At 45.1% G+C, this 141,240-nt stretch overlaps 9 protein-coding genes and 3 long non-coding RNA genes across 18 annotated transcripts in view; 6 read left to right on the top strand and 6 right to left on the bottom strand.

Moving 5' to 3' along the window:
* Positions 1-5,055, top strand: part of cpne4a (copine IVa) — a 43,262-nt gene extending 38,207 nt beyond the window's left edge. The window contains exons 13-16 of one of the 2 annotated variants that reach the window (XM_086217439.1): positions 79-130; positions 1,935-2,080; positions 2,164-2,400; positions 4,840-5,055. In XM_086217439.1, coding sequence (XP_086073565.1) covers positions 79-130; positions 1,935-2,080; positions 2,164-2,400; positions 4,840-4,971 — 567 coding nt within the window. In that variant the 3' untranslated portion in view covers positions 4,972-5,055. The remainder of the gene's footprint in view (positions 1-78; positions 131-1,934; positions 2,081-2,163; positions 2,401-4,839) is intronic. The other variant, XM_086217440.1, reaches the window with a different exon arrangement.
* A 22,132-nt stretch (positions 5,056-27,187) lies between these two features.
* On the bottom strand, positions 27,188-42,910 carry cmtm7 (CKLF-like MARVEL transmembrane domain containing 7). Of its 3 annotated transcripts, none has more exons than XR_015118462.1 (6): positions 42,706-42,910; positions 39,996-40,172; positions 39,749-39,847; positions 37,423-37,504; positions 36,937-37,006; positions 27,188-27,219 (listed from the first exon to the last, which is right to left on the bottom strand). XR_015118462.1 is itself a non-coding variant. In XM_086217438.1 (5 exons), the coding sequence occupies exons 1-5, from the start codon at positions 42,802-42,804 to the stop codon at positions 36,993-36,995; spliced, it is 471 nt and encodes a 156-aa protein (XP_086073564.1). In that variant the 5' UTR covers positions 42,805-42,910; the 3' UTR covers positions 33,685-36,992. The 3 variants fall into 3 exon arrangements, 1 of the variants encoding a protein (XP_086073564.1); XR_015118461.1 differs by lacking the exon at positions 27,188-27,219 and adding an exon at positions 33,685-34,563; XM_086217438.1 differs by lacking the exon at positions 27,188-27,219 and having other exon boundaries at positions 33,685-37,006.
* Positions 42,911-44,690: 1,780 nt separating this feature from the next.
* On the top strand, positions 44,691-49,567 carry LOC147252715 (sialic acid-binding Ig-like lectin 15). Its single transcript, XM_086217044.1, has 5 exons — positions 44,691-45,141; positions 45,218-45,274; positions 46,128-46,282; positions 48,383-48,772; positions 49,137-49,567. Exons 3-5 carry the CDS (start codon positions 46,153-46,155, stop codon positions 49,559-49,561), a joined length of 945 nt encoding a protein of 314 aa, XP_086073170.1. The 5' UTR covers positions 44,691-45,141; positions 45,218-45,274; positions 46,128-46,152; the 3' UTR covers positions 49,562-49,567.
* Positions 49,568-49,697: 130 nt separating this feature from the next.
* Positions 49,698-56,198, bottom strand: LOC147252714 (IgGFc-binding protein-like). The gene is made up of 6 exons (XM_086217043.1): positions 56,022-56,198; positions 54,952-55,589; positions 54,287-54,360; positions 53,576-53,631; positions 52,016-53,134; positions 49,698-50,938 (listed from the first exon to the last, which is right to left on the bottom strand). The coding sequence occupies exons 4-6, from the start codon at positions 53,622-53,624 to the stop codon at positions 50,529-50,531; spliced, it is 1,578 nt and encodes a 525-aa protein (XP_086073169.1). The 5' UTR covers positions 53,625-53,631; positions 54,287-54,360; positions 54,952-55,589; positions 56,022-56,198; the 3' UTR covers positions 49,698-50,528.
* A 5,864-nt stretch (positions 56,199-62,062) lies between these two features.
* On the bottom strand, positions 62,063-67,623 carry LOC147252713 (ectonucleotide pyrophosphatase/phosphodiesterase family member 7). Its single transcript, XM_086217435.1, has 5 exons — positions 67,383-67,623; positions 65,021-65,166; positions 63,790-64,413; positions 63,180-63,402; positions 62,063-62,403 (listed from the first exon to the last, which is right to left on the bottom strand). The coding sequence occupies exons 1-5, from the start codon at positions 67,621-67,623 to the stop codon at positions 62,330-62,332; spliced, it is 1,308 nt and encodes a 435-aa protein (XP_086073561.1). The 3' UTR covers positions 62,063-62,329.
* A 4,665-nt stretch (positions 67,624-72,288) lies between these two features.
* mrps12 (mitochondrial ribosomal protein S12) lies at positions 72,289-73,823 on the top strand. Its single transcript, XM_086217042.1, has 3 exons — positions 72,289-72,491; positions 73,001-73,051; positions 73,187-73,823. Exons 2-3 carry the CDS (start codon positions 73,003-73,005, stop codon positions 73,576-73,578), a joined length of 441 nt encoding a protein of 146 aa, XP_086073168.1. The 5' UTR covers positions 72,289-72,491; positions 73,001-73,002; the 3' UTR covers positions 73,579-73,823.
* Positions 73,824-74,377: 554 nt separating this feature from the next.
* On the top strand, positions 74,378-83,658 carry LOC147252711 (uncharacterized). 2 transcript variants are annotated; one of them, XM_086217433.1, is made up of 9 exons: positions 74,378-74,681; positions 76,196-76,264; positions 77,290-77,449; positions 77,557-78,236; positions 78,623-78,722; positions 81,223-81,527; positions 81,967-82,023; positions 82,520-82,679; positions 83,067-83,658. In XM_086217433.1, exons 4-9 carry the CDS (start codon positions 77,559-77,561, stop codon positions 83,654-83,656), a joined length of 1,890 nt encoding a protein of 629 aa, XP_086073559.1. In that variant the 5' UTR covers positions 74,378-74,681; positions 76,196-76,264; positions 77,290-77,449; positions 77,557-77,558; the 3' UTR covers positions 83,657-83,658. The 2 variants fall into 2 exon arrangements, with proteins under 2 accessions (XP_086073559.1, XP_086073558.1); XM_086217432.1 differs by lacking the exon at positions 77,290-77,449.
* A 384-nt stretch (positions 83,659-84,042) lies between these two features.
* tmem116 (transmembrane protein 116) lies at positions 84,043-103,109 on the top strand. 2 transcript variants are annotated; one of them, XM_086217436.1, is made up of 13 exons: positions 84,043-84,175; positions 84,580-84,654; positions 85,907-86,075; positions 86,510-86,556; positions 87,757-87,820; positions 87,900-88,031; positions 95,559-95,663; positions 98,240-98,289; positions 98,388-98,471; positions 98,551-98,686; positions 99,528-99,672; positions 99,758-99,837; positions 100,681-103,109. In XM_086217436.1, exons 2-13 carry the CDS (start codon positions 84,596-84,598, stop codon positions 100,849-100,851), a joined length of 1,242 nt encoding a protein of 413 aa, XP_086073562.1. In that variant the 5' UTR covers positions 84,043-84,175; positions 84,580-84,595; the 3' UTR covers positions 100,852-103,109. The 2 variants fall into 2 exon arrangements, with proteins under 2 accessions (XP_086073562.1, XP_086073563.1); XM_086217437.1 differs by having other exon boundaries at positions 84,047-84,166; positions 85,990-86,075.
* Positions 95,320-98,567, bottom strand: LOC147252710 (uncharacterized). 2 transcript variants are annotated; one of them, XR_015118460.1, is made up of 4 exons: positions 97,572-98,567; positions 97,346-97,420; positions 96,919-97,177; positions 96,783-96,830 (listed from the first exon to the last, which is right to left on the bottom strand). It is a non-coding gene; the product is annotated as an uncharacterized LOC147252710 (long non-coding RNA). The 2 variants fall into 2 exon arrangements; XR_015118459.1 differs by having other exon boundaries at positions 95,320-97,177.
* Positions 100,861-118,373, top strand: LOC147252706 (uncharacterized). Its single transcript, XM_086217434.1, has 10 exons — positions 100,861-100,998; positions 104,086-104,619; positions 104,706-104,842; positions 104,926-104,997; positions 105,083-105,216; positions 105,316-105,758; positions 105,925-106,240; positions 106,367-106,574; positions 106,679-111,709; positions 116,549-118,373. The coding sequence occupies exons 1-8, from the start codon at positions 100,928-100,930 to the stop codon at positions 106,469-106,471; spliced, it is 1,812 nt and encodes a 603-aa protein (XP_086073560.1). The 5' UTR covers positions 100,861-100,927; the 3' UTR covers positions 106,472-106,574; positions 106,679-111,709; positions 116,549-118,373.
* On the bottom strand, positions 101,598-103,806 carry LOC147252708 (uncharacterized). The gene is made up of 3 exons (XR_015118458.1): positions 102,599-103,806; positions 102,396-102,474; positions 101,598-102,027 (listed from the first exon to the last, which is right to left on the bottom strand). It is a non-coding gene; the product is annotated as an uncharacterized LOC147252708 (long non-coding RNA).
* Positions 112,929-114,198, bottom strand: LOC147252707 (uncharacterized). Its single transcript, XR_015118457.1, has 3 exons — positions 113,860-114,198; positions 113,657-113,735; positions 112,929-113,288 (listed from the first exon to the last, which is right to left on the bottom strand). It is a non-coding gene; the product is annotated as an uncharacterized LOC147252707 (long non-coding RNA).
* Positions 118,374-141,240: the final 22,867 nt, after the last annotated feature.

Raw genomic sequence — 141,240 nt, 5'->3', positions numbered from 1 at the left:
CCATGTTACAGGAAAAATGTATGATTGGTAAAGCTTTTTTAATGCAGAAATCTAACACACCGCCTGTTTGCCCCCCAGGTCTCCCATAACTTTGCGGTGAATTTTAATGAGGAGAACCCTGAATGTGCAGGTAAGTTCTGTGATTCATTGGTCTTAGAAAATATTTTAGGTGTATTTCAAACGAGCTGGAAGACAGAACCTTCGATGAGTTCGTGATGAGGAGGAGGAAGAGGAGGAAGGAGATTGATGGAACACCAATGTGTAACCAGCAAGCAGACAACGGTGTCTCCACAGACCTCCAGCTCAGATGGGAAGGTCAAGGTCGATGAGCAAATCCAGTAGACCTCAAGAATCTGTCATAATAATAATAATAATAATAATGATAACAACACCACAGTTGAGTTTTTAGACAGAAACTGAAACATTACTGAAAAACTACAGACATTCATCCATTGTCGATTCCACTTTTCCTGGTCAGGATTGCAAGGGGATGGAGTGAATCCCAGTTGTCACTGGGCGACAGTCACCCTGGACAGGTTGCCAGCACTGAACTAATTTAAACATCATTATTTAATTTCGAAGTAATTCAAAACAGGAACACTGCTTAGTTTTTTTGTAGATTCGTGTGGTTGTGTTTTCCAAACTGTGTATGTCTTAGGCTGCTTTTATATTTGTTGACTTGTCATTGTGTAGCCCGCTCAGCAAGGCTATCATCAGGTTGCTTTAAACCCTCTTGATTTGCTTTTAGCTTCTGTATGCGTCCAATGGACCCGTGAGAGAGAAACCTGCAGTCGCTGAAGGACTCTCACCTGCTGGCTGCTAAAGGCACCGATCAGAGATTCTTAAATAAGACACTGAGCATAATGGTTCCTGTGTGACCTTCAGATGCTAAATCCTCTCTTGTGCTTCTGACTATGCTAGAATATCAACTTTACCGCTTTTCCAGAGACAGACACTTCTGTGCCACTTCTTCCTCTTGCCTGGCATCATTGTGCAGGAAAAGCTGGAAACATTTTCTTTGTTTTCAGTCTGAAGGGAATGAACGTTTAAAGTGCTGAGGAAACCAGAGGCTGAACTACAAATCAGGCTGATACTGCTGGTCTAAGTAGGAAGGAAAGTGTCACGATCCTTGTCTGGATTTCCTGTTTTGTTTTGTAGTTCGTGTCCTGTCTTCCTGTGCTCCCTTCTGTGATTACCTCATCTGTCTCACCTGTGATTTTTGCACCACCTGTGTCTCATTTCCTTGTGCATTTAACCTCTGTTTCGCATTGCCTGGCTTGATTCATTCTCACTCTTGCGGTTTTTGTCACAGTCCTTGTCATGGTCATTCTTGTCTTGTTCCCTGCTCCTCTGTGTTCCCCAGTATGTTTTTAGTTTCCAGTGTTTTTTAGTTATCGGTTTGTTTGTACTTTGTATCTGTCCAGGACTTAGGCCTGCTGACCCCTTTTGTTGAAACTTTGTTTTTTCCCTTCCCTTGAACTTTGAACCTCTCTGAGTTGTACTTTACCTTTTTTGTTAATAAATACTTTTGTTGAACTCCCCCGTGGCTGCTGTCAGCACTTGGGTCTTGTTTTCCCCTGTAAACCTTGACAGGAAGTCTGACTAGTCAAAGCACGCAAACAAGTGTAAGCAGTATCATTAACATTCTCATCTGTATAACCACGAAAACCAGCCCCACAAGGACTGCTAGTTTAACTGGTCCATCCATGAAAACTAGTTTAACTAGTGTTACCACACAAACCTAGAAAGTAGGAAAGAAAAGCAGCCAAACTGGCAGAAGGTAAACTGTTTTGAATTGTTCAAGCTGGTGTTTTATCATGTTAAGATCTTCTAAAGACAGTTACTTTAGTTTTGCAACCCTGCACACGTTCAGTACTGAGAATGTCACCATTAGCAGCAAGATGTTGGTCCTTGCTGACAGTTTACATGAGCAGCATTTATTTCAGGTATCCAGGGTGTAGTAGAGGCCTACCAGGCCTGCCTCCCAAAGCTGCAGCTCTATGGGCCCACCAACATCGCGCCCATCATCCAGAAGGTTGCCAACTCTGCCTCACAGGAGGTCCACACCAGAGAGGCCATGGTGAGAGACCCAGCTCTGAGCACATTAAACAGGTCTCGACTCCTTTGACTGTCCCTGTGGTTTCTATATCATCCGTCTCTCAGCAATACTTCATCCTACTGATCTTGACGGATGGCGTCATCACCGACATGGCCGACACACGGGAGGCCATAGTCCGGGCCTCCCACCTCCCCATGTCTGTCATTATTGTTGGCATTGGCAATGCTGACTTCACTGACATGCAGATGCTGGATGGGGATGATGGGATCCTGCGCTCACCCAAAGGAGAGCCCGTCCTCCGGGACATTGTCCAATTTGTTCCCTTTCGCAACTTCAAGCATGTGAGTTAAAAAAGATTATATAGGAGACATGAACTCTCAAATGTTTTTATCAAGCTGATGATTAAAATATATTAACTGTAATTGTTACAAGAACTTCATTGTGGAGGTGGAACAATCCCATTGATTGATGGGGGGAACCATGGAAATGACCACTTCCTGTTGGACTCCCTTACATGGTCACATTCTGTTAAACTTCAAACGCACCTAATCCCTGACACGCTAACTTCCTGGAGGACTACAAACATTCCTCATCCCTGACATGATCACTTCCTGTGGGACTACATACTTAACTAGACCGATTAAAAGCATTTAAATGTGTTTCTAAAAAATTGCCTTTGCTGTAGCAACCTGATTTATTACCCCTCTGGATCAGTGCTCAGATGACCTACTCTTGGCGGTTGAGGAGAAAATGTTGGAAGAGGCTTTCATGATATTCTTGCAGTGCAGCAGCGAGCAGCTCTGATTGTTTCTAAGTGCGAAACATGGACTCTAGCTGGCATAATAATGTGAAACCTTTCAACCTGATCATAGAATGAAAGTGTGAGTAATGCTGAAATAACAGAGTGACTGAGCAGGGTGAGAAACCAATAAGAGGAGATGTGATTGAGAGGGAGGCAGAGAGAATATTGGACGTGGAGGAGGATGAGATGGAGTTGTTGAAGAAATGAGTTTTCCGACTGTAAGAAGCCAATCTTTGCTCAAGTGGGTTATGTTTTATTTCTCTCAAATGCATTTTCAGTCGTAAAGAAGTCTCAAGGTTAGTGGCTTGACTGCACAGCCCAGATTAATCTTCCCTGAGTACAGTTTCCCTCCTGGGTTCATCAGTGTGATTGATTACACTTTCTGTCTTTGGCCCCAAAAGGAAAAAAAATAATTTGACAGCAGTAGAAGGAAGCTGAGAAGAGCTTAGAGGACAGAATCTGAAACAGGCTCCAAGAGACCTGACAATAGATGGATCAGGTAGTGGCAGTGACCGAGCCAAAAGAGGATGAGGTGGTGACGACCCAACATCTGTCACGGTGGCTGTCCAGCAGACCGCAGCATTGCCATCCCACCTGCTGCAGGAACAGGATGGGGTGACTGTGGCTTAGAATTCACAGCCAAGCCTGTCTCTGGAGGTGGCTGCGGTGGCTTAGTGCATCCAGCTGGAACTGGAGCAAAAGTCTCTAGGGGTACATCAAGCCTCTGGGGGAGGAAATACAGTCATTGGGGGGTGAGCCTTTCCACCCTGCCTGAAGGAGGATGGGGATTTATAGCCAGCCATGTTTCCTCAAAGATGGACCAATGGTAGGACAGTGCCTGTCTTTGAACAATGCGAAAGTCTGCTTGTAGTAGTACTGTAGGTGGTATTTCTGCTGGATCCATTTCTGTTCAGTTTGTACTGTTGGGTTGTTGGTGGAGCTGAACCCAAACAAGGAGACCAGAACAGGCTGGGACTCTACAGTGGAGAGTCGTGACTGGGAACATTCTGAAACATTCAAGTTGGAGCGATCCTGGTGGAATCTGGATGAGGAATGGAGAAAATAAAAATGAAGGAGGACTGAACTCCAGGAAAATATAGTTTGTTTACAAGATGCAACTTTGCGGATTTTGTTTTTATTTTTTAAATGTTTCAGAGAAACAAACATTATAAATCTATATTATGGTTACACAGAGGTGAGCCATCTTTTATGCTGTCAGATGCAGTGAGGCCTGCACGGATCTCTACATAGGGGAAACCAAACAGCCCCTCAACAAGCGCATGGCCCAACATAGAAGAGCCAACTCTGGAGGACAGGACTCAGCGGTTTTCCTCCACCTCAAGGAGGAAAGCCACTCCTTCCAGGACGACCATGTCCAAATCCTCGACAGAGAGGACAGATGGTTTGAAAGAGGAGTTAAAGAAGCCATCCACGTCAGGATAGAGAAACCATCTTTGAACAGAGGAGGTGGACTGCGACATTTCCTTTCACCTATTTACAACCAAGTCCTTTCAAAGCTTCCCCAAAGAGTTCAGCTGAAAGACCCATGTGGAACGGCTGATGCCAGCACAGCCCATTAGCATCTGAGTGGTCGGTGAAACTCCCTAACGACCACCCCTGAAACTCCCTGACACCGCACAACGACTGTCGTTTGGGGAGGCCAGGTGAGTCTCGGGAGGGTCGTTTCCACCACAATAGCACTGACCACTCCCACATAGGTTTATAAGCTGGAGTTTCCACACTCTTCACTAGAACTGAAGAAGCCTCTCGGATGAGAGGTGAAACGTCTTCAAGATAAACTTACGTCCAGTTGACCAGATTTTACTTCGCTTCGATCTTTTATGCAAGTCCTACTGTTTAGCATGCTGACGTTGTGTTTTGTCTAAATGTTACTGTAAAAGGCACCTGTCTTTGCAGTGAGCAACAGCCATCCTTTTCATACCATATCCTGATGCTTCCTCTGTCTCCATCCCCTCAGGCGTCCCCAGCTGCACTGGCAAAGACTGTGCTAGCAGAAGTGCCCAACCAGGTGGTTGACTACTACAACAGCAAGGGCATCAAGCCCAAAGTACCCAGCGAGTACCAGTCTTCCAGGCCGTTTGGCCCCTGAGACAGCACAAGGCCTCCTGAGACTGAGACAAATGTTTACGTCTTTTCTTCTTTGTTAATAAAGGTGCTAAAGGTGCTACACGTAGCGTTTGACCACAGATATTTGTGATGTTGATAACATTTATGTGACGACTACGGCCTGATATTCATATCTATTTGCAGCACAAACTCAGATACATGTTGCAGCTATTGTGGCAAGCTCATGGACCTGCCAATGTCAGGAGAGGTTGCTGTTGATATCCTGATGTTTACGTTGATGATTTCAATGCAGCCACCAGTCATGACCTCAGCAAAATAGGAGACAGAATTTTCATTTGAATAAATCAAACTAGTCAGCTACCTTAAGAAGCTGGTGTGGCTGGTTAGCAGTATCATGTTACTGCTTAACCTGTTTTAGTGCTTAGCTTGTTAGCCACCAGCCTCGCTAATATTCAGCACACTGCATAACCTACAGAATGAAGGAGCTTGGGGTAGGCTATTTTCAGATTTTGTACTTGTGTTTAATGGACATCTCCAATTTACGATTCAAGCACATGAGGGATGGGAGGAGTTATATCTCTGATGGGCAGCGAGCATGTCGGACAAATTGCGAAGATGGACATAAAGATATGATGTAAAAGAAAGCTGCAACTGAAGAGGTCTAAGTCTACAACTGGCGACTGTTATTACCGTCTGACAGGCGGATGAAACATTGCTTTTTATTAAAAAAAACTGATAATGTTGCAGTGTGACAGAACTTTCAATATGTTCTACTTCTATAGTCTTCCATGTCAAGTCAGGTTTATTATGACGCTAATGAGGCTAATAGTCACATAGCAACATAAATGCTGCTGACTCAATGTCCCTCCCAGGCTGCTGAACTCCATCAAGCTAGCACTGCTCATGCTCCTCACCTATCCTAGGGGGACCAAATGTCCTGTTTTCCCAGGACGTCGTGTTTTCGTGTCCTCATTATTTTGTATTATAACAATTTTCTAACCCTACAGAGGAGGCATACTTTAAATGTATCGAAATTAAAAGGCATCTTTGAGTAAATTTTGAGTGTCATTTGACTCTCTTTATGATGTGAACAGACATTATACAGAAATAAGAAACCTTATTTCAGTTGTGGTCTCTTATGTAAGTTTCCTGTCAACAATTGCTGAGTGTAGCACCTTTAGCATCTGTGGTGCATGCGTGGCCTAGAGACGCTCACGAGTGTGAGCAGATTGTGATGTTCTGGAATGTTTTTGACGATGCGTTACGCACATTAATAACACTGACCAGTAACCCAAGCCCTGCTTACCTGCCAACAGCATGACAAGAAACCTACTCTCAACTTCTGCATTGTTTTTATAAGAGTTGATTGAGATTTTGCTAAATTTTATTAGGTTCATATATGGTAAAGTGTTTGGATGTGTGCCTTCACATGTTTGCATCCTCTGCTGTTTTTACTAAAGGTGAGGCAGATGCATGAGCTGTTGTTTTGCATGCAAATCTCCATGCATTCAGTTCTTGTGGTTTGTTTCCTGGTATTGAATCAATAGATTCTAATGATGTTTACAGTGTAGCGAACCAGGGGGCAGGGTTACTCTCAAGCATGTTGACATGTAAACTCTAATGTGAGTTAAAAGCACAACCTGAGTGTCTTTGTGGAGATTTTTAAATTATGCTGGTAGATTTTAGTCACGTTGTGCCACAACACCTGCCCATCCGCTTCTGTCTGGGAAAACTTCTTGTTTGTTCTGTCAGATGCTTTTATTTTTGGACTCTTGAAAAACCCCATCTGGTGTGGAAAGTCTAGCTTAACCATCCCTTTATTTTTCAGGAATCATAGCTACATCTACATGGACACAAATTTACTCTACGATTCACAAAAAGACAATATTCAAAATCTGAATTGGAGTCATGAAACCAGCCTGGCAGCATTTCCCAAATTTGCCTTTTTCAGAATTTAATATTTTCCAGGTGAGATGTTGGATATAAGCCGATGGCAGACAGGTTTGAGGAGCATTCTGGGGGCATGAACACAGCATTTTCATATAACAAAGTAAGAAAGAGTAGAATAACACGACAGCACAAGAAGGAGACAAAGGTTTGTTGTTGTTATTCAGCTAACAGCCTTGTCAGAATATTATCATTTTCTGAATAGGAGAAAATTCTGGAATAATAGTGCAATATTGGGTGCATGCCAGCATAGTCACAAGAGATCTGGGTTGTTTTGACACGAGGCTAACACATCAAGCTCCCAGAGCGTATGACCACAGCTAGACCAGACCAGACCAGACCAGACCAGACCTCCATCCATCCATCCACCCATCCATGGAGATGAATAAAGGATTCGTTCTATACTCACAAACCAGTGGATGGGGCATTGAGGCATGTGAGACTGGTCCTTGAGCGTGAGGAGGGAGGGCTTGCCTATCTGAGGAGATACTGGAGCATGAATGGGTGATCAAGTGAATGTTGTTGAAGATCATAGTGTGTGTTGGAGATGGACCAGTTGATGAAGGTGGCCTGGTCAGATGAGTCACCCGGTTTACTTGAGGAAGACCAGGCACCATGTCTTTTGTTGAGACAACTAGCTGAACACTGCCCATGTCAGTCAGGGTCTGAATGCTTCTCTCACAGAGACTGGGGACCTTCTCAGAGTTGCTGGTTGTTCTTGAGAGTGTAAAAACACATTTGTCCTGAGGACGACCCTTGGGCAGTGTGCAGCACTGGTGAAGGGGTACACATGTCCCAACAGCAGGCACACTGTAGCCAAATCACCATGGAAATGTCTTTGAATTTTTTCATGTTTGTCAGTGCACATATTTACGGGTGCTGAATGTGCGAATAGCATTGCTCGGGACGTCCATTTTGTTTCACAATGGAGGCCAATTGGGAAATTTTTCTGGAAATTGACTGTTAAACTGGGGAGGCCCGGTGGAGCAGTGGTCCTCACTGTGGCCCCCATCAAGAAGGTTGTGGGTGGAGCCCCAGCTGCAGCACGGGATCTTTCTGGGTGAGTCTCCATGTTCTCCCTGTTCCTGCTGGGTTCTCTCTGGTACTCCAGCTTCCTCCACAGTCCAAAGACATCAAGAGGGACCAGGTTAATCCAGACTCTAAATTGACCGTAGGCGTGGCTGGGAGAGCCAATGCTTGTCTGTCTCTATGTGTTGGCCCTGCCATGGACTGGTGACCTGTCCAGGGGGAAGGTTGCTGGGATAGGCTCCACCCCCACCACCCTGAACAGGAGGAGAGGGGGAAGATGGAGGGATGATGGAGGGATGGATGGATGGATGGATGATGGATGGATGGCTGGATGATGGATGATGGATGGATGATGGATGGATGGATGGATGATGGATGGAGGGATGGATTGATGGATGAGGGATGATGGATGGATGGATGATGGATGGAGGGATGGATTGATGGATGATGGATGGATGATGGCTAGATGATGGATGGATGATGGCTGGATGATGGATGGATGGATGGATGGATGGATGGATGATGGATGGATGATGGCTAGATGATGGATGGATGATGGATGATGGCTAGATGATGGATGGATGATGGCTAGATGATGGATGGATGATGGATGATGGCTGGATGATGGATGGATGGATGGATGGATGGATGATGGATGGATGATGGCTAGATGATGGATGGATGATGGCTAGATGATGGATGGATGATGGATGATGGCTAGATGATGGATGGCTGATGGCTAGATGATGGATGGATGATGGATGATGGCAAGATGATGGCTAGATGATGGCTGGATGATGGATGGATGGATGGATGGATGGATGATGGATGGATGGATGGATGATGGATGGATGATGGATGGATGGATGGATGATGGATGGATGATGGATGGATGATGGATGGATGGATGATGGATGGACTATTAAACTGCAAAGGGTGTTGGACTTAAATCCAGCCAATTTTTTTTTTGGAGGAGCTTGGAAAATTTGTCTGATCCCTAGATGACACCTTGGGACACTTCCAGGCTTCATGGAGTTGATGATTTATCATTGTGGCTGATTGGTTTTCATACTTCATGTAACATTTCCAGAGGGTCAAGGAATTTATGATATGCTGAATGATTTTTTTTTTTAACCTTATCCATTGACCAGACAATGGGTTTCAGCATCAGACTCGTGTGGACTGTTGGTCAGATCTGGTGGCAGCAGGATCTCAGCTCCTCTGGTGGCTTCAAGATGTTTTCTCAGGCTAAATGAGGGAAACCTCCCACTTCTTCTGCATGTTCTTGATCCACCTGAAATAATTCAGGTTTTCATCTTGTCGCTAACTTTGGCATTCCACTTGAATGTTTGACTTACTGAAGACGTCCAACCCTCTACCCACTTCCTGCGTGGCTCTAGGTTTTTGCGTGGTGTAAATTGTAAGAAGTCCAGGCGAGGGGATTATTCTCTTGGGAGTGAATAAGAAATGCTGCATGAGGAATGTCTGCATGCAAATAAATGTTAAGTGTGAAGACTACGCCCGCAGAGGGCTAAACATTCTGCGTTTGTACAAACTACATGAGTATGTTCACGGTCAATCTTTAGTATAATTGTTGACTCAGCTGTTGAGGTTCTAACCCTGCTATGAACTTCAAGAATATATTATTCATTTTATTATTTGAATGTTTGCTTCACGTGAAAAAGCTGGAAGTTGTGGTCATGCTTTGGTAGAAATACTCTGGTTGCCCCCTATCGACCAATGTTGGCTCAAATTGAGCCCGCCTGGCTGCCGGCGGGGTGAGGCTGTGATATTTGGTTGAATGATGGTTGTGCTGATGGACAGAATACCGATGACAGCTGATGCTGGAGTTTTTTTTAAATTTTAAGTCAAGTATCAAATCTAATGTCTTCCAGACACCTTAGCATCTGCCATTGTTTCATTGTTACATGTTGAAAGATGTTTTTAGTTTATTTTTAAATGTTAATTTAAATTTAACGAGGTTAATGAGTCCAACATCTTTCGGACATTAAACTGCTTGTGTTACTGTTCTCCACTTAATCACTTCAAACATTTCTGTAAGTAAAGTCGTTCTTCCTTACCAGCTTTCTCCCAGAACACCTGATTGGCTGTTCATATGCAGCATCACATTGTTTCCCTCCAGTGGTTAATATGAATATTGTAGCATTTCAGTTTTAGCAATTAATCAAACACAAAGATGGAGGACAGGTGTTGAGTCACATGACTTGTTGTTGTTAACATGCAATATTGTGTGCAAAACAATGCCAAACTTATTATAATTAAAGTTTTATCTTTAAACTGCCTCAGTGTCTTATGATGTCCAGTCACCTGGTTTCACTGACGTCATGTGACTTCCTCCTTTCCGGTGGTCGGCGAGGTAGCATCAGTCGCTTGTTCGTGATCACAGGTTGTGCTGTTCATCTCGTTCTTTCAGGCCAGAATGTTCTTGTAACTTATGTGTCCTACGAATTTTCAAGTAATTTGTTGTTAATTCATTCATCATTTTCTATGGTGGTGTGTTAGAGGGAATTGTTAATTCTCAATAGAAAATCTTTAAAACTTATTTCAATGGTAGAAGTTTAGATTTTAAAAAATTTAGTTTGTGTAACTTTAATCCTGCAAAAAAAATCGCTGGAAAATTTCACATTTTTTTCCTCATAAATGTAAATTTAAATTGTTACATTTTCTTTAGAATTTACAAAATGGGTAATTCTGGCGTCAGCTCAACAATCTCCCATGACGACAAGGATTCAAACTCCCTCCTCAGTTACGTTACGTGCACGTTAACGAGTCTGTGCCAGGATGGAGTCTCCTCCCCTCTGTGCACCGATGAATTCTCCTCAGCTGTGCACCGGTGCACTGACTGACGGTGGTCATTCCCGACATGACCACCTCCTTTTGGACTACAAAAACTTTACAGTTTTTGATCTACAGGCAAAGAAGGGACTAGTTATATTCGTACAATGTCTGAAGGAAAAGGGATTTATTTCATTTGAATTTCAGGTAACGACGTCATTTACCAAAGTCACACTTCTTTTAGAGAAATTATATACAGAAGAGTACAATTGGAAATAAGACGAGCAAGGATCTCCACCCACATGTCCAATTCCTGAACTGCAGCAATACGAGTGTCACACCAAATCTAAGCAGTTTGCAGTGTGCTAGGAAATAGCAATAAGCATCAAGACATATAGTCAAAATTAAAATGGGAAGAAGAAATTCAGACAAATATATCAGAGGATGTTTGGAAGGAAATGAATCAAAACTACACACCACCACAGCTTCCCCTTGTTGGAGAGGGTATGCATGGACTCACTGGGCGATACTCATTCAAATATGATATTGCTGTGCAACAGGAGATATGTGTAAAAGCATGAAATGAAAGCAATGACAATAAAGTACTTAAAAATAGAAACACACTTCATTGGTGTAGTATCACTTTAATTTCAAACTGGTCTCCACATGTGCAAAATAATTTGAGCAAATTGGTTTCCACAGCTTCCTTTTCCTCAGGTTGGGGATGAAGAAATATGGAAGCCCCCAAGACTGAAGGTAACTGATTACATTTGGGATCCATGTGAGTTAAACTGCTAAAGGCTTAAGTTGGTTAGCTAACGAGGACCTGCTTGTTGTGTTCTAACAGGCTGCTTCTATGATGGAAAGTGTGGATCGAGGCAGCGACCTTCTGGTTGCTGAACGCCCCTCCACCTGCGATCCATGCCTCCCTGAGACTTGATCCATAACCAGTTTGTGTAATATTAACACTTCAAACTCTGTAGATTAGGGACAGCTTGGTGGTTGTCAGTGACCTACTTGCTCCTGTGGGGTTCGATGGGGTGCCAGCTCCCCTCTCCCTCAGATATTCATGTTTCCTGATATAACCATGAAAATACACTGGAATTATTCACATATTCCATTAAATTAATATTAGTGAGGGAACATCTGCGAGGAGAAACCCATCAGTGGAATCCGTAGCTGTGGTGTGTGTGTGTGTGTGTGTGTGTGTGTGTGTGTGTGTGTGTGTGTGTTGGCAGGGGCATTTTGTGAAATATGTTAATGAGGCCCTTTGTGGAGTGCTGGCTTGTCACTCAGTTTCACTCTCATCCTGTTCCAGCAGCAGTGGCCGCCAGCATTCAATCACAGACAACTCTCCCCGTCCTCCCCGTCCTCTCCTCCCCGTCCTCCCCCTTCCTCCCCGTCCTCCCCTTCCTCTCCTCCCCGTCCTCCCCCTTCCTCCCCATCCTCCTCATCCTCATCTACAGAGGATCCAGAAGGACTGTAGAGCTGCAACGTTATTTTTCTTGATTATTCACCAGACAGTGTTCAGGTTGGTGATGGGATGGTCATGTGATGTCACATTTTGTCCTTTCTGTGACTGAATGAGCAAAAATATCAGACAAAATTTAACAGATTGTGAGTGACTGAGTGACCGTTGTGGAGGACACCTCAGGCATCACTAGTTAATCAGCTCATAAGCAGCTGATGAATGAGATGGGGGTGTGTTCTCCTGATCATTTGCTCGGTTGGATCAGTTGAGTTAGTCAACTTTCTGGGGTCTGTAACTTCCTGAAATCTACAGACTACCCTGGCTTCTTCTCTGATGAGTTGCACATGACTAAGAGTCTAAAACCAAAGACCCAGTCAGAAGCTCATCCTGCTCCTGGAGGCAACAGAGGGAGCACATGACAACGGCTGCACCTCTGCCGGGGCCAAGGATCGAAGACAAAAGGGATAGAGATTTTTTCCTTCCCATGCACTTTGAGGAAAAGTGGAAATGAGGGCATGAAGCCAAACTGATTCAGAAGAAAAAGATGGCTTTTTTCATTGTGCTTTTGGAGATTAAAGTTGACCTTCTGAGACTCCAGAAAGCCCTACATAGATGAATTAGTGGAATAGTGATTGAGTATCGGCTTTGGTAACAAAGACATTCTTTGATTTTCAGCTCATAAACACAGTGCAGTTGTTGGTTTGAGGACTCCGAAGAGATTGTATAATGGTCATCCTTCACTCATAGCACAGAAACAGAACTAGTCAAAGGTACCAGTGACCTCCTACTGGTACCAGATGAGGGACTGGTCTCTGTGCTGGTCTGATTAGACAGGGCAAGACAACACAAGAAAAACAAGCAAAAATGACTTTCCAGTCACTTGAGCACCAGCTTCATTTGTACAATTCAGTCAGAAGCTCCTTTGGAACTGACATAATTTGTTTACCTATTTTAGTGCAGTCACATCTCTGAGGGGGTGTCGCCTTCAGACGGTCCTGAGTTGATTTGCTGGCTGATTGATGAAACACATTAGTTCACTTTTACTCCTCACTTTTTAAAGATGAAAGCTTTTTCTTTTTAACGATCAGACAATGCCCTCCTTCACCAAACACTTAATGTCCAAACTCACAACATCGATGTGCTCTGACCAGCAGAAAACTCAAAGGCATCTGGGAAACGAGGTTTCCATGTTGCAGCAAATTAAAAACATTTCTGTGTCTGCTAAATGGGACGTGTCCTCTTAATTAGACCTGCAGGCGGATCTCGGTATCAACCTCATTTATTTCATATGAGGACTGTTATTGGACAGAAGGTCGGCCTCTGCTGAATAGTCCTGTCATGTAAAGGTCAAATGGCGACCTAAAATAGCCCTGAACGTTGTTGTCCTCTGAAGCTGCTGACAACAGCTCACCTGAGCTGACACCATGAGGAGGTCAGTCCTTGCTCAGACAGGTTTTGATGGCTATCGATGATTGTTAGATTGGCCGGCGATGGCTTTGAATATTCTTTTTAAAATGAGGCATGAGATGGAAGTAAAGTGCAAACACCAAGATCGAAGCGAAGTAAAATCTGGTCAACTGGACGTAAGTTTATCTTGAAGACGTTTCACCTCTCATGCGAGAGGTGAAACGTCTTCAGTTCAGAACTGAAGACGTTTCACCTCTCATCCGAGAGGCTTCTTCAGTTCTGAACTGAAGAAGCCTCTCGGATGAGAGGTGAAACGTCTTCAAGATAAACTTACGTCCAGTTGACCAGATTTTACTTCGCTTCGATCTACGATGACCTGGATGAATGAGAACCTACACAGACATGCAAACACCAAGGTGCCGTTTATTGCTCTCTGCATGAGACACCAAGCATCAACTTACATTAAAAACCCCTGACTACCTTTTATACCCTCCTGGCTGCAGGAAATTAGACAGACCAGGCCATGAAGTGTAGGTGAGACCACAACCATACTCTACAATAAAACCAGCTCCATCTCAATAACATAACCTGACTAAATATTTACAGAAATACAGATGACTCAATCACGCATTGACATGGGTGACCCAGGAAGAGGTGAGTACTGACACTGATTCCTGAAATTGACTCATATACATGAAACAAACTTGATAAACCCAAAATACCATGCCTTGCACAGCGATGACCACTGACTGACACTGGGATTTTCATTGACACAGTCAGCATGGCCAGTCCCCCTGGGCTTCCCGCCCCCCCAGAGCTCCTTCATGGCACAGAAAATGTTTGCTGCTTCAACAAACATTACCACAAAGGTGTGTGCCTATTATTTAAATATACTGTTCATAGCAACACAAATACAATAAATAATATTTAAGTAATGGAACCCTTGGTCTCCATAACAATGATGACCTGCAGGACAGACAGCGATACGAGGGAAGCAGCCTGCTCTCATTGTGGTTGATTCGCTCCTTTAGGCTGCCCTCACACCTACTGCCCTCTAGTGTGATGGACTTCGTGTGAGGGGACGGCATCGATGGAGCGCACTCTCTCACCTGCACACCTGCAGCATGTCTGCAATCAACCCACGTGCTCCCAATGACCGCTTGTTCCCTCCCCCAACCTGCCAGCAGGGAGATCAGTCAACTCTCAAGCTCTCCCTAACCCTACCTAGAGTTATTAGTCCATATTGCTTTGTTTACCTGTTCTAACCATCCCTCCATGTTCCCCCTCTTCTCCTGTTGAGGGTGGTGGGGCTGAAGCCAATCACAGCAGCCTTCCCCCTGGACAGGTCACCAGTCCATGGCAGGGCCAACACATAGAGACAGACAACCATTGGCTCTCCCAGCCATGCCTACGGTCAATTTAGAGTCTGGATTAACCTGGTCCCTCTTGATGTCTTTGGACTGTGGAGGAAGCTGGAGTACCAGAGAGAACCCAGCAGGAACAGGGAGAACGTGGAGACTCACCCAGAAAGACCCCGTGCTGCAGCCGGGGCTCCGCCCACAACCTTCTTGCTGGGGGCCACAGTGAGGACCACTGCTCCACCGCTGCACAAACCTGATCTCTTCATCTCTCCCTCCCAGTGCCTCCCTCTCACCCGCCACCTCATGTAACCCTGATCGGTGTCACGAGCCCCCGACTGCTCCCTGGTGTCCTTATCCCTCTCCCTGCAATAGACCTTCCTCGTCCCCTTGTTGCTTTTGGGTGCGGCTCTCACTCTGATGCCAAGTCATCACACTTGGAGCAGTTCAGAGGGGAACATAAACACATGAGCTTTATTAGTTTTAACTAATTTCCTGTCTCACCACCAAACATTGTACACAAACATCAAGTGCATCTTTCATGACATCGTCCTTATCATTAGTGTGTTATGCACTCCTTATACCTGTAAATAGAGCCTCGCCCACATTATCTAGGTGTACTAGTCCCTCTTCGAGAAGATTCATTTCAGTTGTGTTTATGTGAGTTTTAAATGTCCAGTGCTAGTCAACAAACACAATGATGATGTAAATGTGCAGAGATTTCCCAGTGATGCATTCGTCATGAGACATTCCCTGTCAACTGTTTTGAATTAGCGACTGTTCCAGTTGTCCTCGAAACAGAAATTGCGGCAGGACTCTGATGATCGCCGCAGCAACCATTTTGTTCATGTACTGTCCAAAGATGCCCAAAGACTCCCTATGAAAACTTACATCAAACTAACATGACTCGATCCATCGCAACATCACCTAGTAAAATATACTGAACTGGTGGAAACACGGTGGCTTCGATGTGGCGTTCAGGACGTGTTATTGTCTGAGAATCTTTGGAAGTTGGTGAGGATGATGGGGATGTGACCCTGAGAGATGGTGACAGGAAGCTGGTGAAGGGGCACTTGTGGTCCCCTCGGGCCCTTGGTTCGGCGCTGCTGATGGAAGACACGATGAGCTGTGATGCAGGTTTTTTTCTTTCCCTCCAATTTCCTGAGAGCAGATTGCTTCAATTGGACGGTGGTGATGATGCAACGGTGAGTAAGACGACACGCATGATGGCACCCAGAGAGCCACACTGGTGCCTTTTCGTTCATCACCTGATTTCCTGACGGCTGCATTCACAGGCTCACATATTTGACGCTGCTCAAATGATCAATGATTCAGAGGAAATACTGACAGTGTTTCTTTGAAGTTTTAGATGAAATTAAAAAAAACACGTTATGACCTTCATTAGAGACACCATGAAACATGAAAGCAGATTTATTGAAGGCAAGAATCATCAAAGACGTATAACATTGGTTTTGTGGTACTACTTGAATTCAAAGTTATACATTGTTATTATTATTATCATTATTATTATTATTGTGAACAAGTACTACCTGATAAACAGGACTCGGGTTCACCTGAGGAACCTCAGATGAACAATAACAAGCTTTAAATTGTTCTAAATTTAATCTTTATTTTAAGTCATAAAAATGTAGTTCAGATTAAATTGATACTGCAATTTAAAAGTGTATCAATACCTTCCAAGTATTCACTAATAGGAGTCTTGAGTGCACAAAGATGTTTCCCCCCTTACATCACTTCTCAGTGACTCCAGAATGCAGAAAGAGCCAGCTACGTATATTTAGCTGGAAGCTAACGAAGAGTGACAGCTAGCATCAGCTAAACTGTCCAGAAGCATTTGTTTCCAGACTCAACAGGGGCCTCATTTATAGATGCTGCTGACACACTAAAGAAGGCTCACGGCACTTTGTAAAAAAAATTAACTTGACAGGACATCGTGTATTTTGTTGTAAATCAGAATATTTTTGTCAGTATGCACTTTTTGCATTTCCTGCGCGCGCCATGTTTTCATGTGAATTCTGCGCACAGTTTTTTCATCATCGTAATCCACATGAGTTGCTACTGAGCACTTCCTTCATCCTGGAGGAGACGTGTCCTCATGTACTGCTTGGACATTATATTAACGATATCACACACACACACACACACACACACACACATAGGCTTACACCACTTTTCTATTGTTCTGTTCCTGAAAAGCCTTCGTGTACTGCAAATGCTCTAAATAACGGCAACCGGAATGATGCCTGGCCGTTACCAACAAATGCAGCTGATACACAAAAACACCCACAACAAATGTGACATGATGACGTTCTCATGGAGCCCCCCCAAACACACCACACACCCACACACACACACACACACACACCCTGGAGCAGTGACACCATTGCACTAGCAACCTGAGAATCATCATGGTATGAGCTGAATCTCCTCCTCCTCACCATCTTCATCCTTTAATCTCCACAGAGAGCAGCTGTTTGCATCGGAGGCTGTTGCCATGGAGACCAGCTGACCTCAACTGAAAACAGAGCACTTGGTGTCCCCGTTTTAGCAGCCACCACCATCTAACCAACCAGACAAGTCCTAGTTCTCTCTCTGACCCAGAGTTTATCTGACCAATCTCTCACCAAAGTTGGTTAAACAAACTTGCTGGAACTGTTTGATTCTCACATGGAGCGTCATGTTTAAACATGACTCCCTTCTTTGGCTTGTGAAGACATATGCATGTCTCCCTGAAGGCGGGGTGATGACTAAATGAATCTCAACACCACGTACCAGGCATCAAGGCATCACAAACCTCAGGTCATGGTGGTGTTTTCTGATAACCTGTGACACAAACTCGCATGTTTGGATCTTAAATGTATGGCAGCCAGCGGAGGCGGCATCCCAGGATCATTCTTGACCTGCTGGTGGAGAAACACGTGCCACACCCTCAGCATTCCTGGTCTCATTTGGTGAGTGTTGAAAATACTCCATTAATTCAGCTGGATACACTAGTATTCTGCTCTGTGTGTATGTGCATGTGTGCATGCCTGTGTGTGCGTGTGTGTGTGTGTGTGTGTGTGTGTGTTAACTCTCTAATGAGAGGGTGCTGCTCAGTCTGGGAGGATCATATTATGATAATTTGAGCATAAACACATTCAGACTACAATCAAAGCTCCTCAACCTCCGTGCTGCACATGCTAATCCATGCTGATGCTAATCCACTAATTACAGCACTAAACTTCATATGTGGCCTCGCCAACCCTGATAATGAAGCTAAATATAGATGCTCACATCTGCCTTGAGCCAATTTTATTGATTTTAAAATAAGAGAAAAAGACACAGAGACAGAGACAGCCACCAGCTACTGAAGCCTAAACTTCAACTGGATATCAGCAATAACGTACTAGTGCTGACACTAGTACTATCAGCATGCTGATGTTACTGCAAGTACCAGTAATACTAGTGGTAGTACGACAAGTACCAGTACTACTAGTGGTAGGAGGTGTCTAGTAGCAGCACTACTCTCTCCCCTCGTTAGCCCCTCCCTCTTAGATATGATCAATGTGGCGCTGGTATCTGGTTCCGTCCCTCAGTCCTTTAAAGTAGCAGGAATTAAACCCTCCTCAAAAACAAGCCTGGATCCAGAAGTTCTACCAACTACAGACCAACTTCACATCTTCCTTTTCTCTCCAAGGTTCTGGAGAAAGCAGCTGCTAAACAGCTCTGTGACTTCTCCACAGCAACAGCTGATTGGAGGATTCAGTCAGGTTCCAGGTTCATCCTAGCACAGAAACAGAACTAGTCAAAGGTACCAGTGACCTCCTACTGTTACCAGATGAGGGACTGGTCTCTGTGCTGGTCTGATTAGATCTCAGTGCAGCTTTGGTACCATTGACCACCATATCCTTCTACAGAGACTGGAACCTGTCACTGGTATTAAAGGAACCACACTAAGCTGGTTCAGGTCATATTTACTAGGTCATCTCAGTTGGTACCAGTTAATGATGGTTCCTCTGAGACCACTACAGTCAGTTCTGGTGTTCCACAAGGGTCTGTGCTTGGACCAGTCCTCTTCACCGTGTACCTGCTTCCTCTAGGTCACATGATCAGGAAACACTCCATTAATGTTCACTGCTATGCAGACGACACTCTGAACTCATCAATGATCCACATGGAACAAACCAGCTGACTGAACTGGAGGCCTGTCTGAAGGACAGGAAACATGGAGGACCATCATTTCCTTTATTAAACTCTGATAAACTGAAGTTCTTGTGCTGGGCCCAAACACCTGAGGACCACCTGATCTGATGAGACAGGTACCCTGGATGGCACCACCCTGGCCCCCAGCACCACCGTAGGAACCTAGCAGTTCTCTTTGACCAGGACCCTTTAACTCCCACATTCAACAAACCTCCAGGACGCCTTCTTCCATCTACGTAACATCGCTAAGATCAGACACATCCTGGCTCAAGAAGATGCAGAAAAACTAGTCCCTGCTTTTGTCACTTCCAGGCTGGATAACTGCACCTCCCTCCTACCAGGCTGGACTAACAGGTCCCTAAAGACTCTCCAGCTGGTCCAGAACGCTGCTGCTGCGTGTTGACTAGAACTGGTAGCAGAGACCAGGTCTCTCCTGGACTGCTTCTCTGCATGGCTCCCTGTCAGATTCAGAACAGAATTTAAAATTCTCCTTCTACCATCAAAGTCCTCAACAGTCAGGCTCCTTCATCCCTGACAGAGCTCCTAGTCCCCTATGATCCAGCTAGAACCCTTCACTCCCAGGATGCAGGGTTCCTGCTGGTTCCTAGAGTTCTAACAGTAGAATGGAGCCAGAGCCTTCAGCTATCAGGCTCCCCTCCTGTGGAACCGTCTCTCAGTTTCAGTCCAGGACCCAGACCCCCTCTCTAGGTTTAAGAGCAGACTTAAGACCTCCTTGTTGATCAGGCTTATAGTCAGGACTGCTTAGGCTGGCCCTTAGATCTGCTGCTATAGGCTCAGACTGCTGGGATCTCCCATGATGCACTGGGCTTCTCGCTCCTCCTCCTGTCCTCAGACGTGTTACTAACTCCTCTTCTTCTCCCCTCATCCCAGATCCTGGTGCTGCTGGAGGAGGCTCCAGACCTGAAGAGGCTCCAGCTGCCACCCGTAGCTCCACCTGCTCACGTCCTCGTCTGTCCATCAGTCTCTCCTCCTGTCTCTCCCTCTTTATCTCTGTCCCTCTCTTTCCTTCTGTCTCTCTGTCTTCCTCCATTCTCTGTCTTTGTCTCTGTCCATCAGTCTCTCCTCCTTTCTCTCTCTCTTTATCTCTGTCCCTCTCTTTCCTTCTGTCTCTCTGTCTTCCTCCATTCTCTGTCTTTGTCTCTGTCCATCAGTCTCTCCTTCTTTCTCCCTCTTTATCTCTGTCCCTCTCTCTCCTTCTGTCTCTCTGTCTTCCTCCATTCTCTCTCTCTTTATCTCTGTCCCTCTCTTTCCTTCTGTCTCTCTGTCTTCCTCCATTCTCTGTCTTTGTCTCTGTCCATCAGTCTCTCCTCCTTTCTCTCTCTCTTTATCTCTGTCCCTCTCTCTCCTTCTGTCTCTCTGTCTTCCTCCATTCTCTGTCTTTGTCTCTGTCCCTCTCTTTCCTTCTGTCTCTCTGTCTTCCTCCATTCTCTGTCTTTGTCTCTGTCCATCAGTCTCCCCTCCTTTCTCTCTCTCTTTCTCTCTGTCCCTCTCTTTCCTTCTGTCTCTCTGTCCTCCTCTATTCTTTGTCTTTGTCTCTGTCCTGCTCTCCTGCTCTCTCTCCGTCCCCACTGATCCTGGATCTGCTCCACCTTCCTGCTGGTAAAGGAAGGTTCTGGTGGCTGCTGTTGCAGGATGTGCTGCTGATGGAGAATTGTTGGGTGGAGGTTCATTGAAGGAGGGAGGTGCTGGACCTGCTCTACTTGGACAGAGTCAGGACAGAACTTTGGTTGGGGCTTGGTGCCACACAAATAAACCTGACTTGGTAGCGCAGATAAGAACACAGTTTAAAAACAGCATTCTAACAATTATTGGAAGTTATTTTGTCCTTCAGTGGAAATTGAAAGACAGGAAGGAGCAGCTGAAAGAGAGGGTAGGTCGTCTTATCCATTTTAATCATGAAGCATCTTTTAGAGAACATGTGAACTTTAGCTGGCTAGCTGACCTTATGTAGCATGCTAGCAGGTGACCCCAGTGTGTCATGATCCTTGTCTCGTGTTCCTGTTTTATTTTGTAGTTGGTGTCCTGTCTTCCTGTGTTCCATTCCATGAGTCCCTCATGTGTCTCACCTATGTTCTTTGTACCACCTGTTCTCATTCCCCCTGTGTATTTAACCTCTGTATTTCCTTTGTCCGATTATTGTCAGTGTCTGTGCATGTGTCCTGCTTCATGTTTTGCCGTGTTCTCAGCTCCTCCATGTTCCATGTGAGTTCTTCTGTTTAGTTTGGTTTTATCTTGTTTTTTTTGTACTTTTCATCTGTCCAGGACGTAAACCTTTTGACCACTTTATTTGATACCTTGTTTTTTCCTTCCTTTTGTACTTTGAGTTACTTGTGTTGCGACTTTGCCTTTTGTATATCAAACATCTTTGTTTGAAAGCCATCTATGCTTGGGTCCTGTTTTCCCCGCTAAAAGACTGTAACACTGTCCTGTAAATGTAAGATTCCTGGCAGCACCTCTTGAGCAGTAGAGCTGGAACATCAGCATCTGCAGTTTTTCTCTAGTGGCTGGAGAAAAAGTGTAACTGATCTTTGAAACGATCCAGCTGCCTGAAAGGTAACATTCCAGGTGTGTCAGGTGGTTAATTAACCTGTCAACAGGATCAATTAAAGGGTCCCTCTGTGGACCGAATCCAATATGGCAGTATTTCGTAACACTGTATCCAGCCAGGCTGACTTTCAGAATGGGTTTCCTCATTTTTCTCTTCAGCCAGTTTCCTGTAGCAGAGACCAGAGACAGAGACACCCAGGTGAACCTTTGGCTGTAAGGAGGGTTATGAAAGACACCAAGAGGCCACTTGGCACTGAGTCTGGTGGGAGGGCCCAGGCTGATGTGATTATCTTTTTGAGCTTTCCATTCAACTGCTCTTTCCATTTCAGACGGACTCTTTAATCCTTCATTCATGAACACAAACACCTGAACAGAACGTAGATCAGCTTGCTGCCTGATAGCAACAATTTGGCCTCATCTCGAACACCTCAGGCTCAGACACGGCTCAGCTGCCGTGCTGCAAGTGTGTGGGCTACGCATTCAAGCAGGCCCCAGCAGATCAGCTGTGGATCATGCGAGGTGGACCTGTGGCTGGGTTTACTCAGCTGTTGTCCCTCAAGGCCTCACAACAAGCAGCAGCAGCACTCGGGCGAAGCAACAGAACAACCACTGACACACTGCAAATCCATAAAAGCCACACACAGCAGGACACAAACATGAAAACTCAGTTAAGCTCCTGGTTTATCCCTCAAGGCCACCTTATATTTCTGATGGACCCTCCTGCCATCTGCAGATGGGATAACAGGATGTCTCATCACATGCTGTCTGCTGGCTGCTGCCAGACATCCATGAGGATAAATGATTAGCTGTTACTTGAACACGGTAACTTGACAGTCCAGGCAGAAGAGCTGTCTGTGTCCTCTGTAGTCACGTCAGACCATCAACCGGACGGCACATCCAACGCCTTCATCTGTAGAAGACAGGACAGCAACGCTGGACTGGACAGCTCTACAGATGAGCCCATTCTGGGGCTAAGAACCACCAGGTGGGTACCACAACTTATGACTGACTACACACACCCACAGGAAGTGATGAAACAGGTCAGACCAGCTGAAGTGTCCTACGCTCATGTGGAGGCTCTACCACACCCACTGGTCCCCACAAGGACAGGCATACATGTTTGTGTGCGTGTGCGGCCTGCCATCTGTGCCGCCCTTTCCCTCTCAGGCTTTGTCTTCTTGACCTTCTTGACATTAACAATCTCATTTTTCGTTAAGTTTTGTCATCTGTTCATGTCTTAATATGTAACTGATATCATACTGGACTCCAACTGGGCTCAAAGATCTCACTGTCCTTGTACTGGTTTGCTTCTTCTCTGGTGGGTCAAAGGTGGGATTTTTCAGGGCTTTTCAGCAGGAATGTTTGATTCTATTTTGTCTGTGAAAATCTTCTGAAAACATGAAAAATAAGTTGAAATAACGATTCAAAGACATAAAAGAACGGAGGATCAACTTGGGAACATGAATGTTGCAAAGTGAACTTCACCTGCAATGATTAATGAGTTTGGCTCACATGACATGTTCTTATGTAAATGATGTGGGCCCTCCAGCTCTTCCCACTGAACTGAAGACCCCTAGTGAACCTGCAGTAATCTCACCTGGAGCCGTGGTGCTGAAGGAACCAATCAGCAGGATGATAGTTCAATGGAAACCATGGCAAACACATCCATAGGAATTCTATCGTGGGATCTCTTCAGTTTCCACACACACTCACACACCGTATCCATTCAGGATGATCATCTGCATGCAGCCATGATTTATGACCCTCCAACACACACACACACACACATACACACACACACACACACACACACACACACACACACCCGGAAGGAATCTGATTGGGAGGTTACTGGTATGGAGTGTGTCGGCGTGTAAGTGGGTCAGCCTCCATCCTCTGCCTGAACAGTCCCAGGACTTCAAACACTCGAGTACAAAAATCAGGCTGGTCAGCACCAGCACACGTTTGCACTGGTATAAGCAGGTGCGACAAACCTGTTGTTGTGATGACAGGTTTTATTTCGGGATGTTGGATTTTTCCAGGTGTGTCCAGCTGGGAGGAGGTGCGAGACAGACTCAGGAACAGGTGGAGGGACCACATCGCCAAGATGGCCGAGGGACACTGGGGATCCCCCAGTCAGAGCTGGTTCATGTGGCATGGGAAGTTTAAGGTTCCTGCTGGAGCTGCTGGATCAACGGATGTTCAAAATGATCAATTGATTGAATGAATGTATTGCTCTTTGTTGCAGAGTTTTTATGATGAGTATCAGGTCACATGGGAGGCCCGGTGGAGCAGTGGTCCTTCTTGTGGCCCCCATCAAGAAGGTTGTGGGTGGAGCCCCGGCTGCAGCACGGGGTCTTTCTGGGTGAGTCTCCATGTTCTCCCTGTTCCTGCTGGGTTCTCTCTGGTACTCCAGCTTCCTCCACAGTCCAAAGACATCAAGAGGGACCAGGTTAATCCAGACTCTAAATTGACCGTAGGCGTGGCTGGGAGAGCCAATGGTTGTCTGTCTCTATGTGTTGGCCCTGCCATGGACTGGTGACCTGTCCAGGGGGAAGGCTGCTGGGATAGGCTCCACCCCCACCACCCTCAACAGGAGAAGAGGGGGAACATGGAGGGATGGATGGATGGATGATGGGTGGATGGGTGGATGAGGTCACATGATCAGAGGTCAGTTACGAATGCAGCTGTTGCATGATGGGGAAGAAGTAATATCAGACTATGTATAACTGCAGACAAATTGAAATGAGGATTCAAGGTCCAAGAGAATTCCGGTCTCTGGATTGTGGGTAACAGGGCCTAACTGGGACAGTGTGAGGCTCAGGTCTTGTCTGTGGACTGGCTTCCTGGGGATTTCATACCTTTTCTGACACGCAATTTTCAGCAATAGTTTTCATGGTTTCTGCTGCCCTGAAGCGGCAAACTTTCCAGTCATTTGTTTGAAGGGTGACCGTTATTTCATTGGGCTGAGTTCACTTTTAGCCTGCAGGACTGCAGGATGGAAATAATAATATTCAATACCATTTCATCAGTTTCTACTTGTTTTTTGTGTGATTAAAACTTAAATAAAAACTGCTGTACGTACGTATGAGTATTTCTGTTTCCACAGGGTAAAGGTACATGTATTACCACAGTTGCAATGGTGAATTGTAGTACTGGCTTTTCATAGTGGTGCCGAACACCCATCAGTCAAACTTGATTGACATCGATCAAATCGGCTGTTGTGGAACCAGAAACTCAAGAGTTCAAGCTTTACTGTCCAAGTATGTTGATCCTCCCACCTGAGCAGCAGGTGTGTTGTATCCAGGGGGCGTGTCGCTAACGAATGCTTCACCTGCAGGAGGCGGAGCAATTCACTTATTCCAATCATGCAAGTTTAGGCTCAACGATGGATTCAAATGTATTTGGTGAAGAAATAACTGATGTTCAGAGATGTCTTGATGTCAGACAGTGACACACCCAGGACTCTTTCAGAGGGCTCCTGTCCTGAGGGTCCAACCAGGGGGCGTGGCCCCAACTGGAGGAGCTTCCTTCGTCTGTGCTGTGGGGACTCCAACAAACTGTTTAGTGACTGTTCACTCATGCTTCAAGCGGGAGGGCAATTTGCTGTTGCTATGCAACCACAGCGAAGACATTTTTGAAGTGTGGCAGTTGGGTTAAGGAGGGAAGCTGGAAGAGGGAGGCTTCAGCCACAGGAAATGGGGGGGGGGGGACTACTGACACTAAAACCCCCACACAAAAGAATCAGGGAACAAAAAATCAGGATTTGTCCTTCAGTTCCGACATCAATGGAATTTCTAGCACCGCCTTTTTCCATCGACACAGTTTCTCTCAGATCCGAAACATTCTGTCTCCAGGTGAAAACGAGTCCATGCACCTGTGACTTCTAGGCTGGACGATCGTAACTCTTTATTATCAGGCTGCACCAACAAGTGGTTAAAGGCTCTCCAGCTGGTCCAGAACGCAGCTGCAGGCGTCCTGACAGGAACCAGGAGCAGAGACCACATCACCCCGTCTTAGCGTGGCTGCACCGGCTTCCAGTAAAATCCAGAACAGAGTTTAAAATAAATATAAATAATAGATTGATTGATTGACTCTCAAACAAACACACACGTACACACTCACACACACATCCACACAAAACACACACAAACACATACTCCCACACACATAGGAACACTCACGCACACACACGTCCACACACACTCACACACAATACACTCACACATACAAATACACACTTACATACAAACAAAAATACACACAAACACTCTCTCTCACTCTCTCACACACACACACACACACACACACACACACACACACACACACACACACACACACACAGCAGTGCAACTGAAGAACACCAGACATCACATCCCTGCGCAGGATGCAGATAAACATCTACAAGACCAACGTTAGCATCGTAGTCGCTCAGCGTGTTTAGTCGCCACAGTTTTTACCTGGCCAGGCAGCAACCACAGCCTGCAGGGAGGAAACCCCTTTATTTGTTGCTGTGTAGATCGACTCATCCCCTCAGTCTGTCGCTGATATTTTTAGTCCTGAAGGAATTACACTCTTGTTTTGGATGATGTCAGGTGGTGAGCTGGGAGAGAGAGAGATCAGCTGATGGTCGAGAGACATCAGACTTGATAAGAGAGCGCAGCAGCAGCCGGCGTTACTTGTCTCACGTTTATCAGAGATTAAAGCAGGAGAGAGTCGACTCAAGATGCTTGTCCCTGACCAACCGAACCACCAGAGATGTTTGATGCAGCGGCAGTAGTTTCCCTCCATGAGCTGTTCACACCATCACACGCTGTCATACGAGCTGCCGTCCCCATTTTGGTCCATAATTAACGAGACATATTTCATGGACACAAGCAGAGCCGCAGTCTACCATGTCAGTGAATTCTGGACAGTTGAACACTACAGGTAAATGTTTGCCTCATACTGGGAGTTTAATCCGGGTCACCCGGGTGAAACCAGGAATCCCAGCTCATGGGTTTGGTCTTGTATCCTGAGAGGAGTTTTGTTTTGTTGCTAGGAAACAAAGTCAATTTGCTGACAAGTAAACCTCTTAAACTGCTTGTTTTTAGATTCTGACTTCATTGGACACTAGAACAGAGATAATTCCTTTTTGCACTGCTCTACACTACACGACACTATAGCATATGACCTAGGTAGCAGTCATTAGCTTTATTAAAACTTTGTGTCTGTAGGAACCTGCTAAATGTCAGCTGGTCACTCTGGTTCAAAAGATGTTACAACTCTGTAAATCAGTGTGAGATGAACGTTGTGATCCAGATGAACGAGAAGTGACATCTCATGCAAGCTGGATAAGACGAGCGTGTCCAGCAGCTGCGCCATGTCCTTGTGCAGCCTGTTCATCTCCGGACCGTCCCAAGACTCTATATAGAAGGAACACCAGAGCACTCTCTCGTGGACTCTGTCATGATGAAACTGTTGATGCAGCTCAGCTGCCTCTGGAGTCTCACTGATAACAAAATGATAGAAAAAGGGTTTTCTTTTAACAGTCATGATTCAAATACTGATCCACATTCAAGTTAGCAGAGGGCTAACAGGAAGTAGCCAGATTCAGAGCATACTCAGTGTGCCTCCTCTGGGCAGCGAGACACAACCTCCTTCCGTTGTGTTGGTGACCATGAGGTGACAACTTGACCACCGCCGGCTTTAAAGGTGTATAGATGGACACCCTGCTCTTTCTGCTGAGTGTGTGACTGAAGGGAGATGTCACTGGACCAGTTGAACCAGTCATGTGAAACCAACAGAACTGGGCCATGAGGAGCGTCTCCTGGGAGGTTAGAAGGTTCAGGAGGTTTGTGACCTCCACCCCGGACCCTCAGGTGATCACACCTGAGGTCAAACAACACCTTTGCTTTCATTCCATTTTTGTGTGTTTCAAAAAAGAGAAAATCCAACAGAAACAGCTCATGGAAGCGAGATGACAAACGAAGAGTTAGTTGCTAAGCAACAGACATTAAAGTTGAATACATCAATATCATGACATAAGAAAGAAAGAAGGACTCCGGAGGGTAGCTGTGGAGTACTTCCTGTCTTATGGAGGTGGTAGGACCTGAGAGCCTGGATGGGTTCTGGTCAGAACACCACCAGTGGAACAAACATTTGACTAGCATCACGTTGGTTCACTTGCTGATCCGTTTATCACAATCAAAGTTAGCTGGACCCTGACACTCAGAACCAGGTCTGGACCCTCTTCACTCACAGCCGCCCCCTTCCTGTCTGTCTCGCTCCAACTCTCTCCCACTCTCCTTCTCAACCCCCCCCCCCCCCCCCCCCACCACCACCACCAACACAACTACACAGAAAGGAAGAAGTGAGTGTGTGGAGCGCTGAGATGATGATAGTGTTGTGAGTACACTCTTGTCTCATCGATGTCTATGCACGAAGTCAGGCCCTGACAGAGTCCGGTTTCTAGACAGTCTGGTTCTGATTTGGTGTGGGCCAGAGGAGCTCTTATTTTCAGGAGGAGGTTTGATCTGGCTGATGATCAAAGGAACCCACAATAGCCTTGCAGCTGGTAGAATGTCACAGACTCACTGACATTTGGAGGGAAATGGGTCACAAACATAAACCTGGGCTTAAACCTGACAGGTTTATGTTATATCTGTTGTTTAGGGTGGCATGGTGTGGGAGTCTGCATGTTCTCCCTGTTCCTGCTGGGTTCTCTCTGGTACTCCAGCTTCCTCCGCAGTCCAAAGACATCAAGAGGGACCAGGTTAATCCAGACTCTAAATTGACCGTAGGCGTGGCTGGGAGAGCCAATGGTTGTCTGTCTCTATGTGTTGGCCCTGCCATGGACTGGTGACCTGTCCAGGGGGAAGGCTGCTGGGATAGGCTCCACCCCCACCACCCTCAACAGGAGAAGAGGGAGAACATGGAGGGATGGATGGAGGGATGATGGATGGATGGATGGATGGAGGGATGGATGGAGGGATGGATGGATGGATGGATGGAGGGATGGCTATTTATTGTTTTAAGCATCATTTTGGTGTTGTTGCAGGGTGCAACCTGCTGGTTTCTCAGATCCTTCCACAGTTTTGTTGCTCTGCTTGTACTGAAAATGTCAAGCACAGATCTGCATATTGGCATTTTAACAACTGTGTTGTTGTTGGATGAACATTTTAGAGAGAGTTTTATTTATTCATTGAAGGTTTTTAAAACTCATGATCGAGACAGAAGTGGGATTGTGAAAAATAGAGATCTGGCAGATTTGTCAACTGTATACTCTCAATGTGTCTCATGACATCACCAAATCTATGAGACACCTAGAGACTGAAGTAGTGCACAACTGTAGGCCTATAGAGCTGCTGTTAACCTGCAAATGATGCTGGAAAGACTACCTATAAATACTGGGTCCAGGCCATGAATAGGAAGAAACTGAGGGGTAGAAAAGACTGCAGACATCCGCCAGCCAAGAGGAGGACAGGTGGCCTTGAGTGGAGAGTCCTGCAGGGGGTGCTAGCTGTCAAATGCCTGGTGTCAAACATCAAACCTACTGTGTCCATAAGCTGTCACCTCGGTCAGGAGCCAGAAACCTTTTTTTCACTTTGTTTTTGGACTGCAGAAGATTGGCCTTCTGTTCAAAGGGTTAAAAACTGTCCTCTGTCACAGTGGGGCAGTCGGAACAAAACTGGCTCCATCTTGGGTTCTGGATACACAAGGATGGATCCATCGACATGGCAGCCTTAAAACTTCACAGTGGTGCGAGCAAAGCTTTCCATCTGCGACACGAAAGGTTGTGAAGTGTAGATGCTTCAGGTGGAAAGGTTTTGGTGGAGTTTCAGCGCTCGGTGAGAACCAGGGTGAGGCAGGAATTCCCATTTCATCTGTTAGTGAACAACATGGATGAGTTCATATCAAAATGGTGCTTCACTGAGTAAGTGTGTCCACTTCGTAAAAAGCAGCTGGTTTTAACTCTGTATTTGTTTTGAAAATGAACATGGTACATTTGATGCTAAATGTGACAGTCATGTTGATGAGGTTACTGTTTAATAAGGACACTGGAATAAAAAAAAAGAAATAATTGTGAAGACAACCTGAATTGTTTGTTGGCTATTTAGCTCGTGCTAGACATTTGACTGTGTAAATGCTAACAACCAAGCTGATTGTGAATTTTCTCAGTGGTGTGATGCTGCCATCTAGTGGTCGTGACCAGAACAGCTCCATTTTAATCACACGTGCGCACACACGTCAGTAACCAGTATGTATCAAATTACTGGGGCCAGTTCTAGCCCCCCTGTCCACTCTTTTGTTCCTCAATCATTTCGTCAAAGTTGGCCAAAAGCTCAATAACCCCGAACGTTCCTCCGTGAGTCAGGATCATGTTCAGGTTACTTAAAGACAGATCTTCTTGTATTCTTCTGCCACCAAAGACAAAAGACAGCCTGACATAAAGTTATAAAGTGTCAAATGCATGCAGGGCGGTCCGGTGGAGCAGTGGTCCTCACCGTGGCCCCCCAGCAAGAAGGTTGTGGGTGGAGCCCCGGCTGCAGCACGCGATCTTTCTGGATGAGTCTCCATGTTCTCCCTGTTCCTGCTGGGTTCTCTCTGGTACTCCAGCTTCCTCCACAGTCCAAAGACATCAAGAGGGGACCAGATTAATCCAGACTCTGGATGGATGATTGGATGGATGGATGGATGGTTAGGGTTAACCCTTTTGCTGGGTTGGAATGAAAACCTGCAGCCACACGGCGCTGTGCTGGACCAGTTTAAGACCCCTGATTTAGATGCAGCACTAGGCTGGCTAAATGCCAGCCAGGCCTGGTACATGCCTCACTGGACTAGTTATTTGCCACGCTGGGTTAGTTAGATACCATGCCAGGTTAGTTGAACACCAGCTATGCTAGTCAGATGTCACGTCAACCATTTGATGGAAGTTCTTGTGACTGAAACTTGTATGTAAAAGGTGATTTTATAAATTTGGCTTTTTAATGTAACAGCCAAAGAAACTCAGTAAACGTATGAAATTTATGGGATTCATTTTGTACCTAATGGAACTACATCACCTCAGTTGTCAATTCTCAGATAGGTCAGTGGTCACATGAATAAATCCCCTTGGTCATCAGCTGAAGAAATGGTTGAAGTGATGAAAATGGCTTAATGGCGACGGCTCAACCTGCAGTGGAGCCCGTGTCTTATGGTGTTTCAGTGCATTATTCTGCAGATGCAAACGTCATGTCAACGTGAAAAGTTTTCCTCAGAAAGCTGATTAAGCAAATAAATCAGCCGTTGTTGATGCTCAAGTGTGACATCATCACTGATTTCATCACTTTATATTGAGAACCATTTGATCATAATTTTTTGGAACCAAAATTTCAGAGGCATCGCATTGGGTCAGAGCTTCAGATCAAGATGTCAGGACAAGTGTCACCTGTGGAGTCACGCTGCCACGAGGCGTCACATCAAGTAGAGGTGCCATGCCTGGTCGATGTCAGGTAAAGACGTGTGGGTTAATGTCCAAGAGCCAGCTGCTCTCCAGCACCTGAACAGTCAGTGATGCTTCCATCCCAAACACCCAAACAAACAGAGGCGTGTAAGCATTTGTTGGTGCAATGATCCTTTAATTAACAACATGCAACACACACACACTTAAAAAATGTAGAAAAACACGTAATGTGATATCTCAGTCATGTGACATAGAATTATTTTCCTTCTCAGTATAATAAAATCACTTCATCTCAAACACACCTTCAGTTATGACCACCCTTTAGCTGGTAACAGCTGACAGGCTAATAAGGCTAGCAGGCTAATATAGTTAGCAGGCTAACAGGCCTGAACACCAGCAGCACAGGAAGGCACTTTAGAAGAGAAAAGCTGAAATAATAGAAACTACTGGAATCCACTGCAACATCAATATTCACACTTCATCATCATCAGAAGACATCTGATGATTTAGTGACATCAAATCTGTATCACTGTGTGGTCAAAGGTTCCTCAACTGGTCAGGTTCGACATGTTCTAAATCAATTTAATTAATGAGCTAATCAATTATTAATTTTAATTTCACCTATTGTGTCTGACAAGCAATGTCCCTCAGCAGAGTGGTCCCTTGTATAAGGGTCCTGAACATTAAAATTGAGATCTTCATCATCTTCATCACTTTGAGAATCGTCATTAGCATCAGAAAAATACATTTGTGCTCAAATAAAGAAATTAACAGTCTGGTTTACTTTTGTTCAGGAGCAAGAACAAAGGAGTCTGGATGCTTCAAAGTCATGTTCAGCAACCACAACCCTTCTGATGTACAGTTACTGAGTTACTATGTATTAAGTTTTGTCACGTAAACCAACAACAGGATGTTGTGCTTGAGAACTGGCGATGAGGTCAGAGGACACGTCAACATCTATCCAAGTGCACTGACATCATTTTTTACATTTCAGTCTCACTCACTGATGCTAGCGTGTCTTTGAACCAACGCAGCTGTTAGTCTGCGTGAAGACGCAAATGTGACACTGCGTCCAACTTCCTGTAGCTGTCATAGTGACACCTGACAAATTGAGGTCTCATATTTTGTCCAAATCACTTCAATGATGGCATTATTCCAGCATAATTGTGATCCATTTATTACAATAAAATCACAGTCATATCTATGCAATGATGTCATAATCCCGACCCCAGGACTGTGATGATGTCACGACCCAGACATTGCACATGGACGTGAAAATGCCACTCGTCCCCTCTTTACTGGTCAAGAGGGTCGTTACATGTTTATGTGCTTGATGCTGTGCTGATCTTGATCACTCGCTGGCTCTCACTGTACGACACTACACAACCCATCCAGACAGCAAGACCAATGTGGTGCAGGCTCAAGAATAAAGACCACTGTTGTCAGAATAATTCAGAACACAACAACCTCTCCTAAGTCATGTGACAGCTTTGGAGACGTATCAGCTTCGGTCCTGGTCAAGACCTATTGGCAAATAATGGAAGTGGTGAACCCACAGCATGCAGAAGTGGATTTGACCGCATGGACAACGTGAACGCATGGACAACGTGAACGTCCTGAACAACGTGAACGTCCTGGACAACGTGAACATCCTGGACAACTTGACCGCATGGACAACGTGAACGCATGGACAACGTGAACATCCTGGACAACTTGACCGTCCTGGACAACTTGACCGCATGGACAACGTGAACGCATGGACAACGTGAACGTCCTGGACAACTTGACTGCATGGACAACGTGAACGCATGGACAACGTGAACATCCTGGACAACGTGAACGTCCTGGACAACTTGACTGCATGGACAACGTGAACGCATGGACAACGTGAACATCCTGGACAACTTGAACGCATGGACGACGTGAACGTCCTGGACGACGTGAACGTCCTGGACAACTCAACTTGACTGTCTCAGACCTCAGCAACATTAAACTAAACATTCTTGTGGCTCTGACATGCTGTGATTTTCTGTTGGAAAACAGTTCCCTGACATTTGAACAGCGATCCAACCTGCCAATCCCCCATGTCAGGACCCCCCATGTGATGAACCCCCATGTCAGGACCCCCCAAGTCAGGACCCCCCATGTGATGAACCCCCATGTCAGGACCCCCCAAGTCAGGACCCCCCATGTCAGGACCCCCCATGTGATGAACCCCCATGTCAGGACCCCCCAAGTCAGGACCCCCCATGTCAGGACCCCCCAAGTCAGGACCCCCCATGTCAGGACCCCCCATGTGATGAACCCCCCATGTCAGGACCCCCACGTCAGGACCCCCCATGTGATGAACCCCCATGTCAGGACCCCCACGTCAGGACCCCCCATGTGATGAACCCCCATGTCAGGACCCCCCATGTGATGAATCCCCATGTCAGGTCCCCCATGTCAGGACCCCCCATGTGATGAACCCCCATGTCAGGACCCCCCATGTGATGAACCCCCATGTCAGGACCCCCCATGTGATGAACCCCCATGTCAGGACCCCCCATGTCCAGCAGTGTGCATTAACACAAGTGCCCCGTAGGAACCCGTAGAGACACGCCTGAATATGATTTTCACCCGTCTCATTTCTGGTAAAATGACTTTGCTAGACTCTCTATATTTGGAGAAATTCTGAATCCATCAATCAAAGTGAAACATTTGTGCTTCAGAGGAAACGTCAGGAGGCCAGTGTGACATCATAGCGCCACATAGAGGTTTTTGGCATGTGATCATCAGTAATCAAGAGTAGGCAGTGATCTGGAGACAGAAACGGTTCCCTCCAATCCACAGAGTTTCCTCGTAAAAATGAAGCAGCACAAGTTTTAGTTCTACAGTCATTTCCTGCCTAAACAATATAACGTCATTCGAATCATGTTAGCATTAGCTAATAAGATACAATAATCATTAAAACCATGTTAGCATTAGCTAATAAGATACAATAATCATTAAAACCATGTTAGCATTAGCTAATAAGATGTGCCATTTAATAATTATATAGAACGAATCCTCTTTTAGATGACAACTCATTGAACTGTAGCAGAATTCCACTCAGTTACACTTGTTTGGATGATCAAAATGTTTGTAGAACTAAAAGAAGAAACATTCAACAGCACAGACACTGAGGTCACCAGAGGTCACACAGCAGAAAATACACTGATGTGGATATCTGCACCAGGATCAGTCAACAATAATGAAATACAATCAGACAGCATGTTTGAAACATCATGAAGGAGGCGCCCAGCGAGGTTCCAGATCTAACCCTTCATCAATGAGTCACCTCAGCCTGGTAACACCAGGACGTTCATGACGGTGCAGCAGTTCTTCTGACGCCATCTTTACTACCCAATTATTTTTTCTTCTTGCTTCTGTCTGTTAGGGACATGGGTTTTAGAATTTACAATCCGTGTTGCTAAATCATAACTTCAAATCACAATGTGTTTATTGAAGTCGTTTTCATTTGAGCGGATGACAATAAATCAGTCTCCATTTTTACTTCCTGTATTGATTCAGAATCTCTATCAGGGTTCATCAATGTATTTAATCAGTAGACTTCCATGATTTCAACATGCATCTGAGGAGTTTGAATTTAATCGATGCTCTTAATGAACAGTTTGCTCACATTCATGTGGGCGGTGTGGCTCAGAGGTAGAGTGGCCGGTGACCGTGTCCTTGAGCAAGATACTGAACCCCTGACTGCTCCTGAGAGCAGGGTAGCTTCCTGTGTGGCAGCTCCCCCATCAGTGTGTGTGTGTGAATGGGTGAAAGGGTGAATGAGACGACACTGTAAAGCGCTTTGAGTGCCACTAAGGTAGAAAGGCGCTGTGTAAAAATGGGTCCATTTGAGTCCATCCATGTACAGCAGAATCGTGTTTTCAAGCAATGTACATGCGTAGGAAAGTCAATCAATAATCAGAGATTCTGAACCTCAATAACCCTGACATCAAAGTATTTGTGATGACATGTCTATAACTTTCTGCTTGTTCCAACTGGATTTTTCAGAGATTCCTTCACTGTGTGAACCCTTCTGTATGCACTTTTATGAACTCTCTGAACCTCAAACCCTGTTGGCAGGGTTGAAAGTTACGTTTTTCATTTACCCGCAAATGTCCCCGTCTGGGTTAATATGGAGGGCAGCGCCTGTTTTAGCCACCTGTACGTGCTGATTTGCACACCAGCTCATTATGTCCTTTTTTTACTTTTACAAAGACCATCTGTTTCTGCAGAATGTTTTCTGGTTTTGGCAACTTTGAAAGCTGATGTACCCTCCTGATGCATCATGGGATGGAAACTCATTCGAAGATGAAACGTTAAGTTTGTTATTTTGAAGCACAAAGGCCATTCATACCAGTCCCATCCGATAAAAACCCGTTGTTGTGAAAGTCTAAGTAAACTCTAAACCCAGCAGACAGAGGTGCATTATGGGAGTTGCAACCATGCCAACAGCGAGGAAGAGGACGACAAGCTCACCTTACATTTACATGGGTCGTTACACTTCAAGGATCGGTCTGGTGTTGGTGGTTCAAATCCCACATGCAGAAAACAACAAGATAATGTCCCTCAAAACAGACATAGACTTAAAAAAAACTGGTTCCTGTTTGTTTTGTTTTGAAAAACAAGAGGGAATCATAATAATATCACTGCTTTTAGCAGTGGATGAATGCATTTTGATTTAAAATTGGAGTCCAAAATTTTCTGGATTTTCAGGGACCATATAGATATTTGATATCAGTTTATGAATATTCTTTCCATGATAAGTTAACAAGTGATTCAGACAATGCTTGTTGGTATCTGCAAACAGGATGTATAAGGACAACATTTGGAAAATAACCAAATATTGTTAGACAGCATGCTAATATCTCTTTCTGCTATATTAATTCACTTCTGCATGTTTTCTTTACTTTTTTGCACAGGGTAGTTTTAGCTTCTGAGTATTTTTAGCATGCTAACACAGCCATTAGCATGCATTTTCTGCAAAACATTAGCTTGTTAATGTTTGTTAGCATACTAGAATACACAGAGTTCTATTTCAGCATGCTAAGAATAGTTAGCCTGGCTGGCTAACAGGGCTACATTGTTTCCTAAGTGGATGTCTAAGAAAAATTATTTAAAGAGTTCAGAGGTCCCAGTGCTTTTCCTGATTTATTCCTGCAGGAATATTTCAACAGAGCTAAACTGAACATCTGAGCGCAAATGAAGAAAACTGAGCTCGACACTGTAAACACACATCCTGTTGGCTGGCACTTTCACTTTATGGCACTGAACAGGATGAGGCCACTGTCCTTTTTCCAACGTCAACTGAGTGAAAACTAACACAAAAATTTAAAAAATGTAAACATTTGTGTTGGGGCTGAAGAGGGGATCATGGGAAATGTAGTCTTGACAACAAAACCAGGAAAATGAGTGCTTGCTCCGCATGTCATTGTAATATAAAAAATGATTCAAATACTGATGTGTTGATGTGACACTGAGCACCTTTCACGTGGTCATGTGACTAAAAGAGTCATTAAAACTGAATCGGGAATCTGAATGATGCTGCAACGGCTCCTCCCACATGTTTACACTGATGATCATAAAATTAGTGTTTCAGATTGTTACAAATGACAGCTGGTCCTGGATCAGCTGGTCCTGGATCAGCTGGTCCTGGATCAGCTGGTCCTGGATCAGCTGGTCCATCATTCATGCAGTAAGAATTATCATCCAATGAAATTCAAGATCCAGGTGGTTGCTAACCAGAACACTGACCGCATCACATCATGTTACAGAGGCTGCCACCTTGTTCCCTCATGACCAGTCGGTCATTAAACAGCTGCACCTGCGGGGAGGGAAGGAGGGAGAGCAGGGGAGGAAGGAAAGACAGAGAGAAGAGAGAATGGGAAGGGAGGAAGGACAGAGGGAAGAGAGGAGGGGAGGAAGGAGAGGAGGGGTGGAAAAGTGTCACTGCAGTAAATAATGGTCTTCCTCTCATGTCAAACACGCCTGTCAATCACACAAAGACCTTCAATGTTAAAGACATAGTCCCCATTAGTCGTTGCAGTTAGCATCGTTAATAAAGTTATCATCGATATCATTATTATAGCAGCGTAGGGTTGTTAGCACAGCTAGCATTGTTGTCAAAGCTCGATTTAACACAACCACAGTGATAGAATCAGAGATAAAACTTAGATTTAATCCTGCTAATGGTCATGTATGATGTGTAATGGGGCGGAGTCAGGGTGCGCCGAGACGTACCAGTTGGATGCGAGCCACAGGAAACACTATAAGAAGTCCACAAACTGACTGCCATCAGAAACGTTGCTATGAAACCAAACACCTAAGAAAAGCAGCATTAAGTCAGAATGAATACACAAATAAAATATATCAATCAATCTTATTAAATGACTTATCTAACAATGTACTAATGACTTAATTTAACAGCGTCTATGTCTTTATTCAGCAGCACTTCCTGTTCATTTCCCTCCACGCTCAAACAGTCCCTGCAAATTAAAACCTTTCCTGTATTTAGGACCCTCCCAGGGATAGATGGATGGATGATGGATGGATGGATGGATGGATGGATGGATGATGGATGGATGGATGGATGGATGGATGATGGATGGATGGATGGATGGATGGGTGGATGGATGGATGGATGGATGGATGATGGATGGATGGATGGATGGATGGATGGATGATGGATGGATGGATGGATGGATGGATGATGGATGGATGGATGGATGGATGGGTGGATGGATGGATGGATGGATGGATGATGGAGGGATGGATGGGTGGGTGGATGGATGGATGGGTGGATGATGGATGGATGGATGGATGGGTGGGTGGATGGATGGATAGATGGGTGGATGATGGATGGATGGATGGATGGATGGATGGATAGATGGATGGATGATGGATGGATGGATGGATGGATGGATGGATGGATGATGGATGGATGGATGATGGATGGATGGATGGATGGATGGGTGGATGGATGGATGGATGGATGGATGATGGAGGGATGGATGGGTGGGTGGATGGATGGATGGGTGGATGATGGATGGATGGATGGATGGGTGGATGGATGGATGGATAGATGGGTGGATGATGGATGGATGGATGGATGGATGGATAGATGGGTGGATGGATGGATGGATGGATGGGTGGGTGGATAGATGGACGGACAGATGGATGACGGATGGATGGATGCACGGATGGATGGACAGATGGAGGGATGGGTGGATGGATGACGGATGGATGGACAGGTGGGTTTTGTAGTCTGCTAACATTTTGTATTGTAATTCAGTATCATTGTTAAATGTGACCAGCATTCTTAGGCCTGTTTTAAGATTCAGGAACCACCAGGATTTAATTTTAGGTTTTCAGTCTAAAATATTGACTGTAATTTTATTTATTTTGTGATTCCAAAACTTCCACAATTGGCCCTTTGCTCAGCCACACCCGAAAACGCAGACATGCCAATAACAACACAGCAGATGTCCATCATCCTTTCACAGCGGCGCTCCGTTGAATCAGATACAAAAGTTTCAGGTCGTCTTCATTGTCAAGATGATTTTGTGGACTTGTAGCTAGTTAGGGCTACTAGTTGAGCCTGGCTGGGGCTCATGGGATGCTCATTACCTGGAGAGATTGGTAGGAGACACGTAGTTTCCCTTAAAACCCAAATCAAACCCTGAAGCGTTGTCGGTGAACCTCTCAAAGACCAGCAGGCTCAGCTTGGTCTGCTCCAACGTATGTAACGACTGCCATGGAGGGCCGATGCACTGAGCTCTACAGGCGACTAACGTTAGGCTGGTTCGCTAACGCTATCTCACAGGACTGCTAAGGACAGGGAACAGAGAGCTTCCAGCGCTAAAGGAGCACTGCTGCTCCTCCGTCATCAGCTGACGCTTCACCTCAACTCTGCTCTGTAGCTTCAGCTTCTGTCTTTATTGCGTGAATGTGATTTTGTTTCTGAAGCAGTCAGAAAAACTGAATAAATCCTACACACGCATGTCGGAGTCTCTTCTGTCAGAAATCACAGTCTTGTTTTCTAAAACAAAGACAATATTTCTCCAGGGAGAGAAGTCAGTGACAGTGGGAAAGCTACACTTATTCTGACAACTGGACGGACTTAGCAACAGTAACTAAGGATGGTGGGTCTTGGCAAAGGGTCACTTCAGTTCATTAATTTTGAGGGGGTGGGGCAAATAGCAAAGCTTGTGTCTAAAGTAAGAACCATCATAAAGGTCAGGCTACCTTAAGTGAGCCTTGGTCATTGCAAGCTTCCATGATAAAAGTTTGCCACTTTCACTGAAAGCAGTTGGTGAGCAGGAACTTTTAAAGTCTAGGAGGCAATGTGTTGATCCGCGGTAGATTCATTCAGAATGCATCTGAAATGCTCACCGTCGCAGGTGCCTTGCTGCAGAATTTTAGCACCAACTTAGTAGTGAAGTCCTCGTCCTCAACTTTACTCTTTCAATTGAACCGCACAGCTCTCATCGACTGTTTTTTTGGCCGTTGTAGCCATAGCGACCAAATCAGAGTGGAAATTACAAAGCTCAAATAAGTGTTTACATACTGATCCAGCCACCAGTGCCGAAACTCCTATGCCTTTCCCCACTGCTATGATGGAAGCAATGAAGATGAGGACGGTCCCGACAGAGTAGTGGAAGAACTCCTGAAACAGAACAAAGACTGATGAAGCAGCAGCGGGGGTTCAGCCATTATCACACCATTATCATGACATCAGCTCAGGTGGGTGTGGCCTGTACCAATACAAGATAGGAACACGACAAAGGTAAACGAATGAAGAATGAGAAGCTCACCGTCAGTGGCCAGTTGATGCAGGGCATCTTTCCCTGGAGCCGAAACAGGTGCATGAGGAAGAAGACGAGGAGGACGAGGAAGAACCACAGTGTCACCACCTCAAAGAACTGGAACGCTGCCCAACTGGTCCAACCCATTGCACAAAGGACACACAGGAAGGCCACGAGCAGGGCGAGCTGGAACGTCAACAGCATATTAGTTTTGTCTGAAACTGGACCTGCAGGTCCAACCCACACCATCCGATGCCAAGGACCAACTCAGTGGCAAACCCAGATCACACACTGAAGCAATCCCCTTCACTAAGTTACAACCCCACTGAGAATTTCACCTTGGTACAGCCCACTAACACTCACTGTGTTAAGCTAACTATGGGTATCAGCTCCCTCGAAGGACGTCTCAGTGGATCAGTACTTGACCGCCTACATTTACTCCACATCAGAGTCTGATTGCCCTTTTTGCTCTCCAGGCTTTTGCACTCTTTCATCCATTTGCGGCGGCCACCACAATATGACATGCTGGCTACCGTGCGGTGTGTTTCAGCCCAGAGTTGATCAGGGTGATCAGAGACATTTGCATCTACAGTTTGGTTGCAGCAGATCAGCTCACTCCCTCCTCAAAGTATCTCAGGTGCATTTCCACCTGTACCATCATATGATCAAGTAGCATTGCCAAATTAATCAAAATCAATTACAAATCAAAATATGACCTGCTGCAATTTTCAAACGACCGGACCGTGCAGTGTTTGTTGAAAGGTTGAAGGTCTCAACAGCAGATTCAAACTCCCTGTTTGATACAAACCCACACCAAAATCACCACCATCATTCATGAGGTTTTTCATTTAACATGTTACTTATTACATAAAAATGGATCTCCCCTCTGACATCACAAATTGAATCATAACTGTAAAATCAGTCAGAATCATTGCATTGATATATTTTTCCAACTCACGCAGCCAAATCAAGTAGCGCCAACAGAAACCACTGAACGGCAAAGTCCGAGAGACTTCCTAAAAGAGGGCGTGTTCCTCTCGAGACCTCCACTCCGACTGTTCCACTGCAGACGTGTGATGGTCATGAAGATGATGATGACGCAGAAGTTGATGAAGAAGACTGCTCCAGGGCCCTGATCATGACGAGTCAGGCTGAGGTTAATCAAGCATCATTCAAAATCCGTATAGCAGAGGGAGGCGAAAGTAACCCCCAGGTCTACAGGGCAACACACATGCTAGCTGACGCCACGCCAACGGGTCTGGCTCTTTTGGTCACATGGACCGTCACGCTCATCTGATATTGATGTGAGTTGCTGTGACGCCCTATTAGTGGGGCTGACACCGGTGTGATCATCTCTGCATGTGACTTACCTGCAGCAGGTGACTCACCCAAAGCACCTGGACCAAATGTACCAGCGATACTTGCTGTGGCATCCTAATGGCACCTGATAACTTTGTGTCAATGGCAATTGACTGTGTTTAGACCGGTGTTTCCTTTGGACAGCTTTGCCATTGGCTACTGTAGATGCCAATCAAAGTCCAGTACAAGGCCCTCCCTCTCCTCAGGTGCCTGACCCATGCTGACTTCCATTTCTCTAGGCTCTGCCTAGAAAAGAATCTAAAGCTCAGTTTTAAAGTGGCGTCCTGTTGGCCTGAGTCCAGACTTCCTCCAAGTTCAGTCCAGAACTTCTCGTGCAGGCGTGTGAGGAGTGACCCAAAAACTCTTTGATTTGAGATAAAAACTTCTGGCTCTGAGCTACAGTGAACAAGTGTGAGCTTGCTCGTGCACACTCGTTCATGGTGACAACGACTCACACATGGCGGCGCTGCCATGAGCTCTTGCAACATTATGAAGTGGGGTGATCAGACATCCCTGATTTCAAGGGACAGACCCCATTTTTGGTGACCCGTCCCATGCAAAAGTTGTCCTCAGACATGTGGATGATTTTAAAAAGAGAGTTAAAAACAAAAAAAGCTCGAAATCAAATTGCGCCCGGCGGCGTCTGTCAACATCTGCACTACAGGGACCACCTGAGACGGCGGCGCTGTGACGCTGCTGCACACAGACGAGAACACCAACATGTCTGGACCGGGAAACGTGATTCTTTACTGTGAATACGACAATAAACACTTGGATTTGAAACGAGACAAAATGTTTGATGGAGTAAAGCAAAAATCATGGAGTCAAAATACATGAAACTAAAACCGAACAATATTTCATGATGTTTCAGCCCCAAAAGTGGAAAGGTTCCCAATTTCCCTTCCAAACATCTGTTCAAAAGTGAAATACACTTTCAGGGCGAAGAATTTCTTTGCAAATGGTTCAGAACGTTTTAAGATGCTCTTCAAAGACCACAGCTGCACTTCTCTGTGAGTATTTTAAACCCAGTAATTCAGTAGTTGAGTAAAAAGTACTTCTGCCCAGTCTTAGTGGATTCTTTGACATGAAGCTATAATGGAGTGCGCATGTGTGACCTTTCACCTGCTCACGTGTGCACAGGCACTCATTTGTACTCAAAGAAATTTCCCTCAACTTCCTCCTTAACTGTCGCATTTATCTGTCGATCAGTCTATCATCCACCCACGGATTGATCGATCGATCCACCCATCAACTGATCGATTGATGGGTGGATCAGAGCCACACCCTCTCCTGCTGTTAACGGTCACGTGAACAGTAACCAAATATATTCCGGTATGGAGTATGAACCCATCCCTCTCACCATCTGTCCCATCTTCAGCAGTCCCGGGATGGTCCGGGTGTAGCCCAGGTTCAGACCCCCGTCCGAACCGGACGTCTTGGTGATGACGGTGTGCGACATGTTGTCGGTAAATTGATCCGCTAGTAAACGTTGGGACAAGTTGAAGCCGCAACGGAGAGTCGATCGCCGTCGACAGGGAACGTTTAAGTCCGCACCTGTCAAGAAACACTGGATCAACGTGATGACTTCCGCTGAGGCATTTCACAATAAAAGCTTGGACTGGAAAGGGCAGCGAAATATTTGAGGTGAAGATCCGTCCATCCATCCATTCATCCATCCATCCCTCCATCCATCCCTCCACCTTCCCCCTCTCGTCCCGTTCAGGGTGGTGGTGGGGGGGGGGGGGGAGCCTATCCCAGCAGCCTTCCCCCTGGACAGGTCACCAGTCCATGGCAGGGCCAACACATAGAGACAGACAACCATTGGCTCTCCCAGCCACGCCTACGGTCAATTTAGAGTCTGGATTAACCTGGTCCCTCTTGATGTCTTTGGACTGTGGAGGAAGCTGGAGTACCAGAGAGAACCCAGCAGGAACAGGGAGAACATGGAGACTCACACAGAAAGACCCCGTGCTGCAGCCGGGGCTCCACCCACAACCTTCTTGCTGGGGGCCACAGGGAGGACCACTGCTCCACCCACAACCTTCTTGCTGGGGGCCACCATGAGGACCACTGCCCCACCCACAACCTTCTTGCTGGGGGGCCACAGGGAGGACCACTGCTCCACCCACAACCTTCTTGCTGGGGGCCACAGGGAGGACCACTGCTCCACCCACAACCTTCTTGCTGGGGGCCACAGGGAGGACCACTGCTCCACCGGACTGCCTTGAGGTGAAGATGTGTCATTAAAATATATTTACATGAAAAGTCACATGTGACATGTTTGATTTAATTTGAACTGTTTGCCACAATTTTGACCAAATTATTTCAACTAAGCAGAATTTTGTGGTGTTCATGGAGCCGTAGCCACATTTATTACAAAAACATCATTGTATTGTGACTGTGACTGCTGCCTCCACACAGGAACTTATCATATTTCATTCATATTTTAGGATACACAAGTGTACAGGTGTGTGTGTGTGTCAGATACACCACGCAGTCAAAGCCATAAGAGTTCAGCAGGCAATCTTTTAGAGGTGTTCATGTTCAATGTAGTTATGGCGTGTCAGACACGCCTCTTTCAGGGCAGGAACACGTAAATGTGTTTTCACAAATGAGAACCCTGATGAGTGGCTGCTTGTGTTCCATAAAAACATACAGAATACGGATGTTGATGACAGCATATGAAAACTAAAGAGTTACTTCATGATCACAAGTACAACTGAGAACATCGAATTACTGACTTGACAAGTCCAAATTGGACATGAGTCACATCTCATCTCATGACTCATGACATTCATGTACCTGTCGCATTCGGGCTTCTCGTCTGATATTCTTGGTTATGTTGCCTCACGTTTCTCACACATTTGTTCAGAGGAATTCTGTGTTAACGCATGTAACTGTCATGAATAGAGCAAGAGCACAAGCTGAACATGTATGTTCCCTCAGGAACATGACTAAATAGCAGTCTCACAGTGTGTACTCGTGGGTGTGACTGAATCATGACATCATCAACTCTGCTTCTGGATGTGATTCAGTTCTGCCTAACGGAACGCAAGACGCTGCTGGAATAACAACATTATGATGTTTGATTTGGACATGAAGTATGAAGTTATGATTTGTGTGGTCATCACTTGTTTCTCAGTGGAGTTCAGTGAGTTTCTTGCCTGAGCTGGTGATTGGAGTGTTCTCTTTTTATATTTTGCGTGTGTTCAAACAGATGAAGTTGTTGCCTTTTTTTTGCAGGAGCTATTATTTTGAAAGCGACATCCTGTATGTGCTATTTTGTTTATGTTGGGGGTGTGGTTCCGGTCAAGACCGCTGCAGCAGCCGGAAGCTTCCCGACTGACGCTTGTTCTTGTCCTGCTCTTCACTCATCAGAGTCACAAAATGAAGGAGTGGATGCTTCCTGTTCAAGGATGGATGCTCAGTTGCCATGGAGACAGCTCAGCCATGGTTGTACGGCCTGGAACATTAATGTTGAAGGTTTATACTTCTAGGATGTTTTATTTTAGCATTTTTTACATCAGAGTTTATTTTACTTTGTTTGTTTTAAGCTGACTGGATAAAAACAATTAAAAAACCTATAAACATATTGACCAAAAATAAATGAGCAGGACCAGAGACAAGAGGAGGACATGAGTTTGACAGGGAAAAGGGGGTCGAGGCCATGAAGGTCCTGCTTGTCACGCTGAAATTATGAGGGAATTTGTGGTGCCCATGAGAGGCATCAGCGTCTGGAGGGCAGATCACGATCCCTCGCTCCTCCTCCAAATCTTGATGGAGCTCATCACAAGAGGTGAGCTGCTAACACACCAGCAGCGCCCAGCACAGCACCAGTCCTCATCCTGTCCTCCGTCTCTCTCTCCCTCCAGCAGGTCAAAGCAGACGTCCGTCCCCACTGATCCTGGATCTGCTCCACCTTCCTGCTGGTAAAGGAAGGTTTTCATCTCTGCTGTCTCAGGTGTCTCAGGTGTTCTGGCTCCCAGGGAACTGCAGTGCGGTTCTAAACCTGCTCTACTAGTAAACTGTCATGATTGACAGGAATAAAATTGAACTATTTTAGGAGGTTGTGAGAACGCTCAGTATGATCACAACATCGTCATCGTGGTGGCCGTAATTGTGTCGTTCTGTTGCTGGCGAGCTGAATGTATCGACAGGATCTTAAGAAGAAAAAACTACCTCTCAGGATTTCCTCAGCTCAGGTCAAATGCCTTGAGTTAGATGTCTGGTTAACTCTTTCCTTGACGTTTAGCTGGATAATCATAGGGTCACCCGCCAAGACAAGGACCCAAGCTAACAGCAGTTCATGCGATGGGGACTCTCTCTCTCTCTCGCCACAGGCCAGCCAGCATTGTTTTACTGTTGAGCACTGTGGGATTTCAAGTGTGTTCATGTATAGGAAGTTGACATGGTGGCAACCAACATGGCCGCTTCTGCTCTATTTCTGCTGTCATGGTTCAGGGTGATCAGCCCTATCAACAATTTCAAGGTTCCAAAAAGTTACTGTTAGCACTGGTGGTTAGCGAACATAGCAAGATTAGAGCTGACGAACGTTGTGGCTCTGGCACCTCCAACTGCATCAGACCCAATGACCTCCAACCTTTTATAACTTCATTAATGTTATTATCTTGTTATAATAAATCACTAATTAAAAGATAATTACAAGCTTGCCCTCTAAACCTCTGAAGAATTTTCTTGTTGCCAGGTAGGTTTGAACAGCTTGTCTTGACTTCCCTGGTTTTCTGTCCTGCCGACAAACTGATTTCCTGATTTCAAAAATAGATGTGAAGGAAAGAGAAGCAGATGAATGGAAAGACACTCACGCAGAGTGAAGTCATATGAACAGGAGACAGACACACATCCTCCACCCACCAGTTGGATCATGGACGTCCGCTTGGTCTGCAGCCTTCTGACCCTGCTCGCTGCTGCTGCTGGAGGTGAGTTGACAAACGTGATAGAGTCAGTTAAAGTTAGTATAGTCAAACAATTTTATAAAGTAATGAATTGAATCAATAATTATTATCATCAAAGAAATTTTAAAAGGGTTTGATATCTTATATACGATGCATAGAGTATTAGCTGCATATAACTAAAATCAAATTGTTTATTTACTGTACTCTTTATGGATCAGAAAATGAAGTTTATTTCTACAGCAAGGTATTATATTATATTCCTAGCATATAAGAATATGGAAAATGGCAATGAAATGTAGGTAGCTGGCTGGAGCAGTGGTCCTCACTGTGGCCCCCAGCAAGAAGGTTGTGGGTGGAGCAGTGGTCCTCACTGTGGCCCCCAGCAAGAAGGTTTTGGGTGGAGCCCCGGCTGCAGCACGGGGTCTTTCTGGGTGAGTCTCCATGTTCTCCCTGTTCCTGCTGGGTTCTCTCTGGTACTCCAGCTTCCTCCACAGTCCAAAGACATCAAGAGGGACCAGGTTAATCCAGACTCTAAATTGACCGTAGGCGTGGCTGGGAGAGCCAATGGTTGTCTGTCTCTATGTGTTGGCCCTGCCATGGACTGGTGACCTGTCCAGGGGGAAGGCTGCTGGGATAGGCTCCACCCCCACCACCCTGAACAGGAGAAGAGGGGGAACATGGAGGGATGGATGGATGGATGGATGGATGGATGGGTGGATGATGGATGGAAAATGAAAATATTATTTGCATCAACAGAAACAGACATATATAAACTGTTCTGTAAAATATCCAAAATGGGTTATTCGGGGGGTTGCACGGTGGTGCAGTGGTCAGCACTGTGGCCCCCCAGCAAGAAGGTTCCGGGTTCGAGTCCCGGCTGCAGCACGGGATCTTTCTGTGTGAGTCTCCATGTTCTCCCTGTTCCTGCTGGGTTCTCTCTGGTACTCCAGCTTCCTCCACAGTCCAAAGACATCAATTTGGGGACGAGGCTGATTGATTCTCTACATTGACCGTAGGTATGAATGTGAGTGTGAATGGTTGTTCGTCTCTGTATGTTGGTCCTGCGATGGACTGGTGACCTGTCCAGGGTGAACCCCGTCTCTTGCCCGTAGATGCTGGGATAGGCTCCACCCCCCCGCGACCCTTAATGTGAAGGAATAAGCGGAAGATGACGATGGATGGATGGGTTATTCGGGGGAATATACAGTATTATATATATATATATATATATATATGTATATGTGTGTGTGTGTATACATATATATATATATGTATATGTGTGTATATATATATATATATATATACACATATATATGTGTATATGTATATGTACATATACACATATATATACACACACATATGTGTGTGTGTGTATATATGTATATATATAATATGTGTGTGTGTATATTGTGTGTGTGTGTGTGTGTGTGTGTGTATGTGTGTGTGTGTGAGGAGGAGACACCACTTCCTGGTTTCATTGCCAAAGTGACAGCCATACTGCTGATGTTCTGGCAGCCAGTTGTATTTACAGTATTTACAGTATTTACAGTACACCCTACTGTACCCAGAGTCAACAGGGTCAATGAGGCCATTTACTTGCTCAGTAAATGTTCCTCTCGTCTTGTTAGGGAAGAAAGGTTCCTTTGAGGGGATGTTCCTCAGGACACTAGTGTTCTTGTCTCATGCCTCTGTGTCTGGAGAAACTAATGAAAATGGCAAAAGTGGAGGAAGATAAAGTTTATGGGCTTTATGTTTTGGCATTTTAACAGGTACACAACAAGTGTGGGTCCATCCTGTTGTCATGGTTACAAGATCAATCATTAGCATAAAGGAAATTACAAACAGGCTATGAAAATTCTTGTTGCTTGTGTGTACTCATGGTTTAATGATGCGGTTTTATAGTTTCACCTCATGTCACAATCATTCAGCTCCCTGTATCTCACCACTAGAGGGTGCTGCTGCTCAGTGTAACGACAGAACACTTTAAGACTGCATTCATAACTAGTACCAGTGACCAAATACCCTTCAGGAATGTATCACTAATGTGTAAACTGTCACAGACTAGAACAATTCAGGAACCATGACGACGGATCCATTACCATTAAACTAAGGTGTTCTCGTCAGGCCTCTGCTCTGGAGACGACGGCTGGTCCATGCACGTGCAGGCAGAGGTCCGAGCTATCGAGGGATACCCGGTGGTGTTGCCCTGCACCTTCAGCCACCCGCAGCAGTCCCAGCATTACTCGCTTCAGGTGCTCTGGCATTTGGGTCATGGTCGAGGTGCTGTTATCCTGTACCACTGCACCAGCCGACCGGGGGCCCCTACCTGTGAGCCAGGGCCCCAGCAGGACCAGCGGTATCGGTTAGAGGGCAACCCGCGAGAGCATGACTTGTCGCTCCGTATCAACAGCGCTGCCCTGCAGGACAGTGGACGCTATTACTGTCGGGTGGAGGTTCAGGGTCGAGAACACGTCAGCTTTGAGGACAAGATGGGAACCAGACTGAGAGTGGAAGGTATGGGGGGAGGGGGGTGTTTGTGTTGCAGGGGGGAATAGGGGGGTGTCCGAACCTCTACAAATGTTTGAAAACAATGTCACTGAAGAACATAGAATGTTACAATCCTCCACCAATGATGGAGTTAGAACCTAGAACCTCTCCTGCAGTCCAGTATTTACTCACTCATTCACTCTCTCACTCACTGTCTCACTCATTTTCTCACTTCCTGTCTCACTCTCACTCACTCACTCATTCACCTACTTAATCAAAGTCTCACACTCTCACTCATTGTCCCATGTCTCTTAGGAATGCACTCACTGTCTTGCACTCCCATTCACTCGTTCATCTCACTCTAAATCATTACTGTCTTCCTCTCCTTCAGCTCCTCCCAGGATCCTGGCGGTGTCGGTGGAGGGCAGTGAGCTGGCCGGATATTCAGCCCTGTGTCGGGTGCAGGGGTCCCCGCTGCCAGACGTCCAGTGGCTCGGCCCGGACCACCTGCTGGAGGGTTCTGTGGTGGGCCCGCTGGCTCAGGGCTCATCGATTAGCTACCACACCATCAGCCAGCTGAGGGACGTGGATCCAGGCCAGCAGTACACCTGTAGTGCCTCCAATCCGCTGGGCAAAGAGCAGGCCACGCTGTATGTGCTACCCCCCCGACCCCCGCCACCAGCCCCCAGGTTGCCGCCACCTCTACTGCTGCTGCTGTCTGTGTCTCTGGGATCAAAGGTCATCCTGCTGGCAGGGATAGGGGTGTGGCTGGTGCAGGCCGGGGCCCTGCAGGGACTCAGCTGCTGGTGGAAGTGACTGTCTGAATGTTTATTATTGCTTACATCATATAAACAAACATTGTGTGTTGAAAGTCTCCTTTATTGTACTTGCACATGTTTATGTTGTATATTATACAGGGAGATTATATATAGATTATTTGATTATAGTGGGTTACAAAGTTCAAGCAGTTTCTGTCCCAACAAACTGGTCTCTTGCTTCTACTAAATCTTAAACCTGATGTCACTTTCCTCACAACATGGACAACAAGATTTGAAGTCACACATAACACATATAATTCACCTTTCAAGTATTGCTAATAGGTGTCATGAGCTCACTGGGACTGGTTTCTCTTCCTCTTTGTGACTCTGAACATTTCAGGTTTGGCACTTGGTGAACATAAGATTGTGAATGAGTTGACTCAGCTGAAGGCTCCAGCGGGTCACACTCACTCAGGGTGGTGTGGCTCCAGCATCGTTCTAGTGAGCCGAAAGCTCAAATCAAAGTTTGTTTATGGATGTTCTTGGTGAACGTCAACTGGTGCTGCAAATGGCAGAGACATTGACAAAGTGTGGTTTTTACGTTTCTGCACTTCTACTCTGTCAACTGAGGCGTGACGTCACTCTGCTGCATGTGAGGTGGCATTAATCACCAGCTGAGTCTTGCTAGCCCTGTTGCTGGGAGGTTTGTCTGTAATGTCTGGTTGAAGATCTCATTTCAGATCTGTGGGATGATCAGTATGACTGATTTAATGTGGCACAATTAAGACATAACAATTCTGGAATCTGTATATTTCCAAAGGGTTCACAATATTGACGAGTGGAGCAGCCATTTTGAATTGGACCTAAAAGATGCATCACTCTTCACACGCTACCATGATGAATAATGCAGAACTAAATTAAAGAAGCTTACTACATTTTGAAATAGACCTGACTACTACAAGTCCACAGGTGCTCCGATGAGGTTTATAAGTCCATGAAGCCTCACTAGCCAGCCAGTCGTCCCGCTATTTGGGAAAGAGGATGGGGCTGCGGTAGCAGATGGGATGGAGGGCCTTGCAGCAGTCCTCATCTCTCCAGCCAAAGTCCTTCCTGCTTTCTAGATTCATGGCAACACACTGGCCATCATTCACGCTGCCAGGCTCCCCGTGCTCCCAGTTGACGTCGGTCACCGAGGCTTTGCTCAACCAGTACCAGTCCCCAGTCCGGTAGCTGCGCCGCATGCCGATCCACACCTCCTGCAGCTGGCCTCTGTTGGCCTCCATGACCTTCTCATAAATCTGGCTCTGAAGTTGAGTCGAGGGGAGGCTGACCAGCTCCAGGTCTTTGTCTCTGCAGTATTTTACAGATTCACGCCAGCTGCCTGCCACATCTCCAATTTCCACAACTTCAGGAGACAAGACGCATCCTCTGTAGTCTGGTGATGAGACAGAACAGAAACATCAGGGTGCAGGTTGAACACAGACCTGGTGGTGGTCTGGTGTTATTGGACGTGCGTACTGTCATGTATCAGTGTCCTCCAGTCATAAATAACAATTATTTAAAAGCTGAAATGATTCATCCATCCCTCCATCCATCATCCGTCCATCCATCCATCATCCGTCCATCCACCCATCATCCACCCCTCCATCTTCCCCCTCTTCTCCTGTTCAGGGTGGTGGGGGTGGAGCCTATCCCAGCAGCCTCCCCCCTGGACAGGTCACCAGTCCATGGCAGGGCCAACACATAGAGACAGACAACCATTGGCTCTCCCAGCCACGCCTACGGTCAATTTAGAGTCTGGATTAACCTGGTCCCTCTTGATGTCTTTGGACTGTGGAGGAAGCTTGAGTACCAGAGAGAACCCAGCAGGAACAGGGAGAACATGGAGACTCACACAGAAAGACCCCGTACTCCAGCCACAACCCTCTAGCTGGGGGGCCACAGTGAGGACCACTGCTCCACCGTGCCGGCGCTGGAATGATGGAGACGGTAAATAAAGAGTCCACAGTCCAACTGGAATTAATGCATTTGTGTTCCCTTTCAGTTCTACAATTTCATTCAGCAGACGCTTGAGACCAAAGTGACGTTTAGACTGGAGGGAAAAACCTTAATAACGGCAGTTACATTTTCAATTTGCACATAAAATTAGAACAAAAATATAACAATAAGCACATCAACCAGCCAGAGAGTAAGAAAAGTATATGATGTTGTGTACTGCTCTGTTTTACAGCAGAACAACTCATTTTTACCAGTTTGGATGAGACAACGATAAAGGAGAAGTTAGCATTAGCGCTCAACTCTGACGATGGCATACCAGCCTTGATGCCATCATGCAACCAAACACAAACCTCAGTGTGATAAAAAGTAGCTGAAATAACAGAAACCAGCACTGGAAAACTTAAGTTGATGTATACTTTGGTTTTTGTGGTTTGTCTTACAGAGGAAAACATTTCTCACCAGCAGTGCAACCAGCCACCAGGTGGTGCTGGTAATCTACCTACGTTTATCTCACCTGATATTTTACTGATGGAAGCTGCCGGGTTCCCAAACAGAGTCTGGTCCTTCCTTCCCATAAAATAGACGGCCATCTTAGAGGAAACATGCCAGATGACGTTCTCCCCTTCAGCCAGAGCAACAACTGCAGAGACGTAATCGGTGCCTGTCAGCTGCTGCCACTGTGGGTTCTCTGGAGGAGCACTTCCTATGTGGACCCCATCAGTGAGACCCTTGTTGATCACAATCACCACAAAATTCTGCAGGTTAGGAATGAAATTGATGACATAACAGGCAGCAAAGTCTGACTCTGGGATGAGCGCAAGGAGCAAACCGGGCCGGTAGAGGATGGCGGTCCCGGTGGTCTCCACCAAAGGTGTGCTTGGGCTGAAGGCTTCCACTTTTGAGGATTTTCTGTCTGACAGAAGCACAAACGTTGCATCCTCAACACTCTTGACGAAGGCAGGAGGGATGAAGAACTTGCGGTTGACCTGTTTTGCTGGCAGCAACGGCGTATGCAGCATCACACACGTGCAGTTGTACACGATGGCACAAGCATGACCAAAGAGGACCGTCACCGGCTGCTCTGCCCTTACAACTCTCAGTGCCGCCTCTGCTTTCACATTGACCTGTGCACTTTGAAAGGGTCCCAGCAAAACCTGTTTGAACTCCATACCTTCAAGAGTGACTGTGTTATTCTCTCCTGAGTTGACCACAATGACCCTGAAGGGTTCTCTTGTGGCGGTGGTGGCGTTAATGCCCTGGATGATGGGGGAGGGTGGGACCAGGTACTCTGTACCCAGTTGGTCAGTAGGCAGTACCAGAGCAGTCTGCACGCTGTTGGACTTCAGGCTGACTGCCTGGACCATAATTCTCTTGGTACTGGTGATTCTGGTAGTTTTATCAGACAGCTTCACATTCTTGAGCTCTAATCTTTGATCAAGTTTAAAATCCTGAGTTTCTCCGGCCATCAGAGTTTCACTTTTCTTTGAGTAGGTGTATGATTGAACGGAGACAACAGTGTCACTATGAAGAGCAGTGATATGGACCCGGTTTTCAGGTCCCTCTGGAAAATAGTAGGCGATATTCTCGGGAAAAACCACAACGAAATTCAGACCTGTGCTGTCATCAGAGGATTCTGGGAAAGAGAAAAGATCAGCTGATTCAGCAAAATGTGTCTGTCAGTACTAACTGAGGATGAGGATGAGGAAGCAACGCTGCCTCCAGAAGGAATCCTGGTTACTGTGCTTCTGAGAAGAGTCCACTGGTGTCTCCTCTCACGGGAGGACCTCACGTGTCGGGGACACCACCTCACCAGTTCCATTTGAAGGCAGCATTGGACGATGATGAATATTCATCCAAATAGAAATAGAAAAGTCGGAGTGTCATTCTTCACCTGCTATTTATGTCTTAAAAATATGTAGCTCATTAGCTGCTAAATGTTCCAGTATTGGAGGGATAAACAATATCTTTACAGTACACCTGTACAGGTACTAGGTCAGGGTTTACACTGAGTTTTCTGGCTCTCATGGAAATTTAAATATTTGTGTTTGATGTGTTGCACTGGCGGGACTCGTACCTGTGTCCACGACGACCAGCAGCAGGAGCACCAGCACCTCAGGACACATAACTAAACTAAACAACAAAGATGTTATTGCATCATTTAGTTGAAGTTGTAGTAGTTTACTATTTTTTCCTACTTTCCTGAAAACAATAAATGACAAACAACAAGCCCTGTTCATGTATTTATACTCTGAAGTTGTCACAGCAGTATTAGGTTAACTCAGCTAAATACTTGACACAACAGAAGATTTGACATAAAAGTGATCCTGTATGGGGGGTCCGCTACATCCTGGTGATCCGGAAAAACAAAAAAATTAACACAAAATACTAAAATGTGTGACGTTTATCAAAAGTTCTTTGATTTTCATCATGACTGTCTGAAGATCGTATATGCAAAGTGTTGTGCACATCAGGAGACTAACATACTACGTTTGGTATTGATTGGACTTTTTGTTTCTTTAAAATGATTTACCTGCTAAATGCAGTGGTCAAACATGGCCTAATTTTGCACAAAGGTTCAGTGGGGCATGAGGCCTAATGACCTAAAGTTTGGTAGAAATAGGAGACTTGACCAAGATATTACATCACTTCCTGTTTAAACTCTGTTTCCCAGAAAGTTGTTCCAGTACAACTTCCACAATTTTACAGTCTCAAAGTGGTTTTGATAGCTTTTTTTCATGAGCATCCATCGATCCTCTGTGCAAAGTTTTAGGTTGATAGGACGTACTGTTTTGGAGGACGAAGAAAAACAGGTTTCTGATTTTTGGAAATGGGCGTGGCTTATCTTGAAGCTTGAGATCACTGCAACACACACAGGGATGTAACGTTTTAAATTTTTGACAAGGCCTCAATATTTTGATCTTGCTAAAAGCCTCAACTTGTGGTGGGTATGAGGTGTGTGGAGTGTCTGGAGCAGTCCTGGGAGGTTCACCTCAATACCTGGCTAGGTTTAGGCCGCAGTATCGCATTTATGGAAGGAAAATTCTAATAATTGTGTTAATCCAAAGCTGAGCGATTACAAGAGGGTTTCCAGCTGCCCAGAGCCCCACTAACTGTCTCCAATATGTTAACACAACCTCTGACTTTCATGTCTGAACACAAACACATCTCACTATTATTATTATTATTATTGCTGTTATTATTATTATTAATATTACTATTGTTATTATTATTACTATTGTTATTATTGCTATTATATTGCTATTATTATTGCTATTTTTATTATTATTACTATTGTTATTTTTATTATCATTGCTATTATTATCGTTGTTATTATTATTATTATTATTATTATTATTATTATTATTATTATTATTATCATCATTATTATTATTATTATTTTCTGTTTTACAGTCAAAAGGGCATTTTCCCTTCTCGGAGCTGATATCTTACCTGTCACCTTCGTCTGGGCTTCAGTCCTCGAGTGTTTCCTGAACCCTTCAGTCCTCGAGTGTTTACTGAACCCTTCAGTCCTCTTCAGTCCTTTTCAGTCCTCGAGTGTTTCCTGAACCCTTCAGTCCTCGAGTGTTTCCTGAACTCTTCAGTCCTCTTCAGTCCTCGAATGTTTCCTGAACCCTTCAGTCCTCTTCAGTCCTCGAGTGTTTCCTGAACCCTTCAGTCCTCTTCAGTCCTCGAGTGTTTCCTGAACTCTTCAGTCCTCTTCAGTCCTCGAGTGTTTCCTGAACCCTTCAGTCCTCTTCAGTCCTTTTCAGTCCTCGAGTGTTTCCTGAACCCTTCAGTCCTCGAGTGTTTACTGAACCCTTCAGTCCTCTTCAGTCCTTTTCAGTCCTCGAGTGTTTCCTGAACCCTTCAGTCCTCGAGTGTTTCCTGAACTCTTCAGTCCTCTTCAGTCCTCGAATGTTTCCTGAACCCTTCAGTCCTTTTCAGTCCTCGAGTGTTTCCTGAACTCTTCAGTCCTTTTCAGTCCTCGAGTGTTTCCTGAAATCTTCAGTCCTCTTCAGTCCTCGAATGTTTCCTGAACCCTTCAGTCCTCTTCAGTCCTCGAGTGTTTCCTGAACCCTCCATCTGGGCTTCAGATGAGGAAACAAATACAATATTTGTCAGTCAAACCAGTTGTTGGCTGTTTGCATATAACCCTGTCAAGGGTTTCAAGTACGGTGTTTTTCTGCTTTTGATGCTGTGATACATTAATTTTATCCAAAGTAAAAGGACAAATCTCAGCATAACTGTACCAATGTCACAGTAATAGTATAAATATGATATTATAATAATGAAGTCATAAAGTTATCTGCATCATGTAGTGGCTGTTGTTTCTGGCGTTACTTTTAAAGTCAAATCAGTCTGAAGCTTCCAGCTAAGCTCAGAGAGTCCAACCCTCCACCAGGTGAAATTTGACCCCTGGCCCCTTGATTTATGAATCAATCAAACCGTTTCTGTGTTTAAAGTCATGAATCTAAGGTGCAACAGACTTTCAGTCCATCACTATCGCGAACGTGTTTCACCTGACGTGCTTCCGGTGTCACATGGAATCCTGATGCGTCTGGAACTGGAGGCTGTCACCTCCAACATCCTCTTGTTCTGCTGGGGAACGGAAGTACGACCACACAGGCAAACATCACCTGGGTTTGCAGGTTGGAGCTGGCAGTAGGACAGTCATGCTGCAGGTGACCTCTGACCTCAGGTTGGTGGATGTCTTTCGTGAGGTTAAATGTATCACAAGCTCCTCAGCAAGGTCGGTCCCTGTCCTCTTGGATTTTGCCCCTGCTGTTTCCATGGGAACAGGGTGAGGTTGCTGCCTTGCGCACTGCAGGATTCCGCTCACTCTCCCTCTCACTCTCCCTCTCACTTTCCTTCGTTGCTGAGAGTTCCATGGAAGCAGAGGTGAAACTTTTCTCCGGCGAGGACCGAAACATCCACGGACTGACACTTACTGATGGGGACGTGAGCATCTGCTCACAGGCCAGGTGACACACACACACACACACACACACACACACACACACACACACACACACACACACACACAGCTACTGCGTCAATGTTTCAGCTGCTGGCGGCTGTAGCATGAGCTAACGAGTTACCATGTAGCCTCACCGAGCTCCACCGCATGGAACCGGGCCACCAGATGTGGCAGAATGATTTGTTCTGAATTATTATTTTCCTTGTGTGCTTGGGGCAGTGATGGCTGAAAAGGAGCACATCATTGTACAATAATCGCTCAAGCCATTTATTTCAGTGAATATGGTTTCCTGGTGAAAAGAGCGCCAACCAGACAGTGAAATGTGATGCTTCAAGGGTCAAGTTAATGCCAGATTCATCACTTTCCATGTGCTGTTCAGTGTTTTCTGATTTCAGAAACCTAACCCTAACCCTAAGGAGGAGGGTCTTCATACCCTGCCGGTGTCCCGAGTTGCTTTCACCATTTTTGTTGGAGGATTTCGGAGCTCGAGAGGCGTTGATGCTCTGGGCATTCAGAGAGAGTTCACAAGCTGACGGGAGGAACTACTCAGTCTGAGAGACACTGCAGGTCTGGAGCCTGGAGTCTTTACCTGGACAGGGGGTAGGGTGAGATGTCACAATGACTGACACTGACATGTTGGTAGAGCCGCACCCCTTCAGCCCCCATCAGTCGGCTGTCCATGGTGGTGCTGAAGAGTGATGTCATGGCCTGATCTTGGGCCTGCTAGTTAACATTTGACAACTCATTACAAATATGAATTGCGGATGTCTGACATGAGTGTTGACTTGGCCATGACCTGGGACCCCTAGGTGCTGACCTGGGACCCCTAGGTCCTGACCTGGGACCTGTTGGTCCTGACCTGGGACCCCGAGGTCCTGACCTAGGACCTGTTGGTCCTGACCTGTTATATGGATGACTCGTAGATTAGAAGCTCCGCCTCCTGGGTGTTTTCTGGTTGTGCTTGCAGCCTTCGGCTGTTCTGACAGCTATAAATACACGATATATATATGTGTGTGTGTGTGTATATGTATATATATATGTATATATAATTATAATTATATATGTATATATTTGTATGTATATATGTATATGTGTGTGTATATGTATATATATGTATATATATTATTATAATTATATATGTATATATATTTGTATGTATATATGTATATGTGTGTGTTTGTGTGTATATTTGTGTATAGATATAGATATATGTGTATGTATATTTATATACATGCATATATATGTACACACAGATTTATACACATAATATGTACGTAATATATGTGTATATGTGTGTATGTTCATGTATATACACACATATACACACATACAGTATATATGTGTGTGCGCCTGACAAACCTCGTCTTAGTTGTATCAGAAAAGGGTTTTTGCTGATGGACACGAGAGAAAGTGGAAGTTGCACTGACTGAGGTTTCGTGTCTGTCAGAGTGGTGACCTGGAGGCGACTCTGAGCTTTAAGTCGTACTTCACCGTTCATATTTGCAACTCTTCAGTGCCGCTGAGGAGGCTCATATCACTTCTGTAACAGCACTGGACCGGACTCCAAACTCCAGAACTGAATGGGACTGAAACAGAAAAGTTGGCTTTTCTTGCTGTTGTGGCCACTGCAGTGTTTAGTAGCTGTGACCACATGACAGGGACGTGGCAGGGAGGAATCCTCTGGTCTGTGCTAAATGTAATTTAAACCTCATGACCATGGTGGCTCCGTCTGCTCCCAAACCACCACTGGATGTTCACTTGTGTCCTACAGTAAGTAGGAAGTGGAAAGCAACTTTATGCTGATCAGTGTCAACAGGGACCTTAGATTAGCTCTGAAAGTAGATTTCCCCTGTAATTCTTTGACTGAAGTACCATTAAATTCTTTGAGATTGACAGTAGGAACCAAGATGACCAGTGAGCAGGTAATTTGTAACCATAAACTATTTTATTTGGTATAAAAAGTTTGCTAGAAAATAGAGAAGGTGGGGTGATAAAAGTCTATGACCATAATTATCCAGTGTTCACAAACAACTCACCCTAGAAGCCACTGCAAAGATATTTCCGCCTCAGTATTGTACAGAATAACTACATTGTTAGCAACTGATAATTTTTGTTCTTGCTAGCTAACGTATACCTGAAGGCACCTCCTTACTGCTGAAGTTCATAAGCAGTTTTTCTGTAAGTTGGGCCCCATTCTTAAAAGAGGTTTTTGCTGAAAGTGCTGACAGAGGTTTACGTCCCCCTACATGATAACAAGGTCTTATCACTCCGACCCCCAACCCTAAAAACACCCCCTCCTTCTGGACAATTGGTGCCAATCTTCTTATTGAATAATGACAACAAAATTTTTGCCCTTATACTCGCTAAAAGAACAAGATCTGTTTTAGACACCATCATCTACGAATGTCCGTCAGGTTTTATGCAAAACAGACTTATTTCCAAATAACATGCACTTAATCTTAGATCGACTGGATTACTGGAGTTTGGTTGAAGATGACATTTTCACTCGTTTGTTCAGACTTTTAGAAAGCCTTTGACTCCCTAGAGCACGATTTCATAGACTGCATTAACAAATTTGGTTTCAGTAACCCATCCATCCATTTTCTATACTGCTTATCAGTTCAGGGTTGGGAAGGGGGGCTGGAGCCTAACCCAGCTGACATTGTGCTAGAGGATCCTTCGGATGGGTCGCCAGTCCATTGCAGGGGGTTGCGGTGATTTTTTGTGTGTGCAAATCTTTGAAAACACTTTACACCAACAGGAACATCTCTGTTAAACTGAGCAGTGGTACATCCCCTGAATTTCCCTTAAAATGTGGGGTACGACAAGGGTGCACTCTGTCAGAATACCCTTCCTTCTAGTTGCACAACTTCTTTATTTACAGACCAAATCCAGTTCTTGAAACGGCGTTGCTCCTATCAATCGAGGAATAATTATCAGTCAGCTGCTGATGCGGTCTTGTTTCTAAAGGATTCTCTAAAAAAAAGATCAACTAGGAAGCTGGACTCTCCTCTTGTAAGTGTAGACGTTTCGCCTCATCCAAGAAGCTTCTTCAGTTCTAAAATTCTGGTGGGAGGTGTCAGGTATACAACCACCCAGGGGGGTGGTGCCAAAAACAAGTGGGTCTCCCCTGTACAGGTCAGAGCGCTCCTCGTTACACTGGACTCCATAAATAATAAGACTCTGCATGTGCCCTGGAACCTTGTCTTTAGGATGGACAAGTTTTTGCCACAGGGTGTTGCTGGGCCTCAGTGCACGGGGATCTGATGTGTAGTAAAGATCCTTCTGAGTTCCTCTTAGACCCCTGGGACGACAACGCTCCTCTTCTTCTGGGCTTCATCTTTCTTATCCTCCCTGGGATTCTTGGCAGTTTTAATGAAATGAAATGAACCATAAGTTTGGAGAGCTGAGTGGATGTGGTTGTGTTCCCTTCGCTTCCCATCTGTTTTAGAAGGGAAATTTTGTGCTCTGTGAGAGTTCGGATCACCCCTAGTTTGTGCTGGAGTGGGTGGTGTGAGTCAAACAGAAGATACTGATCCATATGGGTGGGTTTCCTGTGGACCCCAATGTTAAGTTCCTTATTGTTTTCAACGTGTACCACACAGTCTAGAAGGATTCATGAAGGATGCTTCTCAAATTCCAGTGGCAGTCGGCACAATCCAGTCTTTCTCCAGCACATCCGGGCTCTCCCTCAATCTTAATAAGTGTGAGGTGTCACCAGTGACTGATTGAATAGTAAACTTGATTTTAATATTCCGGGGAGGGGGGGTTAGGGTAAGCCTTGATTGACAGAGAGAGATCCCACCCACCGTCCTGATACCTGTGACCTCTGATTGGGAGTTCAGGGTTTGAGGAGCCACTTGTTGAAGGGAAGCCTGGCTGGGATGAACTTCCTGGTTCACCTCTGGTCTCTTTTCCCTCAGCAACATTTTACTGGAGGAATTTTGTGAGCAATGTGGCTGATCAGCATAAAGTTGCTTGGAAGAAGGTTTGGTCTCTACTGCAAAAGTACCCTCTAACAAATAAGGTGAAAGAGGTCTCATTCAAGTTGATTCATAGATTTTATCCAGTGAAGCATTATTTGCAAAAATTGAAGAGAGACATAGACATAAATTGCTCTTTCTGTGAATTATATCCTGAAACTTGCTCTCATTTATTCTGGTCTTGTAACTTTACAGATAAATTCTGAAAAGATTTTGATGACTACATAACACACAAGATCTTCCCAGATTTTGCTCTCTGCCAAGGACTGCTATACTAGGATGTTTCAAACAGCAAGAAAAAGATGCTAATACATTTTTCCTCATCAATCTAAAATTACTTCTTTGTAAAGTCCATATGCATAAATGTGAATTTACAAACCCAAACCCTAATACTTTGTTTTAATGAAGGAAATAAAAAAAATCTATGTCTTTGAGTCCTCAAAAAACAAAAAAACTATCAAAATGGTGAATATTGTAAATCAGTTTGGTGTCTTAAAATGAATCTTATGTCACACTCATGCGTACTTTGTGTGTTTTTGTTTTTATCAACATTATGATTATGTATTTTTATCATATTTATTTACTTATTTTTTCAATAACTTATTTGAGCTGATGTGTTCTCAATATGCTTTACTATATCATACTCTCCATACTGTCATTTCTTCCCCACTTCTCGTTTGTTTATTGATGTGTGTACTAAGCACTTTGTGAAATAAAGAGAGGAAAAAAATTACTTGAGGGCACAGCTACATTGCTAAGTCCCTAGTCAGCTACATTGCTAAGCCCCTTGTCAGCTACACTGCTCACATATATATTATATTATATATATATATACACACACACACACACACACACACACACACACATATATATATATATATATATATATATATATATATATATATATATATATATATATATATATATATATATATACACACACACATATATATATATATAGGTGCTATATAACATACACATTCCTCTTGTCCTACAATGCTGATTCTAAGAGGAAAATGGATGTGGACCGGCGGGCCTCATCTTGGATGTATGGTTCAGCCATTTTGACCAGTTTTCCTCAGTTATGAATCTGAGTCCTTCAATTGAATGCACACTTTTCCTGTTGGTATATATTGTGAAGTAAATCAAGCCATTCAATTATGGTTGGCTGATCCCTTGAGAAATTCCCCAGTGCAAGCATTTGTACCTTTACTAACAAATATCTTTTTGAAATTAAAGGTTAAACTTTGATCTCAAAAACTGTTTCCAGGACACCAATAACAACAGTGTGGTTGCAGAATTTACCCTTTGGTGCTGGAGTAGAAAAGAACCAGGCCACATTCTTCCAACTGAATTCTCTCTAGCAGGGGGCACTCTCTGCAGATCCTGTCCCATTCATCTTGTCTGATTTGCCCTGTTTCCAGTCTTACATGATATTAAAATTATTACTCTATTTTAAATATTGAAGAGACAGATGTATTTCAGATAATATTTTTCAATAAGTAGCACCCTTATAGGCATTTTGGAATACATTACATTTTTCTCTTCCTGTTGTGTCTTTCTTTTTCTTTTTTACCCATAAAATCCATTTAAAATTGTCCTTAAGATCCTGGAAACCAATTTTAATTTTTAAATGTTAAGAATGTTATGTTAAGATGATTCAGTCAAGACACACACACACACTCACACACACACACACACACACACACACACACACACACACACACACACTCTAACATATGATTCTATCAAACATTCCTTCAGTCAGATGTGAGAAACATCCTGTGTGCTCTTTACAAGAAGTATCTGGTCTTCATCGTGGAACCAGAGAAACCAGCAGCAGGTTGGCGAGAGTCTGACGGGTCCATTACAGTGGTGTGAAGATGAAGATCAGCACTGACATCAGAACGGTCACGAACAGATGAGGTCGCTGTGACCCAGCTGCAATATAAACAGACCATCATGAACCAGCAGTTTTGAAAACTTTCACTCAACTTCCCAGACCCCAGGTATTTTAGCCTCTGTTTTAACGAAAATATACATTTCATAGTCGATTCATCTTTCTCTTCAATCCATACATGAAAAAGTGGGGCTTTCCTCTCAAACATCAAGCTGAGGGAAACAAGTTTTTATATGAAAAAAGGGGATTTTAAAGAATAAAAATTATATATTTGTTTTTATTTCAAGGTTTTTTTTCACTGCTGTTAAGTTACTTTGCTTGTGAAGGTTCTCAGTCATCCAGGTCCTGGTTCCACCCTGCTGCACCGGACCACATAGACTAGGCCACTTGCAACTCCCCACCAGAGACTAGAATTTAAGAACCCTCCCAATGAGAGGAGAATCTGTACCAGTCCAGTTGACTACGACACAGAATTTAAGCTGTACTTTGATAGTAGACTATTAAAAAAATGACCAACAGTACTGGTCCTTGTTTCTGACAACCACAACATCCATCCATCTGTGGCGTCTTCTGGTTTCTTGAACTTCTTCTGCTTTTGGTTTTGGACCTAGATGTGCAGTATTGTGTCAGAATGTGCTCAGCAGCACCCTCTACTATATGACGATGACACAGATTGGAGGAAAAGTGTATTGGAATGAAGAAGAGTTAGGTTCTCATGTACTTGTCCTGCGGGTGACCCTCCATGGTCACACTTAGTTTATTGCCCCTACGCCACGACCTTGTCTGATCAGTTTGTGATGTCATCAGCTGGATTTACCACTGGGCAACAGCATCTTCTCGGTAGCTGCCAGGGATCCGTTATGTGGTTCTGCTTCAATCTGTAGCAGTTTACACATCAGAGGGTAAATGTGGATGCTGTCAAAAGGCTCTGACAGGAAGTTCCTCTTGAAGTTGGGTCCAAAGGCCCTAAAGATGGTCTTCATGTCCATTTCTCCGTTATGGAAGCCGTGATCACCTTTGTTGACGTAGACGATAAATCTCTGGTGGACAAGAAGAAGTTGAACACATTAACTGCTTTGGTTTTGTCTTCACGATTATAATTAATAAATAGAATTTAATAACAATTATACATTTAATTTTAGGGGTTCTGAAAAAGTTGTGATAAGGGATTTAAATAATGTAGAACTTGAGGGAGGGACCAGTGGTGCAGCAGGCCCCCAGCTCTGTGTGGAGGAAAATGACTCATTGGTTGGTACCCATTATTATTTTACGTGTGATTGTGTTTGGAGATGTTCTGTTGGCAGAGATGGCTTGATGGTTCCCTTCTGTTCATCTGCCAGACAAACATTTGAAGATGTTTACAGGCTGTTGGTTTCTATATTTTGTGTTGATTAAGTAAAGCACACAAACAGCAAACTTCACCTCACCGAATTCAGGTTGAATCCCAGATCTGCGATGATCACGATGGGAGGCAAACGCTCACTTTTGGCGAGATGGAAGCTCTCAGGAAGCTCATGTTTCTTGTACACTGTCAGGTTGGGTGCATTGGACAGCGCTTCAAAAACCTCCTTTTCCTTCCCAGACCGGGGCGTCAGGATGCCAAACCCGCCATAGTCGAGGATCTCAAAGCTGGCAAGTTTCAGTAAATTAAGGTACTTGTTGAGGATGATTTCGTCCACCTGCGGTCGCTTCTTGACAGTGGTCATGCCGTGGTCAGAGGTGATGATGACGTTCAGGCTGTCTGTCAGGTTATGGCGCCCAATGGCCTCCCTCAAGTAGCCGATGGTGCGGTCAATCTGCAGGATAATCTTCTTCCTGTCTTGGTGATCTGGCCCCTTGGAGTGGCCCACATTATCAGGCTCGCCATAGTACAGTGTCACCAGGTGGAAGTCCTCTTCTGAGAACCAGCTCATCACCATGTCAATGTTGCGGCGCCACTCTGTCTCATTGTCATCTGGGTGACCCGGCTCCTCCACCAACACTCGGTTGACCCCCTGGCCGCTGTAGTTGGCCCCACCACCTGGGAAGTGGAAGGAGGCAGTCTTCAGACCCTGAAACAACAAGGAAACAAAGTTCAGCAGATGAATTGTTGGATGTAAACCTGTCTTAACTGTTGTGGCCATTTGGAGGCAGCAGAGGCCAACTGTACTTAAATGTTATTGACTCTGTTGGAGAATAGATGAACCGGTTGATTGCATGGATGTTCTGGGTCTCCAGGGGGCCTCTGGTGCTGCACCAGACCCCTGAAGAGCACTTGAATTGGACAGAGGAGGAGGGTGGATGCTCTGGTGGTCTACAGAGACCTGGACAAGTACTTTTTTGTTATTTGCTATAGCATACTATTCCAGTAACAACATGAGCATGAAAAAACTCAAAACAAATATCAAATTAGGTTTTATTTAGGTTAAAATTTGTTTTTCTCAGCTTTTTGTCTAAAGATGAAACCATCCCTTAATCATGTGTGAATGAAAATATAGATAGACTCAATCAAGTACATCGGCATGTGGTAAACTTGATGAATTTGATGGCTCAACCTGCAGTCTCTGTACTGATGGAACTGTGTGGGTTCTGGATTCAAGAACAATCAAGACAAGACTAAAATCATCATAATCATCATTAATAATCAATATTGACACAGTTTATGAATCCATGACTCACCTGGTTCTGAGCTGTGATCCACAATGGCAGAACTCCGTTGTCCCACCACTCAGACCTGGTCAGCGTCTGTTTGTGAGGAACTTTCTGGTTGGTTTTTGTGTTGAACATCATGTTGTGGACGACTTCATGATCCTCGACCCACCGGCCTAATGCACAGGAAACATCATTGCCGCTCAATAGTGGATGCTTCTGATCTTTGTCTCCCATATGTTCTCCAGGTGACTTTATATGCAAATATATTATAAAATGTATGAAGAAATCAGCTAAAAGTCTTCGATAAAACTGGTCATTTCGAAAGTACTGGGGATCAGATCATGTTATACCAATGTTTTATGTCTAATCAGGTGTTCCTTTTTACCCTTAAACAGTCTCTATGTGACTCCCTTAATTTCCTTTTGTAACTGGTGAAGTTCTCTTCATACTGATTCTACTGCTAAATACTTATGTAGTATTTGCATAAACAAACAGTCACATGACTGGACTGACGTCACAAGTACGAGGACCTTTGACTTGTTTGACCCAATGAGGAGTCTTTGTATTCTTGACTTTTAGCAGATGACACAAAAAGATCTTTTTTTTCTAATTCTGTTTTATGTTTGAAACATTTGGGTGATTTGATATCTAAAGTTCATAGGTCCAACACCCAATCACCTGTAGATCAAAGGTTGGAGTCCAAACTCATCTTGAGGGCAGAGTCCAAACTCAGGTGGTGTTACTCTCAGTTTAACTATGCTTTGCCCCAAACAATCCTACATGTACATAAAGTCACCTATTTCCTGGCTTGAGCTCCATCTCTAATGAGCCAAACCCCCTTTTACACAATTTTGTGAAAATTATCAAACTTTTAAAAAAAGGCTCTTAGTCTGTAAATGCCATCTGGATTAAAAAAAAATAATTCTGCAAATCCTAAATCTCATGTTGAAAATGTACAAAATCCAAAACTGAAAGGAACAACTTCCTGTAGGTTGCAATAAAAAACAGCAAGTGTTGTAAATCTTGGCAATAATCAGTCTCATTGGAATGAAACTTGATACGGTCAAACCTTGGGACACAAGATTACCAACTTCAGGGTTTCTTGCTCCACACAACATAACTGGGAGATACAAACCAGCAGACCTTGTCTTTCCTGACTTGGTGGAGTTCCAGCTATGGATATAATGCCTTTACTGGAGCACCCCCATACAATCTGAGGAGGGGGATGCGCTTGTCTCGCCTTGCATCCTATAAGCCAACACAAGGTCCCTTCGTCACAAGACTGAGGAACTTTTGGCTCTCTGACCTGCATCCTGGCAGTCTCAGAGACCTGCCATGGGAAGGCAGACCCGCAAAGTGACATGGTGAGTGAAGGGTTGGAGCTCGGCTTCAACATCAAGATCACCATTTTGAGCTGCTATCTGTGTTTGTTTGCCTGTTTTACTGTGTCTGTGGGGCTGCCTTATTTGCCATGAGACTTTACACAGGTCTTTATAACAGTGGTGCACATTCATCCAAGGGTCGACGTGATTTAGGCCTCTGAGCAGATCTTTCAGACTGTGTAGAAACTGCAGTTGCTTTCCCAAGATCCCCTCAATTTAATTCAGGGGGAACTAAATCAAAGACTGCTTGACAAATCTCTCTGTAACTTTTACATTTTGGTATGTGTCCCATCCCGCAAGAAAACAAAGAGATACTCTGTCTGTCTGTCAGTTGAACAGGAATGAATTCTCTTGTGGTGCTGTTGTTGATTATTTTAATTCTTGTTGTCATGATTCATGTTTATCGATAATTATTTATTATTCGTAAAGATATGTTGATTGACTTTAGAACTTCCATCCGTCTCCCTTCAGTGCTGTAAATACTGGTCAGAACATTGAATTAGTAGAGTCCTGTTAGTACTTGGAAACTGACTTCATGTATAACACTGATTCAGCGTTGGAGTGGAGAGCCAGAGTTCTTCTGTCTTAGGAAACTTGATGGATTCCAGGTTTACAGGACCCTGCTGGACATAGTTTATTGATCCTTTGTTGAGGTTATCTGTTTGTTTCAATCCCTAAATATCAAAAAACATCTGGCAGGTCCCATTCATTACATGGACAATTTGAGCTTCTCCCTTGGGTATCTTGTCACACTTCCACCAATCAGGACCAACAGACACAAACGCTCCTTTGTTCCTAGATCTCCCTCTCACTCTACGTCTAGCAGAGGAGGCAGCAATGGGCTGATTTGTGGAATCTGTTCGACAGCAGCCCAGTGTGATTAATTTATTAACCATTTATCAATATTATGTGTTTCTGTACCTGGGTAATTTCTTTACTTCCCACTCCTACGAAATGAATTGCCCCACTGGGGACAAATAAAGTTACTGAATTTGAAGTTGAGGTACCTGTGATCGTGGTGAAGTGTGACGGTGAGGTCATGGTCAGCATGGGGGGGGTGATGTACTTGGCCTTCACTCCATTCTCAGCCAGCTGGTCCAGGTTTGGCGTGTCCACGTCCTGGTCATAGTCCCACCTGAAGCCATCAAAGGAGATCAGGAGCAGCTTGTTCCTCTTCGTTGCATCTCTGAACGGATGTGCAGCAGCAGCGATTACCGTTGTGACGGTGAGAAGACACTCCAACCTCATCCTCATCTTCTTCCTCACTGACTGCAGCAACTCTGTCTGTCTGCTCACCTAAAGATCTGTTTAATGAGTAACTTCCATGATCTGATAAACATCTGCTGATGCTGTAAAGGATGAGACCTTGGCCTGGAAGCTGTGCTCTAATGGGGTCTTATCAGCACTATTTCATCCATTCCCATCTGGAACTCAGTCCAACTGTTGTAGATAAACCGCTGTGGCGCCATAAGCTTTTCATTACCACAGCCAGTCTTTACAGCCCCAATGGATAATGGTCGCCATGGTGACAGCTAACTGGTCCATTTGATAGACAAGAATACAAAGACTGTTTGTTGCACTATTTCTTGTAAGTGAAATTTTACTCTTGCCTGGAACACCTCCCCGAGGGAGGCGTCCAGGAGGCATCCTCACCACCTCAACTGACTCCTGTCAACATGAAGGAACAGCAGCTCTACTCTGAGTCCCTCCTGAATGACTGAGCTTCTCACCCTGTCTCCAAGGGACAGCCCAGCCACCCTGAAGAGGAAACTCATTTCGGCTGCTTGTAATCGTGATCTTGTTCTTGTTCTTTCTTCTTCTTGTCATTACCCAGAGCTCATGACCAGGTGAGGTGAGGGTTGGAATGTTGATTGACCAGTAAATCGAGAGCCTCGCCTTTTGGCTAAGCTCTCTCTTTACCACAACAGACCGGTTTAGCACCCGCAAGACTGCGGATGCCACCCCAATCCGCCTGTCAATCTCCCGCTCCATCCTACCCTCACTCATGAACAAGAACTCAAGATAGTTAAACTCCTCTATCAAAGGCAGGACCCCCCCCCCCCCGACCTGAAGAGGGCAGGCCACCCTTTTCTGGCTGTGGGACCATGGCCTCAGACTTGGAGGTGCTGATTCTTATCCCTGCCGCTTCACATTCAGCTGCGAACTGCCCCAGCAAGAGCTGGAGGTCACGGCTTGATGGTCATGTCATCGGCAAAAACCAGAGACGACATCCTCCCGCCACCAAACTCGACCCCCTCTACCACCCAGATGCGCCTAGAAATTTTGTCCATAAAAGTTATGAACAGAACTGGTGACAAGGGCAGCCTTGGCGGAGTGGAACCCTCACTGGGAACAAGTCCGACTTACTGCCAGCAATGTGAACGAGACTCTCACTCCACCGGCAGAAAGACTGAACGGCCCTTTGTAAGGGGCCATCCACCCCATACTCCCGGAGTACCCCCACAGGATGCTCCTGGGAACACGGTCATAAGCCTTCTCTAAATCCACAAAGCACATGTGGACTGGTAGGGAAAACTCCCATATTCCTTCCAGCACCCTAGCGAGGGTGAAGAGCTGATCCACGGTTCCACGGCCAGGACAAAAACCACGCTGCTTCTCCTCAATCTGAGGTTGGACTATTGCCCTGACCCTCCTCTCCAGTACCCTGGAGTAGACCTTTCCAGGGAGGATGGATGAGGAGTGTGATCCCCAATAGTCCAGCGACTTCTGCTCCGGAGATTTGATAATCCCCCCCCCCCCCCCCAATACTCCCCCAACTCTGTTTCCTTCATGAAATACATGTTGGTGGGATCGAGGAGTTCCTCAAAGTATTCCTTTCACCGTCCAATTATCTCCCCAGTTGACGTCAGCAGCCTCCTGTCCCCACTGTTAACACTGTGAATAAGTTGCTGCCTCCCCCCTCTGATGGACCGATGGACCAGAACATATTCGGAGCTGACAATAGTCATTATCCATGGCCTCACCAACCTCCTCCCATACCCGAGTTTTTGGCTTGGCAACTGCCATGGCTGCAAATCACTTGGCCTGCTGGTACCGGTCGGCTTCCTCTGGAGGTCCACAGACCAGCCACACCCTTGGGGCCTTCTTCTTCAGCCTGACAGCTCCCCTCACCTCTGGTGTCCACCAGCGGGTTTGGGGATTACCGCCACGACCAGCCCCAACAGCCTTATGGCTGCAGCTTACAACAGCCACCTCGACAATGGCAGAGCAGAACATGATCCATTCGGACACAATGTCCCTCCACTGCCCCCAGGATGTGGTCAAAGCTCTGCAGGAGGTAGGAGCGGAAGATCATCCTGACAGGTTCTTCCGCCAGGCATTCCTGACAAACCCTCACTACTCGTTTGGGCCGACCAGGTCTTTGTGGTTTCTTCCCCTGCCACCTGATCCAACTCACCACCAGTTGAAAGCTCAGCTCTTCTCTTCACCCGGGTGTCCAGAACATATGGCCGCAGGTCAGGTCAGATGATACGACTATAAAATCGAACATAGACCTATGACCTAGGATGTCCCAGTGCCACATGTTCAGATGGACATCCTTATGTTCGAACATGGTGTTAGTTATGGACAAACCGCAACTCGCACAGAAGTCCAATCACTGCACAACACTCGGGTTCAGGTTGGGCCTTCCTTTCCTCCCAATCATGCCCCTCAGGTCACGCTGTCAATGCTCACGTGAGCGTTGAAATCTCCCAGTCGGACAATGGAGATCCCCAGTCAGGGCCCCATCCATCATCCTTCCCATGGACTCCAAAAAGGCTGGGTACTCTGAACTGCTGTTTGGTGCATAAGCACAGACCATAGTCAGGACTTGTTCCCCGACTCGAATGCGCAGGAAAGCAAACCTTTTGCTCACGGGGGAAACCCCAACGTATAGACAGAGAGTCTCGGGGCTATCAAAAAGCCCACCCTGGCCCTCCACCTCTCATCTGGAGCAACTCCAGCAAAGGAGAGAGCCAACCCCTCTCAGGGACTTGGGTTCCAGACCTGAAGCTCTGTGTCAAGGTGAGGCCTCGACACATGACCTCTTCCAGAGAGGTGACATTCCATGTCCCAAAAGCCAGGCTCCATGTCTGTGGACCAGACAGCTAAAGTCCCTGCTTTGGTCTGCTGCCCAAATCACACTGCATAGGGCCCTTCCGGTTCCTCCTCTTGGTGGTGGGCCCACGAGGGAAAGGGTCCATGTAACCTTTTAGGGCTTGGCCCAGCTGGAACCACGGGCTAAGGCCTGACCACCAGGTACTCGCCCACGGGCCCGGGCCACGCTCCAGGCCCTGGTAACCCTCTGGGCTGGGTACACAGTCTCTTTGTTTTCCTTCCCACTAAGGCACTTTTGAATGGTTCTTTGTCTGGCCCTTCGCCTAGGACCAGTCCCGACAGCATGGCTCCTAGGATCCTTCGGGCACTCAAACTCCTCCACCATGATAAAGATAAGGTGACGGTTCCAGGAGGAGTATTTTGTTTTGCTTTTTAATAACATCTACTAGCTACTGAAGCATTAACTTCCAAATAATATGAGCATTAAAGTACTTGTACTGATACTAGTACTAACACAGTGTTGATGTTGATGTATGTGTAGCACAGAATATTTACATTGGGTAGTTTTTATGGATGATATTTTGACAGTGTCCTCGCCGATTTCTTTTACTTTACAAGTACATTACATTTTTTTTAACATGTGTCTCTTCCCTTTGTAAATGATTTTGAGGTGTGTCTTTAATTGTTTTTGTTTGAAAAATAATTACAAGAGCAGAAATTGTGTTTTTCTCAATACCAAACAGTCAAGTGAATAGTGAAGTGAGTGAAATGCCACAAGTGAAAGTACAGTTATTAGTCTTTTTCATCATGTTTTTCAGTTTTAAGAAAAACTGCTGATTTGATTCAAACCAGTGATGGAAGAGACAAGATAAAATAATGTACTTGGCAATAGCTGGGGCTGGCCCATAAAGGGTGCTCGGCACGTCCCCTCCAAATAAAATCAAATGAAAATAAAATAAAGTTTCGAAATATTTTTTGTTAATTTAAATTAAATTTAAATTGATTTTTTTTAATTTATTGAATTTTACTTAAGGATGCCCACTGAATTAATATTCTGGCGCTCTATTAACATTTCATGGCAAAATTCAGGCTCCAAACAGACCAATTTGACTTCTAAGATCGCCAGTTCACGGCGCCCCAAACCGTGGCCTATCAATTCTGATGCCATTCAGGTTTACCGAAGGGTCTCGGGCGCTGGTGTTGACGCTCAGAAACTGGTGGCAGACCTGGGGTCAGACCTGGGGTCAGTGAAATCTACCTCCAGTGTCAGTCTGGACGTCATTGGCTCATTTGCATACTTACAGTGATTGGCTATTTACTGACGGGTTGAGGAGAGGGGTTTTCAGGGGAGTGAAGCATGTGCGTCCATGACCGAACATGCATGTGTGAAACAACACAAATACACGCAGAGAGATGACAAAATACCGGAATTCTGTCTTTTTGGGCCGAAAGCTGAGCAGCAAATGCGATCAGTTGCGGTACTTCTTAACACAGTCATTTGTCTGTAATCTCTTTTAAAAATATCTGAAATTCTTAAAGTTTCATTGGGGGGGGGGGGGGTGTTTATTCCCCAGCCCCACTGGTGTTTGTAAGGAAATTTTCTATTTTGTCTCTTTGTTTCGTCAGAATGCACCAGAATGCTTCGTTTGTATGTGAAAAAAACAAAAAATCATTCTGGGGGAGGACGCCCCCAGACTCCCTACAAGGGGGGGGGGGGGGGGGGGGTTGGTTAAGATAAATAATTTGTTCGACATTTGATCGCTGTAATGGTGATGAGAAAAATGATACAAAAATATATTTCGACAAAAATATGAACATGTCTTATTTTGGTAAGACCCGGAAAGTGTTCAAAAATGACTTAATAACTTCCGGCAAACGGAAGTTCACGCTGGCCACAGCATTTCCTCTCGTCTTTCAATAAATGAAATCAGCACTAAAGTCGGTGAATTTGCCTTTCGGCGGATAAACGACGACATTCTCTCCGATTGTCCGGAACCTCCGAGTGGGCACAAAAAGTGAAGAACCGTCCAGTAACTGTCGGCGTCCTGCTAGCGAAGGTGAGCCGCAAGAGGTCGAAATACGAGTGAGTCGTGCAACATAATGGAAAATGTGCCCTTCTGTGGCCTCTGAAACTAAAAAAACACGACTTTTCACTTCTTCTGACACTTTATTAACAACATTCATAATTCAAGCTCTTTGAGTTCCTGCGTACAGATTAAAAGTAATTTAGATTAAAGAAGTTAAAGACGATTCTGCAGGTAATTAGCTAATATTTTAAGGTGGGTTTCTCAGGGTTAGTTAACTAAATCGTTTGTAATTTTTTATGAATTATATGTGATAAAGAAATTAGCATCTGAATTTATTTCGTAAGAGAGGTTATGGGTTTGGGTTGAAATGTGAATTTATTATGAAAAAAGTCAATAAATGTGAGGATTCGTTAAACTGAGTTTACACTCCTTTTTAATTTTTTTTTGTTAACGTGTTGGTTTTGTCCGTCGTTAATGAACTAAAACCCATCACATCTTTGATGGTCATGTTGTAAACTAAATGTAATAATCTGTTTCAGGGATGATGTCATTGTGGCGCCTGAAACCAGCGCTGACATCACTGCTTCAAGGCGAGTTGATATTAAGTTCCCGTTGAAGCTGATCAATCACTGATTTTCTGACATTGGTTTCTATCAGTTTGGTTCTTGCTTTTTGCCGTGTTATCGTATAGTTTATGTTGAATTTTTTTTTTTTTACGAACTCAGCGTCTGCAGCATCCCAGCATGCCTTTGCTGGGATTTCGCCCCTCTTCTCCAGGACGATGGCCACCCTCAACCAAATGCATCGCCAGGGGAAGCCCAAACTGCCTCCCAACTCTGTAGGTGCCACCTTTGGCAAGCCCCAGATGAAGGCGGTGATCCTGAAGACCCTGATCCGAAAGCCCAAGAAGCCTAATTCTGCAAACAGGAAATGTGCCCGGGTGCGGCTGTCCAACGGGAAGGAGGCAGTGGCGTTCATCCCTGGCGAGGGACACAACCTGCAGGAGCACAATGTGGTCCTGGTTCAGGGAGGGCGGACACAGGACCTTCCAGGCGTCAAGCTTGTGGTGGTCCGAGGCAAATATGACTGTGCTCACGTGGTGAAGAAGAAGCAATAGATGCCTCCTGAAACTCGGTTGAATAATATGAGAGTTCCTCGGCTCCATTCTGGTGTCCCAGTCTTAGTGGACATACGGACAAGGTTGCTATTTATAAAGTGGATCAACTGTTGGACTGAGGCAGGAAGTGACCTCACTAAAGTCATGCATGCAATGTATTTCTTTCTCATGACATTCTACACCATAATCTCTATGGACGTCCTAAATGTTGGACCTTTTTAAATAAAAAATTTCAAAGAAATCCATTTCCGGACTTTTTGCCAGTGGCATCAAGCGAGTTGATTATCATTTCTGTTTTATTAGTCTGTTTTGATTGGTATTTTGGTGGCATCGTAGTTTCCATGGTGACAGAAAACAACAAACTGTTCACATTAAGGCGGCCCGGTGGAGCAGAGGTCCTCACTGTGGCCCCCCAGCAAGAAGGTTGTGGGTGGAGCCCCGGCTGCAGCACGGGGTCTTTCTGGGTGGAGTCTGGGGGGGCAATCCAGTTCTGCCCAGGCGGCACTGCCTGCTAATATCTCCAGCTGGTGGTAACCAGTCACCTTATTTCAGGTGTGTGACCTGGAGATGGAGGAACCAGATCTTCCACTTTGAGAATTTGTTTATGTCCAGCATCAATTACCTCAGACCCTGCTCCCTGTCTGTAAGACTAAACTGAGGGTGAAAAAAAATTGTGCAGTAGACAAGAAGGATTGTTTTAAAAGATGTTGGGCAGATGACATAATGTGACACACTCGTACACCAGGTGGCGGTATGCGCTTGAAAGAGGTTTGCAAATCGAGCTCAAGAAGAAGATGAAGAAGAGTGAGTTCTGTTTTGGCTGATTGTCCGTGTCCGACATCGGCGTGAGTTCGCCTGACATATTCTTCCCTGTCGTGGGTTCATCGACAGAACTTAAACCGGACAATAATCTCCATAGAAATTAGTGTTTCACCGGCGGAGCAGCCTTCCGGGACCATGTGACGTAGTGTGACGCCTGCGTCGGCGCAAGAAAGCGTCAGCAAGTGCTCGCTAGCATGAGCTGGGATGAATGGAGCTTCGGGTCAGGGTTCCCCGCGGACCGTGAGAGGGTTAATCGTTGTGCGTCTTCACGGAACACCACGGTACGTTTACTGCCGGAGGACAGTCAGCAGGCCGGCTGCTAGCGTGAATAGACACGTTCATGAATGGATGGATGGAAGCGGTATGCAACATTCATTGCCGGGTTTGTCCAGTCACCTGGAACCGCTTTCAGACATCCCGATTATAGCGGGTGTGACGTTGACAGATGAGAAGAACGATGCCGATGACGTCGCCCTATGTCATCTGTCGTTAGACGTTAGAATTCACTTGGACTCTTCTCTTCCAGAATCGCCTTGTTCTGCTTCACTGTAGCAAACCAATTTCCCCCTTTTAATAATAATAATAATAATAAAGCCTGAGCCTGAAGGTACTTAATCATAATAACAATAATAATAACAATTACAGTTATTCAGTGTTAAAAACTGATAAGTTCTCGTTTACATCGAGGTTCCCAAACTTTTCCCTCTATGGGCCAAAACTGAAGCATAACAGTTGGCTGTTATGCTTCAGCAAATACAAATAAAGCAAATACATGATGTGTTATTAAGATGCACAAATGTACAAAGTTCCTCAGTGCAACTTTTTTTAGTATAATTCCACCTCATGGCCATAACTGGCCTCCAGCCCCACTTTGGGCAGCCTTGTATGATTCCACTGGGATCCTTGACAGAGAAATCTGCATATTCTGCCTGGGTTCTTCCTCACACAAATGTCTGCTGGGAAATATCTGTTATTTCACTGGGTTGTTGACACCAGAAGCATGTTTTTGCATTTTGTGTGAGCTCCCATTAAAAGACCAGGCTGCAGCACAATATTGTATTATAGTCCTGGGCAGCAGGGTGGAGCAGTGGTCCTCACTGTGGCCCCCCATCAAGAAGGTTGTGGGTGGAGCCCCGGCTGCAGCACGGGGTCTTTCTGGGTGAGTCTCCATGTTCTCCCTGTTCCTGCTGGGTTCTCTCTGGTACTCCAGCTTCCTCCACAGTCCAAAGACATCAAGAGGGACCAGGTTAATCCAGACTCTAAATTGACCGTAGGCGTGGCTGGGAGAGCCAATGGTTGTCTGTCTCTATGTGTTGGCCCTGCCATGGACTGGTGACCTGTCCAGGGGGAAGGCTGCTGGGATAGGCTCCACCCCCACCACCCTCAACAGGAGAAGAGGGGGAACATGGAGGGATGGATGATGGATGATGGAGGGATGTTTTTATCTCCTTAACTACATTTTCATCGTGAACTGTTCAGTTTTCATTAACTTCAGTCTCCTGGGATATTGTCCACAGTTATCGAGGTATGAATATTAATGAACATCTGCTTATCTAAAGTGATGAAAACAAAATGCTTCCAGATGAAGAATCTCAGCTGTCACCTCTTCCTCAACCTGGCTTTTCAAATGGACGACTTTGACACCAGCTTAACTTTCAAGCATTTTAATGTATTTAGTTTAACAACCCTCCTGTTTTCTTTGAGACATTGTAACTGCTGATGATAATAATAATTACAGACTTCTGGTTATCCATCATGGTGATGTTGGTGTAACGATCTTGTCCCTTAATTTCAGAGCTGGGTGGGCATAACGAGATGAACGGGCCGGAAGCAGAAGACACCAGCGGGCAGCTTTCTGCTGAAGGTTGGGAGGATTTCTGTCACATCAAGAGCTTCATTCATGATTATACAAAAGCACAAATGTCCTGAAAAGACCATCGCTGCTGACTGGCAAATTTGACAACTCTTTCTTTCACCGGCAGTTTATTTATTTGGTCAAAATTCCTGATTTGATGCAAAGAAATTTGATTTGTTGATTATCAAGATTTAATAAAGTGGCATGTTTGCTTGGTGGGAGCTGTGAAGCAAAGAGGTAGGAATCAGTAGAGTCCCACCTTATACTGTCTTCAATGATACTGAACACGGAGGAACACCTCTAGAACATCTTTCTGTCTGTAGTTGTGGCTCATCTGGTCTGGAGCAGCTGGTCTTCCTCTCAGATGAGCAGCAACTACAGATGTCTGCCGGTCTTTCTCACCCAGCACTTGAGTGGCCACACATTGAGCCAACAGAGTAGAATAGAGTCATGACGATTTGGAAATGTGTTCATGTTCTCAATATGGAGTTCCATTTGGAAATAGTAATGAATGAATTCCTAAAAAAAAAACACGCTTTTGAGAGCTTTTAGTACGTGCACACTGGAGAGAATGACTCTACGGTTAATGTTTCTGATTTGATGCCAGTCTGATGGACCAATCTGCACCGACCCAGACGCTGGACATGTGTCCCAGATCAAACTTCTGTTAGCTTCTTCTGTCTCTTGGCCTCTTCTGCCTACATTTTAGCCATTAGTAACTTTGAGATTAGGGTCTGGCTATCTGCTTTACTTTCAGATTGCCCAACTGTGTTGAATGGATTGCAGATATACAATCCAATGGGGCGAAGGATGGGAGGAGTAAAGCCACCTACTGGCAGCAAGCAACAGTAGCAAAGAAGCCTCATGTTTACCTCTTTTTAAAGTGTATTAACCTCTGTTAGCTGTCAGTTGGCTTCTTAGAACAGTGAATTAGCATCTGTTAGCATGCATGTTTGTAATTGCACTGTTAGAAGGAGCAAACATGCAAATAACAGAGGTAAATAAAGCTGTGTGTTTGCATCTTCTTCTGAGAGTTTGCTGGCCTCTGTTAGTCTTTGAACAACGTCACTGCGGACCAACGGTGGAAACCCCATTCACATCTGCTCCACATGATGGTGGAGCCAGTAACATGATGATGGGTGGAGCAGTCCTGCCCCATCTCCAGACTACATTTCCTGACCTCCACTGACCCAAGTGAGATCAATGATGTCATCATCTCCCTCTGGTGCCATTAGACAGTATGAGGAGGGGAGGAGATGTTGGATAACAGGGGATATTAATGCCAGTGTAACTTTCTGCAGGAATGAAGACTGACACCAAGAGCCTGTCTGCACCAGAAGGACCGGGGTTGCTGCCCCATCACTGCCCATCCAAATGTGGTCACCACTGCTCAGTGTGTGGGAAGGAGTTTTTCTGTCCGTCACAGCTGGCTGAACACATGTCCACCCACCCTGGAATCAAACTGCAGAGCTCCCCGGTGTGTGGAAAGAGCTTCACCCAGAAGACCAACCTGTTGGTTCACCAGCGCATTTATACGGGTGAGAAGCCGTACTCCTGCCCTGACTGTGGGCTCAGCTATGCCCAAGCTAGCTGCCTGCGAAGGCATCGACTGCAACACGCCACAGAGAAACCCCACCACTGCTCGGTTTGTGGCCACGGGTTCATCCAGCGGCAGCATCTAATTCAACATGAACGGATACACACCGGGGAGCAGCCATTTGCCTGTGTGCAATGCCCCAAACGCTTCACCTCCAGGACGAGCCTGTCTGTTCACAAGAAGTCACATGCAGAGGAGAAGCTTCATCTCTGCTCCTTTTGCCAGAGGGGCTTCGCCACACTGTCGACCCTCAGGGACCACAGAAGGCTACACACCGGACAGAAACCCCACCGCTGCTCGCTGTGCTGCAAGAGCTTCAACCGACCCAACCTGCTGAGGAAACATCTGCAGAAACATGCCTCTCACGGTCATACTGGTGGTGGGGTGAGTGATGGCTGATCATCACCAGTTTTACAATATTGATGTGATAACAGTCAGCCTGTCACTGGATGCTCTCAGTGACCCTGCAGCTCACCACAACTCTACGAAGAGCTCTAGAATTTCAGCGTGATGTTGAATTCTATATGTAATTGTTCTGGAGTTAAAGTTCAGAAAACTCATATTCATTTTTAAGAGGTTGAAGTCCATCAGGCAGTCGTTCATGACGAGCATTGTCTTGCCTGAAATTTGCATCCTCAAAATCTGGGGTGCCGTTGAAAAAAAACTGATGTTTCAATCATTTCTTTGCTAATCTTGTGCTCAATGTATTTTTTGTTGTTGCCAATTACTTAGTTGTTTATTTCAATTGACAAAAAATTATGAATAGCCAGCTGGGTGAGGACGGCAGCTTGGCGGCCATTTTCACAGGAGGTGGCGGTGTGTATGGGCAGAAGGTTGATGAAGAGGAGGCAGCGGTTCATTTTGTGTCAGGTGAGAAACTCTGGAAGTGTATCAGTTCATGTTTGTCTCTTTAACTCTAACATGGAGAAAATCTTGAAACTTCTTCTTATGCAGCGGCAGCAGGTGTGGCAGCGAGCACCTCGTTAATGTCATATCTCAGTACTGCCTTGAATTTACAATTCTACAATTCTACAATTTCATTTAGCAGACGCTTTTGTCCAAAGCGATGTACAACACAAGCAAGAACTCAGACTTAATTAAGGAAAAACCCATAGTAGTGCAAAAGTGCTTCAGTTGTGATTTGGTCACAGGTACTGCCATCTAGTGGCAGAAGAAGTGTCGCCCCCCCCTCCCTTTTTTTTTTTTTTTGGACAAACATACAACATCACATGACACAGTTAGTGCTACATAGTCACTAAGTGCTCGGTCTTTGCTCCTCTTTGGGGTTAGAATCAGTCAGAGGGTCCGAGTCAGGTTCAGTGCCTCGGTGCTCTCTGAACAATTGAGTCTTCAATTGTCTCTTAAAAGTAGAAAGGGACTCAGCAGAACACACAGAGTTCGGTAGTTGGTTCCACCATTTGGGAACAACAGAAGAGAAGAGTCTGGCTAGAGATTTGGAGCAGCGCTGGGCTGGAAGCACCAGGCGTCTTTGGCATGCAGAGCGTAGTGGGCGAGAAGGAGAGTAGACCTGGATCAGGGATTCCAGGTAGGCTGGAGCCGTTCTTGTGATTGTTTTGTGAGCCAAGAGAAGTGCCTTGAATTTGATCAAATTTGGTGTAAACTTTCACTTGGACTCAAAAATTAGCTTAATACATCATGGTGGTCAAAGGTCATGGTGACCTCCAAAAAATATTTCAGGACAGAAGTCAAGAATTCACTCAAATGTGTGATGATGTTTAATATCCCAAAGGTCAGCTTGAGAGTGACATCATCTGCAGCGCTGTCTCAGTCACACCTTTGAAGAAAAATGAGGACTTTCATCTTCAGCCCTTTTACTGACAGGACCACACCCACTTTAAAGCAGATTCTCGTATTGTCCATCATCTCCATCCCCCTGTAGGGAGTTGATAATTAGCTAGTTAGCATCGTACAACTAGATTGAATACCTGTATTTATTCAGGGGGACCCAACTGATAACAAGCTGTCTGTCTCCATGCGCCTTGATCACAAAATCAGAAAAATTGATGGCACATTGTAATAAATTACAGCACAAAAAGAATAAAATACACAAAAAACCTCAGAAATAAAATCATAATAAAAATGTAAACAATGCAAGGTAAAAGTAGTACATACTGTATTCAAAAAAGTACCCTTGTGGAAAGTACTTTCTAATTAGATTCCTCAGCATCTCCATAGAGACGAACTGGTTCAAGTTAGGAGACTGTCCACTTTTCAGGGGCCTAAAAACTGCAGGCTTTCTTTCCTGCCTCTGTGTTCAGATGCAGTGTGTCTAGCTGGATGTGCGCCTCTGGACGAGTATGAGAAACAGACATAAGAGAAGGCTTGCCAGACAAAGCTTTGTGAATAAATAAAAGGCAGCGTTGTTCTATGACTGCCAAGAGAAGCCAATCCACTTATTCATATTAGGCACTGTGACGGGTAGGAAAAATGTCACTAGAAATGAAACATTTGGGGCTATGAAATCCTGCTTGAAGAGTGTCAGAACTTTAGTTGAAGCATGTGGATGCAGGACATATCCATAATCAAAAATAGATCTTTTTGCTACTTAGAAAAGATATCACTTGTTTTTGAACTGGAAGCCCATTTCCCTCTTTCAGCTTTTTGGTCAGGTGCTCTGCATGAGTGTGGAAGCTACTGTCCAGCCAAGGGCCCAAATGAGAATTGACTATTTTGATGCGTGAGTTCTGCAGTGTATGATTCCCTATCCAGTTATCTGTTGCATGAGACCTGAGGAATAGGGCCCCCTGGGACCATGCCGGCAAATTCTTGTCAGGCTGATGGCCAGCTTTGATGAAGTGATGGTTAAATACATCACATATATCTGCTTTGCTTAAGATGAAGTCATCTTCAGTGCAAATCTGTGGAGGTCGAGAGGAGGAAGGCTGGCTGCTGGTGACAGGGTTTCTGTGGAAGAGAGGACAAACAATGACCAGATTTGGCTTTTCTGATCAAACTGCTGCTGACTCTGTAGTTGTCTAAAGTGCTGCGAGTCAGAAGGATTGTCAGTAAATCTGGACAGATCTGTGACATGGAGGACATAAGAAAGGATTAAAGGGATTTTTTTTTAAACTCTCTTGAATGGAGCATTATTCTCAGTACAATAGTTTAGAATATGTGCAGAACTGATTGACAGTTTGTTTGGGGTTTGGAATTTAGACGGTATCTAAATCTGCATAAGATAAATCCTGTAAAAAGGCCTGTTCATCAAAATTTTTAAATTACCACTCACCGACAACGTAGTCTCGTCATTCATGACCTTTGACGTGGTTATGCGTGGGAAGTGTGAGTGTAGGTTGTATTTTTCTCCTCTGATATTTCTGAGACATCATTTCTTCCTTTATATTAACAGCTGGAAGCCACAGGAAGAAGCCTCACATCTGCTCCATCTGCGGGAGGAGCTTCTCGAGACCCTGCCGACTCAAAGAGCACTGCAAGATACATACTACGGAGAAGCCGCATGGCTGTTCGGTGTGCGGCAAGGCCTTCACCACTGATGCTAACCTCCGAGCTCATGAGAAGATCCACATAGCAGATAAACCTCACCGCTGCAGTGTGTGCCCCAAGAGCTTCTTGAAGCCCTGCCATCTCCGCAAACACATGAGGATTCATGTCCGTGACGGACTTGTAGATGATCCTGCCAGAGACCCCAACACAGTGAGTCCCTCAGTCACCCAGACAGAAAAATGGCAGCGGAACGCAGCAGCGAGACGCCATACTGGTGTGGCGATGCTGGTGTCCTGGTCAAGGAAACACATTCAACAGCACTCAGACATTTTTAGCAGCACTGACCGTTGTTTACAATGCTGTAACAAATGCTGATGATGGCAGGTGAGATCAGCTTCACTCCTTCATGATCATCCCATCAGTTTGATGATCTGCAGGTTTGACCCGCCACAATGTCAAATCATACTCAGATGAAAAGTAAAGTGTATTGTTCATGCCTACATGCAAAAGCAGTAGCGATGTAAGTTCATGTTTTTCCACTAAGGCGGGAAATTAGCACGATGCCATGTCACCCCTGTAGTGGCGTACTGACATCACTACAATTGGCCAATGAGATTGGTGGAAACTGATGAGAGATGCTTTGTTTCAGGGCTTATGGTTGATTGTGAAGACGGAGGACAAGGAAGAGGGAGTTTCAGAAGAGCAGGTAAAACGAACCAGCTGGGACCATATTGCTCAGATTACATCAAATGTTGTATTCTGGAAATGATGCTTAAAGAGGAAAGAATTAGTTTATTCCAAGTCTATATTTGGGGATCAGATGATTGCTTGTCATGATACCATAGAATGAGAGCCAGTGTTGCATTATGGGTTGTTTTCTGCTAGCCTAGCTAATTAAAACAAAAGGCAAAGTTGACCTCAAGGATGGTGAGAAGTGTTGGACTGATAGTGTAATGCTATGATGCTCTGTGCTCCACATGTAGCATGTTAACACCGCCATGGAAATATTGTCTTATTTGGAATCAACATAGCCCTAACCCTAGAATCAGCTCAACTGTCAGATTATTGACCCTGTGGAGGCGTGGTCATGGGTGTCAAATGGCAAAGAGATTGTTGGGTATTTATCAAAGAAAAAGGGCAGGGCATATTCAGGACAAAGGGGGAGGCTCAAGGGGGAAAAGTAATATCTTTAAATCCTCCAGGACTCTTGGACAACTCCAGGGTCGCTGCCTGGTAACCATGGTGACAAAGACAGTTTGGTCATAACAGAGGAGGATGGTGGAATCAAGGATGATGACAGAGAAGTTAGCGGTTTGATCAACTCAGATGGAGAGGAAGAGGACTGGAGACCAGCACGGATGGGTATGTTTGTTTGACATTTTGGTGTAGCTTGTATGACCTCATCTGACTGGAGTTGTTTGTGGGGAAGTGTGTTTATCGCTGACCTATGAATTCTTCGAGTTTATTTTGTTTTCACTCCAAGGTGAAGCAGCGACATAGAAACGGACAGGGCAATTTATTGTCCCTGCATGATCACAAGATGCTGTGAAGCTTCAGAAATGGAATTCAGAGCTTGAACGTTAAAAGGAAGGAGGACGGGTGAAAGACAAAGTCATTGTTCCATTGAACTGATGTTGAAGCTTACGGTCTCAGCATCTTCCTGGCATCGGCCTCTCGCTCTTTAACTCGTTTGATGTTGTTTAAACATGAGTAACAATGATAAACCTCTTTATGTGGCTCTCCTGACAGAAAAGTATGACTGCTCGGAGGTCCCTGCCCTCGGCGCCTGTGATGGTGAACGGAAGCACAGCTGTCCCGTCTGCAGCCGAGACTGTTTCAAGGCGTCAGCACTGCAGAAGCACCTGCGGACCCACTCTGGGGAACGTCCCTTCCAGTGCCCCACCTGCAGGAAGAGCTTCACTCAGCACGTCCACATGACGGAGCACCAGCGAACGCACACAGGCGAGAAGCCTTACACCTGCCCGGAGTGCAGCAAAAGCTTCACTTTCTCCAGTGCTCTGCGCCGACACCAGCGGCTGCACACAGATGCCCGGCCTTACCAGTGCCCCATCTGTCACAAGACTTTCAAGCAGCAGAGCTCACTCAAGAGCCACCAGCAGACACACTCGGGCATTCGCTACCAGTGTCCCGTCTGCAGCAAGAGCTTCAGCCGCCCACTGGAGCTAAACTACCATGTTGGCATGCACGCTGACACTCGCCCATATTTCTGCGACATCTGCAAGAAGAACCTGAGTGGTGCCAGGATCTTCCGCAAACATATGAAGAGGCATGATGTGGCACGCTCATTGCTTTCCCCGCAGCCAGCAGAGACAATTTAAGTTGCCAGGGAATGTTGGTCATTTTATGCTGAAGTCACGAATGAGCAAGTGATGTCTGTCAACAGACGCTGACATCATCACACAACATACGTCAACATTTCCAAACAGCTCTGGTCCACCAGGAAAGGCTGCAGTGTTAGCATTCAGTTAGATTCACAAGCTCCTTATCCTGTGGCTCGTGGTGGCAGCTGTTAGAGCATGACAGATAGACAGTTTATTTCCGTCGTCAACACAATTGAATCACAATTTTGTGCATCTTGTCCATGAAGATGTTCCAGAATTGTTGGGAAACCAAATGCCGTAGTTTTTCGATCTGTAACAACTGACAATGTCACTTTGTTCTTGTTGCTCACAAGTGGACAAATAGATCAGCTGCAGTTCACTGTAATGCAACTCCCCAAATTAATGTACATAACATGAACATGACAAACTCTTCTGGTGATTCCATCTGGTGCAGCTGCTTTGCTGATGTCAACTCGTAACAGGATGGGAGGTCACCTCATGGTTCTGGTGAGCAAAGTGAGCAAAGAACTTGTTCAATGTGTCTGCATGAGTCTTGTTCCTGGGTTCAAAGGCTGTGTGATTGTCCTTGTTGCCACTCATTGTCTTTATTCCCCCAAATATGCACATTTTGTTAAAATGTCTTTCTAGTTGCCGTTTGTACTTGCACTTGGGTGCTAGGATGTCCCTCCTCAGTCTCCCTGTTGCTACTCTTGACTCCGGACAAAGTCCATATTTTACTGTTGAGCCAAGTTTCTGATGTAGAAACACTTCCTGTCCTTGTTTCAGTCATACTTGCTGCACAGATATTTATGCTGTTTCAGAGAACTGCAGTGTTCTTCCAGGTCTGCATCCTCAGCAAATTCACTCCCATCTGTGACTTCAAAATAGTCTTTTAGTGATGAGGTGGTTTCTGTCTGCAGTGGTTTACATGCTGGGATGACGGACAGGAACACACGAGCTGCAAGTCCAAATTGTGAAAATGGGGCATCGTGGATGTAAGTGTAGTTCTGATGTAATATGTTCTTCCTTGTGGGAACATTAACATGCCTAAAGAATATGGGCATCACCACATTGAAGTCTCCAGCTGCTACAGTAATGCTGTCTGAGTATGCTGACAGATGATGGATAAATGTGTTCTGCCGCTGCTTTAATGCTAGTCCAGCATGAGCGGGCAGTATCAGACATACAGTAGCTGTCAATGACCCTGGTGTTAATATGCCAGCTGTTGATGTGAAAGCGAACTCTTCCGCCTCTGCTCTTAGCAGAGTGAAGGGTCCAGCCTGCTCAGTAGACTTGATGAATACACATAAGGGTGCCTTCCTCAGCTACCTTAGCAGGTAGCTGTAGCTTTAGGCCAGGAGCAGATGTCACCAGGTGGTATCTGACCTTCACTGGGTGTTTCAGGCCTCAACCTCAACACCCTCCAGTTGGTGGGTTCCGCCTCCTCCCCCATACGGCGAGCTGCTTGCTTCTTGCTCTGCTCATCCATCCCTATGGCAGAAAGGAAACTCCATGCAGACCTTGTTGGAAAGCCCCTGCAGCCTATCTCCACCAGGAAGACCATGCCTGCCCGCCTCTGTCTTGGCAATCTTGGACCGGCTGTTGATACTTTACAGCCTTCCTGTCATGGGTCTCCTCGCAGCCCTCCTCCCATGGCACTGTCAGTTCGACCAGGATTAGTGCAGCTTGCTAGCTTTATCATGGAGTTTACAGTGTGCAGATCCAGCCAAGTCTCCGCTATGATCATCACATAGTAATGTGGGCTTTGTGAAGGGATCCACTGTCTCACTTTAAAAGTATTGCTGTTGTGTTTCTTCTGTTTAATTAGACAACTGAACAAAAGTCTTAATGAGTCCCTGACCCACCTGTTGTCTCACTTCTACAGGAATCACCTTGAAATACTTGAAACACCTCAAAATACTTGAGACCCAGTAGACATTTGTGCTGTATTTGAAGAAATTTCCTGATGTTCAAAGCTGATTGTATAAATGAAGCTGTCTAACCCTGAAGGAATCAGGGTCAACCCTTACAGCTCATACCTTGAACTGGAATTTTACAAAGCAAAAGTAACTTCTAAAAGTGCACAACAGGATTATGTTTGATTGTCCAGTAAAATGGTATTTAAAAAGTCTGGTAATCTGGTCGAGACTGTAGTTGTCTGTTGGTTTATATGTGTTGAATGATGTGAAGTTTGTCCTCTGGGTGGTGCTGAAGGAAAGTGTGTCTGCTCCTGAGGGGTGTGGCCAGAGTATTGTGTGGGCGGGGCTACAGAGGGTCAGCCTGCGTCCCGAGTGCTGCTGCAGATAAAAGCTGTTGCAACTTGTCTTCAGTCCCTGTCAACATGTCAGCAGAGGATCAGCTGGGGGAAGTTTACACCCCTGAGACAAACACCACCAGAGCTGAGGACTGGACGCAGGTCTCTCTCTCTCTCTCTCTCTCTCTCTTGCTCACACACACAAACACAGCATCCCTTACTGCAACATACCTCAGGATGCTATATCATGCACTTGACTGTATTATTGTACTTTTTGTTTCTGTTATTCAGCAGTATTTCAATGTTGCAACTTGGCTCTTTGTATTCTGTTTTAATGGTTTCCCAACATTGAGGTCACAAAATCAATCAATAAATAGACTGATTTAGGCTTAATAAGGGTGCTTGACCTAAGGATTAACAGGGGGAGAATAAGATACAAATGTTACATTTGAGTAAATCCTATTATGATTTTTGTTTTTGTTTTTTTTGTTTCCCAAATGATAGAAGAAGTAATGTGGCCATTCACCCCTCCCTCTATTGTTAGGCTATTTCGGCTTGTGTGGCATACTTTGATATTGCGTGTGTTCTATCTGCAGGTATATGAAGCCGTCAGGTGGATCCAGCTGGTCATGGCATTACTCAGGTCAGTCACATCTTCTCTGATTTGTCCACCAGATGTCTGAACTGCTTGTATTATCTTTAGGATATAAGCCTTGTCACTGTCAATGTGAAGCATGACCTTAGGTAGAGACACTGCTGTCTTCTGGCCAGTACTTCACTTCCCTCTCTGACCAAACCAGAAACTACAATAATGTATGAAAGAAATAGAAGGAGTTACTTTCTTTCTTTGTTTCATAGTGCATCGCCACAATCATATTCAACCTCTTTAAAGGAACATGCCAACTTTAAGGGAAAGTGTTTAATTGTTAATTGAAAAGTTGAATGTGGAGAAATTGTAGTGGTAGACTCTGACATGTAGACGGAACTACTTTCCTGATTGGGCGCAGTGATTTGACGCAGCACCTCCAAAGCTCCACTGGAACTTGGGTCAACAGAACCAAACGTTTGTTGAGGACTAGAAGAGCGACTGCTGCTACTGATGTTGATGATGAGGAGGAGGATTCCTGCTGGACACACCAGCATCCTGAACCTGAGCTAGCTGATGCTAACACTTCAAACCACTACCAGCCATTGGGCTAAGCTAACTAGCATCCTGGACCTGAGCTAGCTGATGCTAACACTGCCCACTCACTATCAGCCATTGGGCTAAGCTAACTAGCCTGGACATGAGCTAGCTGAGGCTAACACTTCCCTCCCACTACCAGCCATTGGGCTAAGCTAACTAGCCTGGACATGAGCTAGCTGATGCTAACACTTCCCACCCACTTCCAGCCATTGTGCTAAGCTAACCAGCATCCTAGACCTGAACTAGCTGATCCTATCACTTCTCACCCACTACCAGCCATTGGGCTAAGCTAACTAGTCTGGACCTGAGCTAGCTGATGCTAAAACTTCCCTCCCACCACCAGCCATTGTGCTAAGCTTGCTAGCCTGGACCTGAGCTAGCTGATGCTAACACTTCCCACCCACCACCAGTCATTAGGCCAAGCTAACTAGCTCGGGCTCAGCTGGACAATGAAGCACTTTCCCTGAAAGTGGGTGTATTGAAGAACTTCAGAAGTTTAAAGACACAAAATGTGATACAACACAGATCTGCCCTTTCAATATATGATTTTTGGGTAAATTATTGCCACTTGTTCCTTTATTTTCACCATTAAACTATTTTAAGGATGCATCAGTTCTGGAATGAATATTTCACATGTTTTTTATTGTGTCATTGCAGTACACTGGGTTCAGGCGCAATCGTCACCTGTGTGATGTCACTGCAATTTAGCCGGATGTCTGAGGTCAGTGTTTCCTCTCACTGCAGTTTATTGGAAGGTGTTGGTTGTGTAGTAAACTGATGGTGTGTGTGCGTGCGTGCAGCTGCAGCCTGTCTTCCTGTTGAGTGTGTCAGACCTGCTGCTCGCCCTCTGCTGGTTGGTTGGCGCCACTCTCTTTTCTCAACACTGCAGCAGCCGAGATTCCCTCTGTTACCACCTGCACACCATGGAGCAGGTAACACCTGAGCTGACCTGAGCCAATGTGCTGCTTCCTTCACAGAGTCGCTTCAGTCAATCGAGGAAGTCCAGGCACAAGTTACTGGAGTCACATTCATGAAGTTGACCTTCGCTAGTATATTTAAGAACCAGGGTGTAGATTTAGTGGTGACTGTAACATTTCATAACTCATACTGCCTTTGATGTCGTATAAGTACTTTTTTGTTCAAATTTAAATTTCTATTTAAAATTTTATGAAAATTCAACTCATAACCCTTCAAGGTATGACAGTGTCAAAGAAATGTCACCAGTAATGCCCCCCCCCCCCCACCATCACACCTCCTCTTCCATGCTTCACGCTGGGAACCATGCACGTAGAGACCGTCCCTCCACCTTTTCTGTGTCCCACAAAGACACAGCGGTGGAACCAAAGATCTCAAATGTGGACTCATCAGACCAAAGCCCAGATGTCCTCTGGTCTCATGTCCACTCCTTGTGGTTCTGGTCCAAACAAACCTCCTCTGCTGGTTGCTTCTCCTTGGTGGTGGTTTCCTAGCAGCTGTTGGACCATCAAGGCCTGATTGGCACCGTCTCCTCTAAGCCGTTGGTGCAGAGACGTGTCTGCTACCAGAACTCTGAGGCCTTCATCTGGACTCCAGTCTGAGGAACTGTTAAGTGGTGGTTCCTGAGGCTGGGGACTGGGATGAACTCCTCCTCAGCAGCAGAGGAGACTCTTGGTCTTCCTCTCCATATCAGTTGTCTCCAATAGAGTTTGCCATCTCTGCTGGCGGCATTCTGATAGGAAGGTCATGAGTCTCACACCTACTTTGATGGTGCTTTCAGCAAAGGGGTCAGATCTGTAGAGCTGTTGGTATTGCTCATATAGTTCGCTATTTGAAGCATCTAGGTCAGGGATGCATTGAGTGTAGCAGCCTCGAGGGATGGTCTTTTGGGCTGCTTGGTGCACAAGCTTGGTGAATTTTTGGTAGTTTTTGAGGTCCGCTGGGAAGTCTGTGATCTTCCCTTCAAGGTCTTCTAGGAAGCCAGGCCAGTTTGCTTTCCCAAAGTTGAATCTTCTTCAGAAAGGAACTGTGGTTGGAGTAACTGCAGCATTGACTGTAAGGCCAATTGGGCGGTGTTGAGTTTTTGGCAGTGGCTCCAGTACCAGCTTTTTGCTCAGTCCAGAGATGCTTTGGCTGAAAAACACAATATCAAGGTTGTAGGCAGCCTTCCATTGCCCACTGTTGAAGGACTTAGGTTGTTTGGCATCATGGATCAGATAGAGTTGGTTGGTTTCAGCTCATGCTGCATCTCCATTAGCGTTGTTCCCGGTGTATCCCTGTTGTGAGCTGTGGCTGTTGAAGTCTCCAATTCCTATCCTTGGTTTCCCAGGCGACGATATTTCTGGCATCAGGAAAGGTGTTGATGGAGGTGCTGGTATTTCCTCTGAGCTCAGCAGTTAGGACCTCTATGTTGTTTTCATTTGTCTTTGGTGTTGATTTGAGGACGGCCCCAGTTTTTGCTAACATGATGCTTCCATGTGTCTCATGTTGTCTTTTTATGAGGGTGGTCATGCCTACCACTTGAGGGCAGAGATTTTTGGGTCAGCGGTGGGTTTCTTGAAGTCAGAAAATATCGCACTGATGCTCTCTGCAGAGTCGGGCAACAAGTTCTTTAGTTGCACACAGTCCTTCAAAATTTAGAGATATGATGGTCAAAGCTGACCTTGGGAACAGGTGTTGGCCTCTCTTCCTTTTCTGGGCTGATGGGCTACTGCCATTTGTAAGGCTTGTTGACATCATTTGACTTTCAGCTTGGTTTCAAAGTGTTTGTTAGAATTGGCAAGTGATATTGGTGATACCAGTTGACACAGACTGTGATGTGAATGCTTCTATCTTGATCCCTTGGTAATGGGATGGAACTTGACTAAAACCCCACCTGTGCCTTTGTGGGGAACCAGACCACTAGACCATATGGGACCAGGGACCTTTGCTAGGAAGCTGGATCTGCTTATCTGTCTTTTCTTGTCTGTGTGTTGTTTGACAAAGTCAAACAACCTCTGTCAGGCATAACCAGCACCACAATGTTGGTTATCAAGTCATCAGCATTTCCTATTTATGTGTGCCTTCACATGAAAGAGGTGGAGCAAACACGAGATGACGATCTGCAACATGGAGAGAAGGAAAATTTGAATTTTGCGAATTTCAGTGAAGAGTATCTTCTAATCCTAAATGTAATCCTTTACCCATATGAGGAGCAGAAATCTGTATACCGAGCAGGAAAAAGTGCTAACTAACAAATTTCTAATCTCACTCTCATTCACTGTGACCATCTTCACCTTTGATTAGCCCTAACCCTAACCCAACATAGATGAGATGAGATAGATATTTAACATTAGCGAAGGTGTCCTTCTTTTAGTTGCAGCGGGTCTTAATTCTTAAATGTTCCAGTAATGAGAGTTAGGTGGTATGACTTCTTAGTGCTCAGGGTTAGGGCTTTGTTTCTGCAAATTCCAGAGACACTCAAACTATCCATGGATGAATGGTGATGACATTTTCCATGAGATGTGATTGGTCAGCGGGTGGAGCTTCTATTTTTGCTGATGACATACTGTGAAGTAGTTTAGGATTATTGCATGTTACCATATGATGAATTCCCCTGAAAAATCCATGTTCATAGGACAAAAAAGTCCTAAATTGAGATTCAGATTCAGATTCAGATGACTTTATTTATCCCGAGGGGCAATTAAAGTACGGTACAACTGAGCAGCATGACATTAAAAAACAATAGAAAAAAAAGGGACATGACAGTGGGAATAAATAAGAGAATAAAAATAAGATTAAAGATAAAAATATAATAAATATACTACATACAGTATGTACACAATGTAGAATGAAGAGTAAGGTGACTGGAGTGAGTGAATAAAGTGCAGACAATGTAAACAGAATAAACAGTGGAACAGTGAAGACAGGATATTGAGTAGTCCGGGGAGAGTATGTAGGTGTGTGTGTGTAGGTGTGTGTGTGTAGGTGTGTGTGTGTAGGAGTTAGTGTGGGGAAGGTGTGTGTGTGTAGGGTGTTGGTGTGGGGAAGGTGTTAGCAGCTGGAGTTAAAGAGAGGAATGGCTTTGGGGACAAAGGTGGCTTTCCTCCTCTCAGTTTTGCAGGCCACACAGCGGAGGCGTCGCCCAGAGGGGAGCCATTCAAATGCAGAGTGGAGTATGTGTGAGGGGTCTTTGGTGATCTTGGCTGCCTGTCACAGGACCTGTTGGCTGTAAACGTGTGAAAGAGTTCTGACAGGCAGGCCGATGATTTTGCAGCACACTGATGCAGTGCGCTGCAGTCTGTTCCGGTTCTGGAGGCTGAGGGAGTGGAACCAGCAGGTTATGGAGGATGTGATGATGCTTTCCACAAAGGCGTAGTAGAAAGTCATCATTATGGGTGCACTGACTCCAAAGGAATTGAGTTTCCTGAGGAGGAACAGTCGTTGGTGACACCTCCTGAGAATCTCCTCTGTGTTGGCAGAAAAGTTCAGGAGGTTGTCAAAGATTGTGCCCAGGTATTTGTACTCCTCGACCACCTCCACTGGCTTCCCGTGGGTGGTGGTGATGACAGCAGAAGCCACATCCCTCTGCTTGCTGGAGAAGGTCACCACCATCTCTTTGGTCTTGCTGACGTTCAGTTCTAGTTTGGAGCTGTCACACCACTCTACAAACTCCTGAAGAGCGGGTCCATGATGTTGTGCTGGGCCTGACAGCAGTGACAGGAGAACTGTGTCGTCAGCATATTTCACCAGGTGGCAGTTGGGCTGTGTGGATCGGCAGTCATCTGTGTAGAGGATGAAGAGCAGGGGGAAGAGCACACAGCCCTGGGGGGAGCCAGTTGAGGTGAAGCGGAGGTCCGAAAGGGAGTTGTTGACCCGAACTTTCTGAGTCCTGTTGGTCAGAAAGTCCAGAATCCACAGTATAAGCTGGTCGTCCAGATGGAAGCAGGAAGAGAGTTTGGTGGCCAGGATGTGGGGCTGCAGTGTGTTAAATGCTGATGAGAAATCAGCGAACAGAAGTCTGGCGGAGGAGTTAGGAAGCTCCAGGTGCTTGTGGATGGAGTCCAAGATGAAGATTTTTGCATCCTCGATGCCTCTGCGTGCGCGATAAGCAAACTGGAGTGGGTCCATCAGGGGGTCGGTTGCTCTGATGATGTGCTGTTTTATGATCTTCTCCATGGCCTTCATCACCAGGGAGGTGAGGGCCACGGGGCGGAGATCGTTCAGAGACTTAGGGTTGGTTTTTTTGGGGATGGGGATGACTGTGGAGTGTTTCCACAGCTGGGGAACTGTGTGTCTGTCCATGGAGTGTTGAAATAGAGTCCGGAAAACACTGCCTAGTTGCCCCGCACAGTGCCTCAGGACTCTGCTGCTGATGTTGTCGGGGCCGGGTGAGCTCCTTTCCCTGGTCCTCCTGAGGGCTCTCACCACGTCCTCCGTCGTGAAGGTGAGTGCGGAGCTGCCAGGTTTGAATGAAGATCTGGTCTCCTCAAGCTGTATGATGTTGTCCGACTCAAACCTTGTGTAGAATGAGTTGAGGTCGTCGGGGAGGGAGGAGGGGTCACTGCTCTCCACCTGGATGGCTCTGGGGGTGGTGACCGCAGTGTTCACAGAGGCCATGGTTTTGAGGCCCTGCCAGGCTGAGCGGAGGTCCCCTGTGGTGAATTTCTTTTCCACAGTGTTTTTGTACTCCAGCTTAGCAGTTTTTATGGCCCTCTTAACTTCCCTGTTGCCCTCCTTTTTTTCCAGTGCGGAGCCGGTCTGAAGTTATCTGAAGCCTGAGTGGCAGTTCAGGTCCAAGCCTCATGTGGTGTATGAAGTCAGCATTCTTGGATTTAACTCAGGTGGCCAGGGAAATGACTTGAACTCTGTACAAGTCTTTTGGAATTTAAGAAGCCTTCAAATGAAACATCTTCTAGAAACTCAAACAAATCATTTAGGTTAAAAAAAATATTTCAAGATCTCATGTTGAGATTCATGCCACAAGTACAAAGTGCCTGGTTACAAATAAAAATTAAAGCTGCAAGCAGCGTTGTTAGGGCCTGAGCCCCTGCACGGCCTATGGCCGCGTCCTTGACACCGGCCCGAATCCAACGGTGTAATCGGCAAATCCCTAGGCCTTGTAGTTTAGGAGATACGAGCCTCAGTGCGCTGCACAGTGTGACTGCAGAGCTGAGAGCCGGCCCTTTAAGAGCCCCTCCCTTCTCTGCTCGCTCTCTGCCATCTCTGTCAGAGCTGAGAGCAGAGCTGAGAGCAGAGCTGAGAGCCGGCCCTTTAAGAACCCCTCCCCCGCTGCACTGTGTCTGATCTGTGCTAGAGTGGAGAGAGTGGAGGATTCAGAGAAATGTAGTGTGTAAAAGCTGAATAACTCGGCATACGTTGGTCTAAAGTCACACATAATACCACATTTTTGTAGGGATTTTTGTCAGGAATACAGTGATATGTTTTTAAAAGCTGTGCGATGTATGGTGTAGATGTGAGAAGCATTTGTTTGACAGTATGTACCCTGAGAGGACACGGTCTCCCCATAGACTTCCATTGTAAGCGTGAAACGTGTCTCCCCCACTTTAAGGGCTTATAAAATCCAAACCGAGCGCGTAGTATATTAGCCTTTTAAAGATTTTTGAAGAGCACAGTTGGGAGAGTAATGTGTGAAAGTTTGGAAGCCCTGGCATTTACGGTTTAGGAGGAGATAGATTTTGTTCGTGGAGTAAAAAAAGTCCTGATTTTGACAGTTTTGTCCAATTTGTGGACATTCTGTTGTAGATAGGTGAGGGGCCACTGCTCTGTCTCTGATCTGTGCTAGAGTGAGAGCAGAGCTGAGAGCTGGCCCTTTAAGAACCCCTCCCCCACTGCTCTGTCTCTGATCTGTGCTAGAGTGAGAGCAGAGCTGAGAGCTGGCCCTTTAAGAACCCCTCCCCCACTGCTCTGTCTTTGATCTGCGCTAGAGTGAGAGCAGAGCTGAGAGCTGGCCCTTTAAGAACCCCTCCCCCACTGCTCTGTCTCTGATCTGTGCTAGAGTGAGAGCAGAGCTGAGAGCTGGCCCTTTAAGAACCCCTCCCCCACTGCTCTGTCTCTGATCTGTGCTAGAGTGAGAGCAGAGCTGAGAGCTGGCCCTTTAAGAACCCCTCCCCCACTGCTCTGTCTCTGATCTGTGCTAGAGTGAGAGCAGAGCTGAGAGCTGGCCCTTTAAGAACCCCTCCCCCACTGCTCTGTCTCTGATCTGTGCTAGAGTGAGAGCAGAGCTGAGAGCTGGCCCTTTAAGAACCCCTCCCCCACTGCTCTGTCTTTGATCTGTGCTAGAGTGAGAGCAGAGCTGAGAGCTGGCCCTTTAAGAACCCCTCCCCCACTGCTCTGTCTTTGATCTGTGCTAGAGTGAGAGCAGAGCTGAGAGCTGGCCCTTTAAGAACCCCTCCCCCACTGCTCTGTCTCTGATCTGTGCTAGAGTGAGAGCAGAGCTGAGAGCTGGCCCTTTAAGAACCCCTCCCCCACTGCTCTGTCTCTGATCTGTGCTAGAGTGAGAGCAGAGCTGAGAGCTGGCCCTTTAAGAACCCCTCCCCACTGCTCTGTCTCTGATCTGTGCTAGAGTGGAGAGAGAGGAGGAGCACCAGGACTGGAGTGGGACAAGAGGAAGAAGTCGGCATACGCTGGTCCAGAGGGACACAGAACACCATGTTCTTGGAGGGGTTTTTGTCAGGAATGCAGTGGTGTGGTTGTTGGAGCTGTGGGATGGATGGTGTAGACGTGAGAAGCGTTTGTTTTACAGTATGTACCTGAGAGGACACCGTCTCCCCATAGGCTTCCATTGTAAGGTGAAATGTGTCTCCCCCACTTTGACGGCTTATAAAATCCAAACCCAGTAATTCAGATAAAAACTTTTAATAACTTTTAATCAGCACAGTTGGGAGAGTAATGTGTGAAAGTTTGGAAGCGATACCATTGATGCCCTAGGAGGAGATAGATTTTGTTCGGGGAGTAAAAAAAGTCCTCATTTTGACAGATTTGTCCAAATTGTGGACATTCTGTTGTAGATAGGTGAGGGGTCAGAGTGTAGGAATTTTGCGTCTTCATGAGACGAGTCCAACAGTGTTGGTCCCATGTTTGTGGGACATTCGTGGGAGGAGTCCTGGTTTTCCCCCATGTTGTCCAGGTTCAGCACCCATTAGGGAGCAAACATTGCCCTGCAACTCTCTGCTAAATTTCATTTTATTGTTCTATATAATGAAATTTATAGTGTTTGCACAGTAAACAAACGAAACAGTTGCAGTGACCTGAGCATCCTGTATGGTCTTTGGACCCAACTGTGAAATGGGTTGTTCCAAGCTGAAATAGAGCAGCTCAGGAAGCAGACAGGACACCCAGAGACAGAAAAACACTGGTCAACATTCCTGACCTACATCTTTTGTTCTTCACTGGTCACCCCCCTTGTACAGTGACACTCATTTAGAAGAATAAGTATGATGAAAGATCTGTCCAAAACACAACCTGTGTGTTTGTTCCATCAGATTCTGTACATGGCATCCTTCTTCTTCACTCTCAACTATGTGTGGAATGTCTACAAAGGAATCTGTGAGAAGTTCTACTGCTGCATTCACCAGTATCCTGGACAGGTGGGCTTCCGTGCATCAGCACCACAGCAAGAAAACAAATGTGTTTAAAACTAATTCTACTTGAGCATTTATGACCTACAAGTGAAATTCAGTTTAACCAGGAAAATTTTCCTGTTACTTTTGTATTCATCTGTATAAAAAGAAAACAAACACCCATTTCAAAATAAAATGTTTAGCTTTAAAATATAAATGTTATTTTGATTTTAAATTATAAACAAACAATTTAAAGCAAGCAATAAAAATCAGGAGGCTCCTCCAAAATGAGGAATATTAATTTTTAAATGTTATACCAGGTCGCGTTCACACCAGGCTTGTTTTGTCCAGTTGCACTGAACCCTGGAGCGTTTACCCCCTTGGGGCGGTTTGTTTTGGTTGGTGTGAACGCTAGCCTTGAACTCTCTTGCGGACCAGTCAGTCGCTCTCTGGAACGGCTGGTAGGGGTGGTCTCGGACCACTATCAAGTGAACTCTGGAGTGGTTTACTTCTGGTGGGAACCCCATCTGCACAGGGTTAGCCCTAACCCAACCCTAACCCTAATTGCACATTGCCTGTTTGCTTCTGTGATAGGAGAGTCTGATTGCAGAGCATCTTCTGCCACGTGCATGTATTCATACATTATTTAATTGCAGCAGTCTTCCCAGCTGTTCATATGTGCGGTCCATTAAAGTCTGCTGACATACAGTCCAGATCAGCTCCAACATGAAAATGAGAAGACGATGCTCCATGATGTACAGTAAAGATTGCAAGGGATTTGTTGTCTACCTGCCTCAATTGTAGGAGCAAAAACAGAACAGCTTTGCTGCCACGTGACAATTTTAGGGTCGTTTGACTTTGGTCTTTGTGAACGTGAACTGGACCAGTTGAGAAAATGCAACAATGTACCATCCTTGCTTTAGTTTGAATCAGAAAACGGACCTTTTGGTATGAACATGACCTCACTCTTAAATTGGTTACAGACTCTGTCAAAATTTCCAAACACACGCATTGTCAATTATCGGATATCTAGAAATTAATATTTTGTCGTCAACTCTTTCTGTCAGACTCCCATCTGGACCATGTTCATTTTTAGTTATGAACATTTTTGACATAAGGAAACACATTGATGTGTGTGGTGGCAGAATCAAGTCCATGTCGTCTGATCCCACACAAGAGCTGCTGAAGCACAAACTGCTGAAAAACAGTGAGACGCACAGTTAATCTCAGGTTCTGATCACAAGGAGTGGGAGCACACGTGGTCGGGGCTGCGTAACTTCACCCAGGTCAGAGGGACCACGTTGAAAGCTGCTACAGTGGGACCTGTGAGCATCAGAACGGAACCACAGAGCAGTGGAAGAAGTTGTTCTGGTCTGATGGATCCCGTTTTCCCTGACATCATGTGGGTGGGCAGGTGAGTGGGCGTGGCTAACCTGGAAAAGGGTTGGAACGGTGGCAAGATGGTGAGCTGGAGGAGGTAGTTTGATGCTTTGGACAAGGTCCTGCTGAACCTCGGGTCCTGACATTCCTAAGGATGTACCCTGATGGAAACAGTGTTACCTAGTGGGCGTGGCCTCACACTGCCTGACTGCAAACACGTTTCAGGAACACAGTGACCAGTTTGAGGCTGGCGACTTGGCCTCCAAATCCTCCAGATCTGGATCCAGTCAAATAATTGTGTGACGTGCTGGACAAACAAGCCCACTCACCTCACAACTGACAGAAGTCACAGGTTCTGCTGGTAACATCTTGGCACCGGGTACCTGAGAACACAAAAAGGGGACCTGCAGGATAACAGGCGGGTTGTGATCATGGTGTGGCTGATCTGTAATTGAAATTTTAAATAATTTCCAGAGGGCGATTTGATTAACATATTAGAAAAATAAACTTAAACAGTAGAACAACTGGTAACAACAAAACAATAAAAACAATTACGTCGTCATGGCCGTCGTCCTCCACTTTATCCGGTTGCTCTGGGTCGCGGGGGCAGCAGCCTCGGCAAGGAAGCCCAAACTGTCCTCTCCCCAGCCACTTCAAACGGCTGTTCAGGGGGGAATCCCGAGGTGTTCCCAGGCCAGCCAAGAGATATAATCCCCCCAGCGTGTCCTGGGTCGGCCCTGAGGCCTCCTCCCGGTCAGACATGCCTGGAAACCTGCCAAGGGAGGTGTCCAAGAGGCGTCCTCACCAAATATCTGGTCATCGGACAAAAACAATTTCCACAAAATACAATTAACAAAAAGTGAACTTTAAGAAATTTAGCAAACATGAAAACCACCAAACCAACTACTATTTCTCCTTGTATCATTTCTTAAAATGGATGGGAAATCGTGAATTCATTAAAAATGTGTTGAATAAATGTAATTGAATTGTCCTGCCTGAGTGACAGAACAATGTAAATTTATTACTTTCTTTGTCGAACAAATCTATTATCTAAAAATATGGATTAATTTATCCTTTAACTGATTGATAGAAGCCTTATCCAGCTGTTAATTCAATGTTTCCTGGATTAAATGTCTCTGATGTCTTCTTCTGTTTAAGAATAAGTATTTTTAAGTGACTACAAATCTGTTCTCTGACACTTAATCCTCTGCTCTTTTTTTCAGTTTTGTAACAGAGTGAGCACAGCCAGCAAAGTCACTGCACTGCTTTCAGGGTGAGTTTGCGTTCACTTTTCTGTCTGTAAATGGACTGTCCTCCATATTGATGTTGACTTTGTTAAATTTGTAGTTAACTGTCTTGCTTTGTTGGCAGTGTGTTTCCGGTGCTGCTCATGGCGCCAGTCTTCATTAAAGGAAACATGAGCGGCTGCTACACCAATGTCAGCGAGCCCTACAGGTGCCACTACATGACTATGATCATTATTGTTCACATTCACAGCTGCTGCTACTCACTGTTGAAACATTTACCTAACTAGGTGTCTGCTGATGCACACCGGACCACTGTACCTGGGCTCACAGCGCCCTCAGCCAATCAGAGTCTGTCACCTGCTGAAGTCATACCGCGTCACCATTTTCCTGGCCACCTTTTTAATCACTCTTACCGGCATCTTGGTGAGTTTGACACAATTAAGAAATGATTGTTCACCTGTTCAGTGAACAGATATTCATGAGACTGAGGAAACCTATTTTTTCTCATGAAATATTTCCTGTACTCATGTTTCTGTTGTTTTGATTGATGCGGCCATCTACAAGGCTGTTCAGCATCAAGTGATGAGAAGTTCCATCACAGCCCAAAGTGACACACAATTTCCCCAAATATTTTTTTACTATGAGATGTTTAAATGGCGGCACCGTGGCGCAGCAGTCCTCCCTATAGCCCCCCCCAGAAAGAAGGTTGTGGGTGGAGCAGTGGTCCTCCCTATAGCCCCCCCCAGAAAGAAGGTTGAGGGTGGAGCCCCGGCTGCTGCACGGGGTCTTTCTGTGTGAGTCTCCATGTTCTCCCTGTTCCTGCTGGGTTCTCTCTGGTACTCCAGCTTCCTCCATAGTCCAAAGACATCAAGAGGGACCAGGTTAATCCAGACTCTAAATTGACCGTAGGCGTGGCTGGGAGAGCCAATGGTTGTCTGTCTCTATGTGTTGGCCCTGCCATGGACTGGTGACCTGTCCAGGGGGAAGGCTGCTGGGATAGGCTCCACCCCCACCACCCTCAACAGGAGAAGAGGGGGAACATGGATGGATGGATGATGGATGGAGGGGTGATGGAGGGATATATTAAAATTAAAAATTTCCCCAATGGAGATGGACTAACTGAAGTTGAATGAATCATCATACCCTGCTCATCATATTATGTGAAGAAAAATTGAAAAGTAAAACTAGATTTTGGTTGATTTTTTTACAATCAATGATCCAGAAATACATTACCCCACTTCCTGACATTCCACTTCTGCACCAGGTGCTCATGGGAAAGACTCGTCAACTTTACTGGCGGGTTGTTACATCCAATGGTTACCTAGGCAACCAGCAGCGGGCCTCCTTCCGTATGTTGGACTCACGTATGATCCTGTACCCAATGATCTTTATCCTGTGCTGGGGACCAGGTGGGTTTTGTCCTCAGATGAGACAGAGACCTCTTATTGGCTCCTGTGTCTGGCCTTTAAATATGAACCCCTGGTGTTTCCTCAGCGGTGGGTCTGGCATTTCTGCTGGTGGTGAAGCCCTCAGCAGGGCAGGGCGAAGCCGCGGTGGTACTGTACATCTCCCAGGTGAGTGACATTAATATACTTAGTTACTATAGTTTTATGACACTGTGTGTGACATTTTGACACACTGGAAGCAGTTCATAACAAAATGGTCAGATCCGTTAAGTTTAATTATTAAAACTATTCAGGTTGGGATTTGTTTCACTTGTGTTCAAACTGCTTAATTAATCAATATAATTTTGTGTTCATAATGTGGACAATTATTCAAGCAATATCATTTTATTGGGGCAAGATAACAAATAAAGTTATTGAGTGTCAGTGAGATTAAAATTATAGTCGAGTTAAATGATCGTTATACAAATGGAAGCATCTATACTTTGGGTGCACAGCACATAAGTACATGATGGAAGTTATAGGGATTGAATCCAAATACTCTGGATGCATGAATGGATGGATGAACTTCCACAAAGCTACATGTAGGGGTCTGTACTCTTTCCTCTTGGGTCATCAGTCTTCCTGATGCCTTTGAATATTTCTTTGATTGTCTCGTAACCAGACAGTCTTCTGACATACATTTTCTGAACTTTGCATCCAATTAAAATGTGATCCATCTAAATCAAACTCTATCCAACACAGAAAGCTATAAAAACATGAAGTATTCCTCAATGTGTGTTTTGCTGTTTAAAATTACAGCAATAGAAAATACTTTTATAGCAATATTGACAGATGGAAAGATTTGGGTTTTGTGATTATCATGAAAATCAAATCAGCTGTATAAATGCTCTGATCTTTTTATGTTTGGATAAATTAATGTGATGAGGGGTCATCCTGTGAACAACATAGGAAATCACAATGAACCTGTAAAATATGCTGGAACGGTGATGAAACACTCTTTTCTGCCCACAGGCATTTACTTCAGCCTCTCAAGGCTTCCTCAACTCTCTAGTCTATGGGTGGACACGTGTACATCTCTGCCGAGCAGGCAGGGCAGTTTTATCTCAAGACATGAACACTCAAACTCCTCTGCTGCGATCTCAGAAGAAGAGAAGCTACCAGACTCTGCTCACCAGTGGCTGAGCTTGACAACATCTACAATGTGGAAGTGAGCAGCTGTTTTGTACCTCAACAGGAAAGTCTGAACTTTCACTTTCACATGGAGGGAAAACACCAGAGCTGCTTCTGTGCAGGGAAGAAAACTTCCACCTCTGATCATGAAGCAGTGAGGTGAGAAAAAGGGAAGAAGAAGAAGGAGGGGGAATTTATGCTGAGAGGAAGAAACAGATAGAAAACATGATATGAAAGAGACTTGAGTCACTCTGAAAAGCTCAGGTGGGTTCATTTAGATGGTCTTCCCACAGTTACAATTATGGTTGGTAAAGGATGATGTAATAATAATAATAATGATGATAATAGATTAATAAAAGTAAGATAACCACAAGAGGAATTACTGCAAGTCAATGCTCTGCAAGCTGATACAAAAACTGTTAATTGTGGCAAGTAAATTGCATTTTCTATTTTTATAAAAACCCTAAGAAAAGATTTAATGTGTTAATTCTGTAATGAGTTTTGATGGATCAAATGAAGAGTATTTGCAATGTTAATGAGGTACCTCTCAAGCTCCGCATCTACTTCAGTTTTAGTTAACCCACTAACAAAAACTGAGTTACGAACATTTACACCTGCACTTTCCACAATATCCATTGTACTGTTATACTATTACTATATATATATATGTATATATATATATATATATATATATATATATTTTTTTTACTCTCGTCACTCAATAATACTCCACTTTCTCCTGGCTGGCTCGCCAAATTTCTGATACCCACCTCAGCCTTAACTGTTCTCAGCAATGACTGGTGGTACAGATACGTCCCTCTTTAACATTAAAACCCTATGGACCAGTAAATCAGAAGGCTAAATTCGCTACAGGAGAAAGGGGTATTTTAAATTGTAATGAGTGACAGAGTAAAGGATTCAATTGACAACAGGTAGGTTTTTGTGTATTGAATTATATTGGTAAAAACTAGAAAAGTAGAAAAAAAAAACAGAAAAAAAACAGTGTCCATTTACAGATAAGCTTTGTCACAATGTTTCACAAATTATACCCAAAATAAATAAGAAGGTCGCAGTCCTTGTTGGATGGCTCGCCACAACCACTGGGCTTTGCCTTCTACCTTACAGAGCAGGGAAGAACCCAGCAGAAGAAAATCTTCATCTTGAACCATGGTAAAGAAAAGACCCAGCCTATAATAGTCCAGAAATAAATCACTGTGACGCCCTTATAACAATTACACTTTTTCATAGCTATATGCACATAAACAAGCACAAATATAACCAGCATCATTGTAATTGTTATTTTTGTACATTAAATTCACTTAACATATTTTGAAATACTAAGAAACAAAATAGCTTATTAATTCTTCTCTCTTTTTACTCACTCACATAAAAAACAGCGTGAGAGCAACGTAAACACAGCACATCATGTAAACTTTTTTTTTGTCTTTTACACATTAACATGAAATAACGTCTCTTTAACTCATTAACTTTAGCATATTACACCAGCTTATACACATTTTACTTTGTTGATGAGGCTAATATTATATTTTACTCACCAGAAACTCAGCAGTATTTAAACATACACTTCTTCAAATTAAATGTCACCCACACGGCTCATCAGCAGTCCAGCTCTCACTTAAAAGAAACGGGGACAGCACGGGAGTTCAGCATGACTTCTTTTCCGTTATTTTGCAGTTGCAACGTAGCGAGGCAGCGGCTAACAAGCTAGCTAACCGCACTCGTTAATGGCAAAACTTACAGGTTCCTCGCATCCTCTAAAAGCACGGTCCGCAACTCGACCCACAGGAAAAAAAGAGAGAAAGGACTCCGGTCTCCGCGCAGAATTAAAAACAGCATCTGTCTTCCCAAAATCTTGCTCTCTTACACCAAAAGCTCATTCTAGCTGCAGTGAAATGTCCGCCTGCCGCTAACATCGTTCAAGTCCGGAAGAGAGAGAGAGCGGAAGGAGACCCCTGACCTTGACGCGTCCGATCTGTTACGTTGCGTCAAGTGAACTCCGCATGTCACCTGAATCTTTTACTTCACTTTTTTTTTTTTAATTTTTAAGGCACATTCACATGAAATAAAATACCCTTTTTAACAGATATAATAATTTGTGTATTATTAATGTTTTTAACCTATTTATTGACCCTTTTTAATATTTTTAACCATGAACTAAATTATTTATTCCATGTAAAATCATTTTAGGCTTATTTATTTAATCAACCTTGATGTTTATGTATTTATTTATAGAGCCTAGTAACCTGGGTTACACCCTCCCCTCTTAAAAAGGTGTATACGTCCCGTTACACCCACAGGACTAAAAACTGGCTTGGGGGTTACTTGGGGATGTCTGCAAAGTTCTGGTTCTTCAGTGCATTTGCAAGGGCAAGGTTAATGCCTTGGAAGAGTGATTGAACTATAGGCAGCAGGGGATTTCCCAATTGGCCATATTGCATGCGCCTCCGGGATCGCGTTCTTCGGCACTCCAGTCCAACGAAGAGTCCAATTTAGCAGCCAGCCAATCGGCGGCTCGCTTTAGCCAGCAGATGATTTGATTGGTCGACGGCATCCGGCTACCTTTTTCCTGGTGTGCTCGGCGTTTTCCGTCACTGTTCTTCTGCGACTCCGTCAGGTAAGTCTCGCTGCGCTCTTCCTCGCGCTACAAAGACCAGAAACTTTGGAAAAACTTTACCACGCCGAATGACGGACTTTGGGGTGTCTTCTCCTTGATATTTCTTGCGACTGTTTGCACTTTTTCACACCGAATGACGGACTACTTGGCGTTGTTATTTCTTGCGACTGTTTGGAGCTTTGCGGCTTCTGCGAGCGGACTTCGCGCTGTACGTTTGCACGAACGCAGGAATGGGGAAAAAAAAAAAGAGACATGTTATCGCTTCCATGCAAACGTCCTTCTTGAAGCAATAAACACCACGTATTTATGTCGGTGTCGTGTCCGAACGTGTAGCTCCCGTTTGAGTGTCTTAACCTGGACGGAGGTACGGCGTTTTTTCCGCCGCCATGGACGCCAACAGTTCCGCTATATTTAATTATTTATTTGTATATATATATATATTTTTTATCTGTTGATGAATATACATTGCTCATTATACTTGAATGAATGAACGAATGAATGAGGCAGGCGCTGTGAGTGACAGAGTGCATTTTCTGTCGTGTGTGCGCCCGCCCGTGCACTTGACTACAGGCGTCATGCTAAAAGAGGGTGTTTTGCGTGACTCTTTGCAGAATGGCATTTAAACCAGACTTCCGTTTTCACGGTGAAAAATCCACCGAGCTCACCCTGGCTCCTACGCCTGCGGCGACGGTGCTGACCCGAACCGGCCAAGCGCAGGTCACGCAGGTCAAGAAGCCCGACCTGGTGAGGGAGGAGGCGAAGACCCGGGTGCTCCAGGCCGGAGGTGACCCTGGTTGCTTCCAGCTGGTGCTCAGTGAGAGCGAGCTCCAGTTTGGCAAATACCGGGGTCAAACGTTCAAGTGGCTGCTGAGCAACGACGTGGGCTACGCCAGCAGCCTCTTGGTTGCTCACCTGCACGAGAGGGACAGCGGGGACACTGGCGAGTCGCCCCTGACCGCCAACAAGGACGCCCTCGCCTCCTACGCACGCCTCTTCCCAGAAATGTCCACCACCATCGAGAGGCGCAGGATGTGCGAGGGGCACTCCTCGGTGCGTGGCATGGACGGGGACGTGGTGAGTTTCGGGGCTCACTCCGGGGTGACCCTGCGGGACCTCTATGACTCCCCCCTCGGCGAAAGGAGATCGTAAGTGTTGCTCTCTGTGAGGCGCACGTCTGGTTCAAATGACGGGACGGCCAGGCCTTGACTGTTTGTTGTCTCGCTGTCTGCAGTTATGTGCAGTGGGTGAAGAGGCAGAGGGTGAGGCCTGGGTCGCGTATGTATGTGCTTCAGACCTACATACTGGCCAGGGATGTGGAAGCTGCAGCACCAGCCTCCTCCCACCAGCCAGCACAGCGGCCCTCATCCAGTAAGTTCCTCCTGTTTCTTCACATTTCGCCCGTGTGAGCGCACTTGACTTGTGTACTTATTCTTTTCCACGTGTGATTACAGGCGCCGCATTCGTCGACCCCTCTGAGCCCTCCGACACAGATCTCCTCACCGCTGCCGTGGAAGTGGAGTCTCGTAAGTGAATGTTGACTCGTGGTGTGTGTGTGTGTTTGTACACGTTCTGGTGTGTGACACTTGTGTGTTGGTGTGTCACATACAGAGATGGGTGACACTGGGCCAGCTGTCACTCCACCCAAACCCTCCCTCTTCCGGACCCCCCCTCCCCCTGGCAAGCCCGCGGGGGATGAAGGAGGACGGTCCGAGACCCCTGCCCCATCCTCCTCCGGTGCACAGGTACAGAGATGTATATCACGCGTGTCAAAGAGCTGAAACCTAAAAGCTAGAAATCGGTGTCTAGACATCACCGCTGACTGATCAATGTGACGCTCGCAGCTGCTGCCCAATGGCTGGAGGCAGACGCTGCCGGAGGAGAACCAGGAATGGCTGGGCCGGGCCCTCTTCACGCGCGACGCCAGAGGGAGATCGGTCCTCACCCCGGACCTCCGCATGTGGTGGCACCCCCCTGGGCCCCGTCCGCTGTACGCGCAGCTCCCCTCCTCCCACCACGCCTTCTATCACACCCGCTTCTGCCTTTGGCTGCCCTACAAGTTGTGGGCATACAGGCTGGTGTGCCCCGACTGCGACCGCCGACTGGTTGGAGCTGGGCTCTACAAAACGGTGCGGAGAGTCCTGGACGCCACGGGCTGGTACTTCATGGGCACTGAATACCTGGAGTGCGGCTCGTGCAAACGGAAGTACGCAGCCTGGGCGCCCTGCGTCGTGGAGCAGCTGGCCCAGCCCCACCAGGAAATGTTCCCGGCCGTCCTCACCTACAAGTAAGCAGCAGCGGCACGACAACACGCTCGGGACATGTGAGAACGCATGAAACGCAGGCCTGAATACTGACAGCGTTTTACGATGGTAGCACTTGTTGTTGTTGGTGTGGGGGTGTCATGTGATAACGCCCTTTTGATATTCAATTCTTCCATCCTCCTTTGACAGGCTGTCCTGTGACAAAGCGGTCATCGGGCAGCTCAAGGAGCGCACCCTGGGCAACTCGGCATCCCGCCTCTGCGCCTACCTGGAGGAGCAGCACTGCTGGGACTGGATGACCAGGTCCATGTTGTACCTGTCGGTGCTGCGCAAGCTCGGGGTGCCGGGTTTCCAACAACAGCCCGGGCGCGTGTCGCTCCCGCCCATGCACCCGGTACCCTCCGTCCACTGGCTCCTCTCCGTCTACGTACGAGAAGCCCTCCCTCGTCTGACGGAGACCAAAGCCAGGGTCACGTCCATCATCAAGATGGACTCCACCAAAAAGGCAAGCTGTCACATTTTTGGTCAAGTGTGGACTGACTGGCGCTGACAGGTGACGGGGGGGGGGGGGGGGGGGGAGAGAGAGAGAAAACAACAGCAGGGGATTACTCGCATTTCTCCTCCATCGCAGATGACCAAGAAGCTCGCGGGGATAAGGCGCCGGGACTGCCGAGTGGGTGACCAATGTGGGCAACCAGCACGGGCAGGTACTCATCTCTGTCCTCACCGCCGCTGAGGGGGACGGGCTTGCGCCCATGGCGGACGGGCTGGTGTGGAGGTACAGGGAGGCTGGACGGGACCCTCCACGGGTCCTGTACGTGGACCGGGACTGCTGCAAAGTAAGGGGTGGAAGTGTGTGCGTGAGAGAGAGAGAGAGAGTGTCGGTGCCTGCGTACACGTGTCAAGTTTTCCTCCTCCAACGCATCTTCCTCTCCTTGGGCAGGTAGCGGCCATGTTTGCAGGCTGGGAGCAGCTGGTGGTGCGCCTGGACGTGTGGCACCTCATGCGCCGCTTCGCTAGAGGCGTCACCACTGACAGCCACCAGCTGTACCCCACCTTCATGGCCCGCTTGTCCTTGGCCGTGTTTGTGTGGGACGGCGGGGACGTGGCTCGCCTGGTGGAGGCCAAGCAATCCCAGCAGGGGAGGGACGCCAGGGTGACACCCACGCCCAGGGAGCTGGCCCGCCACTGCCGCCGTCGGACCAGGGGAGCCCGGGTGACGGAGCAGCTCATCCAGGAGCTGCTGGACTCCTTCTGGGACCTGACGGACACCATGGGGGTCCCGCTCATTAACCGCGGCAGGATGGAGGACATCTGGAGGATGCAGCGTCGCCACCTGGCTTGCATCCAGGATCCGGATCCCGGATCCCTGTCAAATCTGAGTTTGTTACGTTCAGCAGTCTTTGAAGCATTCTCTGTGGCGACTCTGTAGCTTTCCTCTAGGCGGCCCTTTAAATCATGCACATACTGGGAGTGTGACTTGGGTTCATGGTTCACAGGCAGGCCGAATGCCAAATCAACTGGAAGCCGGGGTTGCCTGCCAAACATCAGTTCATAGGGACTGAAACCGGTAACATCATTCCGTATGCAGTTATAGGCGTGCACTAGGGGCTTGACAAACTCCCTCCAGTGAGCCTTGTCCTTGTTCTCCAGGGTTCCCAACATTTGGAGGAGGGTCCGATTGAACTTCTCCACAGGATGATAAGGGGTCGTCCTAATCTTTTGAATGCCAGCAATGGAACACAGTTCTCTTATGGTGCGCGATTCAAAATCCGGACCCTGGTCACTCAGGAGTTTCTCTGGGAATCCATAGTGCACTCGGAAGTTCTCCCATAAGCACTTAGCCACAGTCTGCGCCTTTTGGTTTCGAGTTGGGATTGCGACTGAGTACTTGGTGAAATGGTCCGTTAGCACTAATATATATCTTTTGTGTTGCTCCGATCAGGCTCCACTGAGAGAAAATCCATACAGACCAGTTCCAACAGTCTGCTAGTCTTGATGTTACACAGAGGAGCTGCTCTCTCAGTCGGCTTCTTCCGGCGCACACAATGCTCACACATCTTGACCTTCTGCTCTACATAGGCTGACATTCTGGGCCAATAGAAACGTGACCTCACAAGATCGAGAGTCCGTTCTATGCCGAGATGACCCAGGTCATCATGTAGGCCTTTTAACGCTTTTGCTCTCAGTTCAGTCGGTAGGACAAGTTGGTATGTGACGCTTCCATTCTCGGAGCCACAAAACGAGATCTGGGAGCTCTTGTTTCAGGGAAGGAGGTGGCATCCCTCCAGACTCCTTGTGCTCAATGACCACCTTGAGATCAGGGTCAGCTCTTTGCTTTGTCCTTATCTCCTCTTCAGACCAATGACCAATTACAGGGAGACCATGGTCATCTTCCTGTTGGAAACCACTGGGTAGAGCATCAGAGTGGATGGCAAGAGACTCAATAAGCGTGACTGATGGAGTTGGACATGTGGAGTTTCTGTGGGACCACTCAACATCATGCCTCTCACAGATGGCTCTCACAGCGTCAGGAAGGATGGCATCTGAAGTGTTCCGATCCGTCAGGTAATGCAATGTGAACTGTTTGATCCTTTCACGCTCTTTTCTCCAGACAGCATCATCCTGGAGCTCTCCGTGAGGACGACGAGAAGGCCGTCTGCATCTTGATTCTGGGTTCCTGCTCTATATTGGAGCTTGAAGTTGTACGTTGATAGAGCTGACAACCACCTGTAGCTCGTGGCATCCAACTTCGCTGAAGTCAATATGTAAGTTAAGGGATTACTGTCCGTGATGACAGTGAAGTCTGTGCCGTACAGGTAATCACTAAACTTGGCGGTGACAGCCCACTTTAGGGCGAGGAACTCCAATTTGTGAGCGGGGTATTTTGCTTCACTCTTTGTCAACCCTCTGCTTGCAAAAGCGATAGCCCTGATCTGTCCCTCTTGTTCCTGGTACAAAGCTGCACCAAGCCCTGTTGTGCTCGCATCAGTATGTAGGATGTAGGCGAGTTTGGGGTCGGCGAAGCCTAAAACAGGTGCTGTGGTGAGCTTGTCAATGATCTCTTCAAATGCCTTTTGACAGTCTGTAGTCCACCTGCTCCCAAAGGATTCTTTTGGGTGGAAGTACAGGTGAGTCTTTTCTTTCTCTGGACTGTTTTTTCTGAGAGGTGAGTACCCTGCTGTGAGGTCATTTAGAGGTTTGGTGATCTTTGAATAGTCCTTCACGAACCTTCTATAATACCCAGAAAAGCCCAGGAAGGAGCGAAGTTCTTTGAGGTTCTTGGGTACTGGCCAGGTCTTTAAGGCCTCAATCTTTTGTGGGTCTGTCTCGACGCCGTGCTGGGAGACAATGTGACCAAGGTATCGAACAGAGGTTTGGAAAAACTTGCATTTTTCTGATGACAACTTTAACCCATACTCTTTAAGCCTGTTAAGTACCTGTAGTCGTCTTGACTCGTGCTGCTCCAAGGTGTCTGAGAAAACTATGATGTCATCAATGAAGACCAGCGCCTCTTGGCGGTTGAGATCCCCCACGCATCTTTCCATCAGGCGCTGGAACGTGCTTGGCGCATTAGTAACCCCCTGTGGCATTCTGTTAAATTCCCAGAAGCCTAGGGGGCACACAAACGCAGTCTTCGGTTTATCAGCTTCTTCCATTTCGACTTGGTAATAACCTGATTTTAAATCGAAGACTGAAAGCCATTTAGAGCCAGTTAAGAGGGAAAACACTTCCTCTAAGTTTGGTAGAGCATAGGCATCTTTTATGGTCTGTGAGTTGAGTTTCCTGAAATCGACGCACAGCCTCACAGAACCATCTTTCTTCCGCTCAATGACAATAGGAGATGCGAAGGGGGATTCAGACTCACGTATGACACCGGAGTTGAGCAGCTCTTGAAGGTGTTTCTTGACTGCATCTACATCGTATGGATGGATGGGTCTGGGTCGGTGTTTGAAGGGGGTGTTGTCGCTCAGTTTGATATGATGCTTTGTTTTGTCCGTATGACCAAAGTCCATGTCATGTTGGGAGAAAACCTCTGGCATGCTGTTTAGCAGCTTTGTGATTCGCTCTTTCCATTCTGGCGGCAGGGGGGAATCCCCAAAGTTAAACTCCATCCTTTGGGTCTCCCGAGTGGTCACATAAGTGGGGGGTCCCTTCCCCATAACTTGTTGCACAGCATGAACATCGGCCAGCACTGTTCTCGGCGGAATGACGATGTCATGTTGAGTCTCATTTTTCAGCAGGATTGACAACGAGCTAGGCCGCTTCTCAGGTAAGGTGCACAAGGAGGTAGCAACTAATAATCCACCCGGAAGAGATGACACAGAGGAGGCCTCCACAACAGCCCACTTCTCCTGATGAGTACTGCTCAGATGGACCTGCCCCTCCATGACGACTGTGCAGCCCGCTGGCACCAATTCAGGAGTGTTGCTTTGCACCTTTACCAACCCCAGAGCCCCAGCACTTGCCTGTCTTCGCCGTACTTCAAGGCTTCTCAGCAACACTCTGTAGCCAGGAAGGAATGACTGGGGGCGGCATTCATGTCTGTCGATGTAGTCAGAGTAGAGGGCATCCAATGACTTAGTGCCAATGAGGATTTGGGGCACACTGCCCAAATCAGGGACAACCAATGCTAATGTAGGGACCACAGTCTCTTCACCCAAGAACTCCTCTGGAAACATCAGGTCAAACTCTACATATCCGAGATAGGGCACATCCTCTCCATTGGCTCCTTGTACTTGCAGCTCTTCATCCAGAAGATCATCCAGAGATTTTAAGGAATGATGGGACAGGTGAGCCCAGAAGAATGACAGTGGGACAGTAGTCACCTGAGATCCGGTATCTAGCAAGCAGTTGACTTGGTTGTCGTCAATAAAGACTTGGGCGGTGCATTTTGTCCCAATCAGTTTTCGTGGCAGTTTGGTGGATATGATGTTAGCTTTACACCTCGCTACTCTTTTTGTTCTTTTAGGGCGTTTAGTTGGTGTTTCAGTCCCTGTTTGCCCTGCAACAGGGGCTCCTAGTAGTTTAACTGCTGGGCGGCAGTACTGTTATTCTGCAGATCCCACTGCCGCTGTTTCTCTCTGAGCTGCAGATCCCACTGCCGCTGTTTCTCTCTGAGCAGTTGCCTTTTTTCCTCCACCAGAGGGGGATTTGGGTCACTCTCACAGTTAACTGCAAAGTGGGCGTCTTCTCCGCAGTGGAAACAGTACCATGGGCAGGGCCTACCAGTTGCTGCTAGCCCTGGAGTGTACTCTCCACTTACTCTCTTGCTCAATGACTGATTACGAACTCCCATGGAGGAATCTTTGGAAAAAGCAGGTGATGGTACTTGGTGACTCTTAACTTGAGGTGGGGTCACCTGTGCTTGGAAAAGGCCAAGTTCACGTTTCAATGAGTCGATCTGTTTTCGCAATGTACTGATTTCAGTTGTATCAGGACCACTGACTTTCACTTTGCGTGGGGTGGGGGTCTGCATTATAGCGACCTGAGCTTGAATTTCATCAAGCTGATTCTTCAAGACTTCAGTCTCACTAACTTCTTTATCAGGTGTAGTACAACTGCATGAAGCTAGCTGTTGTGCTGTAGCTCTCAGCTTTGGGGCAGCAGGACTTGACTTGTGTTGTCCAAGGTGTTTTTTCATACGGTTGTGTTTGTTTGCCTGTTTGTCTTCCTCTGTTCTGATGAGTAGCACGAGCTCAGCGAAGGAGGGTGGTGTGTTGGTTTTTCGCTCCAACTGAAGATCAGCGATCAGTCCATCATTCCAGCAGCCCCGACAGAACTGCTTTAGGAGATAGCGGTTTCTCTCACTCTCAGCTACGCCACCTCGTCTGACCACAACACTCAGAGCAACCTGCAAGCGGTTCAGAAAGTCAGAAGGCTTCTCATCATTGTTCTGCAGTGTTCCCATAAACCTGGTCAACAGCTCATCTCCATCCTCCACAGAACCATAGACTGAGTCAAGTAGCTCAAGGTACACTGATGGCAAAGCCTGGGGGTTAACATGCTTGATAACGTCAGTAGCTGGAGGCAATAAGCTGTCTAGGATTTTGCGTGTTCTGTGCAAGTCAGACATGGAGGGGTCAGTTAGGAATAAGTCCACATTGGCTCTCCAGGAATCATAATCAAGTTCACTGTTAGGGCGAAGCATCTTCCCAGAGAAGGGTCTGAGGCGAATTGAAGAGTGCAGGGGGGGACATAGCATCATTAGTTCGCATGACATGCTCAACAACGACCCTCTGTACAGCTGGAGGATTTACATCGTTCATGGTGAGTACTGAATGTGTTGATGCAGCTGCGTCACTACTACCGGCTCTGGTTGGTGGGGACCCTTGGTGATGAGTGTTCGAGTTAGCAGCTTGGGGACCACCTCTCGGTCCACCCTGAACACATCTGGGTGATGGAGATGGCGGGAATACAGCTGGTAGGTTCATGACCACCTCAGGTGAGACAGAGCGAAGCAGAAGACAGGACTCTCGCATTACAGGTGTTGACCCTTTGATATTCTCAACTTCACGATCAGTCACATGAGTTTGAGGGATTTTGATTGGTGTAGCTTCAGCAGGTTGACACTTTTTTCTGAACTTATCTTCATCAGTTCTTCCTGCAGCACACTTTCAAATGATCTCCCACTCTTATTAGCAATAGCTTGCAGTTCCTCCAGATACCCTTTGGTGGCGCTACTGCTAGCAGTGCTGGTGTATACAGTATCCAGTGAGCGTACATGAAAGGTAACATTTGCATCTGTTGAGCTCTGATATTTTAGGGGCAATGTGGGCCTAAGTGTTTGCATCCCAGCGCTATTAGAAAATTCCACAATGGAGCAGAGGTGATACTCTGATTCTGCATCATCAATAACTAACACTCTGTTAACAGAACCATAACGTTCAAGGTACCTCTCAACTCCGCATCTACTTCAGTTTTAGTTAACCCGCTAACAAGAACTGAGTTACGAACATTTACACCTGCACTTTCCACAATATCCATTGTACTGTTATACTATTATTACTATATATATATATATATATATATATATATATATATATATATATATATATTTTTTTTTTTTTTTTTTCACTCTCATCACTCAATAATACTCCACTTTCTCCTGGCTGGCTCGCCAAATTTCTGATACCCACCTCAGCCTTAACTGTTCTCAGCAATGACTGGTGGTACAGATACGTCCCTCTTTAACATTAAAACCCTATGGACCAGTAAATCAGAAGGCTAAATTCGCTACAGGAGAAAGGGGTATTTTAAATTGTAATGAGTGACAGAGTAAAGGATTCAATTGACAACAGGTAGGTTTTTGTGTATTGAATTATATTGGTAAAAGCTAGAAAAGTAAAAAAAAAAAAGAGAAACCAGTGTCCATTTACAGATAAGCTTAGTCACAATGTTTCACAAATTATACCCAAAATAAATAAGAAGGTCGCAGTCCTTGTTGGATGGCTCGCCACAACCACTGGGCTTTGCCTTCTACCTTACAGAGCAGGGAAGAACCCAGCAGAAGAAAATCTTCATCTTGAACCATGGTAAAGAAAAGACCCAGCCTATAATAGTCCAGAAATAAATCACTGTGACGCCCTTATAACAATTACACTTTTTCATAGCTATATGCATATAAACAAGCACAAATATAACCAGCATCATTGTAATTGTTATTTTTGTACATTAAATTCACTTAACATATTTTGAAATACTAAGAAACAAAATAGCTTATTAATTCTTCTCTCTTTTTACTCACTCACATAAAAAACAGCGTGAGAGCAACGTAAACACAGCACATCATGTAAACTTTTTTTTTGTCTTTTACACATTAACATGAAATAACGTCTCTTTAACTCATTAACTTTAGCATATTACACCAGCTTATACACATTTTACTTTGTTGATGAGGCTAATATTATATTTTACTCACCAGAAACTCAGCAGTATTTAAACATACACTTCTTCAAATTAAATGTCACCCACACGGCTCATCAGCAGTCCAGCTCTCACTTAAAAGAAACGGGGACAGCACGGGAGTTCAGCATGACTTCTTTTCCGTTATTTTGCAGTTGCAACGTAGCGAGGCAGCGGCTAACAAGCTAGCTAACCGCACTCGTTAATGGCAAAACTTACAGGTTCCTCGCATCCTCTAAAAGCACGGTCCGCAACTCGACCCACAGGAAAAAAAGAGAGAAAGGACTCCGGTCTCCGCGCAGAATTAAAAACAGCATCTGTCTTCCCAAAATCTTGCTCTCTTACACCAAAAGCTCATTCTAGCTGCAGTGAAATGTCCGCCTGCCGCTAACATCGTTCAAGTCCGGAAGAGAGAGAGAGCGGAAGGAGACCCCTGACCTTGACGCGTCCGATCTGTTACGTTGCGTCAAGTGAACTCCGCATGTCACCTGAATCTTTTACTTCACTTTTTTTTTTTTTTTAATTTTAAAGGCACATTCACATGAAATAAAATACCCTTTTTAACAGATATAATAATTTGTGTATTATTAATGTTTTTAACCTATTTATTGACCCTTTTTAATATTTTTAACCATGAACTAAATTATTTATTCCATGTAAAATCATTTTAGGCTTATTTATTTAATCAACCTTGATGTTTATGTATTTATTTATTTAATAAATTGAGGAATCTGGACTTTTCCAAATAGAGCCTAGTAACCTGGGTTACATTAACATCAGAAAAATGTTAAAGATATGAAGACTAAACATGAAAGGAAGAATAAGATGGAAGGTATTGATTATAACTCCCCAAATTTTATTGAAAATGAAGCAACATTTCAAACCAACTGCTTCTGTCCAGCAGGAAATAATAACTTTGAAAGAGAGTGAAATTATTTGGAAAAAGTGATAAAAAATGAGCAAAGTGTAGGAAAGAAAGCAGACAAACCATTAAGGCAATAAATATCAGGCACTATGAATGTTACACTTTCTACATGTGAGCGCTCCACTCCGCTCATCTAATTTCTGCCTTTGAGTGTTTTTGCTTTTTCAAATTCGATGGGTGCAATCAGAGCCAGCAAGCACTGTGACGGGACAATGTGCTCTAAACAAAGGTAAACTACAGTTGTTGTTTTTCTTTTTTAACAATGAAATTACGTATTATAAAAGAGCAGAATGTCTATGAATGGTGAAGTTTGTGTACCAACAAATGTTATCTGAATTACCATAATTTCTCAGCTATCATCAATCCGATAGATGTGTTGGAAACTTAAGTTGATCGTGTTTAGCAGCAAGCGACTAAAAAAATGTCAAAGCTGTAATATCATCTTGAATTGTAACAAGCTGTTGAAGATAAACATGTAAATGTTTGTTCCCATACTGGAAGTGGAAACTGGCCCTCTTGAAGGAATCCTGACCACTAGAGGAAATGTGCTTGTCTGACTCTACACGGGAGGGACAACGAGAGTATTTCCCCGAATAGTTGGTGTTACTTTAAATGAGTATTTAACATCTCTACTTGAGTAGAAACTGATTAGGGGTTCTGTGACTCAGTCTCTGTGAGTTTCCATGTTGCTGACCAACCATGCAGAAACTGATCACATGGCCTTGCTACTTTCATGAAGATCGCAGGAGCCCATAAGCTCACTCATTTTGCAGTGCGTTCCACCAGAATCTGCAGAACATGGAATTTACGATTCAATGAGGCCTCAGCTGCTCTGAAATGTGTAATTTCCTGTATTCACTGCAGGATAACTGCCACAGGAAATACATCATGTCTGAAATGCCTTACAATCAATCAATCATACTTTATTTATAAAGCGCTTTTCATACATTACATGTAACTCAGAGTGCTTGACATAGACAATTAAAAGCATTCCCTCAAACCCTAACCACCCCAAAGTTCACACACACACACACACACACACACACACACACACACACACACACACACACACACACTGTTTCACTCATGCACAAACTTGCACACATACACAGCCTCTCGTACTCAGTTGAATGTCCATTATTCTAGTATGAGTACAGATGAAGCAGCCAAGAAAGCGAGCCGTCTGCACCAGGAGCAGGGAGGCAGCCATAGCCACAGGACAACGATGCATGGCCCAGAGGAGAGATGAGGCAGAGACATCAAACCTCCACCAGGAACCTGCGAGATGTCAGGAGCCACAGCTCCCAGAACAGAGAGCTCCCCCAGGGGAAACACTGGAGATCCTATAGGATAGTGTTTTAGTTTGTATCTATCTTTATTCTTTTATCATTATAATGATAAAAGAATAAGGATAGATACAAAGTAAAATATGAAGAAAAGCTAAGAACTACAATAGAAAATAGGATAATTTAAAAACAAGATAGGAAAGAATAAAATTCATAAATAGAAAATGAATGCCTAAAATTAATAAACGTTATGAGTAAAATAAATATTAATGAAAAGCTGAGTTAAAAAGATTTGTCTTGAGCCTGCTCTTACAACTTGAACATTGTCTGCGGACCTGAGGTCCTTGGGCAGGCTGGTCCAAGGACACTCAAGGCCATAATACTTAAAAGACACCTGGCCTTGAGTGTCCTGACCTTAGGAATGACTAGAAGTCCACTCCCAGTGGAGCGCAGGGTCCACAAAGGTTCACAAGGAAAAAGCAGTTCTGAAAGGTAAGGAGGTTTAAGACCATGAAGACATTTAAAACCGGACTTCCGGGTTAATCCATGCGTGAGTAAGACACTGGTTGCAGTGCTCCTGCAGTCTAACTTAAAAAAAAAAAGTTATTTGAGATGAAATGGGTCAGCCAACAAACGATGTAGGAACTTTAATAGCCAAATAAATGACAATTTCTCGCTGTTACGTTTGATTACACAGTTAACTACGACCATGCCAAGAGGTTCCTGCTGAGATACTCAAGCAGGCCTGGCAGCCTTGGAAATGCCTGAGGAGGAGTCCTCAGGTGGAGATGCCCCAAACCACGGAACCCTCACGGTGCTGCAGGCTATCGCGTCCCTCCATGCTAAACTACGTTCATTAAATACGGAGATTGTGGACATAATGGACACAAGAATTGAGCAACTCTCGACCACCATCAGAGGTGAATTAACAGCTCTCAAAACCGAAACCAACACCGCAATCTTAGCTGTTGAAGCTAAGTGAGCCTGCTACTCAGCTATCGGACCCGCACCGCAGCGCGACCAGTGCCGCCGACACAATCGTCAAGCTTGAGCCGGAAGTTGGACAGAGACAGCGACGGAATTCGCGGGCAGCACTTCGGAGCTACAGGTGGAGAGCCATTAGGTAAGCCACTTGAATAACTGGACAGAGTGACTTCATCTATTTTGTCTAAGTGATTGTTGCTTTTATGTTTTTGTCCTGATGGACTGTATAACCACCAGTTTGAACTACACGGAGAAAACGCTGGTCCGGTTCTCAACACCCTATTTTGGTCTCTGCTACTGCGCTGGAGTATTAGGTTTATCATCATGGGTCCTGCTAATATTTTATTTTAGACATTTGGCAATCTTAAACTGTTTGCTTTACACTGTAAAAAATGCTTAATATACCCACAGTTTGATGGAACTCTAAGTTTTATATTTTTCCTCTGTACTTTTTCCTTTTTTATTTACTAAGCAAGATTACTACTCTCATTCACATGCTTCAGTGAGCTTGCATATTTCATTTTTCAATACTGTTGCAACCCTATCCCCTCGATACCTAAATCCCCATGATTTTAATTCATGCCATTTATCTCCCCTTTTTATTTTAATTTAATTCATTTATTTGATATGGACCCTTTTCAATGCATGTATCTTGGGCTTCTTGGTTATATTGTCTGTTGATGTAGGCTCACATGTTTTATTTCTTAAAACTTTATTGACTGCGGAGTTACCTTTACAGTATATTTTCTCTAAGGTTGACACTAGATGAACCATATATTTTAGGGAGGTTTCACACCCTTGTGTTATTGACATTAACATCTTTTTTTCTTTTATTTCCTTTGCTGTTATCTTCTTCTTCTTGTGTTTGGTTTTAGTAGCGGCCGCACAGTGTGAGGCTTTATGCTTTTGTTGGTAGCATGGGTGTTCTGCTGTATGGTAAATAATTTTTGTGATGCAAAGGAAACACTAAGACTTTGCCAAGTTTTCTTTCTCCAATACAGGACTGTAGTGTAACTCAAGGTAGTGGACAGGGAGGCCTAACTTGCACCACCTGGAATGTGAAAGGGCTGAAACACCCAGTGAAGAGGGGTAAAGTGCTTTTCTATTTGAAATCTTAGTGCTCTGACATTATGTTCCTTCAAGAAACCCACCTTAGGAAAGACTCCCGAACTAGGTTGAGGAGTAGATGGATTGGTCAAAGTTATCACTCAACTTTTTCTGCTAAGGTCAGAGGTGTATTCATTTTAATCTGTAAAGGGGTTTCATTTTGACACCTTTCAACCAAAACTGATGTGGAGGGTCACTATCTTATTGTTACTGGAGAAATCTACTCCACCGATATCACTTAGGTTCGTCTTTACGGTCCTAATTTTAATACCCTGGCTTTGTTTAAGTGGGTGTTCTCTCTATTAACGGTTATATGGCAAACTAATTTTATCATTGGGGGTGACTAAAATTTTTACTCTTGACACGTATATGGACTGCTCCTCTAAGAAACAGGACCCACACTCTAACTCAAGAGACTTCCTAAAAGCATACATCAACAATTGTAATCCAACTGATGTGTAGAGATTCTTCCATCCCACAGAGAGCGATTACTCTTTTCACTTGCTTGTACACAATGTTTATATCGGTATTGAGTATTTTTTGGTAGACTTGAAGCTATTACCTCATATTCACAATCCAAAGTATCACAATATATTGATATGTGATCACAGTTCTCTCACATTCACGCTTTACCCATGTGGTCTTCACTCTTCTCAACCACTATGGAGAATGGACCCTCAACTATTTAACGACCCTAAATTTTCTGTCTTACTGATTTTCTGACTGTCGATGAAAACGAGCCTTTCAGTTCAAGACTGATTTATGTAGAATGTTCCTTTGCACGGATAAAGGACCGGGCTACATCTATGCACGCCATCATCTCGGCGGTCTCCTTTCAAAGCAGGAGACCACAGTGACTCCTGCAGGGACACGGAGTCCCAGCCTGTTAGCACCTCCAGTGTCCCAAAAGCTTATGAGACATACAAGTTAGTTTTCACGAATATGATCTTAAAAATTGAACCAATATTTCCTGAGGTACTTCGTTCTGTTGGTAAAAGGAATCTCCTTTTGACTAACTTCAGGCATTCACCTCAGTTCAAGGGGAGATGCTAACTTATGTGCAGGTTTATGGGCTCATTCATGCTACAGAGGAGACCTTCCCAGGTCTCCCAGCCTGCTGGGACTCACCAGCCGATGGAGGAGGAACGCCTCCAGAGGTCATGACCTCAGCCTGTGTTTTAGGAGGCTGCAGGAGCTGAAACGCTTTCAAATACACAACTGAAAGCTTAAAGGATTTAAGAACATCAACTGCTGTTAGTCTGCAGCTCTCCAAACCTCCCAGCGTAGCACAGGTATGGAACCAAGAACGATGCATACGTTTCAGGTTGGACTCCTGCTCTGCAACATCACGCAGGCAGGAAGGAAACTGAACATCTGAAAATATGAGCACCAGCTCCATAGTAAAAATAAATGACTAATCAAATGACTTCAACGAGAGGAGCAGGAGGCAGAGCGAGAGTTGGAGGGTAGAGGAGCTCCTGGCAGAGCTTTTAATGATGTTCACCGGCCGCCAGCCAGAGGAGAGACCCTGGCACGCCGCCATCATAAAGGACTTCTAACGCTGAGTAAAACCAATAAAAACAAGACGTATGTATTTAAATAAAGGTTAACTGGTGTCAGATGCTTCACCTCTACTGTCAATATGTAATTCAAAAAACTCACTCCTGAGGGAAAATGTCACCGGATTCCCATTGTTCCACCTTCCCTGTAAATGACCAGCAGAGCGCACCTGTAAGGTGGGTGGGGCAGACTGGAGCGCCGCATTTTTGGATGCCGCCACCTTTGCAAGCAAAGGAGTGAGAGGTGGATTCAACTGAGAAACTGTAAAAGCGCTGAAATTGTCCGGCCTCTCTCCGCAGTGACATCACTGAGTTCTTCATGGCGCTAATATTTTATCAAATAGTGACTGATAATGTCATGTATGGAGATGTGCATCAGTGGGTGAGGAGCACACCCCAACCATGGACGTCGCCCTCTGCTGGTCAGTACAAGGCAGACCAGGAAGTCCCGGGCATTTCATATACAGTCAGCAGATGGATCCGGGTTCCACAAAAATGCTGGACTTGGACGAGACCTGCCACTCGAGACACAAGAGCCAGGTGAGCCAGTCCAGCATCTAGTCAGGATGCACCCCTAGGGGGTGTTCCAGGTACCCAGTACCAAGTGGAGGGGCTAAACCTCCACACTGTTCTGGGAACAGCTGAGACTGTCAGTGTAGGATGGACGGATGGAGTTGGAGGATAAATCTGTCAGATAATTAGTGAATAAAAAGTTATCACCCATCAAGGTGCCTCGTCTTTGTGGATTTAAGTCCCCTCATAGCCTGCTGTTGTGAGATGACACGGTCTGAACGGAGGAGCTCAGCATCGCGGCTGAGACACAAACAGACTTTTTACTTAAAACTTTATGCTCAAACATAAAAGGCAAGTCCACTGTAAGAATTTTTACAATTAAAACAAAACAATTATTAGACTAAAACATTGAAATGTCAATTCTGATACATTCATATACTCAAAACTGACAGGGCAACCTAAGGTGGACACGTTAGCTCACCGTTTTTAGGTGATACGTCGTGTTTGTAGTGGAGCTGTGACATGAAAACTGGTGTTGGCAAACTTTGCATTCGACTTTTTTCCATTCTCTATTTTCATGAAATGCTGCCACACTGCAGACGTCTTTGACATGGTGGACGAGGTCTGACTTTAAATGAAACCGTCAAAATTAAATAGACATTCATCAAACCACCAGACGTTGGCCTTCTAATACTCTTCAGTCTGTCTGTCTCTAGCGGGTTGGGCGAGTCCAAAATAGCAAAAACAAGGGGGTGTTCAAAGATAGATTCTTATTTGTGAAACGGGTGCTTTGAAAACACCCCATTAGCACTTGGTACTTTCCTCCTGATGAAATTAACGTGGCAAAAATTTGACTCATCAGAATTTTGGTTGAACCAGAACGTGTTGACCAATAAATCGACCAGTCGACTGGGAGATTACAGCCCTAGAATTTGGGGAGAAGCCAAAAAGATTGCTTGCCAGACAACTGTATCAACTGGAGAATGACCACACAATCCATAAAGTCAAATGTAAAGATGGAGACTGTCTCATTTTGGTGATGGAAATAATTAATAATTTTAAAGAATTTTATGAAACATTCTGTTCCTCCAAAACTAATGCAGAACCCCATTTTATTGCAACTTCCTTGATAGTATAAACCTCCCTTCTCCTACACAAGAGGAACAGACCTTCTTGAATAAAGACATCACTCTGGGGGAGTTAAAAGAGACAATTAAAACTTTAAAAGGAGGCAAAACTCCAGGGCCTAATGGTCTCCCTTGTGAATTGTGCAAAGCATTTGGCGACATGCTTGCACTGTATATGCTTAAAATGTTATCTCATTCCCTTGTAACTTGGTCTTTACCATCAACGCTCAATGAGGCAGTTATCACACTTATTACAAAAAAGGGTAAGGACCGAGAGGAGGTTGGAGGATACCGAACCATTTCTCTACTCAATGTAGACCAGAAAATATTGGCCAAAGTCTTAAAAAACAGACAACAGTTATTTGTGTAGGCTTGTACATCTTGATCAGAAAGTGTTTTTCCTTGGCAGAAATTTGTGAAACCTTAGGCGCCTTTTCAATGTTATGTATCCCACTAAGTCCAACACCAGCAACCTTGTAGTTGTCTTTCTTGATGCAGAGAAGGTGTTTGACCAGATAAGAGTTGTCTTACTGATTCGATGTGCTGTGCAAATTTAATTTAGGAGTTTCATTTATTGCCTGGATTAAACTTCTGTACAAAAATCCCAGGACCCAAATTTTAACCAACGGAATTGTTTAGGGGCTCCAGACAGGGGTTTCAACTCTCTGCCCTCCTGTTCGCGTTAGCGATTGAGCCCCTTGCAGAATCAGTTCACACCAATCGAATTATCTACACCCTTAATATTATAGATATGCCTGACAAAATTTCATTATTTGCAGATGACGTTGTCTTGTTTATTACCCAGCCTCAATTAAGCCTTTCTGTTCTTATGGACTAAATGAACCATTTTGCGTCCTTTCCTGGTTATGTGATCAACTGGGCCAAAAGTGAGTTGATACCTGTTGACTTAAAGGATCTATACTTGATACAAAACTCTACCAATTAAAATTCATTTCAGGAATTCACCTATCTTGGGATTCAAATCACAAAAGATTTTTCATCTCTTTTCTGAGCCAATTACCCCATCTTGTGGCCAAACTGAAAGCTAACATTCATTTCTGGAGGTCACTCCCTATTTCACTAAATGGTAAGCTCAATACAATTAAAATGATATTCTGTCCTCAACTGTTGTACCTCTTCCTATGCCTTCCCATGTTTTTGCCCAAGTCCTTTTTGAAGAGTTTGGATTCCATTATTCTCTCCTTTATTTGTGATTATAAAAGTCTCAGAATTAAAAAGGCTGACCTTTGCCAACTGAAAAGAGCTGGTGGGCTTGTTTTTCCTAACCTTTGTTTCTATTAGTGGGTGTGTAACAACATGAAGATAATTTCAATGGGTTAGATAACTCAGTCGAATCCCCTCCCTGGCTACAACTGAAGTGGCAGCATTGCCACTCATACAGTTTGGGTATGGTGATCCTGTCTTCAGTGGCCCTAGAGACAAGTGTCTACCGTCGAAGCATCACTATAAATAGTATGATTAGAAACTGGAAGCAAATTAGGACACACTTTGGGATCAGTCAGCCCTCTTTTCTATTCCCAATTGCTGGTAAACCTTCATTCTGCTGTCCCAACTTGATAAAATATTCTCGCAGTGGAAAGACTTGGATATTTGCACAATCTGTGACCTTTACCTGAACGGGACCTTTGCTTCATCCTCCCAGGTGCGAGAAAAATATCAACTCCCTAGGAGCAACTTCTTAAGGTTTATGCAAATCAGAGACTATGTACGCACCCACCTATCTTCATATATAAGTGCTTCCCCTCGCTACTAGATAGGGGCCTCCTCCAAAATATGTGTTCCAACATGAAAGTGTCACAGTTGTATGAGTTACTATTAACCCTCCCACCCCCCTCTATGTCAGCAATTAAAACTGCATGGGAAAATGGTCTGTGTATTGAATGTAACCCTAACCTTGTTGATTATACTGGGAGTTTTAGATTCTGTACCAGAAGTGACAAGAGCACAGCACCAACTTCTCTCCTATGGTCTGATTACTGGCAAAAAAATAATATTGACTTTTTGGAAGAAAAAGGAAGTTCCTACATTTTAGCTGTGGCTTACAGAAATGACAAACACCCTTCACCTTGAAAAAATAAGATTCTACCTAAATAAAAAAGTGTCACAATTTGACAGGGTTTGGCTGCCCCTTGTCCACTACATGGCAAATATCCCCTAGTGTGGATACTGTCTGTGGCAAGTTTTCCACTAGTATCTTTTGCACTCCTATGTCCTATCGAATGATTATTTGCCATTGCGACTTGTCCTGTTTCATATTATGCACTGAGCAGAACAGATGGGAGGGGGGTTGGGTTTGAAGGGAGTTTTATATTTATGTGTATCAAGTGTTGATTTGTTCCCTTTTGTTTTTGCTCTTCTTAAAAGAAAAAGAGAATCTACACTGAAAAAGAAATGTATACGGCTCAAATATTTTCTTGAAGAAGATATATTTGACATAAAAGATATTTACAACCCAGCAAAAGAATTTTAAAATCAATCCTAAAACACAGGGAGCCAATGCAATGATTCTAAAACTGGTGTAATGTGGGCACGGCCCATGGTTTTACACAGGAGACATGCTGCTTAATTTTTTAAATAACTGAAGATTTGAAATATTCTTTTTGGGAAGACCAGAGGGCAGGGCATTACAGTAGTCAACTACACAACTGGTGATGACGGCATGCATCAGTGTCTCCGTGTTGGGCTGAGAGAGAATGGGGCGGACTGTAGTTATGTTATTTAGATAATACAAAATTGTTTTATTATGTTCTAAGTGTGTGGAATAAAAGTCAGCTCAGAGTAAAAAAATCATGCCCAGGTTTTTTTCTTTCTTTCTATAATTGATGGGTTAAAAGACATTGCTTGTAGATTTGGTAAAATGATCTGTCTGGGACTCAGGACCGATGGCTATAACCACAGTTTTGTCCTGGTTAAGGTGGAGACAGCTTTCACTTCTGTTTCTCTACAAATACCTCAAACAAATTTACACATCACAAAAGCAACATGAAGTTACTATCAGATACAATGAGATTATTACCAACAAAAAAGGATTTTCAATCTAAAGACAACAATTAATATTTTCAGCACGCCAGGTTTTGTGAAATCTCCACGTCACAACATACTTTGTCTTTAGCCATCAATTATTAAGTTCCTCTGTCGGTCAACTAATCATGCCAACAGATGATTGACACTCATCTATCAAAGTTGGGATAGAATTTAGATGGTCAAATTTTGTGTCACATGGAGAAACAAAAATGTGTTGTTGGGAATTGCATAAGGTTTGCGTAATGTGTGGTGCTCAAACATGTTTGTGACATAATCATTACGTGTCATTATAAGCAATTTCACGCCTTCAAGCATACTGTGTTCTTGTGCATCAATGTTCCTGATGGGAGGTGAAAGCAGCTCGACATCATCATAGAAACAAGGGAGAACTGTATGTCAGACATGATAGAGATGATCTAAGTACACAACAGATCAACATAACTGTACAGCAATAGATATGTTGGCAAGTTATGATTACAAAAACATTCGTTATAAAATGTATGCAAATGACATGCACAGTTCTAGAAGTGTAAAGGCTGGATCCCAGACTTATGTCTGAGTGTCCTCCTTGACCCTCAGTGGCTGTTGGGAAGGTTACGTTTTGGGGACTGAGGACTGTCCCCCACCAAGTGGGAGACAGACCAGATGCACTCTCCATCCTGGGGGCTTAAGTCCACCACTCTAAGGTGGTGGTGTTTCAAAAAATTAACCTTTTATAGGTTGTGCTGGCTTGTGCCACGTGACATTTCGGCCAAGACTGTGGCCTTCTTCAGGCGCTGCCAGACTTAAAATGAGTGTGGAGCTGACTGAGCTTCACAACACTCTTTCCCTTTGCTCCTCCTATGTTTTTCCCTTTCCCTCTTTAGTTTTCCAATTTATATACCCTCCTTGTTTTGGCCTAATTAGGGCCTGAGCCAGAAGGTACTTCTGGGCGAAGACCCTATTATGTTTCGAAGTCAGAGAGACACGAAGTCAGCGCTAAAAGCAGTAAAAATACACACTTAGGAGGATCACAGGCCTCTAAAAACATCACAGGAGGGTCCGGGGGGGGAGAGGGGGGTGAGGTCTCCCATTGAAACCTATGGTGGCAAAAATTATATCTGAAACTGTTAAGTTTTTAGGGCCTGAGCCAGAAGGTACTTCTGGGCGAAGACCCTATTATGTTTCGAAGTCAGAGAGACACGAAGTCAGCGCTAAAAGCAGTAAAAATACACACTTAGGAGCATCACAGGCCTCTAAAAACATCACAGGGGGGTCCGGGGGGGGACGGGGGGTGAGGTCCCCCATTGAAACCAATGGTGGCAAAAATTATATCTGAAATTGCTGCGTTTTATTATTCTTTTTTTTCTTTCTTTCTTCCGCTGCAGTTTAAACCTTAATTTCACCCCCTGAACATATATGAAATTCGCTGAATTTTGGCACGAACGTCCGGTCTTGCGAAAAATTTTATATTTTAAAAAAAAATTTCGCAAAAACTCAATAGCGCCACCTAGGGAGCCAAAAAACTCGCAAAAAATTTGGAGCGCTATAACTGCTTGCACGAATGTCCCACAGACATGGGACCGACACCGTTGGAATCGTCTCATTAAGACAAAAATTTCATACACTCTGACCTCTCACCTATCTACAACACAATGTCCACAAATTGGACAAAACTGTCAAAAAAAGGAATTTTTTACTCCCCGAACAAAATCTATCTCCTCCTAAACCGTAAATGGCATCGCTTCCAAACTTTCACACATTACTCTCCCAACACTGCTCTTCAAAAATCTTTAAAGGCTAATATACTACGCGTTCGGTTTGGATTTTATAAGCCGTCAAAGTGGGGGAGACACATTTCACGCTTACAATGGAAGTCAATGGGGTGGCCGTGTCTTCTCATGGTACAAACTCTCGAACAAATGCTTCTCACGTCTAAACTAAAACTCTCACAGCTTCACAAAACACATCAGTGGATTCCTCAGAAAAATCTCTACAAAATTATGGAATTATATTCCACTTCCAAGCAACATATGCAGAGTTATTTGCTTTTCACACACTAAAAATGTACACTTTTCAGCTGCTCTCAACTCAGGCACAGATGGCAGAGATTTGTTTACTGTAGTCATGGAAACCACAATTGGAGGGTCTCTGCCCTCATGTACATACTCTCAAACAAACACTTGTAGCTTCTAAACTAAAACACTCACACCTTCAGAAAACACACCATTGAATTCCTGACAAAAAACTCTACGCACTGATGTCTTTACATTCAACTTTTGACCAACATATGCTGAGTTATGACAGTGTTTCACAGTTAAACTGCCAAATCCTCCTCTGCTCTCCCCTCTGACACAGATGGCAGAGAGCGAGCAGAGAAGGGAGGGGCTCTTAAAGGGCCGGCTCTCAACTCTGCACTCGCACTGTGCAGCGAACTGAGGCTCGTATTTCCTGAACTACAAGGCCTAGGGATTTGCCGATTGCACCGTTGGATTCGGGCCGGCGATCCGGCCGCGGTTAGGCGGGGGCTCAGGCCCTAACAACGCTGCTTGCAGCTTTAATTAGGGCCTGAGCCAGTCCCTGGCGAAGACCCTATTATGTTTCGAAGTCACACTCGCCACTTCAAAAGTAAATTTGACCCCCTAAACATGCATGAAAACTCACCAAATTTGGTAAGCACATCGGGTGCGGTAAAAAATTCGATAATTAAAAAAAAAAGAGGTGCTCTACTCAATAGCGCCACCTACATACACAAAAAACCACGCCACAGACTGTAGGAATGTCCTACAGACATGGGACAAACACCATTGAACTCGTCTCATCAAGACGGATAAATCATACACTCACACCCCTGACCTAACTGTAACAGGATGTCCACAATTTGGACACGAATGTCTAATTTTGGACAATTTTGCGCCCGAACAAAATCTATCTCCTCCTGAACCGTAAATGCCAGGGCTTCCAAACTTTCACACATTACTCTCCCAACTGTGCTCTTCAAAAATCTTTAAAGGCTAATATACTACGCGCTCGGTTTGGATTTTATGAGCCGTCAAAGTGGGGGAGACACTTTTCGCCTTACAATGGAAGTCTATGGGGAGAGCGTGTCCTCTCAGGGTACATACTCTCAAACAAATGCTTCTCACATCTACACCATACATTCCACAGCTTTTAAAAACACAACACTGTATTCCTGACAAAAATCCCTACAAAAATATGGTATTTTGTGTGACTTTTGACCAACGTATGACGACTTATTCAGCTTTTACACACTATATTTCTCTTAATCCTCCACTCTCTCCACTCCAGCACAGATCAGACACAGTGCAGCGGGGGAGGGGTTCTTAAAGGGCCAGCTGGCAGCTCTGCTCTCAGCTCTGCTCTCAGCTCTGCACTCACACTGTGCAGCGCACTGAGGCTCATATCTCCTCAACTACAAGGCCTAGGGATTTGCCGATTACACCGTTGGATTGGGGCCGGTGTCAAGGACGCGGCCGTAGGCCGCGCGGGGGCTCAGGCCCTAACAACGCTGCTTGCAGCTTTAATTAGGGCCTGAGCCAGAAGGTACTTCTGGGCGAAGACCCTATTATGTTTCGAAGTCAGAGAGACACGAAGTCAGCGCTAAAAGCAGTAAAAACACACACTTAGGAGCATCACAGGCCTCTAAAAACATCACAGGGGGGTCCGGGGGGGGACGGGGGGTGAGGTCCCCCATTGAAACCTATGGTGGCAAAAATTATATCTGAAATTGCTGCGTTTTTTTCTTCTTCTTCTTATTATTATTCTTTCCGGTTCCGCCGCCAAAAAAACCCTTAATTACACCCACTGAACATGCATGAAATTCGCTGAATTTTGGCACGCACGTCCGGTCTGGCAAAAAATTTTATATTTTAAAAAAAAATTTCACCAAAACTCAATAGCGCCACCTAGGGAGCAAAAAAACTAAAAAAAAATTGGGAGCGCTATAACTGCTTCCACGAATGTCCCACAGACATGGGACCAACACCGTTGGAATCGTCTCATTAAGACGAAAAATTCATACACTCTGACCTCTCACCTATCTACAACACAATGTCCACAAATTGGACAAAACTGTCAAAAAAAGGAATTTTTTACTCCCCGAACAAAATCTATCTCCTCCTAAACCGTAAATGGCATCGCTTCCAAACTTTCACACATTTCTCTCCCAACTGTGCTCTTCAAAAATCTTTAAAGGCTAATATACTACGCGTTCGGTTTGGATTTTATAAGCCGTCAAAGTCGGGGAGACACGTTTCACGCTTACAATGGAAGTCAATGGGGTGGCCGTGTCCTCTCATGGTACAAACTCTCGAACAAATGCTTCTCACGTCTAAACTAAAACTCTCACAGCTTCACAAAACATACCAGTCGATTCCTCAGAAAAATCTCTACAAAAATATGGTATTATATCCCACTTCCAAGCAACATATGCGGAGTTATTTGCTTTTCACACACTAAAAATGTACACTTTTCGGTTGCTCTCCACTCTAGCACAGATGGCAGAGATTTGTTTACTGTAGTCATGGAAACCACAATTGGAGGGTCTCTGCCCTCATGTACATACTCTCAAACAAACACTTGTAGCTTCTAAACTAAAACACTCACACCTTCAGAAAACACACCATTGAATTCCTGACAAAAAACTCTACGCACTGATGTCTTTACATTCAACTTTTGACCAACATATGCTGAGTTATGACAGTGTTTCACAGTTAAACTGCCAAATCCTCCTCTGCTCTCCCCTCTGACACAGATGGCAGAGAGCGAGCAGAGAAGGGAGGGGCTCTTAAAGGGCCGGCTCTCAACTCTGCACTCGCACTGTGCAGCGAACTGAGGCTCGTATTTCCTGAACTACAAGGCCTAGGGATTTGCCGATTGCACCGTTGGATTCGGGCCGGCGATCCGGCCGCGGTTAGGCGGGGGCTCAGGCCCTAACAACGCTGCTTGCAGCTTTAATTAGGGCCTGAGCCAGAAGGTACTTCTGGGCGAAGACCCTATTATGTTTCGAAGTCAGAGAGACACGAAGTCAGCGCTAAAAGCAGTAAAAACACACACTTAGGAGCATCACAGGCCTCTAAAAACATCACAGGGGGGTCCGGGGGGGGACAGGGGGGTGAGGTCTCCCATTGAAACCTATGGTGGCAAAAATTATATCTGAAATTGCTAAGTTTTTTTCTTCTTATTCTTTTTTTTTCCGCCGCCAAAAAAACCCTTAATTTCACCCCCTAAACATGCATGAAATTCGCTGAATTTTGGCACGCACGTCCGGTCTGGCGAAAAATTTTATATTTTAAAAAAAAATTTCAACAAAACTCAATAGCGCCACCTAGGGAGCCAAAAAACTAAAAAAAAATTGGGAGCGCTATAACTGCTTGCACGAATGTCCCACAGACATGGGACCAACACCGTTGGAATCGTCTCATTGAGACGAAAAATTCATACACTCTGACCTCTCACCTATCTACAACACAATGTCCACAAATTGGACAAAACTGTCAAAAAAAGGAATTTTTTACTCCCCGAACAAAATCTATCTCCTCCTAAACCGTAAATGGCATCGCTTCCAAACTTTCACACATTACTCTCCCAACACTGCTCTTCAAAAATCTTTAAAGGCTAATATACTACGCGCTCGGTTCCCATTTTATAAGCCGTCAAAGTCGGGGAGACACCTTTCACGCTTACAATGGAAGTCAATGGGGAGGCCGTGTCCTCTCATGGTACATACTCTCAAAAAAATGCTTCTCATGTCTAAACTAAAACTCTCACAGCTTCACAAAACACACCACTGGATTCCTCAGAAAAATCTCTACAAAAATATGGTATTATATTCCACTTCCAAGCAACATATGCGGAGTTATTTGCTTTTCACACACTAAAAATGTACACTTTTCAGCTGCTCTCCACTCTAGAACAGATGGCAGAGATTTGTTTACTGTAGTCATGGAAACCACAATTGGAGGGTCTCTGCCCTCATGTACATACTCTCAAACAAACACTTGTAGCTTCTAAACTAAAACACTCACACCTTCAAAAAGCACACCATTGAATTCCTGAGAAAAAACTCTACGCACTGATGTCTTTACATTCCACTTTTGACCCACATATGCTGAGTTATGACTGTGTTTCACAGTTAAACTGCCAAATCCTCCTCTGCTCTCAGCTCTGACACAGATGGCAGAGAGCGAGCAGAGAAGGGAGGGGCTCTTAAAGGGCCGGCTCTCAGCTCTGCACTCGCACTGTGCAGCGAACTGAGGCTCGTATCTCCTAAACTACAAGGCCTAGGGATTTGCCGATTACACCGTTGGATTCGGGCCGGCGATCCGGCCGCGGTTAGGCGGGGGCTCAGGCCCTAACAACGCTGCTTGCAGCTTTAATTTTCACTATTATTCTTTCTTTCTTTCACGCCAAGTAAATCCTTTATTTGAACCCCTGAACATGTATGAAATTCGCTGAAATTTTGCACACTCGTCCAGTCTGGCGAAAAATTTTATATTTAAAAAAAAAAATTCGCAAAAACTCAATAGCGCCACCTAGGGAGCCAAAAAACTCGCAAAAAATTTGGAGCGCTATAACTGCTTGCACGAATGTCCCACAGACATGGGACCAACACCGTTGCACTCGTCTCATCAAGACGAAAAATTCATACGCTCTGACCTCTCACCTATCTACAACACAATGTCCACAAATTGGACAAAACTGTCAAAATGAGGACTTTTGCTCCTCCCCGAACAAAATCTATCTCCTCCTAAACCGTAAATGGCATCGCTTCCAAACTTTCACACATTACTCTCCCAACTGTGCTCTTCAAAAATCTTTAAAGGCTAATATACTACGCGCTCGGTTCCCATTTTATAAGCCGTCAAAGTCGGGGAGACACGTTTTACGTTACAATGGAAGTCAATGGGGAGGCTGTGTCCTCTCATGGTACATACTCTCAAACAAATGCTTCTCACGTCTACACTGAAACTCTCACAGCTTCACAAAACACACCACTGGATTCCTCAGAAAAATCCCTACAAAAATATGGGGTTACATTGCACTTTGAAGCAACATATGCAGAGTTATTTGACTTTCACACACTGAAAATGTGGATTTTTCAGCTGCTCTCCACTCTAGCACAGATGGCAGAGATTTGTTTACTGTAGTCATGGAAACCACAATTGGAGGGTCTCTGCCCTCATGTACATACTCTCAAACAAACACTTGTAGCTTCTAAACTAAATGACTCACACCTTCAGAAAACACACCATTGAATTCCTGAGAAAAAACTCTACAGACTGATGTCTTTACTTTCAAATTTTGACCAACATATGCTGAGTTATGACTGTGTTTCACAGTCAAACTGCCAAATCATCCTCTGCTCTCAGCTCTGACACAGATGGCAGAGAGCGAGCAGAGAAGGGAGGGGCTCTTAAAGGGCCGGCTCTCAACTCTGCACTCACACTGTGCAGCGAACTGAGGCTCGTATCTCCTAAACTACAAGGCCTAGGGATTTGCCGATTACACCGTTGGATTGGGGCCGGCGATCCGGCCGCGGTTAGGCGGGGGCTCAGGCCCTAACAACGCTGCTTGCAGCTTTAATTTTTGTTGTTTCCTATTTGGTTTACTGTATAATTTAACTTAATTTATATTCCCCACTTTTAGTTTATCCAATTAGAATTATTGTAATATTTAAGTATTTTCACTATTATACACATATTTTCCTTATTTTCCTACCCTCCATTTCCTACTCTTCCCATCATTTGTAATTAGGGCCTGAGCCAGAAGGCACTTCTGGCGAAGACCCTATTATGTTTGCTCGGCAGAGCAACACATTAGCAGCACTAAAAACACTAAAAACACACACTAAACAGTGTCCCAGGCCCCCCCAACACCCATGAGGCAACTGGGCCAGACGGCCCGGAGCCAGTTTTCACATACACACCCATTCAAAACCTGGTATTATACTGTTCTTGCTCTCAATGAGTGCGCGCTATATGCGCATAATGCGCATAACGCGCATAATCTAATTTGACCCCCTGAACATGCATGAAATTCGCTGAATTTCGGCACAATCGTTCGGTATGTCTCAACATTCACTAATCAAAAACAAAAACGCCACAAAAGTCTATAGCGCCACCTAGGGAGCCACACAAAAAAAAGATAATTTTTTTTAATTTCGCGCGCTATAACTCCTCACACAAAACTCCCACAGACATGGGACCAACACCGTTGGACTCGTCTCATCAAGACGAACAATTCTTACACTCTGACCCCTCACCTATCTCCAACAGAATGTCCACAAATTGGACAAAACTGTCAAAATCAGGACTTTTTTTACTCCCCGAACAAAATCTATCTCCTCCTAAACCGTAAATGCCAGGGCTTCCAAACTTTCACACATTACTCTCCCAACTGTGCTCTTCAAAAATCTTTAAAGGCTAATATACTACGCGCTCGGTTTGGATTTTATAAGCCCTCAAAGTGGGGGAGACACGTTTCACGCTTACAATGGAAGTCAGTGGGGAGGCCGTGTCCTCTCATGGTACATACTCTCGAACAAATGCTTCTCACGTCTATACCATACATCGCACAGCTTTTAAAAACATATCACTGTATTCCTGACAAAAATCCCTACAAAAATATGGTATTTTGTGTTACTTTCCACCAACGTAGGCCGAGTTATTCAGCTTTTACACACTACATTTCTCTGAATCCTCCACTCTCTCCACTCCAGCACAGATCAGACACAGTGCAGCGGGGGAGGGGCTCTTAAAGGGCCAGCTGGCAGCTCTGCTCTCAGCTCTGCTCTCAGCTCTGACAGAGATGGCAGAGAGCGAGCAGAGAAGGGAGGGGCTCTTAAAGGGCCGGCTCTCAGCTCTGCACTCACACTGTGCAGCGCACTGAGGCTCGTATCTCCTAAACTACAAGGCCTAGGGATTTGCCGATTACACCGTTGGATTGGGGCCGGTGTCAAGGACGCGGCCATAGGCCGCGCGGGGGCTCAGGCCCTAACAACGCTGCTTGCAGCTTTAATTAGGGCCTGAGCCAGAAGGTACTTCTGGGCGAAGACCCTATTATGTTTCGAAGTCAGAGAGACACGAAGTCAGCGCTAAAAGCAGTAAAAACACACACTTAGGAGCATCACAGGCCTCTAAAAACATCACAGGGGGGTCCGGGGGGGGACAGGGGGGTGAGGTCTCCCATTGAAACCAATGGTGGCAAAATTATATCTGAAATTGCTTCGTTTTTTGGGTTATTATTATTCTTTCATTCTTCCGCCGCCTCTTTGACGCTTAATTTCACCCCCTGAACATGCATGAAATTCGCTGAATTTTTGCACACACCTCCGGTCTGGCGAAAAATTTTATATTTTAAAAAAAAATTTCAGAAAAACTCTATAGCGCCACCTAGGGAGCCAAAAAACAAACAAAAAACTTTGGAGCGCTCTAACTGCTTGCACGAATGTCCCACAGACATGGGACCAACACCGTTGCACTCGTCTCATCAAGACGAAAAATTCATACGCTCTGACCTCTCACCTATCTACAACAGAATGTCCACAAATTGGACAAAACTGTCAAAATAAGGACTTTTGCTCCTCCCCGAACAAAATCTATCTCCTCCTAAACCGTAAATGGCACCGCTTCCAGACTTTCACACATTACTCTCCCAACACTGCTCTTCAAAAATCTTTAAAGGCTAATATACTACGCGCTCGGTTTGGATTTTATAACCCGTCAAAGTCGGGGAGACACGTTTCACGCTTACAATGGAAGTCAATGGGGTGGCCGTGTCCTCTCATGGTACAAACTCTCGAACAAATGCTTCTCACGTCTAAACTAAAACTCTCACAGCTTCACAAATCACACCACTGGATTCCTCAGAAAAATCTCTACAAAAATATGGAATTATATTCCACTTCCAAGCAACATATGCAGAGTTATTTGCTTTTCACACACTAAAAATGTACACTTTTCAGCTGCTCTCCACTCAAGCACAGATGGCTGAGATTTGTTTACTGTAGTCATGGAAACCACAATTGGAGGGTCTCTGCCCTCATGTACATACTCTCAAACAAACACTTGTAGCTTCTACACTAAAAGACTCAAACCTTCAGAAAACACACCATTGAATTCCTGACGAAAAACTCTACGCACTGATGTCTTTACAATCCACTTTTGACCCACATATGCTGAGTTATGACTGGTTTTCACAGTAAAACTGCCAAATCCTCCTCTGCTCTCCACTCTGACACAGATGGCAGAGAGCGAGCAGAGAAGGGAGGGGCTCTTAAAGGGCCGGCTCTCAGCTCTGCACTCGCACTGTGCAGCAAACTGAGGCTCGTATCTCCTAAACGACAAGGCCTAGGGATTTGCCGATTACACCGTTGGATTCGGGCCGGCGATCCGGCCGCGGTTAGGCGGGGGCTCAGGCCCTAACAACGCTGCTTGCAGCTTTAATTAGGGCCTGAGCCAGAAGGTACTTCTGGCGAAGACCCTATTATGTTTGCTCGGCAGAGCAACACATTAGCAGCACTAAAAACACTAAAAACACACACTAAACAGTGTCCCAGGCCCCCCCAACACCCATGAGGCAACTGGGTCAGACGGCCCGGAGCCAGTTTTCACATACACACCCATTCAAAACCTGGTATTATACTGTTCTTGCTCTCAATGAGTGCGCGCTATATGCGCATAATGCGCATAACGCGCATAATCTAATTTGACCCCCTGAACATGCATGAAATTCGCTGAATTTCGGCACAATCGTTCGGTATGTCTCAACATTCACTAATCAAAAACAAAAACGCCACAAAAGTCTATAGCGCCACCTAGGGAGCCACACAAAAAAAAGATAATTTTTTTAATTTCGCGCGCTATAACTCCTCACACAAAACTCCCACAGACATGGGACCAACACCGTTGGACTCGTCTCATCAAGACGAACAATTCTTACACTCTGACCCCTCACCTATCTCCAACAGAATGTCCACAAATTGGACAAAACTGTCAAAATCAGGACTTTTTTTACTCCCCGAACAAAATCTATCTCCTCCTAAACCGTAAATGCCAGGGCTTCCAAACTTTCACACATTACTCTCCCAACTGTGCTCTTCAAAAATCTTTAAAGGCTAATATACTACGCGCTCGGTTTGGATTTTATAAGCCCTCAAAGTGGGGGAGACACGTTTCACGCTTACAATGGAAGTCAATGGGGAGGCCGTGTCCTCTCATGATACATACTCTCGAACAAATGCTTCTCACGTCTATACCATACATCGCACAGCTTTTAAAAACATATCACTGTATTCCTGACAAAAATCCCTACAAAAATATGGTATTTTGTGTTACTTTCCACCAACGTAGGCCGAGTTATTCAGCTTTTACACACTACATTTCTCTTAATCCTCCACTCTCTCCACTCTAGCACAGATCAAACAAAGTGCAGCGGGGGAGGGGTTCTTAATGGGCCAGCTGGCAGCTCTGCTCTCAGCTCTGCTCTCAGCTCTGACAGAGATGGCAGAGATTTGTTTACTGTAGTCATGGAAACCACAATTGGCACTTCTCTGCCCTCATGTACATACTCTCATACAAACACTTGTCGCTTCTAAATTAAAACACTCACACCTTCAGAAAACACACCATTGAATTCCTGAGAAAAAACTCTACGAACTGATGTCTTTACATTACACTTTTGACCAACATATGCAGAGTTATGACTGTGTTTGTCAGTAAAACTGCCAAATCCTCCTCTGCTCTCCACTCTGACAGAGATGGCAGAGAGCGAGCAGAGAAGGGAGGGGCTCTTAAAGGGCCGGCTCTCAGCTCTGCACTCACACTGTGCAGCGAACTGAGGCTCGTATCTCCTAAACTACAAGGCCTAGGGATTTGCCGATTACACCGTTGGATTGGGGCCGGCGATCCGGCCGCGGTTAGGCGGGGGCTCAGGCCCTAACAACGCTGCTTGCAGCTTTAATTCTTAGGGCCTGAGCCAGAAGGTACTTCTGGCGAAGACCCTATTATGTTTGCTCGGCAGAGCAACACATTAGCAGCACTAAAAACACTAAAAACACACACTAAACAGTGTCCCAGGCCCCCCCAACACCCATGAGGCAACTGGGTCAGACGGCCCGGAGCCAGTTTTCACATACACACCCATTCAAAACCTGGTATTATACTGTTCTTGCTCTCAATGAGTGCGCGCTATATGCGCATAATGCGCATAACGCGCATAATCTAATTTGACCCCCTGAACATGCATGAAATTCGCTGAATTTCGGCACAATCGTTCGGTATGTCTCAACATTCACTAATCAAAAACAAAAACGCCACTAAAGTCTATAGCGCCACCTAGGGAGCCACACAAAAAAAAGATAATTTTTTTTAATTTCGCGCGCTATAACTCCTCACACAAAACTCCCACAGACATGGGACCAACACCGTTGGACTCGTCTCATCAAGACGAACAATTCTTACACTCTGACCCCTCACCTATCTCCAACAGAATGTCCACAAATTGGACAAAACTGTCAAAATCAGGACTTTTTTTACTCCCCGAACAAAATCTATCTCCTCCTAAACCGTAAATGCCAGAGCTTCCAAACTTTCACACATTACTCTCCCAACTGTGCTCTTCAAAAATCTTTAAAGGCTAATATACTACGCGCTCGGTTTGGATTTTATAAGCCCTCAAAGTGGGGGAGACACGTTTCACGCTTACAATGGAAGTCAATGGGGAGGCCGTGTCCTCTCATGATACATACTCTCGAACAAATGCTTCTCACGTCTAAACCATACATCGCACAGCTTTTAAAAACATATCACTGTATTCCTGACAAAAATCCCTACAAAAATATGGTATTTTGTGTTACTTTCGACCAACGTAGGCCGAGTTATTCAGCTTTTACACACTACATTTCTCTTAATCCTCCGCTCTCTCCACTCTAGCACAGATCAAAGGAAGTGCAGCGGGGGAGGGGTTCTTAATGGGCCAGCTGGCAGCTCTGCTCTCAGCTCTGCTCTCAGCTCTGACAGAGATGGCAGACATTTGTTTACTGTAGTCATGGAAACCACAATTGGAGCTTCTCTGCCCTCATGTACATACTCTCAAACAAACACTTGTAGCTTCTAAACTAAAACACTCACACCTTCAGAAAACACACCATTGAATTCCTGAGAAAAACTCTACGCACTGATGTCTTTACATTACACTTTTGACCCATATATGCAGAGTTATGATTGTGTTTCACAGTTAAACTGCCAAATCCTCCTCTGCTCTCCACTCTGACACAGACAGCAGAGAGCGAGCAGAGAAGGGAGGGGCTCTTAAAGGGCCGGCTCTCAGCTCTGCACTCACACTGTGCAGCGCACTGAGGCTCGTATCTCCGAAACTACAAGGCCTAGGGATTTGCCGATTACACCGTTGGATTCGGGCCGGTGATCCGGCCGCGGTTAGGCGGGGGCTCAGGCCCTAACAACGCTGCTTGCAGCTTTAATTTTTCTTTCTTTCTTCCGCTGCAGTTTAAACCTTAATTTCACCCCCTGAACATATATGAAATTCGCTGAATTTTGGCACGAACGTCCGGTCTGGCGAAAAATTTTATATTTTAAAAAAAATTTTCGCAAAAACTCAATAGCGCCACCTAGGGAGCCAAAAAACTCGCAAAAAATTTGGAGCGCTATAACTGCTTGCACGAATGTCCCACAGACATGGGACCAACACCGTTGGAATCGTCTCATTAAGACGAAAAATTCATACACTCTGACCTCTCACCTATCTACAACACAATGTCCACAAATTGGACAAAACTGTCAAAAAAAGGAATTTTTTACTCCCCGAACAAAATCTATCTCCTCCTAAACCGTAAATGGCACCGCTTCCAGACTTTCACACACTACTCTCCCAACACTGCTCTTCAAAAATCTTTAAAGGCTAATATACTACGCGCTCGGTTCCCATTTTATAAGCCGTCAAAGTCGGGGAGACACGTTTCACGCTTACAATGGAAGTCAATGGGGTGGCCATGTCCTCTCATGGTACAAACTCTCGAACAAATGCTTCTCACATCTAAACTAAAACTCTCACAGCTTCACAAAACACACCAGTCGATTCCTCAGAAAAATCTCTACAAAAATATTGTATTATATCCCACTTCCAAGCAACATATGCAGAGTTATTTGCTTTTCACACACTAAAAATGTACACTTTTCAGCTGCTCTCCACTCAGGCACAGATGGCAGAGATTTGTTTACTGTAGTCATGGAAACCACAATTGGAGGGTCTCTGCCCTCATGTACATACTCTCAAACAAACACTTGTAGCTTCTAAACTAAAACACTCACACCTTCAGAAAACACACCATTGAATTCCTGAGAAAAAACTCTACGCACTGATGTCTTTACTTTCAACTTTTGACCCACATATGCAGAGCTATGACTGTGTTTCACAGTTAAACTGTCAAATCCTCCTCTGCTCTCAGCTCTGACACAGATGGCAGAGAGCGAGCAGAGAAGGGAGGGGCTCTTAAAGGGCCGGCTCTCAACTCTGCACTCACACTGTGCAGCGCACTGAGGCTCGTATCTCCTAAACTACAAGGCCTAGGGATTTGCCGATTACACCGTTGGATTCGGGCCGGCGATCCGGCCGCGGTTAGGCGGGGGCTCAGGCCCTAACAACGCTGCTTGCAGCTTTAATTAGGGCCTGAGCCAGAAGGTACTTCTGGGCGAAGACCCTATTATGTTTCGAAGTCAGAGAGACACGAAGTCAGCGCTAAAAGCAGTAAAAACACACACTTAGGAGCATCACAGGCCTCTAAAAACATCACAGGGGGGTCCGGGGGGGGACGGGGGGTGAGGTCCCCCATTGAAACCTATGGTGGCAAAAATTATATCTGAAATTGCTGCGTTTTATTATTCTTTTTTTTCTTTCTTTCTTCCGCTGCAGTTTAAACCTTAATTTCACCCCCTGAACATATATGAAATTCGCTGAATTTTGGCACGAACGTCCGGTCTGGCGAAAAATTTTATATTTAAAAAAAAAATTTCGCAAAAACTCAATAGCGCCACCTAGGGAGCCAAAAAACTCGCAAAAAATTTGGAGCGCTATAACTGCTTGCACGAATGTCCCACAGACATGGGACCGACACCGTTGGAATCGTCTCATTAAGACAAAAATTTCATACACTCTGACCTCTCACCTATCTACAACACAATGTCCACAAATTGGACAAAACTGTCAAAAAAAGGAATTTTTTACTCCCCGAACAAAATCTATCTCCTCCTAAACCGTAAATGGCACCGCTTCCAGACTTTCACACACTACTCTCCCAACACTGCTCTTCAAAAATCTTTAAAGGCTAATATACTACGCGCTCGGTTCCCATTTTATAAGCCGTCAAAGTCGGGGAGACACGTTTCACGCTTACAATGGAAGTCAATGGGGTGGCCGTGTCCTCTCATGGTACAAACTCTCGAACAAATGCTTCTCACGTCTAAACTAAAACTCTCACAGCTTCACAAAACACACCAGTCGATTCCTCAGAAAAATCTCTACAAAAATATGGTATTATATTCCACTTCCAAGCAACATATGCAGAGTTATTTGCTTTTCACACACTAAAAATGTACACTTTTAAGCTTCTCTCCACTCAGGCACAGATGGCAGACATTTGTTTACTGTAGTCATGGAAACCACAATTGGAGGGTCTCTGCCCTCATGTACATACTCTCAAACAAACACTTGTATCTTCTAAACTAAAACACTCACACCTTCAGAAAACACACCATTGAATTCCTGACAAAAATCTCTACGCACTGATGTCTTTACATTCAACTTTTGACCCACATATGCTGAGTTATGACTGTGTTTCACAGTTAAACTGCCAAATCCTCCTCTGCTCTCCACTCTGACAGAGATGGCAGAGAGCGAGCAGAGAAGGGAGGGGCTCTTAAAGGGCCGGCTCTCAACTCTGCACTCGCACTGTGCAGCGAACTGAGGCTCGTATCTCCTAAACTACAAGGCCTAGGGATTTGCCGATTACACCGTTGGATTCGGGCCGGCGATCCGGCCGCGGTTAGGCGGGGGCTCAGGCCCTAACAACGCTGCTTGCAGCTTTAATTAGGGCCTGAGCCAGTCCCTGGCGAAGACCCTATTATGTTTCGAAGTCACACTCGCCACTTCAAAAGTAAATTTGACCCCCTAAACATGCATGAAAACTCACCAAATTTGGTAAGCACATCGGGTGCGGCGAAAAATTTGATAATTAAAAAAAAAAGAGGCGCTCTACTCAATAGCGCCACCTACATACACAAAAAACCACGCCACAGCCTGTAGGAATGTCCTACAGACATGGCACAAACACCATTGAACTCGTCTCATCAAGACGGATAAATCATACACTCACACCCCTGACCTAACTGTAACAGGATGTCCACAATTTGGACACGAATGTCTAATTTTGGACAATTTTGCGCCCCGAACAAAATCTATCTCCTCCTAAACCGTAAATGCCAGGGCTTCCAAACTTTCACACATTACTCTCCCAACTGGGCTCTTCAAAAATCTTTAAAGGCTAATATACTACGCGCTCGGTTTGGATTTTATGAGCCGTCAAAGTGGGGGAGACACTTTTCGCCTTACAATGGAAGTCTATGGGGAGAGCCTGTCCTCTCAGGGTACATACTCTCAAACAAATGCTTCTCACATCTACACCATACATTCCACAGCTTTTACAAACACACCACTGTATTCCTGACAAAAATCCCTACAAAAATATGGTATTTTGTGTGACTTTTGACCAACGTATGACGACTTATTCAGCTTTTACACACTACATTTCTCTGAATCCTCCACTCTCTCCACTCCAGCACAGATCAGACACAGTGCAGCGGGGGAAGGGTTCTTTATGCCAGCTGGCAGCTCTGCTCTCAGCTCTGCTCTCAGCTCTGACAGAGATGGCAGAGAGCGAGCAGAGAAGGGAGGGGCTCTTAAAGGGCCGGCTCTCAGCTCTGCTCTCAGCTCTGCTCTCAGCTCTGACAGAGATGGCAGAGATTTGTTTACTGTAGTCATGG

The sequence above is a fragment of the Aulostomus chinensis genome, chromosome 11, assembly GCF_037954235.1.
Source record: "Aulostomus chinensis isolate RoL2024-O1b breed Wild chromosome 11, RoL_Achi_v1.0, whole genome shotgun sequence".
NCBI lineage: Eukaryota > Metazoa > Chordata > Actinopteri > Syngnathiformes > Aulostomidae > Aulostomus > Aulostomus chinensis.
This window is presented reverse-complemented; position numbering and strand designations above follow the sequence as displayed.

Excerpts from the sequence above, each read along its gene's own strand:
- tmem116 (XM_086217436.1), top strand. The coding sequence starts at position 84,596 with ATGACGGACAGGAACACACGAGCTGCAAGTCCAAATTGTGAAAATGGG. Across the intron at positions 95,664-98,239 it reads TTCACCAGTATCCTGGACAG|TTTTGTAACAGAGTGAGCAC; the intron begins GTGGGCTTCCGT and ends TCTTTTTTTCAG. Across the intron at positions 98,687-99,527 it reads TCACTCTTACCGGCATCTTG|GTGCTCATGGGAAAGACTCG; the intron begins GTGAGTTTGACA and ends CTTCTGCACCAG.
- LOC147252711 (XM_086217432.1), top strand. The coding sequence starts at position 76,216 with ATGAACGGGCCGGAAGCAGAAGACACCAGCGGGCAGCTTTCTGCTGAA. Across the intron at positions 76,265-77,556 it reads CGGGCAGCTTTCTGCTGAAG|GAATGAAGACTGACACCAAG; the intron begins GTTGGGAGGATT and ends AACTTTCTGCAG. Across the intron at positions 78,723-81,222 it reads AGCGGTTCATTTTGTGTCAG|CTGGAAGCCACAGGAAGAAG; the intron begins GTGAGAAACTCT and ends TTATATTAACAG.
- LOC147252714 (XM_086217043.1), bottom strand. The coding sequence starts at position 53,624 with ATGTGTCCTGAGGTGCTGGTGCTCCTGCTGCTGGTCGTCGTGGACACA. Across the intron at positions 53,135-53,575 it reads GCTGGTCGTCGTGGACACAG|AATCCTCTGATGACAGCACA; the intron begins GTACGAGTCCCG and ends TCTCTTTCCCAG. Across the intron at positions 50,939-52,015 it reads TTCCATCAGTAAAATATCAG|ACTACAGAGGATGCGTCTTG; the intron begins GTGAGATAAACG and ends TCTCATCACCAG.
- cmtm7 (XM_086217438.1), bottom strand. The coding sequence starts at position 42,804 with ATGTCGCACACCGTCATCACCAAGACGTCCGGTTCGGACGGGGGTCTG. Across the intron at positions 40,173-42,705 it reads TGCTGAAGATGGGACAGATG|CTCGCCCTGCTCGTGGCCTT; the intron begins GTGAGAGGGATG and ends TTGACGTTCCAG. Across the intron at positions 39,848-39,995 it reads GCATCAACTGGCCACTGACG|GAGTTCTTCCACTACTCTGT; the intron begins GTGAGCTTCTCA and ends GTTCTGTTTCAG.
- LOC147252713 (XM_086217435.1), bottom strand. The coding sequence starts at position 67,623 with ATGAGGTTGGAGTGTCTTCTCACCGTCACAACGGTAATCGCTGCTGCT. Across the intron at positions 64,414-65,020 it reads GGATCACAGCTCAGAACCAG|GGTCTGAAGACTGCCTCCTT; the intron begins GTGAGTCATGGA and ends TTGTTGTTTCAG. Across the intron at positions 62,404-63,179 it reads GAAGATGCTGTTGCCCAGTG|CTGGGTCACAGCGACCTCAT; the intron begins GTAAATCCAGCT and ends TTTATATTGCAG.
- mrps12 (XM_086217042.1), top strand. The coding sequence starts at position 73,003 with ATGATGTCATTGTGGCGCCTGAAACCAGCGCTGACATCACTGCTTCAA. Across the intron at positions 73,052-73,186 it reads GCTGACATCACTGCTTCAAG|CGTCTGCAGCATCCCAGCAT; the intron begins GCGAGTTGATAT and ends TTACGAACTCAG.
- LOC147252715 (XM_086217044.1), top strand. The coding sequence starts at position 46,153 with ATGGAAAGACACTCACGCAGAGTGAAGTCATATGAACAGGAGACAGAC. Across the intron at positions 46,283-48,382 it reads GCTCGCTGCTGCTGCTGGAG|GCCTCTGCTCTGGAGACGAC; the intron begins GTGAGTTGACAA and ends TGTTCTCGTCAG. Across the intron at positions 48,773-49,136 it reads AACCAGACTGAGAGTGGAAG|CTCCTCCCAGGATCCTGGCG; the intron begins GTATGGGGGGAG and ends CCTCTCCTTCAG.
- LOC147252706 (XM_086217434.1), top strand. The coding sequence starts at position 100,928 with ATGGAGGGAAAACACCAGAGCTGCTTCTGTGCAGGGAAGAAAACTTCC. Across the intron at positions 104,620-104,705 it reads CCCCTCGGCGAAAGGAGATC|TTATGTGCAGTGGGTGAAGA; the intron begins GTAAGTGTTGCT and ends CGCTGTCTGCAG. Across the intron at positions 105,759-105,924 it reads CCGGCCGTCCTCACCTACAA|GCTGTCCTGTGACAAAGCGG; the intron begins GTAAGCAGCAGC and ends CTCCTTTGACAG.